General features: G+C 44.0%; 3 protein-coding genes and 1 pseudogene across 7 annotated transcripts; 2 read left to right on the top strand and 2 right to left on the bottom strand.

Moving 5' to 3' along the window:
- Positions 1 to 24,776: 24,776 nt before the first annotated feature.
- On the bottom strand, positions 24,777 to 31,691 carry RBMX2 (RNA binding motif protein X-linked 2). Its single transcript, XM_075538846.1, has 6 exons — positions 31,585 to 31,691; positions 31,283 to 31,398; positions 30,403 to 30,454; positions 28,575 to 28,704; positions 26,449 to 26,626; positions 24,777 to 25,327 (listed from the first exon to the last, which is right to left on the bottom strand). Exons 1-6 carry the CDS (start codon positions 31,587 to 31,589, stop codon positions 24,864 to 24,866), a joined length of 945 nt encoding a protein of 314 aa, XP_075394961.1. The 5' UTR covers positions 31,590 to 31,691; the 3' UTR covers positions 24,777 to 24,863.
- A 23,181-nt stretch (positions 31,692 to 54,872) lies between these two features.
- On the top strand, positions 54,873 to 55,880 carry GPR119 (G protein-coupled receptor 119). The gene has a single exon (XM_075538172.1). It carries the CDS (start codon positions 54,873 to 54,875, stop codon positions 55,878 to 55,880), a length of 1,008 nt encoding a protein of 335 aa, XP_075394287.1.
- An 11,916-nt stretch (positions 55,881 to 67,796) lies between these two features.
- On the bottom strand, positions 67,797 to 107,908 carry SLC25A14 (solute carrier family 25 member 14). Of its 5 annotated transcripts, none has more exons than XM_075538912.1 (11): positions 107,762 to 107,901; positions 107,393 to 107,640; positions 100,893 to 100,986; positions 98,892 to 99,039; positions 93,267 to 93,361; positions 91,934 to 92,019; positions 86,393 to 86,488; positions 78,564 to 78,688; positions 77,494 to 77,629; positions 69,149 to 69,229; positions 67,797 to 68,269 (listed from the first exon to the last, which is right to left on the bottom strand). In XM_075538912.1, exons 2-11 carry the CDS (start codon positions 107,465 to 107,467, stop codon positions 68,228 to 68,230), a joined length of 978 nt encoding a protein of 325 aa, XP_075395027.1. In that variant the 5' UTR covers positions 107,468 to 107,640; positions 107,762 to 107,901; the 3' UTR covers positions 67,797 to 68,227. The 5 variants fall into 5 exon arrangements, with proteins under 5 accessions (XP_075395027.1, XP_075395026.1, XP_075395030.1 ...); XM_075538911.1 differs by having other exon boundaries at positions 67,797 to 68,008; XM_075538915.1 differs by having other exon boundaries at positions 107,402 to 107,640.
- Positions 107,909 to 109,430: 1,522 nt separating this feature from the next.
- Positions 109,431 to 109,851, top strand: LOC142434316 (small ribosomal subunit protein uS9-like; annotated as a pseudogene).
- Positions 109,852 to 144,179: the final 34,328 nt, after the last annotated feature.

The raw sequence follows: 144,179 nt of genomic DNA, 5'->3' as shown, positions 1-144,179 counted from the left end.
GCTCAAGAAATTGTCAAAGAAGTTTTGCATATGTTAGAATCCTTTGTGGACCTACACTTTAAACATGTCTCTACACATGCTTTTTCTGATGCTTTGAAAATGCCTCTCAAAGACATTCAACTGGCCAGGATGAAAACAATATTGCCCAAAATACAGCCACTGAATAAGCTTCTTGCTGGATCAAAATCTAGAATGATTTCCCAGGAAAACCTGCAGAACAGCCTGTGGCAGCTTCATTCTTTTCACTCAGAATTGCTCACATATACTGCTACTCTGGTCAATGACATGCTGGGTATCATTAAGAGCAAGCTAGATAGAGACATGCATCAAGAGAAATACTCCTCAGTTGGTGTATCTAAAGGAAATGCAGTAGCAAGTGAGATCGTCAGTTCTCTGATGGACCAGTGTACTCATTTCTACGAGGCATTGATAAAGAACCATCCAGAAGAAAGTCCCAGGGATGAAAGGGAAAATGCCTACTACATCAATAGGGCTGAACTGGCACTCACAATGGAAATGACCACTCCAGGACTAGAGAGGGTTAACTGTGGTGATGATTCTAACTTATGTTATCATGGAGACGATGTGAGACCAGCGAACGGGTCTCCCTCAAATCTCACACCCGAACGTAAGCCATCATCTTCCAGAAACTCAGTCCAAGACCTCAGTTGCTTGAATCACGCCATTAAGGGAAATCATGTTTTGCCTGAAGACAGCATCTTTCAAAAACCACCCAAGAAATCCAGGGACTCTGCAGAGGCAACACTAACACCAGCCATGTCCTTCAAAAGGGGAGAAGATAGAAATCAAAGAGCACTTTGCTGTGACTCTCCAAAAGTAACCGAACGGGCACAGGAAATCAAGACAACAGTTTTTCCACTCAAATTATGTTTACCTACAGAAAATAACGTGAACACAAGGCGGTTGAGTTATGATGCTCCTGATCATCCTCCACTTTCTGATAAGAATGTGGACACCATTAAGCTGTTTTATGAATCAAAAGAAAACCCTTTCTCTGCAACCTCTGAAGGGCAAAAGAATAAAGAGAAAGACTTGCAGACAATGTGGGGGGAAAGAGGCAACTGTAAGACTGAAGAAAACATGGAAACTGGGAGGGGTAGTTTCCCTGTTCTAGACAAATGGCGATGTAAATCAGCCCCAAAGGGAAAACAAATAGAGGCTTTTGAAGAGGTTGAAACAATTGATTTCAACAATAAGGAGCTGGGCCCTGATGAAATCTGTTTTGTGTCAAGACACAGTGCTACATCTGTGGCCACGCACTTCAACAACTTCAGAACCAGAGGTGAGTGAGAAAACTTGCTGGAGAAGAGTTGGCACAATTTGAGAGGGGGCGAGGGGAAGTCAGTGATGATTTGGGGAGTTGGTTTTACTCTCAGATCCAAGAAGCTGCATTCACTGCTTCAGTGAAAACACTCTCAGATTCAGGGTGACTGAATCATTTTTCAATGGGTCAGGATACTGAAAGAAGAAACAAAAAGATTGGCGTAATGTTAATTTGGAGGGGTGCTACCCAGTTTTTTCTTAGTCTACAGATGCCATAAAATTGGTATAATTTAAAATAGTAGGTTTGGGTTGGGCATGAAGTCATGGCTATGGAATGATGAGACCAGCCTTCTTGTGTGCTACATGCATTACTTCAAAGTCCGCTCCCCTAAAGCAGTTCTAAAAAGGTTTTAGGTTCTTCAAAAAGGACACGTTGGCATTGCAGTCGCACTTCATGCCTAGTCAATTGGCATGCCCTTCTGAAGTCTTTCACCAGTATTATCGACAGCAGTGTTTAAAAGAGTCACCTTAAACATTTGGCCCTGTTCACAATCCAGTGTTCTCACTTAAATACTTAGGCGCTTACAAGGATGATGTTTGTAGGCCCTTTCTTTGTGTGACCTGAATACATTGGGTTGAACCATTTGAAATAGCCATTTTCCTATGTCAACCGCTGTTTCCTTGGGTTCAATCTAATCTGGACTATAAAGCCCCGAATTGGATAATTAGCCCTAAGGCAGGAAAAAAAATATTTCAAGAATGAATATGAGATTGCTAGAGTTGTACCTAGGGCCTTCCAACACTGCAGCTAGAACTAGTTTCTCTACCCCAGGTGTCTTGCTTCTTAGAACAACATAGGTAGCTATCCAAGGAAGAAAACAGCAATTGACTTAGCGATTTGGATGTTCCCAGGTTAATTTTCTTAACTCTCTGACTTACGGATATGGAAAACAAACACAAAAACTCAGCTCCCCTATTAACTAGGATTTTCTATTGTCAATATTTTTGAATACTCAGCATTTCTCTTTAATGCCTGTTAAGATTAGCACTGTTTTTGGTTTTAAGAACTTCTCGCTGAGAAGTGGCCCATTATCTCCACCTTGCCGAGGACAACACAGCCTCTCAGAAAGAAGCACACTCCATTATCCTTTGCTTAGTCAATTTTGCGAACATCTCCCCAAATCGGTCCTTTTCTATATAACTTTCCATCTTTCTGACTGCACCGAAGAAGTAGGGATAACACAGAGAGTTACGACCTGCCCAGAGGCCACACTTGCAAGGTTCTTAGGATGTGAGAGGCGGCCATCCCTACCAGCAAACTGGCTCTATTCATCTCAGAAATTATTACTGATATTTTTAAAATAATGCTATCTTAGGGGCAGACGTAACCCAAGAAGTGGTTTCTGTGTAAACAAAATACATTTACTGCTCAAGGGTTGATGTCATTGACATTGAAGACTCCCTTCGGGAACTTGTAATAGAAGCGACTGACTCATAGTCTATTCAAAGAAATAGAAATCAATCAGCTGCCTGACTTCTGAGGAAGAAACAAGTCATCTTTAAAAAGGAGAAATCTTAAGACAGAGGTCCCAGAGACTGGGACTTTGCCGCTACTTGCCAAATTAGTCAACTCATCCAAAGAAATTAACAACCATCTGGCAGTCCAACTGGTAGACTTAAGACAAGTGAACCCAAAGATGTACGAAATCGAATTTTCCATATCATTTTAGATTTCAGTTTGCCAGATGAAGGCTCAGGCTGAGATATGGACTCTGTTAGAATTGCAAGAAATATGTTTCTTGCCTCAAATAACCAGCAAAGTACCAGCATATCTGAAAATAACCTCAGGCTCTTGCACAAATCGGTTTTTCTTCAGTGTTGTATGTGAAAAATTATCCGATGACTTTTGGAAGAATGTACAGGAAACAGTGCCCCGTGACAGTGGTCCCTTCACGGATGAAACCTTAGGAGGAGAAGGTAAACTGTTCAATGAACTTCATATGGTAGAGGACGAGGAATTTGGAACTTGCAGGGAAACCAATGAGTGCAAACCATTAGAATGTGACCTGTCAGACCTTTTGGAAAATCTTGCAGAAACGGATTCTGAACCTCTGCTTAGTAGTATTTCCCATAACCTGGTGAAATCCTTCGAGGAAAAAATCTCTCACAGTTTACAGAAGCTCTTCAGAAGCCCACTCAGTTTCACTAGACCTGTAAGGGATCAAGCAAAAGACAGATTTCCTACTTTCCCAGGGTCTAAACTATTCACATTTTAAAAACCTAGGCAAGGGAACCACTCTGCACAAGTTATGAGGCCTGACAACAAGACCAACGCAAGAAGTCTTGTCTGGGAAGCCAGTTCTAAAATGCAAGCTCCATCTGGGGAGGCATTAGAACAAAAACCTCTTTTTTTTACCACCTACTCCGGGGCCAGGAAAAAAAGGAAACACGCAACAGCCATTCGTCTCAGGCAGTCTCCAGGAGGGAGGAATGCACGCAGGTGTTTATTCTGCCATGCTTTTAGAGATCATTTCAAATATTTTCTTCGCCTCTTTACCTTATTGGGGAGCACAAATGAAAACATAATGGAAAACCAGCTCCACGAGATCAATGCATTAGGTATCACCTCTGTGGTAAAGGAGTTCAGTAATGCTCAGGCGACCATTTTGCAAGATGGTGAGGAAATGCTCTTTCCCACCCATTTGTAAAGAAACTGTTGGTCAGAGTGTGGACACAGTGTATCGTGATGTTCTATGTAGGTACACATTTGAAATGACCTGAGTTGATGACCTAGCACCTATTATCAGCTCAGTAGCTGAGCAGATAACGGTATATTGATAGAAATTTTAGACTACAAACTTCCAATGGTCTTTGTGGGGAATCTCTTACCTACTTCTTATTATCCTGTCTAATACTGCAGAAACTTCGAAATATCCTGAGAGACCTTAATTACGTATGGCAACATTCAGTAGGCTATACGACCAAGGTATCACACTCATGGCATCAGGAAACTATTGTCTATGTTCATTCCTCTCCCGACAGCAAGGCTTCATACAGGAGAGCGAAATATTGCATGTATTCAGATTTTAATGAGATATCTACCTGTGTAATAAATAAGTTATGTTAACCATTTCACAACATATGATTTGGAGCAGTCAATGTGATTGATCATCGTCATTGAGATACGGAAGAAAACATCCACACAGAGGTAGAATCTGTGTATAATAATATTTTGCTCATGTCTGACTCTCTGAAGTCGATACAGAAAAGTGCAATAAGTCAAAGCCCAGTCCGTGATGGTGCACCAACTATAATATTTTCCCAAATTCACTTGGAAAGCCTACTTACTCGGATTTTATCACAGATAAGTCCATTAGACAGCCATGCAGAAGACCCCAAAACCAGACCTGCGAAACCAGAGTCAAATCACAGAGCCCTTAGCCTGGTTAATGAAAGCATATCAATCATTTCTAACCATGCCACGTGTAATAGGAAACAGGGAAATGGAAAACATAATTTCATTTCCGTAAAAACATCTCCAAAACGCAACTCCAGTGTCAACTTCATTACAAGGAATCCGGGCATTTCTTCAACTTTGTTACAAGGAAGCCATGCTTAGGTCCCTTATCTCTTGGTAATATTGCCCCTGTCCGATTCATTTATTCACTGAATTTATTCACAGAGGTTCATAGAATACCATTTCTGTGCTTGAGCACTGTTTGAAGGGCTGACAATACAGCTATACATAAAACAGGCAAAGCCCTTGCCCCCAGGGGGCTTATATTTAAAGGAATGGGGAGGGGGAGGGGGAAGAGCCTAAATGAGATAAACATCTTAGGAGAATTTCAACTTCAGGACCCCTAGACATTCTGGAACTTTGGAAGCTAGATGAACCCCTGATGCTATTGCCCTGAGACCATCTGGAAGCCTTAAACCAGAGCTATCTATCCCCTGAGGTGGTCTTAAATCCAAAGTCATTTGTCCCTTAACTGCCTTGAGCCCAGTGTTCTCTCAAGAACTCTCTCTACAGGATCAAATTCACAACAGCAACAACTGACCGATTAGATAGGAGGCGGTGAGTTTATCTTCCTGGGAGAGAACAACTCAAGGGAGGGGCGGGGAGAATGGCTGCACACTCCTTCATAATCATTCCACTCAAGCCCCAGTGACCTCAAACAAGCCAGTCACTCTCCTTTCTCAGCCTGCCAGAAGCCGTGTTCTTCTCCCAGAAATATGCCCTGCTCACTCCTCCCTCACCTCTTTCAGATCTTGGCTCAAATGCTATCTTCTCAGTTAAGCCTTCCCTGTTCAGTTTCTAAAAGCACAGCCTCGCTGCCACCCTGAAGGACCTTCTACCCACCTCCCTGCTTTCTTTTTCTCCCTAGCACTTCTCCCAGCCCACAGACCATATGACTTTGGTATATGTTTATTGGTTAGCTGCCTGCCCCTAGGTAATATGAGCTCTTTAAGGGCAGGGATTTCTGTCTGATCACTTCTGCACATAGTAGGTACACCACCCACCCTCTCCATTTCCATTAGTGGCAGAACCTGCCCGGTTTCTGAGGAAAGAGCCCAGCGGCCTGGGAGGGAGCTCATCTCTTTCTATTTCAGTCTTAGCGTCTGTACACTGAACAATGGGACTGTTGCATTGGCCCAATGGCTAGGCTTGTCTGATAAGATTGGAAAGATGATATTTGTGTCGATAATGTGGACCTGTTTCCCAAGTAACTGTTTGGGTTCTTTTTTTGGTTTGCTTTTGACCACAGAACACATCTTGGTTTTCAATCCAGAAAATCCAAGCCGTGGGAAGGTAAGTGTGTTTTACCAGTGCCTTCCTTGTTGTGATCTGGCAGCTTCCTCTTTCCACAGTTCCATCACTCCTCTCCAGTCAAGCCTGCCTCCTCGCTACTCTCCAAATGGCAAGCACACTCCCACTTTCTCTTCTTCTGCCAAGAATCCTCTCCCCGCAAATATCTGTAAGGCTCAAAAGTCACCTCAGGGAGGCCTTCCGTGACCCCTCCATGTAGTATGGAAGCACATTCACTCTGGAGCCCTGGTGGTGTCGTGATTAAGCATTGGGCTGAAATCCTCAATGTCAGCAGTTGGTAACCACCAGCCATTCCATGGAAGGAAGAGGTTGCCTTCTACTCCCGTAAAGAATTACAGTCTTAGAAACTCACTATGAGTCAGATAGGACGCAATGGCAGTGAGTTTGGTTTTGGTAACTTCACACACTCTATCCCCCTGAGCCTGCTTCATTTTTCTTCATCCCTCTTCTGTTATTTATGGAGTGCCCATGATTATTTACTGGCCATTCAGGAGTAAACTGAACAGACATATCTTGCCCACAAACTCTGACAGAGTATATCCACCCACTCTTTGCTTATTGGCATGGTTAGGTTCAAGAGACAAATTGTGATGTGAAAATGGAGACTGACCACCTCAGCCTCCCAAACGGAAGATACTTACTTACACCACCACATGTCTGCCAAAATGCATCGTCATATAATTGCCAGACGATATTGTTATATAATTTCCAAAGTACATTACATAACTGCATATCATGGGAGAGCCAGGAAGACACATAACTCTGTCAGTTTTACTTAGAGTTTGTTACCAACAGACAGACACCATTAATAGGCAAACTATTATCATAAGTGTGAAATGTCAGAGCATGAGGTAGCCCATGAGGGAGGAATAGGTGTATTATATTTATTTGAATGCATATTTCTTGAAGGCAAGTGTCTTGTCTGTTTAGTTCAGAACTATATTCCCAGCACTTGTGGTGAGAGAGTGCCGAACATAGGGTCTAGAACAGAGCGAGGAGAGTCTCAGGCCTGGGAACAGAGCAGAATCATCTGTGTACTGCGCCCTGGGATTCTGGGTCAGGCAGGCTGGGTTGCAGCCTGAGCATCTCAAGTTTTAAGAGCTTCCCCGGGTGATGGGAAGGTACAACCCCTTCTAGAACCACTAACCTGCTTGTGTCGGCACCCAATGGCATCTCTTCCACCTGCTTCCTTCAGATCATCTCAGAGTCACTGGAAGCCACCATACCTGTCATACCCACCCTCAGGGACTCCAGCTCCATTGGGGTGGGGCAAAGAACCCAAATTTCTTAAGTCTCTCCCGAAGGTTCTCTCGTGCAGCCAGGCTTGCACAGCCATGCTTACTATTGGCCCTGTTCACCCTTCAAGGATCCTGGTTTGTGATGCCCTAAGCCACAAGCTGCCTCGGACCTTCTTGAAAGACCAAGAGTAAACTCTGATCCTACCGCTCTGCTCTCCACCCAGGCAGCACAAAGCACCCTTCTCCGGCCTCTCCAGGGCTTAAGCCTGCCTCCATTGATCTTCTGCTGCCTTTCTGAACAGCCAGTCTCTCAGAGGAACTTCCCTACCGCCAGCCAGTTTCCCCAGCCTGTTTTGTGCCCTCCTAGAAGACCCCAGTGGACAAAAGACGGGGCTTTCTACTCCCATAAAGGGTTACTCACAGGGGCAGTTCTACCCTGTCCTATAGGGTTGCTATGAGTGTACATTGACTAGATGGCAGTGAATTTGGTTTGGGCATTGGAGGTCTCCAGAGGAAAGGCTGGCTCTGCACCAAGTCCTGCCCTGCCCCATCAGGCTCCAACAGCTGCCCCCTTCTGTCTAGAGCCCCCACAGTTGCTCCGATTTTTATAAAAGGAAAACAAAAGAAACTCACTGCCATCAAGTTGATGCTGACCCATAAAAGGAGACAGGGGTGGTAAAATTCGTACTCCCCCCACCCTCAAAAAAAACCACCTCCCCTAACCATCTCAGAAGTGAGCCCTGGCAGAGTTGCGAAACCACAAGTTAGAAAGCGCCTGCCACTCCTTGGGAGAAAGATGGTCTTTCTCCTTCCCTAAAGAGTGACAGTCTGAGAAACCCACAGGGGCAGTTCCAGCCTGTCCCACAGCATCACTATTGTTGAAATTTGACTTGATGCCAGTCAATTTAGTGTTGGAAACCCTCTCAGAGAAGAAACTAAAATGTTCCAGGAAGGAGGAGGCAGTCGAGGCTGACATGCTTTTGTGACCCGGGACACCTGGGCCCTCAAGAGTCTGCTTCAGAAGCAGCAAGGGGCTGATGTAATGGGTCAGAATTGCAAGAGGTCAAGCTCACGATCACTCGCAGAGAGTCAGTACTTGGAGCAGTTACAAACCAACAAAGTACAGAGAACTCAGGTAACGGTTCACCTTTGTCTCAACAGAGGGGAGTCGTCTTTGAAGACAGGAATAGTCGCCCCAGGCCACATTCATCAAAAGTTATCACAAGAGGTAAGACATAGGTAGCATGTGAACCAGGAGGGTGACAAAGCTTTCCGTTTCATCATGGAAAATGGCGACATTTGAGGGATTTGTCTGCCCTGAGCAGTCAGAGAGCATTTATGGACTTGTTGCTGATGCAGCTACCGAGAATAGCAACAACCTGAGTTCTCCCCATAGCCAGCTGAGGTACCCAAGGGCTTAGTGCTGGAGCCGATAAAAACTAGGAAATGGCCAGAGGTATGGAGGTGAACGCTGTCCTTTACTGGGCAAAGCACCGGGTATGCTTTTATGACCCAGTGTGTCTTCCTGCACCAGCACATCCTGTCATGAGGCATTGGCAAAATAGATCAACGCTTGTCTGTCCACCCAGGTAGAATAATCATTGTGTAAAGTGAGCGAAGCAAGTGGTGCAGAAAAAAATGGGTCCAAATAGTGCCTCTTGCTAGGTGCCCAGGCCCAAACAGCTCACCCAACACCCCTAGCCGAGGGCCTAGTCAGTTGAAAGTTCTCTCAGGGGTCAGGGAAGGGGGGCACTGGACTTGGCTAGAGGCACTCCAGCTTCCACCCAGCCAGTCCCAACTAGCAATGCATGCTGTGGACAAATGAAAACACCCTTTTCATGTGGCACTAGCTCTCCAGGCTTCTAGAATATTCCAGAGAGGCAGGCAGTGGGGGTGTGCAGAAGACAGCATTAGCCAAAGTGTCAGAAAGCCAGAACCCGTAAAGGATGTGGACCATGATTACACAGCATGACTGGTCTGCTAACCTCAAGGTTTGCAATTCAAAACCACCAGCTGCACCTCAGGAGGAAGATGAGGAGTTGCATTCATGAAAACTCGCAGGGCAGTTCTACCCTGTCCAAGAGGGTCACTGTGAGCCAGGAGTGACTCGATGGCAGTGAGTTATCATTGCTGTCACTGTTATCGATGCCACTAAATTGTACCCACAAAAACCATTTAAATTAATCAGTGTTATATACAAATATAATAATATGTTGTGATTAAAATATTCAAGAGGCTGGGCCCTAGTGCCAGCTTGGCCACTTGCTGCCCCCATGTCCTCAAGCCAGGGGTCTGGCCTCACTGTCCTAAGGAGCTCACAGAGGGAAGCTTGGGGCAAAGCATTAGAAAATCCTAAATGATCGATCCCTTTGCCTGGCCACCTGCGCCAGAAAATCTCATGTCAATCTCTCTCACTTTCTTCACAGACTCAAGTAAACCCAGTATTTGTAAACAGGAGTCGAAAAAGTCAAAATCATCCTCATTGGCTATGCAAAAAGCATTTTCAGAATCGGACAATGACACCTCTAAACCATCGAAATCTACATCCCAACCCCAAGAACACTAACCTTGCTACACCTGACCAAAACGAGTCCTCCGACCTACCTTAAAAAAAATAAATGACTTTTCTAACCTAAGACCCGTGCCGCAAGCTGATTGTTAGAACACTGACCATAAGAGCAAAGACAGCAAAGAGTTTGCCAAAGGCTTCTGACAGGCATTTGGACCAAAGCAGAGGTGGGCCTACCAGGCAGCATGGGGATTAAATTCTGATACCACCCCCGCTCCAGCCCTTTGTAGGCTGGCCAGGAAGCTCCGGTTCATTTCCAGATAGTCTGCTGGGGGAGGGGGCCTGTGTTGGGGTGGTCAGGAGACATACTTGAGGAAAGAACAAGTAGGATTTAGGCAGTCATGGAAAATGCCAACAGTCTTTCATTTGAGCTCTCGCAGCTGCCCAACACTGTCAAATCTGAATGGTCCGGTCGCTGGGCGTCCCAGAGAATGTTCTGGGATGGTGCAAATAGGCTGTACTTGCATGACATAGTATAGTATCCATGGGCCACCTATGGCTGTCAAGTCACTAGCGTGATGGACAAACGGAAGTTTTAATTTTCCTTTACCTAAGGGTCAGTAGCTACTGATGGCTTGTGGCCACCATAGAGACACTGCAGGTATAGCTCATCCACAGTCATACAAACCTCACAGGCCAGTTCACATTAGGTTGAGGAGGTCCCTGAACATTCCTCTGCTGAGCCTAGCCTGAACACTTAGGAAATTCCAGAAACCCGACCCCTCCAAGGGGCTTCGGGGCCCCCAGACATTTCATGTGTGTCCCTTTAGAGACACCAGTGGGGGGGGGGGGGCAGGGAGTAAACCCTGATTTCTAGTGATACCTGCTCCCCTGCACTTGCCAAATCCCAGTTGATGGAGAGAAGCTAGACCCCCAAGGAGGACACCAAAGGGAGCTAACCCAACTGATCTCAAAAGACCCACCCAAGTCTGGCTCCAGGTAGTCTCTAGGGAGCAAAACGCCCCTCTGCAGTCCCTCTATCCCATCGGCCAGGAGAAAACATCAAGCAACTACCTTATTTCATCCCCAACTTTATCCAACAAGTTAGGTCACAGTATAGTCCCAGTCTTACCCACAATTCCTAGGACAGACATTTCTAGACAGGTAAATCCCCTTTATTCAGTAGTTCTAGCAGTTCTCAACCTTCCTAATGCCATGACCCTTTAATACAGTTCCTCGTGTTGTAGTGCCCCCCCAACCATAAAATTATTTTTGTTGCTATTTCTTCACGGTCATTTTGCTACTGTTATGAATCGGGAGACCCCTGTGAAAGGACCATTCAACCCCCAAAGGGATCACGACCCACAGGTTGAGAACCACTGTAGCCCCTCCATATTAGGTTAGCTGAACACTAGCAAGATGTGCCTGCCTTCATTTGCTCACTTGTTATTCCTGCCATTACATACTGCCCTTGATTGCAGGCAGCTGCAGCATCACTATTTATTTTTAGGTATTTTTATTTTAACAATTTTGTGGACATACAATTCACATATAGTATCTAACAGTCTAGGTGCATTTAAAAGAGTTGTGCAATCCAAGCCCCAAGGACGATATTCCTGGTTAGAGCAGCCAATGCACAGAGAAGACCATAGGGCCGGCCCCACCACGAGACCCAGTGTCCCTCACTGACGCATAGCACTTTGATGGATAACACTGGAGGCACAGTGCGGGAATTGTGCCCGATCTGACCCCACCACTCCAGGGCTTATACGCTAAGGGCGTGCAACAGATCAGCAAGAGGAGCAAAGTAATGAAGTCCCCGGGGAAGACCTAAAAGAAACTTTGGGGCCAGAGCGTGACACCCTCATCAGACTCCACTGGAAAACATGCCTAAAGATCAACAAACAGACCTGACACAATTTATAGGTTTTTCTTGTCATCTTTTGTTGTTGTTTGTACTGTTTTCTTTTCTTTTGCTTTGTCTTGTTGTTGTGCTTATTATTGTCTCTGCATGTCTAACTAGACAAGACAGGTGGGATAAACAATCCAGAGAAGAAAACAATGGTACCAATGTTGGGGGGGAGGGGACATCAGAGAGAGAGAAGAAGGTGAAAGGAAGTAGGTGTTAACAAACCCAGGGGCAAGGGAACAATGTGATCTAAACTCAATGGCTAGGACTGTGTAGGATGCCTGGTGGAGCTTAATCAAGGGCAATGTAACCGCAAAGAATTACTGAAACCTGAATGACGGCCAAACATGATGGTGGGGCAAGAGGAAAGTAAAAGGAAATAGAGGAAAGAAGTAGGAGGCAAAGGACATTCATAGAGGTCTAAATACAGGCATGTACATATGTAAATATATATATATAATGAGTGGGGAATAGAACGATGTACTCATATCCATATGTTAAGAATTAAAGTTGCAGATGGATATTGGGCCTCAACACAAGTACTCCCTTAACACAAAAATATCATGTTCTAACAATCCAGCACTCTGTGATGCTCACCTTTCCAACATGCTCACTGAAGACAAAGCTGGTGCATAAGCAAAAGTGGTGAAGAAAGCTGATGGTGCTTGGCTACCAAAAGATACAGTGTCTGGGGTCTTTTTTTCCCCACCCCCACCCCCCGCATCTGGGGTCTTAAAGGCTTGAAGATAAACAAGCGGCCATCTAGCTGAGAAGCAACAAAGCCCACATGGAAGAAGCACACCAGTCTGTGTGATCACGAGGTGTCGATGGGATCAGGTATCAGGCATTTCAGATCCAGAAAAAAACCATACCCCATGTGAGTGAGGGGGGCCATGGAGTGGAGACCCAATGCCCATCAGTAGACAATTGGATATCCCCTCACGGAGGGATCACAAGGTAGAGATGAGCCAGTCAGGGTGCAGCATAGCACCGACGAAACACACAACTTTCCTCTAGCAATTTGGTGCTTGCTTCACCCCACTATCATGACCTCAATTATACCTTACAAAACAGATTAGACCAGAGCAAGCACACTGCTACTGATAAGAGCCTGCAACACAGGGAATCCAGGATAGATTAACCCCTAGGGGCCAACAAAGAGAGTAGAGATACCAGGAGGATTGAGGGAGAGGGGAGAAAGAGGGAATGATCACGGGAATCAAACTAGAACCCCCTCCCAGGGGGACGAATATCAGAAAAGTGGGTGAGGGATGATTGAGGACGATATAAGATGTGGAAAAAATTATCTATAACTTATCAGGGATGTGTGGGGAAGGGTGAGCCGGGGAGGGAGGGGGAGAAATGGGGAGCTGATATCAGGGGCTCAAGTGGAAAGAGAATGCTATGAAAATGATGATGGCAGCATATGTGCAAATGTGCTTGATATATTGGATGAATGTATGGATTGTGATAAGAGATCTAAGAGCCCCCAATAAAAGCATTTAAAAAATTAAGATTGCAGATGGACACTGGGCCTCGACTCAAGTACTTCCTCAACACAAGAACACTTTGTGTTCATAATCTGGCATTCTGTAATGGTCACCTTCGTGACAAGATCGCTGCAGACAAAATGGGTGCATAAACAAATTTGGTGAAGAAAGCTGATGGTGCTTGGCTAGCAAAATATATAGTGTCTGGAGTCTTAAGGGCTTGAAGATAAACAAGCAGCTATCTAGCTGAGAAGCAACAAAGCCCACATGAAAGAAGCATACCAGCCTGTGTGCTCATGAAGTGTCAATGCATCAAGTATCAGGCATCAAAGACTCAGAAAGAAAAATCATATCAATGTGAATGATGGGGAGCATGGAATGGAGACCCATAACCCACCTGTACACAACTGGACATCCCCATACATATGGGTCAGAAGAAAAAGACAAGCCAGTAAGAGAGCAGTATAGCACTGATGAAACATACAACTTTCCTCTAGTTCTTTAATGCTTCCTCCCCTCCACTATCATAATCCCAATTTTACCTTACAAATCTGGCTGGACCAGACAACGTACACTGGTACAGATAGGAGCTTGAAACGCAGGGGATCCAGGACAGATAAACCCCTCTGGACCAATAATTGGAATAGAGATACCAGGAGGGGAAGAGGAAGGTGGGGGGAAAGGGGGATCTGATCACAATGATCTACCTATAACCCCTTCCCAGAAGGATGAACACCAGAAAAGTGGGTGAAGGGCGACAGCAGTCAGTGTGAGATATGCAAGAAAAAAAAAAAAGATAAATTATCAAGGGTTCATGCGGAAGTTAGGGTGGCGGGGGTGGTGAATGAGGAACTGATGCCAAGGGCTCAAGTAGAAAGCAAATGTTTTGAAAATGATGATGACAACAAATGTACAAATGTGCTTGACACAATGGATGGATGGATGGATGGATGGATGGATGGATGGATGGATGGATGGATGGATGGATGGATGGATGGACGGACTATGATAAGAGCTGTAAGAGTCCCCAATAAAATGATTTTTTTAAGAGTTAGGCAATCACACTCTTGTACTCATTCTTTCCCTATTTACCCTCCACCTCCCCTGACATACCCCTACCAAAAAAATTATGAATGCTGTTACTCTCACCAAAGATTTCCCTATCTTGGATTTCATATAAAGAAAAACAGACAAATAAATAAAATAAAAAGACTTCTATCAAAAAGAAAGCAAAGAATACTAAAAACTATGATTTCAAGTGGGTCAAAGGGAGAATAATTGATATGGGGTTACATTTTTTAAAATCATCTTATCAGGGGCTCTTACAACTCATCACAATCCATCTATCCATCCATCCATTGTGTCAAGCACATTTGTACCATCATTATTAGTCCTGAGGGGTTTATCTGTCCTGGATTCCCTGTGTTGTGAGTTCTTATGTATACCAGTATACATGCTCTGGTGTAGCTGGATTTTTAAAGTAGAATTGAAGTCATGATAGTGGGTGAGGGGGAGGGAGGAAGCATTAAAGGATCAGAGGAAAGGTGTATGTTTCATCGGTGCTATACTGCACGCTGACGGGCTTGTCTCTTCCCTGTGACCCTTCTGTGAAGGAATGTCCAGTTGTCTAAGATGGGCGTTGGTTCTCCACTTCGCCCTCTCCCCCATTCACATCAATATGATTTTTCTCTCTGGGTCTTTTGATGCCTGATACCTGATCCCATCGACACCTCATTATCACACAGCCAGGTGTGCTTCTTCCATGTGGGTTTTGTTGCTTCTCAGCTAGATGACTGCTGGTTTATCTTCAAACCTCTAAAACATATGGGGTTGCATTTTAACCTAACTGTATCTGCTCTTGTCCACTTTCCAATGCCCTCTGTCTGACAGCAAGGCTATACACATCCCTGATCCATGGTGAGAGAGAATTCACCCGCGGTTTAATCCAAGTGGGGACCCTGCAAATGGAGTTTGGGCTTGCACTGTCATAACTTTTCAACAGCATTTTTTAAAAGCCATTTTATTGGGGGCTCTTACAGTTCTTATAACATTCCATACATCAATTGTATCAAGCATATGTGTACATTTCTTGCCAGCACTACTTCTAAACCTTTACTTCCCATTTGAGCCCTTGGTATTGGTTCCTCTTTTTTCCTTCCCTCACTTCTCCCCCCATTGTGACCCCTTGATACATTATAAATTGTTGTTTCCATATCTTACACAGACTGCTCTCTCCTTTCACCCACATTTCCCCTGCAGGGGAGGAGGAGGGAGGGCGATTATGCATTGATCATTGCAATCGGCTCCCCCTTCCCCCCTTCTCCCCTACCCTCCTAGTATCACTACTCCCATTTCTGTTCTTCAGGGGTTTGTCTGACCTGAATTTCCTGTGTCATGAGCTCTTATCTGTACCTGTGTACATGCTATGGTCTAGCCAGAACTGAAAGGTAGGACTGGGTTCATGATAGTGGAGAGAAAGGAAGCCTCAAGGAACCAGAGGAATATTATGTGTTTCATCAGGCAACAGCACTTTTAAAATGACTTTTTTAAAGGTCTTTGATAGGGACAGACACTTACCTTTATTTTTATTATTTCTTTATTAATAAACCCAGATGTGGAAACAGTGCTGATGACTGCACAACAAGGGGAGGTCACGGAGTTGTACACGGTAAATGGTTGGAATGGAATGCATAGATTGTTACATATATTTCACCACACACAAAAAAAATCTATTCGGTACCAAAAAGTAAGAGAGAGAGAGAGAGAGGTTGTTTGTTCAAACTTCTTTGAAAAGCTTTTAAAAATAATACTAATAGGCATGAGCAGGTTTAATCATCCCCCAAATACTCTTCAAAATTCTAAACTCGCCAAAATAGCCAACATTCGTGACTGTTTATTATAGAGTGTATTCATTTTAGATCAAATATATACCTATCCTTTTGTGTGAGAAGTATCCACTGTAGTGTAACATAATTAACACGTATCATATGGTTTGGGCCTTTTTTATAGGACCTGGCACATAATTGCAGTCTTTTAAATGATTTAAATTGGAGCCAGCGTATCTCTGGTGACCCTGATCGAATATCAAATGCTTATCACAATTGTAATTGTTAATTGTTCCCTATGGAAAAGTAGGACCTGCTTTTATCATCAGTTGATGCAACTTTCCAGTAACACTTGCAGAAATCAGGAACTGCTTATTTAGCAAAGGAAGAACTCCAGGTCCAATCTGTCGCAGTGCAAATAATCACACCCAAAAATGCTGTCTACTGAGTTTACATTCTCAGATAAATTACAAGACACCTGAAACGGTGGACTTTATTCCTTGGTCACATCAGCATTTTACACTTCACTAGACCATTTAGAAAATGAGCAGGTTATTCCTTTCAATGGGAGCTTCAAATGTGTTTACCAAAGAGATGTTTAGATAAGCATTCTTTCCAGTGGAGAATGTAGCGAGTCCATAAACTGCCAGGGTCAGGGCATTCCCCAGTAGCCTTCAGTTTGTTGCTGTGGAGTTGCTTCTTTTCCCCCCCATCATTTTATTGGGAGCCAATACAGATATCATACCATTCCATAGTTCAATGACATCAAACAGTATTTTATAACTGCTACCACAATCATTTTCAAAACACTCCTTCCTTCTTGAACTCCTTGATATCATCTCCCCTTTACCCTGCTACCTCCCCCACCATACCCCTTAGGAATCCTTATTCTACATGTTCATCAAACCTGGATTTCATATACTGAAAATTGAAAAAAACGCATAACAAAGATTCAAGAACACTACTCAAAGATTCAAGAAGACTATTCACAATGACAAATACAACAGATAAACCCCCAAATGGAAACACACACACACACGCACACACAGAATATATTGAAAACCAGATCAAGCTCAAAGTATATCAGAGGGGGGATCAAGTGGCATGGGTTTAAATGTTCAAGTTCAAGTCAGGTTTATCCCTTTGATCTTCTAAAGTCATCTCTCTAATGTACTCTTTTTAATATCCACTTTCCTCCCCTCCCTCATTATGGCTACAGGGAAATCCCTGAAGGCTTATTCCCTGTGTAGCTCTTGCAAATATATCTAGGGCTCCCACTGTCATCCATAGCTTTCTGCAAACCCGTGTCTCACAATTCAAGCTCCGATACTATTTCCTCCTTCAGCTTTGGGTAATATAATTTATAATCCTTGGGTTACGGATGTTGGTTTGCTTCCATGTGAACTTAGTTGGCATTTCACTTATATGGTTCCTTATTTAGAAACAAGTCTTTAGGACCCCAGACATTATTCTATCTGATAACTAGGCACCATCTAATTCCTTCAGCCCACTTTGCTATAGCACCCATATCTTCTGCATTTCCTTCATGAGGGCAAGTATCACGCAGGGCCACATTGTAAGAACTAATTGTTCTTAAATTGGAGCTAGGATTTTGTGTAAGCCCAAATCAACTCTGGAGTTGCATCTAACTCATGGCAATGCAGTATGTCACAGAGGAGAACTGCTTGATAGTGTGTGCAAGGCTGTGACCCTTGGGAAGCAGAGCACCAAGCCGTTTGTTCTGCAGGTGGGTTTGAACTGGCAACATTTAGGATACCAGCTAAGTGCAAACCAGTTATGCCACCAAGGAGCCTTTCCCCCTAAGTGAAAGGAAGCAAAAGAGACAGACCAAACCCAAACCAAAATCACCGTCATCGCTTCGATGCCGACTCATAACAGTCCTTGAGGACAGGTCAGAACTTGCCCTGTGAGTTTCTGAGACAGTAATTGTTAACAGAAGTAGAAAGCCCCGTCTTTCTCCTACAGAGCAGCTGGTGGTTTTGAACTGTTGACCTTGCAGTCAGCAGCCAATGCACAACTACTACACTACCAAGGCTACTAAGAGACAGGCCAAACCAAAACCAAACTCCTGCCATCGAGTCAAAGCTGACTCATAGCAACCCCCTGTGAATTTCTGCGACTGCAACTATTTATGAGAGTAGAAAGCCCAGTCTTTCTTCCGAGGAGCTCCTGGTGGTTTCCAGTTTGCGACCATGAGGACTGCAGCCCAACGTGTAATCACCAGGGCTCCTTAAGAGACAGACAGGTGTTAACATCAAATAAATATTACTATGTCAAGTTCTAACTTTCAATGTGACTATTCAGCTTTGAGGTCAATGGGAATTTGTCCGCCAGTGGATTGCAACTGTTCCCCTGGCAAGTGAGGCACTCCTCCCACCCCCTTGAAAGCTCACAAAACCCTAGGAACTGGCTTCAGACTGGGCCTCCCACAGGGGACAGACACATCTCTGGAATCTCTGACTCCACGAACTGACCATAACTGTCTAGTGCCACCAACTGCTGAAGTCCAACATCCAACTCTGCTTGTCAACCAGCTCACACTTCCCGGGCTACTCCCAGTCAGTGACTGGGCGTGGCAGAGGGTCTAAGGCAGGCCCTCCCCAAACAAGCGACTCTGGGCCAGGGAGGCCACCAGGGAAGACCCCCAGCTCGAGTAGGGCCACAGGGAGTCCTTGCCTGCCCACATGCCATGGATGTGGATAGTAGACAAGAGAGTGGCTGCCTGCTGACACAGGAACAAGCAGGAACACCCTGAGGAAAGGCTCCCAGTTACAAGGTGGGTTACATGGCAGCCGAGAAGCCCAGGCTTTCAAATTTTCGGAGCAATGTCAGCCAATCAGTCCTTTCCCCTGGGAAGTCCATGGCCACACTGTGGCCACCTTTCCCTGTTCGTTAGCTGCTCATGTGACTAGTTACAGAAAGAGTTCCCAGCAGGAGGTGACGAGGCCTTGCAGTTTAAGATACTCCCCAACCTCCCAAGAACATGCAGGGATGCTCAGGGCCCCTGGTGGACTGCCTGTCCCCGACACCCACTTGATTTTCAAAGTCCTTCTTAGAACTGCAGCCTGTAGTCTGGCCTTTCCTGCTCCTGCTCAGCCTCCTTCCCCTCCCCCTCTTCAGAGGCTGGCTCTGCAGTTCCTCCACCAGTTCCTTCCCATCTTTCCTCCTGGGCAAACCTCAGGGTCCAATTACCCAATAAGAAGGGAAGATAAACACCTTACTAGTCGGAATGAACATTTTCCTTCACCACAGCCAAGACTCAGCTCCTAGGTGGGGCTGGCACCTGTCTCTCTCCCAATCCCACAGCACCTTCCTCAAGAAACAAAGTCTCTTTTCAAGTTGACAGTCCTTGACAGGGACAGGTTGCCTGGTAAGTAGGGTAAACACCTGGGTTTACTTTGGGAAAGCCACCTCCTGGGTCTCCTCCTGTTTAAGTGAGTAGAAAGACTTGTCTTTCTTTCTCCTGAAGTGAGTATTGGTTTCAAACTGCTGCCCTTGTTGTTAGCAGCCCAATGTGTAACCACTACACCCCCAGGGCTCAGTGATGGTGGCCACTTATTCACTCATCTAGGTGTGGCTGTGGCTAACATCTACAACCTGCTGACTTGTTAAACAGGAGATTAGTCTCAATCTGGGTGAGGGTCGTCCAATTATGAGGAGGAAGAAATTCACCTGTGAACAGTAGTCTGAACTCCTGCCTGGATGATAGGGTGGCAGCCCTCATCACGTCTCATTACCTCTGGCTGTATGAGCAGTTCCCATAGAATCAGCTCAAGGACCAAGCCCAAACTTGATTAAAGCAGGGGTCAGCCTGGGCGCGGGCCCAGCTAAGATGGCTGGGGTCTGCACTACAGCCAAATTCAGGGTGGAGAGAGGTAAACGCTGGACAACAGATCACTGGACCGTCCACTCAGAGTGAAGTGGTCTGAAGTGAGGGTACATGTGTAACTATGAGGACGTCTGGATGGAAGTCCTTCAGGGACATTTTATCTAGCGAGAATTGTGAATAAACATTTATAGTTGTGCGCCAGGGTGTTGGTTCTGACTCATAGCTGCCCTGTATGACGGAAGAGAACTGCCCCCATAAGCTCGCCAAAGCTGGCAATCTGTGTGGGAACAGACTGCCCCTTCATTCTCCTGTGAGATATGGGGGAGGAAGGGGTGCCAGGGCTTCGAAACATTTGTGAACATAACTCCAATGAATTCCATTTCCCCCTGCTTTTTGAAGCTCCTTCGTAGTTGTGTGTAGTTCACAAAGTTCATAGAAAAACTGAATGAAGATAAGGAACTTTCCCGCAACCTTTCTGCGGCACCTGGTGTGTATGTGTGTGGTCTTCAGTGCATAATTCTGGGGTTTTTGTTTTAAATTCACTCCAGTTTTGCAGTTTTTCATGCTATTTCCAAGGCAATTGTTTTACTTTTTGAACACACACACACATCGTTTTATCTCATACACTTCAGAGACAGGGCTGGTGAGCTGGCCACTAGTTGAGAAGGTAAAGGCCTGGAGGAACAGAGGTCAGGAGTCTGCCATAAAGGCATGTGGATGGATATGAGAGAAGACGGTATCTGATTTTTGCATTGTGGATTCACACACATCGGAGAATATCCACCACAGAATAGACACTGACCCACCAAAAACACCTCAGCCATGGGATGTGAGCATTTTCTGTGGCCACCTGGGTCAAGACAGGAGGCCCAACGGTAAGGATCCTGCTCACCACAGCTGATTTAGCAGGTCTCCTCAGGAGGCAGTTAGATGGTGAGATAGTTAAGGTTTATTGTGTCAACCTGGCTGATAAACACGTGGGATTAATTGAAGGGCAGAGAGCTAGATGGCTCGTCCTTCTGGTTCTCTGGTCTTTTGTTCTCTGATGTGGCTGCTTTAGTTGGCAAGGGTCACTTCCTGCGAGACCTTCCTGAGGAGAAGCCACATGGACCTACCCCGATGCAGCCCTGGGTACTGGAGCAGCCGTGGAGACCCCCACCAGCGCTGAGATGCTTACACTGCCACTGGATTCAAAGACTTTCAACCCACTGGCCCATGATCCTCCTGCATTCAGCGTCATTGTGTGCATTTTGTGAGTTTGAGGAGGGCTTTGTAGATCGATGTTGGACATTATGAGCAAAGTCAGACTTATGGGCTTGGACTAGACTGGGTTGGGATGCTTTCTGAATGTGCATTTACCCTAGACATAAAACTCTTATACATTAGTTTCTGTGGGTTGGTTTCTCTAGTTTACCCAGACTAACACAGATGGTTTTACTGAAACATTCTCAGACCTGCACCACAGTTCCAGTTTTCCTACTGCCAATAAATTCTTCCACATCTCTTCTAGGACACAGGCTACCACATAGGGTACTTTTGCTTGGCGCTTTCCTGTAAGGCTGATTGGTTTTCATCACAGCTATGAAGGACCTGTGAACTATGCTCTATCAAGCTCCCAAAACCAAACTGGAGCCTCACGGAGAACCAGAGCTGCCAAGCTGACCTGAGACAGGCAAGAACATGGCCAAGTGTCTCTGTCTTAACAGGAACAGCTACTTGAAGCCGAGACTAAACCCCGAAGGTAAGCTGGTCCATACATTTTTTAAAAAGGTAGCACCAATCAAAGTGTCCATCAACTGAGCCACAGAGAGTCTAGAAAGGAAACAGACTCGAATATTATACATCAGAAACAAAGGAATTAGTCATATGCATGAGTCTCAGGGATGAACAGTCACAAAAGCCCACATGCTGTATGATTCCACTTGAGAAGAATCTACATAGCCAGCCAGCATGATCAGTGGCTGGTTAAGGCTGGCGGGGATGTGTGAGGAGATGGTAAAAATAAAAACTCTAGTGTGCGGTGTTTCCTTTTGAGGTGATGAAAATATTCAAATAGTCATGATTGTACCTACATGCAAATATGTGAACGGTCATTTAATTGTGCACCCTAAATGGGTAACAGGATTTGTGAATTCTGCGTAGAACAAACAACCCTCAAAAGTATACATTTGTATTTCTAGATCCAAGCACACAAGAATCCACAAATAAAATTACTACCTTGAAAATATGAGCAAACTATCTTGTTTTTGTGCGTTATCTCTGTAGGTCTATCTAAATAAGATAAGCTGGATGAACAATCTGGAGGAGAAAACAACGGGGCCAACTGTTCCAGGGGGACATGGGAGAGGGGGTGGTGGGAGGAAAGGAAGTGGTGTTAACAAACCCAGGGACAGTGGAACAAGAAGTGATCCAAATTGGTGGTGAGGTGGGTGTGGGAGGCCTAGTAGGCCATGATCAAGGGTAATGTAACCAAGAGGTATTGCTGAAACCCAGGTGGGGACGAAGCATGATAGTGGGACAGGAGGAAAGTCAAGGGAAAGAGAGGAAAGAGCTGGGAGGCAAAAGGCATTTTTAGAAGTCTAGATAAAGACATGTACATATGCAAATATATTTATATATGATGGGGAAATAGATCTATGTGCATATATTTATAAGTTTAGTATTATGGTAGCAGAAGGACATTGGGCCTCCATTCAAGTACTCCCTCAATGCAAGAATACTTACTTTCTTCTATTAAATTGGCATTCTATGATGCTCACCTTCCCAACACAACTGCTGAAGACAAAGCGGGTGAATATGCAAATGTGGTGAAGAAAGCTGATGGTGCCCGGCTATCAAAAGATATAGTGTCTGGGGTCTTAAAGGCTTGAAGGTAAACAAGTGGCCATCTAGCTCAGAAGCAACAAAGCCCACATGGAAGAAGCACACCAGCCTGTGCGATCACGAGGTGTCGAAGGGATCAGGTATAAGGCATTATCAGAACAAAAAAATCTTACCATAGTGAATGAACGGGGAAGTGCAGAGTGGAGACCCAAAGCCCATTTGTCGGCCACTGGAGATCCCCTTGCAGAGGGGTCTAGGGGAGGAGATGAACCAGTCGAGGTGCAATGTAGCAACGGTGAAGAATAGCTTTCCTCTAGTTCCTAAATGCTTCCTCCCCCCCCTTCCCCCCCCATCATGATCCCAATTCTCCCTTGCAAGTCTGGCTAAACCAGAGGATGTACACGGGTACAGATAGAAACTAGAAACACAGGGAATCCAGAGTGGATGATCCCTTCAGGACCAGGGGTGTGAGTGGCAATACTGGGAGGGTAGGGGGAGAGTGGCTTGGAAAGAGGGAACTGATTACAAGGATCTACATGTGACCTCCTCCCTGGGGGATGGATAACACAAAGGTGGGTGAAGGGAAATGTCGGACAGGGCAAGATATGACAAAATAATAATTTATAAATTATCAAGGTATCATGAGGGAGGGGGCAGCGGGGAGGGAAGGGGAAAATATGAGGAGCTGATGCTAGGGGCTTTAGTGGAGAGAAAATATTTTGAGAATGATGAGGGCAAAGAATGTACAAATGTGGTTTACATAATAGATGTATGTATGGATTGTGATAAGAGTTGTATGAGCCCCTAATAAAATTATTTAAAAAAAAGAAAATGAGAAAAATCAAAGTACACACTCTGTTATGAATGATGCTGTAATCCATGTAAAGACTTTACAATTTTGTTATATTCTTATAATCTAATAAATACTGCAATTAAGCACCTTATAAAAGATAAAATGTCACAATTATAAAAAAAGAAAATATGAGCAAAAACTGTATAACACTTATGGATTTAATAAAAAAAAATGGAAACCGCCAGATACAATCACTGAAAACTATAAAATGAAGGATTTATACCCAGAATCAGATGTACCATCTCATAACAACTCAAGGGCAGTGAGGTTCTGGAATACAGAATCCTGCTGATGCAATCATGAAAGGGAAAGCTGATAACAGCCACGATACATCAGGCTGAGTACAGGAACCAATAAGCAAACCTGTGTTGCCAAGTCAACGCGACTCCTAAACCCTAGAAGACAGGATAGAACATTCCCATAGGGTTTCCGAGGCTGTCAATCTTGACAAAAGCAGACTGCCACCTTTTTCCTGCAGAGCCACGGGGGGGTTGGCACTGCCCTTCTGGTTATCAGCCCAATGCTTAAGCACTGTGCCAGCACAGTATGGTTCCACTTCACTGTGATCTCCAGAGATAGGACATACACAGAGACAAAAAAAACAAACAAAAAAGCAGATGAGTGGTGACCAGGGGCTGAGGAGGAGGGAGGGAGAGCCAAGGGTGCACAATGCTGCTTTCTATGGTGATGAAAGTGCGTTGAACTGAACAGAGGTGGGCGTGGCACAGTTTGAGGAATGGATTGATCACTGCCTTCATGAGATGTTTCGTGTGAAGTGAAAAATACATGGAGGGGTGAGAAAGATCTATGCACCAAAACAAAAAAGTTCAAAATGTTTAAAAGCAAGCTGTAAGTATGGGGTAGCTGTTCTCAACAGCCGTGGCACAGGCTGTCCTTGTCCTTGCCCAGTACTATCTCCTCTCCCCCTGATCTACCTGCCCACTGTGAAGGTGGGGCTTTAAAGGCAGGATTCTAGAACTTCCTACTAGCTCTTTCCTGGCCATCTCGTCATGCACTGGGGTCTGGTGGCTCAAGGGCCCCACTGGGCTAAGCCTGGACTCATGGCTGTTGGACCTGCGTCCCTCTCCTGTTGACAGATACCCGGGAAAAAAGCACACCTCTCCAAAAACCTTCTACAGTGAAAACAGTACACGCAGAAAACGTAACTAAAATCTGAAATCATTTTAAAATTCCAGTTTACTTCACAGTCTCCTACGTGGCCCCCGAGATAGAGCTCTCACCACCCTGGGAATGTCAGGACCTCTTGTGCCTGTAGGCCTGATCCCGGCTCCGGCTCCTGTGACCCCACCCTTCCGACCGACTGCTGGGCCAGCCAGGAAGAGTGTCTGTGCTTCGGCCCTGGCCCTCGTCCCAGTCCCGGTCCCGGTCCCGGTCCCATCTCCGGTCCCCATCCCGATCCCGGCTCTTGTCCTCTTTTCCTTCCCTCTTGCTGGAGGCCTTAGGTTCAACCTTGGGCTTCTCCTTCCTTTCTGGGTCTGCTGCGCAACGCCCATTTGGGGAGCTGGGCTGGTGCTTCCGGGCCTCTCTGGCCTCTGCCGTGGGCACCCTGTTGGAGCTCTTGCTGTGATGCTTTTTCAAGCCTGGTTCCTCCTTTATGTCATTGATGCTGGGCGAGGAAGAGGAGGGTAGTGGCTCAGCCAGGACCTCCGACTCAGGCTTCTCTTTGGCTTTCTTTCTTTTCTTTTTTTCCTTTTTGTCTGGAGAAGAGAGAAGCAAATGAGACGAGTGAGGAAACAAAGAGCGGGCTCCCGTAAAATCACCATTCACATGCTAGCAGAGGGAAGATGCTCAAAGCAGCCTTCTGCTGTGGAGCTGATGCTCTCCTGGGGGGCGAGGCGCCAGGGAAGCTGGCCTCGTGGCTGCAAGCCAGGGACCTCTGCTCTCCATATCTATGGGGTGCAACTGGGTTGACCCTGAAAATTCCCTTCCAGCTCTGTACCTCAGATTCTAAATGTCACGGGCCCTATTCTTAGGTTTGAAAGGCAGCTGACCAAAACCTCTCTCTCTCTCTCTCTCTCAGCAGACAGACTAAATAATGTTGCTTCTTCCATCTCAAAAAGGGCATTGCATCAAGGTGGCCTCAGACCCCAAGCAAGTCAGCTGCCAGAGTCAATGTACGCGCCCTCCCTGGGGGATTGGGCTCTCTCTAAGAGTACAAACTGCTGGCAAGGCTGCTGCTTGCAAACAATGCCGGTGAGGATAAAGTGCTGAGCATTCTGACAGACAGCAACCAAGGCAGAACCTAAGAGAACAGGAGTCTGCAGGGGAACTCCAAACCCAAAGGAAACTCGCTACCGTCATGGCCATGCAGACTCATAGTGACCGGCTGTGGGGTTCCCAGACTTTAACTGTTTATGTGAGTAGAAAGTCCAGGCTTTCTCCTGAGGAGCTGCTGGTGGTTTTGAACTGCTGACCATGCGGATCACAGCCCAGAGCATCACCACTACCCCACCAGTGCTCCTAGAGGCCTAGAAACGGAATCATCAGAAGGCAGTGACAAGGAACGTAGGTTGGCACGCTGTGGGGAATTGAACTGAAGCCACTGTGACTGATTTCTATAGGAAATGGCCTGTATAATGTTCACTATATTAGTGAGGCAAATGCCAGTGAGAGCAAGGACAAGGGCTTCTGTGATTTGTGCTCTGGGCCAGGAGAAAGCGGTTTCTCTGGTGCCATTCCCGCTGCACCAGCTGTTTGGACTACAGGTATGCGCCTGTCACTCCCAGCCTTGGAAGCATCCTCCAGCCTGCCCCATCTTAATGCCCAGCAATCGAGGACAAGTTGGCACAACCACCACCAGGAGGGGCTAGCACATCACCTTTTTTGTGCTTCTTTGTGGATCTGTCATTGTCCGAACCCTCTGATGAGCTTGGCGGAGGTGTGTGAGCCCCACAGCCCTTCGCCTGGAGGGCTTTGGTTACCTCATCCAACTCTTCTGAGTCCTTCGGAGCACGATAGTTGGACACGTGATCCACTCGGATAGTCCGTCCTTTGATCTGTGTAAGAGACAGGGTCAGCAAAGTCAGCCTCCCAGCAGTCCATGTGGGCCCAGCTGCAGAGAACTTGGCCTGACTCAGACTGTTGCTGGCAGCTCTGCCTATCTGGTGGTCACAGTGGGTCTTTCCTGGGGCTCTTAGTGGCCAACGTGGCAGCTTGACTCACGGGGACCCCATGCTCAATGGACTGAAATGCTGTTGCTCCTGTGTAAGCCCTGGGTTTGGGTGCAATCAGACTGTGGTGATCCATAGGGTTTTCATTGGCTGGTTTGGGGAAGCAGAGTTCCAGGGCCTTTCTTCCACATCCATCTCAGTCTGGCAGTTTCACTAAAACCTGTTCAACATCATAGTCACAACCAGGCCTCAGCTGACAGGCGGGTGGTTGGCTGTACATGTAGTCTACTGACCAGGCATCAAACCTGGGTCTCCTGCATGGAAGGTCAGACTTCAACCACGGAACCTTCACTACACAGCCCAACCCACTGGTGCCGAATCCATTTGGACACAGGAGAGTTGTCTTGTAGGGGGTTCAAGGTTGTCATCTTTGTGGGAACAGAGTGCCATAGCTTTCTCCAGTGCAGCTGGTGGGTTCAGACTGCCAAACCTTCGGTTAGCTGTCACATGCTTAACCACTGCACCACCATGGCTCCTTCATTGCTGGACACCTACCTATTGATACACTCAGTCCTTGAGTAGCCAGGTAGGGCCAGGGACAGCCGATGCCCCTGGGGCCACCCACCAGCAGCCTCATAGGTTGCCCCCAAGTCTAGTTCGCTGCTCTCCATGCTGTCTGCCAAAGTGGACCCATAAGGGGTGGGGGGAGGCAGCTAGAAGAGATCACTGCCTTTTACCCTGGCACCCTTGCGCCTCACTCTACCCTCACCAGACTGACAAACAGTTCTACTTGGAGCCACAGCCCGTCAGGTAAGCAACAGCAAGATGAACCTCTCCCTTAAAACCACCATGCTGTTTTCAGGCAGACTGAGTCTCGAAGCAAAGCCTTGGGAGAGTCTGAAATGGTGGGCTTTTAGCCATGTTTCCAAGAAAGGGTCACCTTTAAGCCTGAGTAGTTTTTGTCACCTACTGCCATCGCTGTTGCAAAGCAATTGCGAAAGGCTTCCTTTGATGCAACATGCCACAAAGGAGACCAGCAGGCTCCCTAAGAATCCAAGCACTGCACCGTGCCCTAGCCTGTCCTATAGTCACGTACTGTTCCCTTCTGGTCCAATCAGTGATGAGCGCCACCCCCATGTTGTGACAATACTCACTGCATTTGCAATGTCCCTACTGAATGAGTGTAGGCCCTGTGCATAGGATCAGTAAACCTGCCTTGCCTCAGCCCCTCTCACAAGTGAGGCAGGGTAGGTGGGGGTGGGGAAAAGGAACCAACATAACCCACACTCAAGCCATAGTCACCAAATCCCCTGTGCCTCATAGAGATCCTATAGAACAGAGTAGAACTGCTCCAGAGGGTTTCTGAGATTGCAAATCTTTATGGGATCAGAAAGTGCCACATCTTTCTCCTGAGGAGCAGTTGGTGGGTTTGACATACCAATCTTGCAGTGTGCAGCCCAATGCCTAGCCCACAATTACTCCAAGGCTGCTTTGAGAGTGACCAAAGGAGAGACAATGAAGATCCGAGTCATTTTTGGCAATTCCTTGATCCTGGCTAGCATGGCAGGATTGGGTTTGCTCGTTCCTTCGTTTAGTCTCTGATACATCAGAAAAGAAGGTAAGGGGTGGGAATGGGGTGGGGTAGGAGGAGAGGTCTGCTAACACGTCAAAGATAAGGGAAAGAAACAAGTCCTGGCAGGAGCCCTGGGATTCCAGGATCATTTCCTAGCCAGTGTGCCCCCATACCTCTGCTTGGCTGACCAGGACAACGTGCAACCAAGCGGAGAATGAAAGCTAGCCCTGTGCATAGGAAAGGAGAAGCACACGCACGCACTTTGATCCCATTGAAATTATCCACAGCTAGGATTGTGCTCCTCTGGTCTTCATAGCACAGGAAACAGAATCCTTTGGATTTCCCAGTCTTCTTGTCCCTCACGAGATTGATGTTCACGACCTCTCCATACCTGTTCATTTAAAAATGCCAAGAAATTTCAGGCTGGGTCTGGAACACAATATACAAATATTATAGCCCACACAGGAGGGGAAAAAGGAGCCCTAGGAGTGTAGTGAGTTTCATGCAGAGCTACTACTTACAGAGTCAGCAGTTCAAAGGTGGCAGCAGCTCTGCAGGACAAATGTGTGGCATTCTAATCCCACAATGAACTACAGTCTCAGAAACGACAAGGGCCATCTACTCTGCCCGATAAAGTTGCTATGAGTTGGAATTAACTTGAGCGTAGTGAGATACAGGGGAAACATCTAGAACAGGATACAGAATGATTGAAGAGGAAAAGGTAGACTAAAAGAGAGCAGGAAGCTCCCAAACAAAAAGTTTGGTGGCCATGTTAATGCAGACCAATTCAATAACTGAAAAGGGCACTGAATAGGATGACGAGGGTTACATTCCACTGACAAGAGGTTCTCAGAGATAGCAAAGGCATGAGTCATGGAACATCATGCATCAGCTAACTTTTGTTTTTAATTTTAAAAAACCCATCATGGATAACTTTGAGCGTACAAAAATGCTACTGTGGTACTGGCACAGGAACAGACAGGCAAACGGAAGAGAAAAGAAAGCTAAGACAGCCATGTACATGCAGAAAAACATGATAAAACAGCATTTTATTTTGACTCAGCAGGAAAAAGCCCAGGTAGTCGTCGCCTTCTGTAAGGATTGACAGTCCAGAAAACCCTCCGGGGCAGTTCTACTCTGTCCTACAGGGTCCTTATTAGTTGCAATGGACTTGAATGCAATAGGCTCAGACAAAAAAAAGCAAACCAATAAATTGCCATGTGGGCAATGCCGACTCATAGCGACCCTATAGAACAGGTTCGAACTACCTGTGTTTCCCAGACTGTAATTCTTTATGTGAGTAGAAAGCCCCCATCTTTCTCCAGTGATGCAGCTCCTAGTTTCGGATCCCTTCCTAACTCAACCACTAGGCCACCAGGGTTCAGACAGACAGAAGAACTGGCAAAACCAATGTGATCACAGGCTAAGCAAGATCTGGGGAATCTGGGCAGAGGGGTTACAAGCACTCTTTCTACTATCCTACAACTGTCCTGAGTTAAATCGGATGTCATTTAACAACTTTGAAACAGTAGAAAAAGAATACAGAAGAAAAAAATCGTTTAAAAAAGAATACAGAGGTTGACTTCTTAGGGTCCTTAAGCCAAATCCATTGTAAACAAGCTGATTCCAACTCACAGCGTCTAGGACAGAGAAGACCTGTCCCACAGGGTTCTCAAGACTAAAACCCTCATGCATAGCTCCCAACACCACAGGGGCTCCTTAGGATGTACAACTTGGTGGGATCAAATGGCCACGCTTTTCTCCCGAGGAGCAGTTGATAAGTTTGAACCACCAACCTTTCATTTAGACGCTGGGTGCTTAGTCACTGCACCAACAGGGCTCCTACAGACCCTCAAATTGGAACAATTGGAACAACAAGAAAGACTAATAATGGTCATGTATGATATCATACCCACCCACTACTCTGCCCCACCAAATCCCCACTGCCATCAAGTTGCTTGACTCATTCTCTAATGCTTCAGGCTGTAAATCTTTACAGGGTAGCCAGCCTCAAGTTTCTCCCATTCATAAAGTCAATAAGAAAATACCAGTAAAAAAAGTGAGCAGGAAATGAAACGCTCCCACTTACTGTGAGAACACACAGATGATGTCACCTTCAGTCAGCTCATAGGGAAGGCCTCCTAGAAGAGAAAGCCACATTTCAACAAAGCAGACAGTATGTCTCTCCTCCAGACCCTGCACTGAGCCTGACCCTGGGGCGACTCAAAGAGTGAGCCACAGGGCCTGTCCTCAGAAAAGTGAGGAGGGAGGGGGAAAAGCGGACCTGAAGCAAAGGGCTTAAGTGGAGAGCAAATGCTTTGAAAATGATGAGGGCAAAGAATGTACGGATTTGCTTTATACAATTGATGTATGCATATGTATGGATCATGATAAGAGTTGTATGAGCCCCTAATAAAATGTAAAAAGAAAAAAACAAACAAACAATGTATTATCTAGTGCTTAGCACAAAGCAAGTAGAGGCATGGTGATATGGCCATAGAAGAGCACATCAAATAAGGAAGAACACTTTTGAAAGGTTTCAGGGATGGGTTGTAGCTAAGACCAGAGTTCTAGAATCCTATAGTATTGGCTGCATTGACTAACAGTGATTTTAGGGAAGCCAGTTCATTTTTCCAAGCCTCATTTTCCTGCGCTGTACAATGGGAGTGAGAGAGGGATATAGTGACAGTGCCGAGAAGTCGGTGAAAGTTTATTCCTAGCAGTGAATGGCACACCGGAACTTTAACAACAGCAGTAACAATAATGCTCATGAGCATCCACGCTTAAGGAGAGCAATCTAGAAATGAAGGGGCGCGGGCGCGGGGGCGCGGGGGCGCGGGCGCGGGCGCGGGCGCGGGCGCGGGCGCGGGCGCGGGGGCGGGGGCGCGGGCGCGGGGGCGCGGGGGCGCGGGCGCGGGCGCGGGGGCGCGGGTTTAAGGCAGCGCTGAGCAGGAAGGCTGGCGACTCACCCAGGAAGATCCAGGCGCTGTCCTTGTACTCAGAGTGCCAGGACACCTTATCAGCCACCCCAAGCTGGACCTCCCGCTCATTCAGCTCATTGATGAGCTTCACCTTTGTCAAAGGGCTACACAGGGCGCAGAAAAGACAAGTGAGAGTCGGGCGGATCTAAAAGGGAGCAAATCTAGGGGGCTGGATTCTAGTCTCCAAGCCTCTCGCGCCCTTTGGCCCCACAAACGATCTACTACCCCAGGGCCTGCGGAACACCTCCGCGGCCCGATCTTGCTTCTAGAAAAGAAAATTAAGCCCTTACTTCATTGTCGCGGGTCCGCGTTAGGCAATGAAACTGTAGCTTCCGGGTGAGGGTGCATAGCGCGTGCGCAGCTCGGGCGCTGAGCGCTCATTGAAAAAGGTGGACCTTTCGCAGGAAGAGCGTCAGCACGCCTGGGTGTCGCGCCTGCGCACAAGCGCAAAAGCAACTTCACTCTGGCGCGCGGATTCGTATGGAATTTTTCTCTAGCCTCTTGCTCATCACCAAGAAATGGGGCTAAAATGCTAGGCTGGTTTGTCACCGAATTCTTAGTTCCTGGCATGAATTAGGTTCCCTAGAAAAGTTTGCTGAATGAATAAAACCGGTGCCTGATACAGCAATCACGCTCACACACCACCATCCCCTACCCCCTAAGTGTGGAAGAGCGGTAAAAGATTTGCCCGGTGCATATGAAACGGACTAGTGTGCCTCCCCAGTTTGAATTAAATACCCTTTCCCATAGTTTTGCCAACTCTCATGGGAGGCAGAAAATAGTAGTTACAGTAGTCTCACAGGACATAGAGTTCAATTGGTATGACATAGTCCACAAAGACAACATTGCAGAGATTGAGGCCTTAAAAGCTATTGAGTAACCATCAAAGGTCCAACTATTCATCTCAGCCTGTCTAGAGGGAAAAGGGTGAAGAAAAGCAAAGACATTTGGGAACAATTAGTCCAATGGACTAATGAACCATATGAACACCAATTCCCAAGACTGATACCAAAACTAAGGCTACCACTACCTACTGCTCTGAAAAGAATCCCATTAGAAGGTCCTGGATAGAGTGGGAGAAAAATAACAAACAAAGCTCAAAATCACTTAAAAGCCCAGGCTTACTGGTCAGACGGAGAGGTGGAACCCCGACACTATGGCCCTTAGTCACCTTTCTGGTGTGCTTCAATTTTCAGCAGAACAATAATATTATCAAGGTACTCACAAACTTACCATGATCGACCATGTGAAATCAAAAGGGAAGCATTTACCCAAGGAGAAAGTTGAGAGGAATAGAAAAGCAGGAATGGAAACAGGAAACAGTGATGTTACATTGTGTGGATTGCAATCAACGACATCAAGCAAAATATGTAGGAAATATCTAAAGGAAATCGCCAACATCTCTGTAAACCTTCATCCGATTCATCATAAAAACTTTACAAAGATAGCTTACAGTAATGCCTCACAATTGAGCAAATAATGTGCTACACAATGCCTGATAATGTGCTAAGCAATGCCACATCATGTGCATGTTTCCACCTCCAACCCAAAGAATAGATATCCTTACCATCTCCATTTTATTGAAGGAGAATCTAGCGCAAAGGGATGAGTTAGCTCAAAAAGAACCCTGCCTCTATCCATGAAAAAATAACCTTAAGTCAACTGCCACCAGATGAATAATGACTCACAGCAACCCTCTAGGAGAGAGTAGAACCGCTTACAAGGGTTTTCAAGGCTGCAAAACTTTTTATGTGTTATTTACATTACTAGTGATTTTTAATCATTTTATTGGGGGCTCATACAACTCTTATCACAATCCATCCATCCATCCATCCATTGTGTCAAGTAATTTTGTACATTTGTTTCCCTCATCATTCTCATACTATTTGCTTCCTACTTGAGCCCTTAGTATCAGCTCCTCATTTTTCCCTCCCCGCCCCCTCCCCACTCCCCCAAGGCTGCAAATCTTTACAGAAGCAGACAACCTCATCTTTTTCTCACTCCACCCAACACACTATGCCACCAGGGCGCCTTTGATCCATGAGGTGAGGTTTATTTAATGTGCTTATTTGCAGTGGTCTCATATGTATATGAAAGTTTCACATTGAAAAAGGAAAACCTAAGAAGAATCACTGAAAGTACCATGGAATGCTAAAATGGCAAGCCAATCAGTCTTGGGAGAGGAACAGCCAGTTTGCTCCTTACAGGCAAAGATGGCAAGACATAGTTTGGATATGTTGTCAGGAGAGACCAAGCCCTGGAGAAAGACAGCATGCTTGTAAAAGTGGAGAGGCAGTGAAAAAGAGGAAGGCCTTCAACAAGATGGATATTAAAAACAGAACCAACTTTAAAATTGGCCAAAAGAGAGATCAAATAATATTGTTACATTTTTATCTAACCTTATCTGCCATACTCCATTTTACAGTGCTTTCTCTTTTTTGTGTGTGACTTTTTTTCATCTTTTAATTAGGGGCTCATAAACCTCCTATCACAATCCAGACATACATCAATTGTGTCAAGCACATTTGTACATTCATTGCCCTCATCATCCTCAAAACATTTGCTCTCCACCAAAAACCCCCAGCATCAGCTCCTCATTTTCCCCTCCCTCCCCGCTCCCCTCTCCTTCATGAGAACTTGATAATTTATAAATTAATGTTTTGTCATCTCTTGCCCTGTTAGACATCTCCCTTCACCCACTTTTCTGTTGTCCATTCTGAGGTCACATGTAGATCCTTGTAATCAGTTCCCTCTTTCCAACCCACTCTTCCTTTACCCACCCAGTATCGCCACTCACACCCCTGGTCCTGAAGGGATCATCCGCCCTGGATTCCCTGTGTTTCCAGTTTCTATCTGTACCAGTGTACATCCTCTGGTCTAGCCAGGCTTGCAAGGTAGAATTGGGGTCATGACAGTAGGGGGGGAGCATTTAGGAACTATGATTCATCATTGCTACATCACACCTTAACTGGCTCATCTCCTCCCGATACCCTTCTGTAAGGGGATGTCCAGTGACCTACAAATGAGCTTTGAGTCTCCACTCCGCACTCCCCCTCTCACTCATTATGATAAGATTTATTGTTCTGGTGATGCCTGATACCTGATCCCTCGACACCTCATAATCACACAGGCTGCTGTGCTTCTTCCATGTGGGCTTTGTTGCTTCTGAGCTAGATGGCCGCTTGTTACCTTCAAGCCTTTAAGACCCCAGACACTTTATCTTTTGATAGTCTGGCACCATCAGCTTTCTTCACCACAATTGCTTATTTACTCGCTTTGTCTTCAGCGGTTGTGTCGGGAAGGTGAGCATCATAAAATGCCAATTTAATAAAGAAAAGAAGTATTCTTGCATTGAGTGGCGGCCCAATGTCCTTCTGCTACCTTAATACTAAACCTATAAATATATGCACATAGATCTACTTCCCCATCCTCATATATAAATATATTTGCATACGTATATGCCTTTATTTAGACCTCTATAGATTCCCTTTGCCTCCCAACTCTTTCCTCTATTTCCTTTGACTTTCCTCTTGTGCCACTATGTTGCTCAGCCTTCATTTGGGTTTCAATAATTCCTCTTGGTTACATTACCCTTGATCACGCCCTACCAGGCTTCCTACACCCTCCTCACCACCAATTTGGATCAATTGTTGTTCCCTTGTCCCTGGCTTTGTTAACACCACTACCTTTCCCCCCACCTCTCCCTCTCCCATGTCCTCCGGAGCTGTCAGTCCAATTGTTTTCTACTCCAGATTGCTCATCCAGTCTATCTTATTTAGACAGACCTGCGGAGATAATAACATGCACAAGAGCAAGACAGAGCAAAACCAAGCAACAATATACAACAAAATGACAACAACAAACCAATGACCAAAAAAACACAGTAATAAATAAAAGCTTGCAGTTATTTCAAGAACTGTTTGTTGACCTTTAGGAGTGTATTTAAGCTCTTGGTATCAGCTCCCAAAGCCCATCTGTAGGCAATTAGACATCCCCTCACAGAAGGCTCACAAGAAGATACAAGCCAGCCAGGGTGCAGTGTGGCACCAAAGAAACATACAACATTCCTCTAGTAAAGTTCTTTTTTTTAATCATTTTATTAGGGGCTCATACAACTCTTATCACAATACATACATACATCAATTGTGTAAAGCACATTTGTGCATTCATTGCCCTCATCATTCTCAAAACATTTGCTCTCCACCTAAGCTCCTTGCACCAGCTCCTCATTTTCCCCCTCCCTCCCCGCGGCCCCCTCACTCATGAACCCTAGATTATTTATAAATTATTATTTTGTCATATCTTACACGGTCCAACGTCTCCCTTCACCCACTTTTCTGTTGTCCGTCCCCCAAAGAGGAGGTTATATGTAGATCCTTGTAATCGGTTCCCCCTCTCCACTCCACCCTCCCTCCACCCTCCCAGTCTAGTAACGTTCTTTAATGCTTCCCACCCCCACCCCTGCGCCACTATCATGACCCCAATTCTACCTTACAAATCCGGTTAGACCGGAATATGTACATTGATACAGATAAGACACACGGAATCCAGGAAAGATAAAACCCTCAGGAACAGTAATGGGAGTAGCAATATCATGAGGGTAGGGGGAAAGTGGGGGTAGAAGAGGGAGAAAGGGGAAACCAATCACAATGATCAATGTATTACACACACACACACACACAGTGTGCAAGGGGGACGAACAACAGAAAAGTGGGTGAAGGGAGACGGTGGATGGTATATGATATGAAAATAATAATTTATCATTTATCAAGGTTACATGAGAGTAGGAGGGTGAGGGAGGGAGAGTTAAAATGAACCTTTCTTATCACAGCCCCTTCCTATTTATATAAATACCATAATCCTTTCCAGGGATATCTTTTTCCTTGCAGAGTTCCCTCTGCTGGGCATCTTGATTACTTACATTTTAGTCTCAGGCCAGGAAGCTACCAGGTAAAAACTTGTGTCACACAATGCAACCGAATATCCCTTAGATAGTAGCCACTGCCAGTCCACAACTGTGTTCTTTCCCTAAGTTACTCCTCATTGAGGTGAATTTGTGTTTCTATGATGCTGGAAATTACATATAAAGTTTTTCAAATGCTGTCTTGGTAATCCAGGCTCTACAGATTTCAACAGAGCTTCCAGACTGGGACTAGGAAGAAAAGCCTGGGGATCTACTTCCAAAATCACAGTGGCATATTTTCCAATAGAGCACTCAAAACACAAAGTGGCCGCAGCAGACTTGAGTCATCACAAACATGGAACACAGGACTGTTTTGCTGTACAGGAGTCACCATAAATGGAAGCTGATGCGAAGGCAGCTAGCAGCCACCACCTCACGTTAACGTTTTTGCCCAGTGTACTAGCCTACTATTGCTGCTGTAACAAATAATCACAAACTTAATGGCTTACCACAACACGGAATTACTCATAGTTCTTATGGTTAGAAGTCAAAAATCAGCTTCACTTGACTAAAGTGAAGGTATTGACCAGACTGGTTTCTTCTGGAAGCTCCCAAGGGAGGACCTTGCTCCCTGCCTTTGGAAAAAAGTTTATTGACATATGAGTATAATTCTATACCAATACAATTCAGTGTTTTAAATATATTAAAGAGTTGTGCAGTCATCACAATAATCAATTTTAGAACATTTTCTTCATTCTTGTACTCATTATTATTAGCCCCCCATTAATCCCCAAGCTCCCCTGACCTAACTCTAAGGAACTATTAATCTAGTACTACCTCTGTGGATTACCTATCCTGGGTTTCATATAAAGAAAATCACACAAAAATCTTCAACACTGACACCAAAATAAAACACAGAGGAACCTCAATCCAAGTTAAAGCAGAAGATAAGTAAACTAGAACAAATTTAAACTGTGTCCAAAATAAAAATAATAATAATATGCTAATTTTTAAAATTTACTTTATTGGGACTCGTACAACTCTTATCACAATCCATAGATACATCCATTGTATCCAATGTACACATTTGTACATGTGTTTTCTTCATCATTCTCAAAACATTACTTGAGTCCTTGGTATCAGCTCATTTTCCCCTCCCTCCCCCACCCTCCTTCCCTCATGAACCCTTGATAATTTACAAATTATTATTTTTTCATATCTTACATTGTCCAATGTCTCCCTTCACCCACTTGTCTGTCATCCATCCCCCAAGGAGGGGGTCATAATTAGATCATTGTGATCAGTTTTGCCTTCTCCCCATCACCTTCCCCTTACCCCCCAGTATTGCTACTCTCATTATTGGTCCTGAGGGGCTCATCTGTCCTGGATTCCTTGTGATTCCAGATCTGTACAAGTGTACATCTTCTTGTCTAGCCAGATTTGTCCCTTCACATCTCCAAGCCTCAGCTTCTTCACTTGTAAAATGAGGCTATTCATAATGACCAACAGCCTACAAGGTGCTCCTTGGATGTATCAGAAGCTTTTTGCTAGCACAGCAACTGGCATAGAGTAGTCATTCGAGAAATGTGGACATAAGGAGACAACAATAGTGCAGACGGAATTTCTAAAGTGCAAAGTTAAAGAAGTAATAGCAGGAATGGAAACAAGACTGGGAAGATGGAAAGACCTTGTGAGCCTAGTTTTATTTTAAGATCATTTTACTGGGGGCTCTTATAGCTCTTATAAAAGTCCATACATCAGTTGTATCAAGTATATTTGTACATATGTTGCCATCATTATTTTCTAAACATTTACTTTCTATTTCAGCCCTTGGAATCAGCTCCTCATTTCCCTCTCCTTCCTCCCCTCCCACCCTCGTGACCCCTTGATAAATTATAAATTATTATTATTTTCATATCTTACACTGGCCACTGTCTCCCTTCCCCTGTGGTTTCTGTTGTTCATCTCCCAGGGGGTGGTGGTGGTTATGTGTGGATCACCACAATCTATTGGTTCCCCTTCCTCCCCTTCTCTCCCCACCTTTCCCCTACCCTACTGATATCGATACTCCCATTTCTGTTCCTGAAGGGTTTACATGTGTTCTGAGCTCTTTCTGTACCTGTGTACATGCTCCAGTCTAGTCCGAAGTGAAATGTAGGGCTGGAGTCATGATAGGAGAGGGGCGAGGAAGCCTCAAGAAACCAGAGGAAAATTGTGTGTTTCTTTGGTGCTATACTGCACCCTGGTTGACTCATCTCTTCCTTGTGACCCTTCTATGAAAGGATGTTCCATTTCTACAAATGGGTTTTGGGTCTCTATTCAACTCAACTCGTTATCAACAATGTTTTTGTTTGTTTGTTTGTTTGTTTGTTTATTGGGTCTTCTGATGCCTGTTACCTGATCCCGTCGACACTTCATGATCACAAGGGCTGGTGTGCTTCTTCCATGAAGGCTTGTTGCTTCTCTGCTAAATAGTTTATCATTTAACTTCAAGCCTTTAAGACCCCAGATGCTATATCTTTTGACAGCTGGGCACCATCAGCTTTCTCCATCACATTTGTTTGTGTACCCATGTTATCTTGAGTGATTGTGCTTGGAGGGTGAGCATCACAGAATGCCAGGTTCTTAGAAAAAAGTGTTCTTGAGTTGAAGTAGGGCTTGAGCAGAGGTCCAAAGTTCCTCTTCTACCTCAATATATTGCCATATTAATATATGAACATATGATAAATGCTCTATTTTTATATACTTTTATTGGACTCTCATACATCTGTTATCACATGCATACATTTATGCAGTGTGTCAAGCACATTTTCACATAAGCTGCCATCATCATTTTCAAAGCATCCTCTTCCAACTTGAGCTCCTGATATCAGCTCCCCATTTCTTCCCCCTCCCTCTCCCGACCACCCTCGCCATCATCATTCTCAAAACAGTTGCTTTCTACTTGAGCCCTTGGTATCAGCTCCTCATTTTCCCCTTCTGTCCCCACACCCCCCTCATGAACAGATTATTATTTTGATATCTTACATCATTCTCTGTCACCCCTAACCCACTTTTCTGTTGTTCATCCCCCTGAGAGGGGTTATAGTTGATCCTTGTGATCGATTCCCCCTTTTTCCCCCCATCTTCCCCTAATCCTCCTGGTATCTCTACTCTCATTGTTGGCCCTGGGAGGTTTATCTATCCTAGATTTCCTGTGTTGTGGGCTCTTGTCTGTAGCAGTGTGCATGTTTTGGTCTAATCCAATTTTTAAGGTATAATTAAAGTCATGATAGAAGGGGGAAGGAAGCACCAAAGAACTAGAGGAAAGTTGTGTGCTTTATCAGTGCTATACTGCACCCTGACTGGCTCATTTCTTCCCTGTGACCTGTCTATAGGGGGATGTTCAATTGTGTACAGATGGTCATTGGGTCTCCACTCCATGACACCCAGCCCGCCCATTCACCTTGGGTATGATTTTGTTCTGGGTTTTAGATGCCTGGTACCTGATCCCATCTACACCTCATGATCACACAGGCTGGTGCACTTCTTCCATGTGGGCTTTGTTGCTTCTCAGCTAGATGGCCACTTGTTTATCTTCAACCCTTTAAGATCCCAGATGCTATATCTTTCAATAGCTGGGCACCATCAGCTTTCTTCACCATATTTACTTATACACCCATTTTGTCTGCAGCGATCATGTCGGGTAGGTGAGCATCACAGAATGGCAGATTGTTAGAACAAAGTGTTCTTGTGTTGGGGGAGTAGTTCAGTTGAGGCCCAATGTCCATCTGCAACCTTAATTAACATATAGATATGAGTACATAGTTCTATTCCCCTGTCATTATATATATTAAATGAGTACATAGTTCTATTCCCCTCTCATTATATATTTATTTACATATGTACACACCTGTATTTAGGCCTCTATAAATGTCCTTGCCTCCTGGTTCTTTCCTCTATTTCCTTTTACTTCCCTCTTAGCTGACTGTCATGTTCAGCCTTCATTTGAGTTTAGTAAATCCTCGCTGCTATATTTCACTTGATTAAGCCCCACTAGGCATCCTAGACCCTTCTCTCCATCGATTTTAGTTCACTTGTTGTTCCCTTGTCCCTGGGTTGGTTCCCCCACCCCTTCCTTTCTCCCATCTCCCCTTCTCCTGTATCCTCCGGAACCATTGGTCCCATACTTTTCATCTCTGAATTATTCATCCTTCCTATCTTATCTAGATAGACATGCAGAAACATTAATAAGTGCAAAAATCACATCAAGCCAAATAAAACAACAAAGGAAGGTAAAGCCAGCAAAACAATAACAACAGCAACACCAAAAAATAACACCAACAACGACAAAATGAAAGCCACTGACAAAAATGGAAAAGCCTAAAAATAGTTCAAGGTTGGAACGTCGGCCTTTACGAGTGTTTTACAGTCGAGTCTGATGGGGTGCCACACCCTGTCTCCAAAGTCGATTTTGGGATCTCCCAGGGATCTCCCTTGCTTCTCTGTTGCATGCACTTAGTGTTTCACCCCAGAGTGATGGGGTTAGATTATTCGCAATTGCTCCACTGTGTCTCCAGTGTTGTCCCCCACAGCACTATGGTTTAGTGAGGGACGTCATGTCTCATGGTGGGGCCAGTCCTATGATCCTCTCTATGCGTGTCTGCTCCAAGCAGGAATATCATCCTCTGGACTTGGTGTTCCAGGATGTGCTCTCCTCCCTCTCTATCCCTTTTCATTTTCCCCATGTGCTCCAATCAGATGCGCCCCTCTCCCCAAGCTGTAGCACCAGTGCTGTCCTCTGAAGTGCATTCTTCTGAGGTAGTGGTTCCACATAGTTGGGATCGGGGCTGGCCCTGAAGAACGCTCTATTGGTTCTCTGGTACATGCCAGTATGTTGTATTTACATCTTGGCGCATCAGGTTGGAGCCTGGTTTCTCTCTCCCTCTCCCGTGGAGATATAAACAATGCTCTCCTTTTGGGTAGGTTAAGTGCCCTGCTCCCCCACTACCCATGACTTTTTTTTTCTCTTTATTTTCCCCTCTTATTAGTTGCCATATGTATCCCTTGATTGGAAAAACCACTATTTTATTAATTAATGGATTTACATATGTACACACCTATGTGTATACCTCTGTCCATAGCTTTGCTTCCTAGAACTTTCCTCTGTTTTGTTTTACCTTCATCCTGCCCCACCATCACACTTGCCCTACTTCTTTCTGCCTCTTAGTAAAGTTTCTCAGCTAGATTGTTGTTGCTCCTCCAACAACCCCCAAGATCTCTTCATCCTCCTCGTTGTTGGTTTGAATTCCCTAGTCGTTCCCCAGTCTATGGAGTTGTTTGCCTACCACTCCCTTCCCCCACCTCCCCCTTCCCCTAAGTCCATCTGGAACCGAAGGTTCCATTGCTTTCTCCTCAAGCTTCCTTCCTATGCCTATTTTATATTAGTAGGCAAACCAGAAATAACAGAAAGAAAACAAAAGATTGAATAAAAAGAGAAAAAAATACCAGAACAAAAAAATCATATCAATGAAAATGAGGGGGAATGTGGAGTGGAGATCCCAAACCCATCTGTAGACAATTGGACATTCCCTTACAGAAGGGTCACAAGGAAGAGACAAGCCAGTCAGGGTGCAGTAGAACACTGATGCAACATACAACTTTCCTCTAGTTCTTTAATGCTTCCTCTCCCCACCCACCCCCACTATCATGATCCCAATTCTACCTTACAAATCTGCCTAGACCAGAAGATTTACACTGGTACAGATAAGAGCTGGAAACACAGGGGATCCAGGACAGATAAACCAGTCCGGACCAATAATGAGAGTAGTGATACTCGGGAGGGGAAGGGGAAGGTTGGGGGGGGGGGAAGGAGGAACCGATCACAATGATGTGTATATAACTCCCTCCTAGGGGGACGGACAACAGAGAAGTGGGTGAAGGGAGACAGCAGTAAGTGTAAGACATGAAAACAAAATAATGTATATATTATTAAGGGTTCATGAGGGAAGAAGGGTGGAGGATGGAGGAAATAAGGAGCTGATATCAAGGGCTCATTAGAAAGAAAATGTTTTTAGAATGATGAAGGCAACATGTACAAATGTGCTTGGCACAATGGATGGATGGATGGATTGTGATTAGAGCTGTACGAGCCCCCAATTAAATGATTAGAAAGGAGAGAGAAAATAATAATAATAATTAGCAAACAGAACAAAAAGCATACATAATTCTAGATCTGTCCACTGACCTTTATGACTATCTCCGCATTGATCCTAGGGGATTCTGGGAACTGCCCCATGAGCCTAGGTTTTTAAACGTCCTTAGGCTCGGTAAAAACCATCCTCATTTTCCACAGATCACCGGACTTTATTGCCAAAGAAAAGTTTTGTATCTGTTCTCAGCCTAACCGACTTGGCAAAAACAAAACCTAAAGCTTAAAAGTGTCAACTCCAAGGTTAGATGTCCTCGATGTGCAAAGGCACAGAGGCACACACAGGCCAGGCAAGGAGTCAACATGTCTAGTTGATCTGCAATCCAGCAAGACATTTTGGGATTTCCCATAGCACCTACATACGCTGATAGCCCATTCGTCCATTTATGTTGGGCTGCTAACTGCAAGGTTGGTCATTTGAAACCACGAGTCACTCCACAGGAGAAAGATGAGACTCTCTACTCCCATAACAAGTAACAGTCTTGAAAACCAACAGGGCCAGTTCTACCGTCTTATCAGGTGACTGTGAGGTAGAATCGACTCAATAGCAATGAGTTTGGAATTGATTTTTGGTTTTGTTTTTGAATCACATAAACTGTGTGGCATTGGTCTAATAAGCCACTCCCAGTCTGTGCCTTGGTTTCTTCATCTATAAAATGCAGGTATAAATAGTAGCTTCTGAATGTTGTGAGGCTTTTATGTTGTAATGGGAAGTCATGTTGTGTGCTCTACAAGCAGCCTCAGACACCCCAGGAGACTATGGCTGTTCTTGCCAAGAGCCTTTCACTCCCAGAGAAGACTAAAGCCTCAAGTATTGATTCTGTCATCCTGGCCTGCCTTTCTAGTTATCTTAATACATGCATACCCCTCTCTCTACAGCTGCAGCACAGGCGAGTGACATGAGTATGAGCAAACACACACACAGGTGTCAAAAAGGTCATGGGAAAATGGAATTGAAAGATGATGGCATTTTTCCCCAGATTTGGTGAAGCCCCCTTGTATACGTCTATTATGTGTAGTAGGTAAATATTCTTGATACATGTGTGTAGATCTGTGTCTGTGTATTAAAATGTCCTTGGTGGCACAAACAATTGGCTTTCTAGGCTACAAACCTAAAGGTTGGCAACCTGAACCCTCCCAGTGGTGCCTCAGAAGAAAGGCCTGGTGATCTGCTGGTGTGAAGATGACAGCCAAGGAACCCAGACGGAACAGTTATTTTCTGTGACACATGGGGTTGTGGAGTCACCTGAGTCAGAATGAACTCAATGGCAACAGATTGGAGATGATATACAAAATGGGGATGTGGCGGGGGGGGGTTGGCACCGGAGGTTGTGGAAAAAGTCCTTTGCAAACTGGTGCCTGTATTGTACTTGTGCTCAACAACAACAAAACAAATACAATTTAAAGAAAAGAAAGGTGGGGGGGGGGGACTGTGCCTTGGCGGAAAAGAGAGAGGAGAAGTTTCAGGAAGGGGGTTGTTTGTTTGTTTGTTTGTTTGTTTGTTTTAATTACATGAGTTCAACCCCACTATGAAAATATTTAACCCAGAGCACTGATTTCAAGTGAATTGTGACAGTCATTCTTCACCTCCCAATAATCCCATTGCCCCCTTCAAAGGTCTGTTTTTCAAACCCTCTCCTTTCAACAGAGTGTAGGCATGTGCGCACAAATATATGTGAAGATTGTGGGGTGTTTTTTTTCCTTTCCTTAAGTGGGCTCAGCCTACACATATTGCCTTGTGACTTGCTTTTGACAAATCAACAATAATGTCTTGGGGGAGGGGGGCACTCCAACCTCCTCTTCCACTCCCATTCCAGCTGAACCCTCTGGCCCTGAACCCCCCACCAAACTCCCCCCCATGACCTTGGGGTGGATACTATTGCTAGTCTTTAATACATCCCTTTCAGAGGCCCTGGGGGAGGGGGCAAACTATCTACTCCCATAATGAACTACAGCCTTGGAAACCCACAGAGACAGTTCTTCCCTGTTCTGTAGGATCGCTATGTGGCAGAATTGACCCAATGGCAGTGAATTTTTTAGTCTGACCAACCTCCCCCTATATACTCTAACCTTCCTTTCTTCAACCCCAACTTTTTTACCTTGTCATTGCTCCCTGTTACAGACTCTGGAAGGCCTCAGCCTGCTCCAACAGGGTAGGGCGATGAGGACCAAGCTCCCAGGACCAAGCCAAGGACCAGGTTCTTAGTGCTCTTGACCTTGAAGCATTACCACACCTCCGGGACACATACCTGTGATGGTGTAGGCAAAGGGAGAATACAAGGCTAATGGAACAGGGGGTTGGGGGAGGGGAGGGGAGGTAAGGAATAAGGGAGGAATATAAGAGAAGGCAATGATTCCTAGAGGCACACTCATAAAATGAATGCATAGGGACTTGGGGACGACTCCATAGGAATAAGAAGGTCTTGCACCACTCGCTGTGTGTATTTCCTTCTGACAGGTGGGCAATCAGCCTCTGCTTGCACACTTCCAGGGATGGGGAGGTGACTATTTTCCAAGGCTACACAGATTAGTCTAAGTCAGCTGGTAGGTTCCTGAGAGGACAAGACAAGACACGGGACAGTTCTGATGACTAAAAGAAAAGAATGTCACGCTCAGGGCACAAACTAAAGAAGAATTTGAAGTGCATGCACTTGGGGAGGGGGGAGGGAGGGGGAGTAGAAGGAGAAGAGACTCAGGCTGTCTGATAGGCAGAAAAAGACCCCTCCTCCCAAGACTTCCATATCGTAATCCGCAGAACCTGAGACTTTATTACCTTAGGTGACAAAAGGGACTTTGAAAATGTGATTAAGAATCTTGCGATGGGAAGATAACCCTGGATTATCATGGTAAGGGCCTTTAAAAGAGGGACATGGGAGGATGAGAATATGAGGAGGAGCTGTGATGATGGACAGAGGCAGAGATTGAGTGATGCAACCAGAAAGCCAAGGAATATGGGCAACATTTCAAAACCTCCATGCGAAGCTCACTGTCATCAAGTCAATTCTGACACATAGCCAGCGGCCCTACAGAATAGGGGGTTTCTGAGACTGTAACTCTTTACAAGAGTAGAAAGCCTTGTCCGTCTCCCAAGGAGTGGCTGGTGGGTTTGAACTGCTGACCTTTCAGTTAACAGGCCATCCAGTAACCACCACACCACCAGGGATCCTAGGGCCCAGAGGAAAAAAAAACACAAATAGGGAACGATGGGGCTACCTGCAGATCACCAAGGATCCAAAGAAGAAAAACTGAAAGAGACAAGGATTGCCCCTCAGAGTGGGCAGAGAGAGTCTTCCCCTCGTAGAACTGATGTCTTAGATTGGGAAGTCCCGTCTCCTACATTGTGAGAATAGAAATTTCTATTCCTTCAAGCCACCAATTTGTGGTTGTGTGACAACAGAAGCTATTAAGAATCCAGAGGCAAAGGCTACATCCCAACTTAAGTATAGCACAATCTCTTGGGGTGTGGCCTGAAGCATCTGCAGTTTTGAAACCAGAACCCCCAAGGATCTTAATGGAAATGCAGATTCTTGGGTCCACTCCAGACTTACTGAATGCAAACGGTAGCCTTCTGTGCTTTCATCAGGCTGTCCAGGAGCATGGGCTTGGGGAAAAAGGGCCAACTTGACTTCACATCAGAAGCTGAGCTTGGGAGAGAAAACACACACTTCAGGTCTAGGTTTAAAGTTGGTCCAGTTGCTGTCAACAGCCTAATGGGTGCATCAGAGAGTAAACTGTTCTCATGCTGGAAACGAGAATAACAAGCCCCACGGCATGGACTTTTTCTGATTGTTTGTCGGAGAGACATCTGCCAGAGGCACTTTCAGACTGGCAAAACATCCTGGAATCGCGTATTTGCCTCCCGATTTGCACCTTGCTCTCCGCTCCCTCACTTAAAACACTAACCTTGTCCATTTGTGCTCTCACCTGAACTGAGTAAATAAGCTGCGACCCGCTCTTCTCCCTACCCCCTCTCGGCTTGGTATCTGAGATTGGCGGGCAAAAGGTTACTTCTAATGTGCCTGTGTAAATGGATATGCAAAGGAAAAATGTATATCTCCCCTGACTCAGCAACGGTGATGCCTTTGACCCCGCAACCAAGTGCCAGCCCTGCAAAATGGAAACTTCCCCAGGCAAATATTGGAGGACACCCTTTTTAGAAGAGAGCTAATCTCCCCTTCTCTTTCTCTCCCAGAGGTATCCTGTATCTACAGGCTTGAGAAGGGCCGCCTGGGCAGCCAGGACCCACTGACCAGAGACAAAGTAGAACAGGGTGAAGAAAAGGTTCTCAGTATACTGGACAGCAGCTTTCACTAGGAAAATGTGTGAAAGTCTAAGCTGAAAGACTCCATAGTCCTTGTAAAATAGCGGTTCTCAACCTGTGGGTCGCAACCCCTTTAGGGGTGGAAAGACCCTTTCACAGGGGTGGCCCAATTCACAACAGCAGCAAAATCACAGGGATCAAGTAGCAACGAAACTAATTTTAGGGTTGGTTGGATGGTCACCACAACATGAACTGTGTTAAAGGGTCGCAGCATGAGGAAGGTTGAGAACCACTGTTCTAAGAGAAGAACGTTGCTCCCTAGGTTTTTCAAGGGCTAATTTGGGGGGGGGCGGTTATCAGGCCTTTCTGCCAAGGCCCCTCTGTGTTGACACAAACTTTTAACCTTTATATAAGCAGCCCAGCAAGTTCACTCTTTGCCACGCCCCGTGTATCAGAAGAAAACTGTGATCCTTACGGTGTTTAAGGTCTGTTTTTTGAACATAGATAGCCAGGCCTTTTTTCTGAGGTGCCTCGGGGCGGGCTAAAATTTCTCTTTTGTTAGCAGTTGAGCAAATGAACTATTTGCACCACCATTGTGTGTTCAGAAGAGAACTCTGATCTGTAGACAGTTCAAGGGTTATTTTCTTGGAAGTAGACTGCCAGATCTTTCTTCTGAGGTGCACACATCAGAAAGGGAGAAAATATCCAAATAAACACTGTAACACATCACCTACATCAACTAGATCCAGAAGAGACAAAATAATAGACAGTAGAGCAGAAACAAATGAGAATTATTCTTAAAATAGAATAAATCAACAAGACAAGAAGTTGGTTATTTAAAAGGATTGACAGCATTGAGAAGCCACTGACAAACCTCATAACAGAAAAGAAGAAGGAAAAAGAAACAAATGTTGCCAATAAAAAATGAAGCAACATAAAAAGGAATAATTACACATTATTATGTGGCTGATTGACAGGCTAGACTCCAACCCTTTGCTCAAGGTGTCAGGAGATTATGCGACTGCCGCATTATATAACATTGCATTCCTACAGATTTGTAAACCCAAATTAACAGGGACTGATGTAGAAAACCTCAACAGACCCATAACACAAGAAGATATAGAGCTGGTCAGTAAAAAACTCCCAACATCAAAAAGTCTGGGACCAGATGGGAAATTTACTGGGGAATTCTACTAATCATTTAAAGTAATCATTTATAGAAGAGTTAACACTGAACTAAGTTACATTTCTGCCTTCTATTTTTTCCCCATAGAAAGTTAACTGTGTGGACCACCCTGTGTCACAGGAGAACTAGTCTCCCTTGGGTTTAAGGCTAATTTTTTGGAAGTAGATTGCTAGGCCAGTCTTCTTAAGCACCTCTGTATGGACACAAACTTCTAACCTTTATCTTTGCAGCCTAGCAAGTTAACTATTTCAACTATCCCTCTGTATCAAAAGAGAACAATTCTCCTTTAGAATTTTCAAGGGCTTCTAGGAGATACAAAATCCTTCCTTCTGAGGTTCCTTAAATCTCTAAACTTTATATTAACATCATAACAGGTTGTCTCCTTGTACCACTCCTATGTGTCACAAGAATTGTGCTCCAGAGGTTTTTCATATATGTAATTTTATTGGCGGCTCTTACAGCTCTTATAACAATCCATCTATCCATTGTATCAAGCGCATTTGTATACATGTTGCCATCATCCTTTTCATAACACTTTTTTTAAAGATCATTTTATTGGGGGCTCTTACAGCTCTTATCAATCCATACATCAATTGTATTAAGCAGTTGATATGATTTGTACATATGTTGCCATCATTATTTTCTAACATTTACTTTCTATTTGAGCCCTTGGCATCAGTTCTTTTTTTTCCTCTCTCCCCCACCCTCCCACCCTCATGAACCCTTGATAAATTATAAATTATTATTATTTTCATATCTTACACCTTCTGCTGTCTCCCTTCACCCATATTTCTGTTGCTCATCGCCCAGCGTGTGTGTGGTGGGGGGGTGTATGTCATTGTGATCAGTTCCCCCTTTCTCCCCCCACATTCCCCCTACCCTCATGCTATCACTTCCCTCATTACTGTTCCTGGGGAGTTTATCTGTACTGGGTTACATATGTCTAGAGCTCTTAGCTGTGCCAGTTTACATGCTCTGGTCCAGCCGGATTTTGTAAGGTAGAACTGGGTTCATGATAGAATGGGGGGGGGGGCAAGTGGAGCATTCAAAAACTACAGGAATGTAGTATGTTTCATCTGTGCTATACTGCACCCTGGCTGACTTGTCCCTTCCATGTGGCCCTTCTGTGAGAAGATGTCCAATTGTCTACAGATGGGCTTTGAGTCTCCACTCCAGCCCCCCTCATTCTCATCAGTATGATTGTTTGGGGTCTTCTGATGCCTGATATCTGATCCTGTTGACAACTCGTGATCATGCAGGCTGGTGTGCTTCTTCCATGTGAGCTTTGTCACTTCCCAGCTAGATGGTCACTTGTTTATCTTCAAGTCTTTAAGACCACAGATGCTATATCTTTTAATAGCACCATCAGCTTTCTTCACCACATTTACTTATGCACCCATTTTGTCTTCAGAGATCATGCTGGGAAGGTGAGCATCACACAATGCCAGGTTATTATAATAAAGTGTTCTTGCATTGAGGGAGGACTGGAGTAGGGGCCCATGTCCATCTGCTACCTTAATACTTGACATAAATATATGTACATAGAGATATCTCTATCATTATATATAAATATATGTACATATATTCATGCCTGTATTTATATCTCTATAAATGTTTTTTGCCTTCTAGTTCTTTCCTCTATTTTCTTTTACTTTGATCCTGCCTCACTACCATATTTGACCTTCATTTGGCTTTCAATAATGCCTCTCAGCAACATTGCACTTGATCAAGCCCCATCAGACATTCTACGCCCTCCTCGCCGTCGATTTTAAATCTCTTGTTGTTCCTTTGTCCCAGGGTTTGCTGAGAGCCCCTTTCCTTCCCCCACCTCTCTCTCTCCCATCTTCCCCCAGAACCATCTTCTCCTCAGGATTGTTTATCCTGCCTATCTTATATAGATAGACTTTTTTTTAAAAGCCTACAAATAGTTCCAGGTCTGTTTCTTAACCTTTATGAATGTTTTCCAATCACGTCTGATGCAGTGCTTAGCCCTGCCCCCAAAGTCAATTTTGGCGATTCCTTGGAGACTTCACTGCTTTGCTCCCCTTGTTGCTCTGTTGCACTCCCTTCGTGTTTCACCCTGGTGTGAGGGTGTCAGACAGGGCACAAGTCCCGCATTGTTTCCAGTGCTGTCACCATAGCGCTATGGGGCAGTGAGAGGATGCCTTGTGGTGATGCTGGCTGGCCTTGCTCCAGAGGATTTTCAAGAGCTGATTTTTAGAAAGTAGATGGCCAGGACTTTGTTCTGAGACATCTCTAAGTTAACTCTAACTTCTAACCTTTATAGTATCAGACTACTAAAAACGTGTTTGCATTACCCATTGTGTCAAAAGATAACTGTTCTCAGAAGGGTTTTCAAGGGATGATGTTTTGGAAGGAGCATGTAAGTCCTTCCTTTCGAAGGTTCTTTGCATGGATCCAAATTTATAACTGTTATGATTGCTGCCTAGCGAGTGAATTCTGTGTACCACAAGAGAAATGTGCTCTGTAGAATTTTCAAGGATGGATTTTTGCGAAATGATTGCCAGGTCTTTCCTTTGAGGTGCCTCTGGGTGGATTCAAAATTTTTAACCTTATGTTAGCATGTTACAAAATTAACTGATTACACTGCACCTTTGTGTCAGAAGAGAAATGTGAGCTGTAGAATTTTCAATGACCATTTTGGGGGAATAGATTGTCAGGCCTTTCTTCTGAGGCATCTCTCCATAGATTCAAACTCACGTTTATGTTAGCTGCCTAATGAGTTAACTTTTTGCACCACTCCTGTGTGTTAGATAAGAATAGCTATAGATATAGATAACTCTATAAGTGTTAAAAAGACTAATTTTTTGCTGGCCCCAATTCCAACTACTACGTGGACACTTGCCCCTCCCCCCAGAAAAATTTATTTCAAAGGACAGCACTGAATCTGCAGCTTCCGGAGAGGGACATATCTGACTGGAGTGCACAGGAGCATATGAAGGGGGAGGAGAGAGAGTGGAGCAAATCCTGACCCAACAGGCCTTGAGGACGATGTTCCCAAATAGAGCAGCTAGTCCACAGAGAGGACCACATGGCCAGCCCCACTATGAGACACGATGTCCCTCACTGACCTATAACCCTACAGGGGACAACACCGGAGACACAGTGTGGGAATTGCATATGATCTGATCCCACCACACCGAGGAAAAGCACAAAGAGTGCAACAAAACAGCAAGGGAATGGACCAGCAAGGTCCCCAGGGAATGCTGAAGATGGATTTTGGGGCCAGGGCGTGGTGCCCCAACAGAATGGACTGGAAAACCCTCCTAAAGGCCAAAAGACGATCCAAATTGGTGGTGAGAAGGGTGTGGGAGGTCTGGTTGGGCACGACCAAGGGCAATGTAACTAAGAGGAATTGCTTAAACCCTGGTGGGGACTGAGCATGATAGTGGAACAGGAGGGAAGTCAAAGGAAATAGAGGAAAGAGCTGGAAGGCAGAGGGCATTCATAGAGGTCTAGATAAAGACATGTACATATGCAAATATATTTGTACATGAGGATGGGGAAATAGATCTATGTGTATATATTTATAAGGTTAGTATTAAGGTAGTAGAGGGACATTGAACCTCCTCCACTCAAGTACTCCCTCAATGCAAGAATACTTTCTTCTATTACATTGGCATTCTATGATGCGTACCTTCCCGACACAACCGCTGAAGACAAAGTGGGTGAACAACTAAATGTGGTGAAGAAAGCTGATGGTGCCCAGCTATCAAAAGAGATAATGTCTGGGGTCTTAAAGGCTTGAAGGTAAACAAGTGGCCATCTAGCTCAGAAGCAACAAAGCCCACATGGAGAAAGCACACCAGCCTGTGCGATCACAAGGTGTCAAGGGATCAGGTATCAGGCATTATCAGAACAAAAAACTTACCATAGTGAATGAGAGGGGGAGTGCAGAGTGGAGACCCAAAGCCCATTTGTAGACCACTGGTCATCCCCTTTCAGAAGGGTCTCAGGGAGGAGCCGAGCCAGTCAGGGTGTGATGTAGCAATGATGAAACATACAACTTTCCTCTAGTTCCTAAATGCTTCCTCTCCTCCCCCCTCCCACTGTCATAATACGAATCCTACCTTGCAAGCCTGACTAGACCAGAGGAGGTACAGTGGTACAGGTGGGAACTGGAAACACAGGGAAGCCAGGGTGGATGATCCCCTCAGGACCAGTAGTATGAGTGGTGATACTGGGAGGGCAGTGGGAGGGTTGGAAAGGGGGAACCTATTTCAAGGATCTACATGTGACCTCCTCCCTGGGGAACATACAACAGAAAAGTGGGGGGAGGGAGAGGTGGGACAGAGCAAGACATGACAAAATAATAATTTATAAATTATCAGGGGGGAATTGGGAGGGAGGGGAAAAATGAGGAGCTGGTGCCAGGGGCTTGGGTGGAGAGCAAATGTTTTGAGAATGATGAGGGCAACAAATGTACAACTGTGCTTTACACAATTGATGTATGTATGGATTGTGAGAAGAGGTGTATGAGCCCTAATAAAATGATTAAAAATAAATAAAAATAAAGGAGAAAAAGGTGTTTAACAATAAAGGACCAGGGGTGGGATCGGGGAGGGAGGGGGATGGGGGGTAAAAAGGGAAACCGAGCTGATTCCAGGAACCCAAGTGGAAGTGAATTATGTGAATGACGAGTGCAACGAGTGTATAAGGGTGCTTTGCTCAATTGATGTATGTACCGACTGTGATAAGAGCCTTATGAGCCCCAATAAAAAGATTTTAAAAAGAGAAAGAAAGAAAAACGAGGAAAAAAAAGAATCTATGTATAGCCTCCTCCCTGGATGAGGGAAAGCAGAGAAGAAGGCGGGGGGAGACATCAGACAGTGTAATATATGACAAAATAATAATAATTTATGAATGATGAAGTGTTCATAAGGGAGGGGCCGAGGGGAGGGAGGGGGAAATGAGCAGCAGATATTAAGGGCTCAAGCATAAGGCATATGTTTTGAGAATGATAATGGCAACAAATGTACATATGTTCTTGACACAATGGATGTATGTATGGATTGTGATAAGAATTGTACGAGGCCCCAATAAAATAATTTTTTAAATGGGAAATAAATAAATAAATAAAATAGTCAATAAAAAAACAATAAAGGAAAAGACTTTGAAGACTGAGATGAGGTGGAGGTGGGGGTAAGAGGGAGGAAGAAGGGGTGGACAGGGAGATAAGGAGGGGAGGTGGGTAGGAAAAGTAAACACAGGGATAAGAACAAAGAACCGCAGACACGGGGGCAGGGTGGGGTCCGTTACTGGGTCTCTGTCACTATTGTGATGTGACGGACTGTGCAACTACAGAAAGTGTGTATTTCTTTATTCCATAAATAAAAGGGAAATATCATCATGAAAATGTATAAAGTTAATTTTTTTAAAGATAGAGGGAGAAGGTCCATGGCCATAAAAACCATCCAGCTTCGTTATCCATAAGACGTAAACACTGGTCTGGGTGGTTATAAAAGAAGAAAAGGTAAAAGCAAAACTGACTTCAAATCTTTTGTGACACATGAGCAAATTTCAAACCAAAAAAATCCACAAAAGTTCTAACTTTCATGTTTGCACCCTAACAAGTTAAGCACCTGCACCTTCCCTATGCTTTGTTAGGGTTTTCTTCTGATGCACCTTTCGGTGGACTCGAACTTGTAACCTTTATATAATAGCCCTGCAAGTTAACTGTTTGCAACACCTCTGTGCAACACAAGAAAAATGTGCTCCACATGGTTTTCAAGAGGTGATTTGTAATTTGATTGCCAGGCCTTTCTTCTGAGTCTACTGCTAAGTACACTCAAATGTCTAACGTTCATGGTAGCAGCCTAGGGAATTAACTGTTTGCACTACCCCTGTGTATCAGAGGACTGTGTGCTCTGTGAGGTTTCCACGGGCCAATGTTTTGGGAAATAGATTGTCAGACCTTTCTTCTAAGGTATCTCTGCTTGAACTTAAAGTTCTGACCCAGTGGTTCTCAACCTTCCTTATACCGTGACCCTTTAACACAGTTCCTCATGCTGTTGGTGACCCCCAACCATCGGAAATATGTGTTTTCTGATGGTTTTAGGTGACCCCTGTGAAAGGGTCTTTCGACACCCCGCGCCCCAAAGGGGTTGCGACCCACAGGTTGAGAGCTGCTGTTGTATCCTTTATGATAGCATCTCAGTGAAGCATTTGTACCACCTAATTGCAATGAACACAAATTTTACCAGGCCTCCCCTCCTCCTTCTGAATCCTCAAGTCATTGCATTCAGAGAAATAAAACCCCAGAGAACAGGCCACCCTATTTGAGAGAATTTCAATCGGCGCTGCTAGAAAGCAATAGATGACAAGCCGCTTACATGCGCGGTAACCCCACCACTGTCGCCGACACCACCACCTCGGAAAGAGGCTGAGCCCCTGAAATAATTCCCACTCCAACTGATTTTGATCAGCTGGCCAGATTAAAACCCTTCCTAATAGTAACTAAGAATTACTCATTAAGCAAATGCTTCATTAAGCTGCGATTCATAATTAAGCTAATACTTGAGGCTTTGGAAGAAAAGAAGTGAAAATTTAATATCAAGTTATGGAGAGGGGGCAAAAAACCCCGTGTGATTACAGTCAATTATATCTTCTGCCAAACAGGAGACCTGATGGGTGTCCCTCTCTCCAGAGTCCCTGAAGCATCAACTGGAGGAGAGAGGGTGGCAAGATCGTGTGCGCCAGGGACTTGGGGGTTGTCTGGTAACTTGGTCATTGGAAGGGGAGGGGCTAGCTCACAGCCCAAGGGGGAGGTGTGCACAGGCACTGCTGTCTTCAGAGAGCTGGAGCAGAGGCAGGCTGCACTGAGCACTGAGCAAGCAAGCATGACAGTGCTCTGAGACCTGCAGGATCCATAGATGCCAAGCTGCCAGCCTTGACTGTCTGTGATGGTCAGCATTGTGCCAGCCCTCAGAATCCACGCCTTTTTCTCCCCTGGCCCTTGAGCCTCTGAGCGGCAGAAGCAGCATTTCCTGGTAAAGAGAACTCGGGCCACTTGAAGAAATGGAGTCGTCTTTCTCTTTTGGAGTGATCCTGGCTGGCCTGGCCACCCTCATCATTGTGGCCAACACGCTAGTGGCTGTGGTGGTGCTGGCGCTGATCCACAGGAACGAGGGTGCAGGACTCTGTTTCACCTTGAATCTGGCTCTGGCTGACACCTTGATTGGGGTGGCCATCTCTGGCCTCGTCACAGACCAGCTCTCCAGCTCTCCTCAGCCCACCCAGAAGTCCCTGTGCAGCCTTCGGATGGCCTTTATCACGTCCTCCTCAACCGCCTCGGTCCTCACAGTCATGCTGATTGCCTTGGACAGGTACCTAGCCATCAAGCGGCCCCTGCGCTCCTTCCAGCTCATGAGTGGGCTCGTGGCGGGGACCAGCATTGCCGGGCTGTGGCTGGTGTCTTACCTCATCGGCTTCCTCCCACTCGCCATCCCCATGTTCCAGCAGACCACGTACCAGGGACCCTGCAGCTTCTTCGCCGTTTTCCACCCTCGCTTTGTGCTGACCCTGTCCTGCGCTGGCTTCTTCCCGGCCCTGCTCCTCTTTGTCTTCTTCTACTGTGACATGCTCAAGATTGCCTCTGCACACAGCCAGCAGATCCGAAAGATGGAGCAGGCAGGGGCTGGCGCGGGAACTTACCGGTCCCCGCGCACTGCCAGCGACTTCAAGGCTTTCCGCACTGTGGCCATTCTCATTGGAAGCTTCACACTGTCCTGGGCTCCCTTCCTGATCACAGGCATCGTGCAGGCGGCCTGTCAGAGCTGCCACCTCTACCTACTGCTGGAACGGTACCTGTGGCTGCTTGGTGTCGCCAACTCCCTGCTCAACCCGCTCGTCTATGCCTACTGGCAGAAGGAGGTGAGGCAGCAGCTCTACCAGATGGCCCTGGGAGCGCAGAAGAGACTCGCCTCACTCCTCAGCCTTTGTTCTGCCAGGAATGCCGGCCACGAGGGCCCCAGGGAAAGTTCCTGCCGCATTGTCACTGTCTCCCACCCCCAGCTCGATGGCTAAGACGGTGAGAAACATAGGTTTCAATGTGGCTTTCTGCTCTCTTTTCTGGGCCCCGGCTAGGAACTCCTGTATAGGTAGGGGAATTGTTTCTGGCAACTGAGGTGGAGGCTGAGCGGCCCCTGAGGCAGGATCTTGTCTTCTAGTGTCTTGTTTCCCGCTTGCAAAGCTCTGCCCTTCTCTGTCTTTCTTTGGCCATAAAGCCTGTTTCTCCTGAACATGTAAGCTGATTGCTGAGAGACATGCAGCCCCTTTCTATTGTCAGCTGTGTAGAAATGTGCGGCTGAAAAGCTGTTTCGAAGCCAACTGTTCATGTTCAATCGCAGAGCCGTACTGGGGAATCCAAGCAATGTAAATGTGCCAGCATATAGTCACGTCAGGAGGGTGAAAAGAAACCCGTGGCCTGAATTTGAATGTTGGGGTGTTTTTGAAATAATTTAAGTTGTTGTTGTGATGATTAAACATACAGAGAGCAGAACATATTGTACTATCCAACAGTTTCTACGTGTACAAATCAGGGACGCTGCTTACGTCTTTGTGTTGTGCGATCATTCTCGCCTTCCTTTTATGAGCTGGTTTTTTTTCTCCTCCATTCACGTAAACTCACTGCCTCCCAAAGTGCCTGTCTAATCCTTGGAGTTTAATTTTTAACCAGATCTATCCAAGATGTGATCATTTCAATAAGTAGTCGATAGAAAACAATGACTCATTTTTCAAAACTAAGTCTTGGCCAGCCAGTGTATTTCCCTTCCAAGTTACCACATTTCAAATGCTACATGGCCCCATGTGGCTAGTGGCTATTGTACTAGAGAAATTAGGTGGTTGTGGTTTTTTTAAAAAGTGTTGAAGACACTGGTTGCTTTGGGAAGGTGAGGGATCCTGTACCTCTTTGTGGTCCACCGTACTTCAGTGATTTTATTATAGTGACTTTGCATGAAGGGCAGGAACCTGAATTAGATTCCCAACCCTGTTTCCTCCCAAGCCTCATAGTATTCGAAGCAAGTTTTTCTTAAAGAACATCTTCTCTTGCCATTGTTTTTTTGTTCTTACAGGTCAATCCACCAGCTTTTTAACTGGGGGTGGGGGTGGGGATGGGGGTGGCCGGATATGCTGTGTGAGGTGCCTCGGGCTGACAATGCTGCAGCACAAATCCCGAGACACAGGGAAGGAAAGGTGGGGGGAAGAGGTAGACCTTCTTTCACTGACTGCCAAGTTCTCGTTTTCCTGAGACATTGTTCTCCAGAAAGGGGATCCCAGGAATGGCACAGGAGACCAGCTAAGGTGCAGGTACTTGACTCTGCTTTCTGTGGGGTGACAGGAAGTGATTTGATGGTGTTGGCAGCTGCAAAAGATGGGCAAGCTTCCGCCGGGCAACTCCGGCAGCAGAAACGTGAGCACAGGCTGGGGAGGGACCTCCTGTCAGGGTCCTAGCAAGCTATGAAGGCCCTAAACTGGATTGGCAGCCCAAACAGAAAACCCAACCCAAGGAGGGCGGTTTACTTAACAAAAAAGAACAAGACCAAACAGAGCTAGTAGAGATTCATTTGTCTGGGACTTGGTGTCAACATAATCATGGTTGAGGTAGACCTCAAGGCCCTGAACTTCAGGGAAAAGCCTGGCTTCCGTTGCAGACTCTGGGGTCTGAGAGCGGTTGTGCCAGGCCAGTGAGAAGCAGGGCTCTAAAGAAATGCCCTGAGGAGGCATTTGTATCCAAGGTGAAATGGTCAATTCCCAGAGACCCTGAAGAGGGTTCTTTCAAATCTCAAGCTATACTGTTCAGACCCTAGGTCCCATAGGGTCCCCACTCCTCTCTGATGGATGTCACCAAGTAATCCTGCTCTCCACCTGGATTTCCCCTTTAGACTTAGATGGATTCCCAGCTATCTTTCATTCATGCCTCCGAGGGCGATGGTCATTCTTTTCAATGCCCAGACTCTTCAGATTCCCTTCTCCCACCCCCTCCAACCCAAGTGGCCTGTTTCTTTGCTCTCAGACCTGAACCTCACCGCCATCGAGTCATTTCCAACTCATAGTGACCCTTTAGGGCACGGTAGAAGGGCCCCTGTGGGTTCCCCAAACTATAAATCTCTACAGGAATAGACAGCCCTGTCTGTCTCCTGAGGAGTAAGTGCTAGATTCGAACTGCAGAACCTGAGGTTAGCAGCCCAATGCATAACCACCAGGGCTCCTCTTTCTCTAGCCCATTCTAATGCACATCACTTTTTGTTTGGTTGCTCATTTTGCAGCTGCTCTGCTGACCACTCTGGCCCAGAGGAAGACCATGCCTGCCTTCACCAGAGCGTGCTTTCTGTTCCTACAACTGAACACTCCTCTGCTCTCCAGTGAATGACGGAACACAGGACTTTGACAGGCTGACCATCCAGCGTGTAGCAGTTATGTCCGGGAAAACACAGTCTTACATTGTAGTTTGAGTTCCTGGGAACTAGGTAAAATACAAAGAGTCACTAGGTTTCAGACAAAATTGAAAGCAAGCTCAAGCCAATGTCCTCACGGTGGGTGGTTCAAAGGGAGCTTAATTTCCTGGTCTGGCTACAAAGGACTTATCTTCCCCAAATGGTGACAGGTAATTAAGTTGCAGGATCGACAGGGGACTGGAGGGAGGCTAGGGGATCGAGCAGTGTGAGATTCAGTTCTGTCTGACTAAGAAAACCTTGAGCCCTGGAAGTCCCCCAGAGCAGTGTTCAAATTACAATTCAGTCACTTAAATTCTCAAAGCTAACCGTTGCCTCCCTGGTATAAATGGGGTAGTCTTGATGCTTAGAGTGAGAACTGAAGCAAGATGTATGTGAATACATTAGTTCTCACCCTTTCCCTTGAAAGCCTGAAGCATAAAGCAGCTAACTGGTCACGTTCAGAGAGTCCATCAGAGTCGGAATTTAAAACCTCCAGCACAATTCAGCTCCAAACTCTGAATTACTCAACCACAACTCGGGTTTGGCAAAGTGAGTGCTGAGAGGTGACTCGAGTTGTAAAAGATAAACAGCCAATTGAACCCCCATCTCAAGCAGCATCAAGATAGATCCGATACCAACAAGGCAAGGCATCCTTGTCACGCAGCTGGCTGTCAGAGTCGCTAATAAGTAAGAGCACTGCATCTCCGAAGCCGCCGGCAGCAGAGAGAGTACAGAATGGTCAGTAAAATCGAATGACTTCTCTGACACAAGCCCCTTCATTGATAAGAGACCGCACACGCAGAGAGACACTCAGAGCCCATCCACACAGTTAGAGTGGTCGCCTAGTGGACTAGCAAAGAAGCCAGTCTTTGTTCAGCAATTTGATCAAAATCCACAAATGGTAAGACCTTGTATGCCTGAATTTAGGTCAATCAATCCCACTTGCTGCTTTCGTGAACAGCATAAAGTGAAGTTTGTTATAAAATACAGGCACACGCAGCCTTCTTTGTCCTGGTGGACGCAGTAGTTTTTCACAAGTGTTTGAAGCAGGTTGCCCTAACCCACTAACGCTCTCTGACCTGACCACATGACCAATGAACAGCTCTCTGTGTGCTGGCCAGCCAGAGTTTGGCTTGGAAGGCCTTCTCCCTGTGTGGAGAACTGGTGGCTGGTTCCACTGGGATTGAACTCATTCCTCTGCTTTCATGCACACCACTCTCAGTTATTAGCTAACCCCACAGAGACCAGGGTGAAAACAGCAGGTCCGAAAGCTAGCCTAAGGTCACACACAGAACAAAAGGGATCATGGTGTCAATAATAGCCAGGAGCCCAAGGGCAGACCTCAACTCCTTGGCTACTGTTAGCCACTCCTTTATTTTGTAAACCCTCCGAACCTCCCGTGCCATCCTTGGCATGAATGACTGGTCTGAGGCATTCTCCTTTGAAGCGACAACCCTACATCTGTTATTTCTGAAGTCCGATAAACTCAGCAGTGGTGCCTACACCTGACGACAGCCATGCATTGGTTCCGTCAGTTAAACCTTCATCTGACCATCCATCTACCTCCCCTCCCCCCACGTAAACACACACATTCACTGAGAGCTAGGTGCTACAACTGGCCCAGCTGTCCTGGGATTGCTTTTGGAGCTATATGTAGATGCCCCTGTGATGTATATCGTTTTTTTTTATTATGAAGGCAATTTTTCTTCATTGTAGAAATGGATGAACATGCAGACGAATCATAAAAGTACCTATAATAATACTGTCATTCTCCTTGATCTGATGTTGTTTCTCTTAGCATTCTAACTATGGGCCTTTTCTTACGCTATTAAAGTCTTTCTCGGAGCATCACGTCTAATGGTTGTCTGTGGGTTTTATAACAGCGGAGTATTTAACACTTTAGCCTATAGTTATGCATTTAGGTCATTTCCAAGTTTTCACTGTATAACTCTTGCGCATGTCTTCGTTTAATGCCTTAGGATGAGATCTCCAAAGCCATATTACTAGGTCACACAGGGTTAAACACTATAAGCATTGCAGTTCATATGTTTCTGGCATTTTGTTTTGTTTTAGTGGTAGCTTAGGTGAATGTTTACAGAACAAATTTGTTTCCCACTCACCAATGTATACCCATTTGTGCTTTGTGGGTGGGAGAAAGATGAGATGTTCTACTCCCAGAAAGATTTACCATCTCCATCCTTCTTTTTTCCAGCCCCTTCCCGCCTCTTGAGCTTTGTTCGAGGGCAAACGTTGCCCTTTCAACCTCATCTGGTTGACTGTACTGTGAAGCATATTCCATAAGGGTGTTATTGTTCATGCTAGCATGTAGCTGCTCAGAGATATTATACCAAACCAAACTCACTGCCATTGAGTCAAGTTCAACTCATCATAACCCTATAAGTTAGAGTAGAACGGTGCCTACCCAGTCCCAAGGCTGTAACTTTTTTTAAAAAATCATTTTATTAGGGGATCATATAACTCTTATCACAATCCATACATACATCAATTGTGTAAAGTACATCTGTACATTCATTGCCCTCATCAAGGCTGTAACTCTTAATGGGGAACAGCTGGTGGTTTCAAACTGTGGGTCTTGAAGATTGCAGTTCAACTCGTACCCACTACACCACCAGGGCTGCATGCATGAACACATTAGACTGATAATGGCATTTTTTCCCCCTCAGAGAATTAAAAGGGCCACCATTGCCCGTGCGCATGGCGTCCCGGAAGCATAAATCCTTCTGAGGGTGGTACCTAGCTGTTTTGTTATATAATGGAAATGTCTTGATTCAAACATCTACTGCCCAAGGTGATCTGCCTCCTGCAAGCGTACAGACATCTTGGTGAATGGGACATGCCAGTTCAAGAGCACACAACTGCTTTATCGCCGCAGCACAGCGACAGGCAGTTGCCGCGTGTTTTCACTCTTGCAGTTTCCTGAAGTGGTGCCTTTGTGCTTTGCCATACAATGTTATCGAGGCACGGTGATATGAAAACAGTTTCCTCCAGAGCCAGGAGGCAGGTCTTGATGCAGACTAAGCCACGAAGCTTTGTAGAAAGAGGAAAATGGGCTCTAGCCATATGGTCAGGAGTTTTCAAGCTGATGGGACTGTAACCAACCACTGTGGGAGCCCTCAGCTGGGCCAGTCTAGAAATGCCAGATCCAGCTGCTAAGGCCTCTCTTTGTTTCCAAAACCTTTCTCACAGTGAGGAGGGCAAGACTCATCTGCCCCAACACACTCTCCCGGTCCCTAGTGAATTTCCAAGGCTGTGACTCTTTATGAGTAGAGAGCTCCATCTGGTGGTTTCCAACTGTGGATCTTGTACTTTGCAGTTCGGTGCATAACCACTATGCCACGGGGGCTCCTTCTCCAGTGCACTGGATGGATTGAAACAGAGCCAAGAACCTGAGCGGCTCCCCTCACCTAAGTGCTAAGATTCACTCTTATTTGGTGCGGGTTGCCCAACAATCCCACGACAGGGGTCAGATTTCCCGTTTACTATCATAAACCCACATCTGTTCCAGTTATGTCTCAATTGTATTGACACTAAAGCAGTAAAAAGGTGGTAAACACACTAAGATAACACAGCCACTGGGCCAGTAAAATTTCATGTCTTCTCACAAAGCCATTTGATGTACTTTTACCACCGACAGTACTTTTGCAAACTTGCCCCGTGAGTCAGTCAACAAATACGAAAGTGTTTCCTACAGAAAAGCAACTGGGTAGAATGTCACCTCTGAGGTGATTAAAAAAAAAGGGGGGGGGGCTGGGAGAAAACGCAAGGGTTTTAGAAAACTAAAGGGAGCTGAATGGTTATCAAGTTACCAGACTCACAATCCAAACATTTCTGATCCAAAGCTCCACCAGCACCTTAAAGTGACCAGGCCCTCTCCTCTTCGTAGATGACGAATGCATTAAATAGTTTTTATTTGCCAATTCAATGTCTGAAGAGTTTTTGTGGGGAGTAAGGCACCGTTTCAAATACATCTGAAAAGAAACATCCTTTACAACGAAACCCCAGGAATTAAGATCAATGTGATCATTCTGACAGAAGATAGTTATTTCATAATTTGATTGCTTTCACTTACACATACTTTGGCCATGTTATCTGGAGGCACTCGTCCCTGGAGAAGGACATCATGTTGGGCTAACAGAGGTGCAGCAAAAAAGAGCAAGGCCCAGGATAAGATGGGATCGTCACAGTGGCTGCAACAATGGGCCCCTTAGTGCATCCTCCTGTTGGACACAGGGTTGCTAGGAGTGGGAGCCAACAACAACAACCTAACAACACCAGTGGCAGCACATGCAACAACCAGAAAATGCCATTTTATGACTTTAATTTATATACAAGATCCCACTGGGTTGGCTAACAAAAACATGTTCTCTCTTCAGTGATATGTTTTCATACTGGAGAATTATTCATCATCAGATTCTTCATAGTTTAGTCATGCCTCCTATAAATTTGTTTACATGCATAACAAAATACATCTTTGCCTTGGAGGAGCGAGGATGAGAAGAGGTCATCAGAAGTTTAGTCCAAATGCTTACAATTGCCACCCAAGGGCATCTGTAGCAATGGTTTCAAGTTATTCAATACATAGTCGAACAGGCAAGAGGAATATGTCCACGCGTGGTTCTGGTGTGCCACCTCCCATTATCTTCAAGCAAGACCCTGTGTGTGATCCTTGGGCAACTGTGCTCACTTAAGACTGGGAGAAGAAAGGATGGGGTAGTGATGAAGGACGTCATAGAGGGAAGAAAGTCCAGGAGCAAATGATATAGTCACAGTCGCCATTCTCCAGGAACAGAATCTAAATCCAGAATTACAGATAAGTGTCAAGAGTTGGACCAACCATCGACCTACTTTCTCCCAGGGTGCTATAAAGATAGGGGAATTAATGAAATCAATAGTCTTTGCTGCTTACCTGCCATAAACTCTAAGTGAGCCTGTAACTAAGTCAGTGCATTTCTAGCTTAGTGACTGTAAGCACAGGATGGCTTAGAGTCCCAGCTCTGTCACCTCCTAGTGGCCAAGTACTGCACCTCTTTCTACCTCAGTTGTCCATCTGAGAAAATGGCCATAACGACCTCTACCTTATAGAGAGATTTCAAGGACGTGAACAGAGATGTATAAATATAATACACTTAGAACAAAACCTGGCATGTAAAAAAAGCAGTATGTAGATTAAAAAAATAAACACTGCTATTGAGTTGATTCCAACTCATCGCGGCCCTAAAAGATGGGGTAGAACGACCCCTATGGGTTTCCTACAATTGTAACTCTTTACGGGAGTAGAAAGTCCCATCGTGCACCTGCAGAGCGGCTAGTAGTTTTGAGCTGCTTACCTTCTGGTTGACAACCCAATGTGTAACCCTCTATGCCTCCAGGGCTCCTAATATATATAAATGGGATCATGTGACTTTTTGTATTATAGCTTCTTTTACTTAAATGTGCAAAATAATTCCTTCAAATGTTATGCATCAAGAAAACTAAAAAACTCGATGCCAACCCATAGCGACCGTATATAATAGCGTAGAACTGCCCCTTGTGAGTTTCAGAGACTGTAACTCTTTTTTTGTTATCATTTTATTGGGGACTCTTACAGCTCTTAAAACATTCCAAACATCAATTGTATACAGCATATTTGTACATATGTTGCCATCATCATTTCCAAAACATTTTCTAAGTGAGCCCTTGGTATAAGCTCCTCTTTTTTCCACTCCCTCCCCCACTCTCATAAATCTTTGATCAATTATATATTGTTATTATTTCGTGTCTTACACTGTCTATTGTCTCCATTCACCCACATTTCTGTTACTCATCCCCTTCAGGGGGTTCTATATGTCCAAACTTGTAATGGGTTCCCCCTTCCTCCCCCTCCCTGACCATGCCCCTACCCTCATGATATCATTACTCCCACTACTGTTCCTGAGGGGTTTATCTGCCTTGAATTCCACGTGTCAAGAGCTCTTTCTGTACCAATTTGTGTTCTCTGGTCTAGTCAGATTTGTAAGGTAGAACTGGGTCCTGGTACTGAGGAGGAGGTAGCATTCAGAAACTAGAGGACTGATGTGTGTTTCATCCGTGTTATACTGCACCCTGGTTGAATCACCCCTTCCTTATAAGCCTTCTGTGGGGGCATATCCAATTGTCTATAGACGGGTTTTGGGTCTCCACTACAAACCCCCTCATTTGCATCAATATACTTGTTTGTTTGGGATCTTAGATACCGAATACCTGATCCCGTTGACACCTCATAATCACACAGGCTGGTGTGCCTCTTCTATGTGGGCTTATTTGCTTCCATGCTGGATAACTGCTTGTTTAACTTCAAGACTTTAAGACCCAAAAATGCAGTGTCTTTTGATAACTGGCCACCATCTGCTCTCTTCACCACATAAAAAGTCAAAACGTTCTCCCAATGAGCTGCTGGTGGATTTGTACTGCTGACCTTGTGGTTAGCAGCCCGACATGTAACCACTATGCTTTGTGTAAAGAAAGATCTTTAATAAGAAAGATCTTAATTTACTGCCTGGACATCCTTTCTACAGCATATTTCACTGTAGAACTGGGGTTAACCTTTAGTGCTCAACCAAACTACATTCACCATATTGGTTGCCTGAGGGAATGCTGTATTAACTCATGACCCGCCGGTGTAGTGAGTTATGCATGGGGCTGTTAAGCACTAGGTTAATTTGCAACTGCCAGCTGTTCCTCTGGAGAAAGATTAGGCTGTCTACTCCCGTAAAGTTACAGTCTCAGAAACCCACAGGGGCAGTTCTAGAATCAGAATTGACTCAATGGCAATGAGTGAGATGGACAGGGTGTTATTAGGTGCTGTTTAATGATACCAACTCATAGCGACCCAATATAGCAGAGAAGAATTGGCCAATAGGGGTTCCTAGGCTACAATCTTTATGGGAATAGATGCCCAATATCTTTTTCCCACGGAGCCACTGGGTGCTTTCAACCCACCAACCTTTCAGTGAACAGCTGAGAGCGTAACCATTACAACAACCAGAACAGCAATACCAAAATTAAAACTGTTAAAGTCAAATTCTTTCATTTTAATTTTCTGTCCATGATTATGACTACTATCAAAACAGCAATCCTTTTATCTTTGGTAATCTGTGTAAATATTTCATAGCTTCAAATGGAAAATAACTGACCCTCTCTTCCTTCTTTACTCATTATGAGGTGCCACCCTGAATGGAGACTGTTTGTCCCAATGAGTAGGTACTGAGAACCCAGAAAACCGACCAGTAGACACTCTGGGAGACATGGACTTTTATTATTTACAACAAGGTTACTTACGGAGGGGCAGTACTGTTTGTCACCCTGTGGCAGGTGATAGGGTCATGGTTTGATCCACACTGTCTTCCACCATGACCCCCTGAGCAAGCAACAGTTGTTGTAGTAAGGCAGGGAAGGAGTGGGGCATTTGTGAGGCAGTCCCTAGGTAGGTGTGCTGGGTGAGCGCTCCCTGGGAACTTCTCCTCCAAGGCCATCCCCCAGAATGGCATTGGTGTTAAGGTGTTTTCGTTGATCAGTCTGGCACTGTGTCTTGGGGGAATGCCATGGACAGGACATGTAATGATGATCCTTTATCACACACTCTTCTTCCCATCACTGGAGCACTGTTTTTTGGTTTGTTGGGTTTTTTTAAGGTAACTTCAGGCTGGGTATTTAGTTGCATCGGAGTGCCCAAGCTGTTCTGGGACTTCTGTTGATATTTACTCCCTTGATGCGCTCATTCAGTATCATGGCTTTAAGTACTGATGACTCATAAATATACATCTCCAATCAATACTTCTCTGAATTCCACTCTTCCCCACCTCATTGGTCCCACTGTCTACTCCGTATCTTTATTACAGACGAATAGGCACTTCAAATATATGCAAAACCAAACCCCTAATTTCTCCATAGAAACTCTGCTCCCAAATGTGATGAAGAAATCAGATGGTATCTGGCTATCAGTAAGAGTAGTTTCTGGGCTTGTAAAGGCTTGTCTGAAAACAACCAGCCATCTACATGAGGGATCAACTAAGCACACCAGCCTGTATGATCTAAGGATTGTAAATAATAGAATCCAAGACCAGAGGAGGGAATTGTATCAGAGTTTAAATCCTGAGCACTAGGCTTGCAGAAGGTTATGAATGACAGTGAAAGCCCCAAATCCATTTGCAGGATCCCCACTTGGATTAAGCTTCCATTGAGTATCATTGAACCACTAATCAGGGACCTGGAGTGGGTTGGGGTGGAGGACCACAGGTTCAGCAAACACAAAACATTTTCAAAATACTGAAGACCGGGAGGAAACGGGTACGGGGGGAGAGTGGGTGTGAGTAGAAAGATGAGAAGGGCTGGGCTCAAATAGAATTCAGTACCTAGATTTGAAGCCTCTTCAGTTGCCTCAGAGTACATCAGAAAGTGAATTAATGCAGATACAGTTAGACTAAAACTTAACATCACTTTTCCATTTTACTTCATTCTCAGTTTTTTCTTTTTTCAATTTTCTTTCTTTTGGATTAAAAAAAAAAAGATGTAGCCAACATCAGTGAATACACTGTATAGAAAGTATTAAAAGAAAACCTAATTTGCTGTGTAAACTCCCAACAATACAATAAAATTCCATTTAAAAAATTTTAGCAATACTTGTCTGTTTTCCTTTTTCACCCATTCATAATTTGTTCTACATTTTATTATTTCCTATTTTCTTTTGGATTGAGGTTTTTCTGGGATTTGTTGTTATTGGATTTTTTGAAAGGGGGGAGTATTATTTCTTTATAGAACAATCTGGGATAGGTAAACCTACATACAGATAGGATTAATAGTTATTCAGGGTTATGGCAGAAGTGGTTGAGGGGAAATGGGAGCTACTGGATATATTTGTGTATAACCCGAGTTTGTCAGCACATTTTTAATGCAGTTTTTGTGGTAAAATTAAGTGCCTCCGCTGATATTCTATTAGGATTATACACAAGTACATATAGTAGTAATAATGGATACAAAAATTTTTTAATGTTCAATTGATTGTGGTGATGCCTGCACAACTCTTTTAATATAGTCACACCACTGAATTGTATGGTCCGTGAATGACATGCCAATAAAACTAAAAAAAATAAGAAAATGGAAAAAGCAAGCAAGCAGCCAGAGCTGTTTCCCCGAAAGGCAATTAGAACCATAGGCACAGGTTCCACTGTAAGCCTTTTGCATTTTATTTGTGGACATTTCCAGATGAGTGCTTTGCTTGTGGATTTTTGTTCAGGATAAAACCATTGGCCTGCAGTGTGGAAGTATGGTAATGAATGGCTATGGTGAAGTATAATGCACTCATTCTCTTTCCCGAACTATCCATGGATGAAAGCCCTAATCCTGCCTTGTGCTTACTTAATTTCATAGTCACCTTTGCTTTCTTTTCCTCTCTCTATCTCTCTGCAGAGACTGGAACTTCGCGAGCTAGCACAAGAGCAAACACTAAAGGACGACAAAGTCAAAGTAATTTTGCCAATAAATACTTTAATGAGAACCAAGGTCTGAAACATCCACAGCTGTAACTCCTCTCGCCTATGCCTTCTGCTCTAGCCCACAGCTGGGGCTCCCACCTCCACTGAACCCAGTTGAAAGACGACCATCTTGAAAAGTATCCATCTGTATCCATCTTCACAGAAGATACCGATCTGGGGCCGGAGTCTCAACGTTAACACTTCCTCTCTGGGAAAAGTTAACACAGTCACAGAAACACAAAACACCTGGAGCCCTATACTGATTTTCAGTCAGGAAGCCTGGGGTGGGTTGGGGTGGAGGACCACAGGTTCAGCAAACACTTAAAACATTTTCAAAATACAGTAGAAGACGGGGAGGAAAAAGGTGGGGGGAGAGGGGTGGAAAGTAGAGAGATGAGCAGGGCTGGGCTCGCATATAATTCAGTCCCTAGATTTGAAGCCTCTTTAGCTGTTCATATGTAATAAAAAACTGAGACAGAAGTCATGGAAGATCACTAGAAGGATATAAAAAACCAAACCATGTTGACAAACGTTCACTGCATTCTCTTAAGGTACTTAGTCTATTCTCTTGTTTAAAAGCCTTTAAAAAAGGCAACAAATTGCTCTGGGTCAAATCAATCATGGATCAAATACCCGCCGTAATCATGTACTGAGTACTCACCATGAGCCCATTAGGATCGCTGGCCCTTAGCAGTATTAATGATTAAACCTTTACTGGTCATCTTCAGGGACTCTATGTACACAAATCTGCCAGAGCATTGATGACACCCTGTGTCAGTGTTGGAGTCACTATTACAAAGAGTAGGTGATCAGAGAAATTCTAAGGATGGAGAAGGCAGCTCTCTGTCAACCATCACTCAGGGAAGGTGCATCACATTGCTTTTCAACCCTGCAATGCTCCGTTCAAACACAGCTCCAGTGAGGAGAGTCTCCCATGAGGAAGGGGTCCTCCTAATTGGCTCTGGGTTCTTTCACTCTATGAATGGGTGTCATGTTATACTTAGGTCTACCGTTCCTGGTGGTCACCAGGATACCTTATCGTTGGCATTCCTATGGGCACTTGCCCATCATGCCTTCTTCCCAAAGCTTCACAGCCTCTTCTAGAGGCTATGCTGGTGGTTCGTGTGTTTTACAGAGGAAACGCTGGGCACATCTCTCCTACTCTCTCGGGAGTTTATATTTGCCTCCAAGTGAGGGTGCTTTCTTTTCCATCCTCAAGGGTCACCACTGAGACAGGCTGAGTTTCTCGTGTGCCTCAAGTTTTCCATGATCAACATTTCCTTCCCAGGGCCTTGAATAACCTGGAAGCTTAAAACTAGGCTTTCACTCTCACATTCCAAAAGGATACAATGATGTTCCAGGGTCCAAGTCGAAGCCAGTTTGGCCAAAATCCTTTATAGAGTGCAAAAAAGCCCTCGTGCTTCCACATCTGGGGGAAAAGAGACAAGACGAAAAATAAAGTTCCCCTTTCTTTTGAAACCCCTGTTTAACAACAAGCCCTGTTATTTGAATACGTATTTTCCACCCTTATCCCATCACTTAGCCTCCACCCCAGCAATTCATGGCTTCAGGAATAGTCTTTTCTAAAAAGACATACATTTTGAACTCGTGTCGTTTCGATCCACCCACTAATTCAGCAATTACTTACTAAGCACATACTACATGCCAGGCATCCTTCTCAATGCTGGGAACAGTGAGCATGACATAGAAAGTGTGTTTGTGGTAGCCAGCCTCCAAGATGGCCCTTGTGTTGCCCTTCCCACAATGAACCAGGATTAGTCTGTGTGGCCTATGGCAGTAGAGAACATGCGCCACTTCCAACACAAATGTTACAACAAGCCTTTTATACCTAATAAGGCCTCTGTCAATCTAGTTTAGATCATTCACTATGGGGGAAACCAGCTGTCAGATCATGAGGAAAGGCTTATGTGGTGAATCATGGTCTCTAGCAAGCAGCTTTTTTTTGCTTTTCAGAGGCACACGAGTGAGCTTCAAAGTATATCTCCAAACCCCAATCAAGCTTTCAGACGACTACAGCCCTGGCTGACCTCAAGAGAGAGCCTGGGCAGGTCCACCCTGCTAAGCTGCTCCTGAATTCCTGAGCCACAGAAACTTTGAGAAAATAGATGTGTGTTTTAGGACCCCCGAGTCCTAGGGTCATTTGTTATACAGTAATAGGTAACTTATATAGTGCCTATCCTCATGGAGTATACATTCTAGCAGGGCTGGCAACCAGTCAATAAATATATTAATTGATATGTATTCTATCTAATAATAGTAAGCACTGGGAAGAAATTGAAAGCAGGATAAAGGACTGGGGAGCTGGGCATGTTATAATCCTTCTTGGAATCTGAGATAGTTAAGAGTTTATTGTGCCAACCTGGCCGATAAACACATGTGGGGTTAATTGAAGGGCGGAGAGATAAATGGCTCGGTGAGCCTCACCTTTCCAGTTCTCGGGTCTCTTGCTTTGTGATGGTTGGGTCAGGGTGCAGCTGGCTTAGCCAGTTCCCTGCTTTAGCTTGCAAGGCTCACGTCCTGCAAGACATCCCTGAGGAGAAGCCACATGGACCTACCCTGATGCAGCCTTGGGTGCTGGAGCACCATGTGAAGACCCCCGCCAGTGTTGAGATGATTACCCATTCACTGACTTGGCTTTCCTCCTGCAGCCAGCGTCATTGCGTGTGTTTTGTGAAGTGGAGGAAGACTTTGTGGATTAATGTCGGACATATGGGCTAATGTTGGACTTGTAGGTTGGGCAGCACTGGGTTGGGATGTTTTCTTGATGTGCACTTACCCTTTATATAAAACTCTCTCTTATACATGAGTTTCTGTGGATTTGTTTCTCTAATGTACCCAGACTAACACAGAATCTGTCCCATCACTACAAACACTATGTAATGTCTTGGCCTACCATATGTGACAGCTTTGAGGTTTAGGTGAGGGGCACACAATGAACTGTTTTTGGTTTCCTCCTTTATACAATGTGGATCCTGTATACAGCAGCTGAGTGGCTATGAGAATTAAAATAAATTCATTCTCTCTCTCTCTCTCCCCCCCCTCCTCTCTCTCAGGTCATAAATTGATGGTGTTGAAATATAGCAGCAGAAATATTCCATATATAACAAACCAAACAACAGAACCCAAACTCCTTGCCATCGAGTCGAAGCTGACTCCTAGTGATCCTTTAGGACAGAGTACAACTGCCCCTGTGGGCCTCTGAGACTGTAAGTCTTTATGGGAGTAGGAAGCCCAGTCTTTCTCCTGAAGAGTGGCAGGTGATTTCAAACTGCAGATCTCGTAGCTCGCAGCCCAGTGAAAAACCACACCACCACCAGGACTCCCTATATCACAGACAGGTAGTGATCAAATAACTATAGCATGTTACCCCTGGTTTCAGGGGCTGAAGAAGGTTTTTTCCTTTCCACTAGTGACACGAAACCTACCACTTATACTAACAACAGGAGACGGTTGGATAAAATAATAACATGAAAAGTCAGGCTGGTAAAATATGCCTTATCCAAAACACTTGTAACTTGCTCCTTCTCCAAATGGAAAACATGAGCTAATGTTCCTTCGTCACCATTGCTTTGGAGCAAATAGCATTAATGGCTATATTTAAAGAACAAAACATCAGGCTAATAGGCTTCTCCCAATGGATCTTTAACAAAGGTCAAGGGTCTCAGACCCAGCTGTTGTGGGAAAATTGAGAAAATAGGCCTAAATCCACCTTGGATGTAGATAAACAACTGAATCCTAGACTCCAGAGCTAGAACTCAGCCCCTCACCTGTCAGCGCAATGGCCTCTGCACTGGACTGCTGCCTTCACCTGGAAGTCAGACAATCTTGCAACATTAGAAATCAGATCATGTCGCTTCCCTGCTTGAGGCCCACCACTGGCTTCCCAGTGGCTAGAGTCATGTAGTGAAGTCCTATTCAGCAACCTAGCATGTCGCAGGAAGTACTGGTACACATGATAGCATGGACAAACCTTGAACATTCTATGCTGAGAGAAAGAAATCAATCATAAAAATGTCCATCTATGTGACCTGGTGAGGAGATGCCTATCTATGAAGACAGAGAACAGATGTGGGGTCACTTAGGGCTGCGGGGCTGGGGTGAGAGGTGAGGTGAGAGTTAACGAGAATGGTTTCTCTTGGCGGGAGAGCGACGTTCTCACAACTCACTGACTGCCACTGAGTGAATTCCATCTCATAGTGACCCTATGGGGCAGGGTGGACTTGCCCCTGTGAGTTTCTGAGACTAGAACTCTGTAAGAGTAGAAAGCCTCATGTTTCTCCCAAGGAGTGGCTGGTGGTTTCAAACTGCTGACCATAAGGTCAGCAGCCCAGCGTGTAACCCACTATGCCACCAGGGCTCCAAAAATATTCTAAACTTAGATAAAAGTTAAAGTTGCACAACTCTGTGGGTTTCTTAAGAGGACTGAATTATATACTTTCAATCGATGACTTTTATGACAAAGTACCACCACCACCAAACCACTATGGGCCCATCTGCTAGTCAAGTGGTCAGAGAGGCTTTGGCTAAAAAGCAGCATTCTATCTGAGAGCTGAAGCATGAGTCAGGGCTAGCCAGACACGGCGGGAGGTGTACAACAGTGTGGTGCACGCTTGGACACGGTTCAGCAAGGCCTAGGATAGAAAATTAAGGTGGCAGAGAGAAGGCTGTAACAGGAAAGGGGGTCAAATCGTGTAAAGCCATGGAGCCAAGAGGAGCCAGGAGAGGAGCTTTGAGCTGCGGTGATAAACCAAGGTTCCCAGTTGTCCCTGTCTCCGGTAGAGAAGAATGCCATGATCCCCAGTTGCTGTACAGCCAGTTTGGAGCCTGCAGTTTGAGCTCCCTTGGCATCCTTTCTTTCTGGCCAGGTGCCCTTTCACCCAATGTTGGACCCGGCTATTCCTATTTAGTCGCACATGTAGCCTCTCTCCTCAACAACTGTTGCCCACCGCCCCTCCCAGCTGTGCCCATATGGTTTCCCACGAGGAGAATGCACATCCTAACTGGAGACCCCACCCCACAATACAAAGCCCTTGCCTGCAGTTGCATGTTGCCACCTTGTCCCTGGGTGCAGCCCTGTGCGTGGCCCTGTACCACAGCGTGCCCACTGGTTTCCCCTCTGGGATCTGTGGGTCTGAAATCCCTATAGGTTTTCTGGCCTTCCTGAGTCTCACTCCTTCATGACCTACCTGATAGGTCATCCGAGATACCCACAGACCCTGTAAAACGCCATTTACCAAAGTGGTTGGAGGCTCTTGAAGATAAAATACAAAAGAATGAAGGATAATGCTGTAAAATGTGGCAATATACCATATATACTCGAGTATAAGCCAACCTGCATATCCGCCGAGGCACCTAATTTTACCACAAAAACTGCATTAAAATGTGCTGAAAAACTCGGTTTATGCACAAGTATGTACAGTCAAACAAAATCACTTTAAAGAATTTTCATTGCAAATAAAAGAAGGAGTAAGTACATCAATGACACAGAACTCAAAACCAAACTCACTGCCAGTGAGTAGTTGCTGACTCACAGTGACCCTATAGAATAGGGTAGAAGTGACTCTGAGGGTCACTGAGGCTAGAACTCTTTTAGGGGAGTAGAAAGTCACAACTTCCTCCTCCCTCAGAGTGGCTGGTGATTTCAAACTGCTGACCTTGGGGTTAGCAGCCCAACATGTTAACAGTACACCACAAGAGCTCCTGTCATGACACGGAAGACCTTATTTAAGCTGTTAAAGGTAAGCAGCTGGTTACTTATCTGGAAAAAAAACCTTCCGTGCAGAGAATAGAAACATGATTCATACTTATCTTAAATATTTTAACTTAAAGCATGGAAGTGTCCATTAACTTGAAAATGTTTTTTGACAGAGGGCTAAAAATTTCTTAGCAAACAGAACTGACAGTTGAATTTCAGGATTGTCTTCCTTTCATGCGTCTACAGACATCTTTTGTGATTTCTACTTTATCTGAATAGAGAGAAAGCTTATAGACACATGCATAATAATGAAGTACAGAATTATTTTCTGTGTTAATAACTTGCCCACAACCTTTTAGAAAAGTCTAGCCCATATCTAATTTAAAAACTTTTTCCCATGATGCTCTTTACCAAATCTTTAGACCACAATCTTTTGGAAAAACTTTTAGGATCTATGGAATGTCACATATCTCTGAACTTTACTCTCTTCAAAATATCAGCATTCACCCATTCTGTGTGTGTGTGATTTAAGGGGTTTTTTTAAATTAAAAGATCATTTTATTAGGAGCTCTTACAACTTTTATTACAATCCATGCATCAAATTGTATCAGGCATATTTCTACATACCATATATACTCGAGTATAATCCAACTCGAATATCATCTGGGGTACTTAATTTTACCACAAAAACTGCATTAAAATTGTGCTGAAAAATTCTGCTTATACATGAGTATATACGGTATTTTGCCTTCATTCTTTTCTAGACATTTACTTTCTATTGAGCCCTTGGTATCAGCTCCTCTTTCCCCCACCTTGTGACCCCTTGATAAATTATAATTTTCATATCTCACACTGACCACTGTCTCCCTTCCCCCATGGTTTCTGTTGTTCTTCCCCTGGAGAGGTGTATGTGGTTATGTGTTTATCATTACGATTGGTTCCCCCTTCCTCTCCTCCTCCCAAAATTCCCTCAAGGTTTTTGAACTTCAGGGGGGCGGATATAAGTGTGTTTGTTAAGACAAACTTGGAGGTGAGTTGGAATTGGTGCATACAATTATGTAGCCTTACTCCCAGGCAAGACAGCTGCACAGCCAGAACGTGAAGAAGACTGAGATGAAGAACTGGCTGCCAGCAGGGGTGAGTTCCAGCACTTAAGAGTGAGGGTAGATTTCCCTAACATTAAAGGGACAGTACAAGTTTGCCGGGCCCTAGGGGCTGTCCCTATTCCCTCTCAGCATCTGGGCTGCATTCCTTACCTGCTCAGCTCTTCAAAACCAGTGTTTCCCACTGTTCCTTCCTTGGCCCACTGCTGCTCTCTCCAAGTCAGTGATTTTCAGAGAGCAATGTGCGTATCATAAATATTGGGGGGCTTGTGCCAGTCTACACAGGGCAGCTTCAAAATGTTCAAGGGAGGATGGAATGAAAAGGTAATAGAATTTGTCTACAACCTTTTGTGATGCCCCCTTATACTGCCCAGGGTCTGAGAATCACTGCTCCTGTGAATACCTGTGAGTGGAGAGAGCTTTATACCTAATGTGCTGGAAAGGCCAAAGAAGTAGCCAAGCCTAGTGATGTCCCAACTTCTCTCTATCCCTGAACTCTCCTGAGGTGAGAACACCCAACTCTGCCCCATCGGTGTTCGTCCTGCACCTCAAACTAAGCATCCAAAAAAACGATAACCCCTTCCACAAAACCTGCCCCTCACTGAGACACCTCTGACAACGAATGGCATCACTTGGTAACGGAGAACAAAAACCTGGAATGACCTGACTCCTCCTTTCTCCCGCACTGCTTCACACCTAGTCAGCCTAATCCTGTTGACTTTAACAATGAAATCATCCTCAACTCTGTCCCGTTGCCTAGCCCTCCACTATTACATTCAAGTTCAGGCCTGCCTTCCCTCTGAGTGACTGGAGAGCCTTGTGATCAGTGTCCCTCACTCTAGGTCAGTGGTTCCCAAAGGGTAGTCGCTAGATGAGCAACATCGGTATTAGCTGGAAACGTGAAAAATTCAAACTCCCTGGAAAAGGGCCCCAGCTATTTGCATTTTAATAAGCCTTCCAAGGGACACTGATGTCAGTTCCAGTTTAAGAGCTTGGCTCTGGACCTTACCCCCTGAGATCAGTGGTTTGCAACCTGCAGTGAACATTGCAGTCACCAGTAGAACTTTGAAACTACCGATCCCCAAGAGCGTCTCAGACGACCCCAGGGAGACAAGGAAGCATCAAAGCGCCCCAGGTAGTTCCAATGTGCTCCCAAGGCTGAGGCCCCGGCCTTAGCTCCATTCAGAATGCATCAGACTTCGTATTGCTCTTGTTGTTGTTAGGTGCCATCAAGTTGGTTCCAACCCATAGTGACCTTATGTGCAACAGAATGACACACTGCCCGGTCCTGCTCCTTCCTGACAATTGTTCTTACGCTTGAGCCCACTGCTGCAACCATACTGTCAGTCCATCTCCTTAAAGGTCTTCCTCGCCACGCCAGACTTCGCTATTTAAAACACAACATAGGACCTGATTGGAAGCTTTCATTGACTCCCTATCAATTAAAAGAAAAAAGAAGAAGAAAAATTCAAGTCCCTCAGCACACCACTCCCATAGGGTCGATTCTACAGGACAGGCAGACAGACCTTGGGGCTTCTGAAGGCTTTAAATTGTTCTGGGACCAAAACACCTTGTTTTACTGCCTCACAGCAGCTTGTGGGTTTGAACTGCCAACCTGGAACCTAACAGACCAGCACTTAACCCATGTGCCATCAGGACTCCTGCACAAACAGAAAAAAAAACCAAACTCACTGCCATGGAGTTGATGCCAACTCAAAGTGACCCTATAGGAAAAGGCAGAATTTCCCCTGTGCATTTCTGAGACTGTAACGCATCATGGGAGTAGAAAGCCCCATCTTTCTTTCTCCCGTAGAGCAGCTGGTGGTTTTGAACTGCTGACCTCCCAGTTTACAGCTCAAGACATAACCACTATGTTACCAGGGTTCCTCTTGCAAACAATAGATACACTTTATTGTCTGGCCAGTTCTTCATCAGCACCGTGAGGAAGGTGCTAAGAGCATAAAGGCTGTGTGTTAGTTGAAGCCGATGATCTGAGTCTGAAATCCCAGCTCTGCAGCTTAATAGCTGTGAGGCTGTGGACAGGCTGAGTTCTCCGAGCTTTGCCTCACAGGGCAGGAGTAAGGTCAACTGTCACTCTCAGAAGGGGAGGTCTTGGTACCCAGCAAAGTAGGCAAAAGATGTGAGCTGTTGCTATTCAAACTGCTACCGTCTACAGGGACCGGATAGCCCCAGTTTCCATGATCCCCCGGCACACTAACTGGACCGCTGACTGCCTCTACTGGTTATACAGCTGCACTTTCTCTGAACTGACTAGACAGCTGCCTGCTAGGCAATAACTGGCAACAGAGAACACCATTTATAGTCAGCATCCTACAAATCAGGACTTCAAACTAGTTCAATTTGGTTCAAACATCCCCATCTACTGCCGTCATTGGTGAGACACCTCAGGAACTTGTTAGATGTGGGGTCTGATACAGTACATCTGGGGCAGACTGGCAAAATCTCAACAGGAGGTCAAACTAGAACGAAGGGGTTCAAAGTCCTGCTAGAAACATGGCAGCATCAGGAACCCTCAAAGCCAAGGTGTGAGCTGCAAATGAGTACTGGCTTTTTAATTCCAGGGTCTTTGGGTCTGCAGTGGACAAACTGCAAGACGTGTCACAAGTCTTGCCATTCCCCAACACTAGCTGGTCTTATTAGGAACAGCCGTCTCCATCCCCAGGCATTCGAACGGCAACTGTGACATTAAGACTGCTGTATGCCAGCAAATCACCAAGGAGGCAGCGTTTCTGCCTGGGAATGGCTCTGTGAGGTGGCTGACAATCTGAGTACAAAAATGATTCTCCCATATGCAGAGAGGTCGTAGGCACAGCCAAAAAGGAAATTGCCGTGGCAAGTGGGCAGCGTGCATACCTTTAAAATCCCATCCAAAGTGCCTTTGTAGAGGTCAACGTGCCCCACAATCGCCCTCTGGTTCATCATGCGAGTTCTTACCACATCAACTGGATTGGAGGCCAGAGCCCCAGCCAAGCCGCACGTAAAGCTGGAACTAAAGATGAAAACAATGTGTTTAGAAGACAGACTCCCCCTATTCCACCTGCCTCACCCCCAATTCCACAGAAATAAATGCATGGTAACTCCAACCCATCACAAAAGCGGACACCTGCTCTTTTATTCCAATCTAAAGAGAAAGGAAGCCATTCCTAAAGCACCTTGGTCTGTAACACGAACAAGCTCTCTAAGCTGGAAGTGCCAGCCAGTGCCTGTTAGAGGCGTGCATTTTCCAGACCACGGCATCATGGGTCAAACGCATTTGAGCCTCAAAAGACCATGAAGGTTACAACCCGAATCAAATGTCACATGAGGCTGGCAACAGTTTTCCATCAAAAACTATGGCTTTGTTTCACAGGCCCTGTAAAGTCCCCCTCCCCAGCTTTTTTCCTGACTCCCAGGAAGAGAAGATTAGTTGCAAATTCAAAATCAGGCCAGAGCAAATAAGAAGAGGTGTTGGTGAATGACATCGAGACTGTGAATGAATAAGTACAAATTCTACAGCCACTAGGCTGTATTAGATGTTGTCACCAAGTTCTAAAGTGGCCGCTGCATCCAGGTCCTTTGAAGTGCACATTTCCCAGAGGTGTGACATTCTGGTAATGGGAGAGGTTTTAGGGGCATTTAGGCCCTATGCTCCGCTGATCCAATTCCACATAAGGACTTCTGTAAAAGAGGCTTTTTTATGCACCAAATGCAGCCACTATAACCTGAGTACCACCTATCATAATTAGCCCAACCCCAAATCCACTGCCATTAAGTCGGTTCTGACTCAAAGTGACCCTTCATAGGGTTTCCCAGGATGTACATCTTTAAAGGAAGACATAGCCCCATTTTGCTGCAACAGAGCAACTAGTGGGTTTGTACCAATGACCTTGCATTTCGCAGCCCAATACACACCTAACAGTGCCACCAGGGATCCTTATACTTACACAAAGTGGGTTAAAATTGTATCTCCCATCATCCCTGACAATATTAAATGCTTTTTGGTAATATCATAGACGGGAAGTTCTACTCCCACAACGATGGCCGCACGCTGTGCTGTTGGGACCACACCCTGGAAAATACAATGGATAAGTTACATAAAGGAAAGTCAGTGGTGCGTCGGAAACACAGATCAGAAGCTGAAAATCACAGAAAAATCCAGGTGTAAAGTATAGAGGTCACACCTTCAAATCAATGGTTAGTCCTAGGACACTCATATTCTCAATTCACTGTCACATTGATTCCAACTCCTAGTTGGTTACTCCTAGTGTAGTACAGTTGAACGATACTTTTGTAGCACTTTCAATGGCTGCAATGTTATGAACAATTGCACTATTGGGTGAATTCAAATGGCCAAGCTTTTAGTAGTTGAGTGCAAACTTAACTGTACTTAAAATCATGACTATGACAGAGCACAAATTATAGAAAACTGATGATCCATGGGGCTTCATCAAAATTTCAAAAGCACAAAGAATACCATTGAGAGAGTGAAAAAACTAACCACAGAATCCCAGACAATATGTGAAAATCATCTTACCTGCTAAGTAGCCAGAGTACGATTTATAATATATAAAGAGCTCTTACCACTCAACAACAACAAAAGACAATCCAATTAATAAATGGGGTGAAATGCAAAGGGAGTGCAACTGGGCAGCAAGGGGAGCAAAATACTCAAGTTCCCAAGGAATTCTGAGATTAAACCTCTGACTTGGGGAACAGGGCTTGGCACCTAATGAAACCTGATCAGAAAACATACATAAGGATCAGCAGACAGATCTGGAACTATCTATTGTCTTTTTGTTGTTTTGTTTGGTTGTTTTGTTTTTTTTCCTTTCCTTTCAACGTATATCTATTTGCAATAAGATAGGCAGTACAAGCAATCCCAAGGAGAAAACAACGGTACCGGTGGTTCCAGGGAGACATGGGAGAGGAAGTGGGGAGCCAAAAGACTCAGAGATAAAACAACAAGATATCAAAAATTGATGGTGAGGAGGGCATATAATGCCTAGGTGGGGGTTGATCAAGAGCACTGTATCGCAGAGGAAATACTGAGAGCCAAATGGAGGGTGAGCATGACAGTGGGATAGAAGAAAGGTGAAAGGAAACAGAGGAAATAGGAGGCATAAGCTATTTATAGAGGTATAGTTTTAGGCATGTATATCTAGAAATAGGTTAATTTATAATAAAAGGGATAGAGGCCAATGTACATATATTTATATGCTAAGTACTAAGATAGCATACAGAATTTGGGCCTCTACTCAAGGCCTCCCTTAACACAAGAACACTTTGTTCTGACAACCTGGCACTCTTTGATACTCACCTTTGATACTCACATTTCCTGACATGATCACTGAAGACAAAACGTGTGCATATGCACATGTGGTGAAGAGGAACAGATGGTGCCTGGCTATCAAAAGATAGAGTGTCTGGGGTCTTAAAGGCTTGAAGTCAAACAAGTGGCATCTAACAGGGAGGCAAATAAGTCCACATGGAAGAAGCCCACCAATGTGATCACGAGGTATCAACGGGAACAGGTATCAAGTATCAGAAGATCCAAAACAAACAACTATATCAAAGGAAATGAGGGGAGACCGAAAGCACAACTGTGGATAATTGGATATCCCCCCACAGAAGGGTTATAAGGAAGGAATAATTCAACCAAGGTGTAGTATAGCACCGACAAATCACACATCGTCCCTCTAGTTCCTGATTACTTCCTCCCCACACGACCATGACCCAGTTCTAACTTACAAATCTGGCTAGATCGGAGAACACACAGTGGCACAGATCAGAAAAGCTCTTGACACATGGAATTCGGGAAAGATTAAACCCCCCAGGAACGGTAGTGGGAGTAGTGATGTTATGAGGTTAGGGACAAGGGTAGGGAATAGGAAGGGGAGAAAGGGGAAACCCATCACAAGATTGAATAGATAGCCACCACCACCCCCCAAAGGGGATGAATAACAGAAATATGGGTGAAGGGAGACAATGGACAGTGTAAGATACAAAATACTAACAACAATATCCACTTGATCAAGGATTCCCAAGGGTGGGAAGGTGGGGGAGGGAGGAGGAAAAGGAGCTTATACCAAGGCTCAAGTACAAACTGTTTGGGAAATGATAATGTCAACATATGTACAAATATGCTGGATACAATTGATGTATGGAATGTTATAAGAGCTGTTAAGACACTCCAATAAAATGACTTTTAAAAAATGAGCAAAGGGTCTGAATAGACATTTTTCCAGAGATGTTACAACAATGATCACGAAGCATGTGAACAGAGACCCAATATTATTAGTCTCTAGGTGCGGTAGTTAGATTTTATGTCAACTTGAATTTATATGAAAGTTTAGGGGTACGGGGAGTCCAACATATTAATCAGGTCATAGTCTCAGGATATCTCCTGGGACCTTCGATCTTTGTATGAGACACTGGGACCCCTCCCCTCTCTTTCTGCCCCTTCTCCTTCCTGCTTGCTGGGACTTTGTGTCTGACTCCAGGGGTAGCCCCATGTGGACTGCCAGACCCTGAGAGCTGTCTGCGCCCTGCCATGTTCCCACCAATATGCTCCATGTCACTCGGCACCAACTGGCCTTTGATCTGTCTGCATCCTGTTTCACCTTTCTGCATCATTGCCCTACAGCTACACTGTTCTATTCTTTTCAATGTTTACAAGAGTCTGAAGAGGGCCTGGGCCAGCATCAGACCCATGGACTTGAGTTGGACTAGGCTAGGATGCCTTCTTGATATAAGATTACATTCTGATAGAAAGCTCTTTCTTACACATATATGAATATCACTGTTTTTTTCTAAACAACCCAGTCTAATACAATAGGCAAATGAAAATCAAAACCACAGATATATCCTACTGCACATACACTAGATTGGCTATAATAATGATTTAAAAGATTAACAAGTATTGGTAAGGCTGTGGAGGTATGAGAACCCTCACACACTGCTAGTGGAAATGTAAAATGGGGCGGCCATTGTGGTTGTTTCTCAAAAATGTTTAACAGAGTGTGGGGGTTGGGAGTTAGTATGGGGGGTGGTGGGCGTTAGCAGTAGAATCTGTCTAACATCACCAAGAGGAAAGGGAAGGATGAGGATTAAGATCATTTAAGGCCAGTCCCTGTAATATACCTCCACTCACCCACCTTTTAACCAATTCTGACACCAGTCACTCCCCCTTGGCACTCTACTTTTCTGCTGGGTTCAAAAATCTACTGCAATAATCTGTTGCCACACAGAGCCTGTAGTCCATAATTAAGTAATTTATTAAATTAAATGATTTATTAAGGAACAAGGTATAGCTTAGATCAGGATCAACAAGTTATGACTCAGGAATCTAGATGAGGAAGATGGAGAGCTCTCTCAGGTCTTCTCAGGCCCCCTGAAGCCAGGCTTCTCTGGGCACTGCTCTCTGGTGTGTCACTGCCAACTCTATTGCTGGCCCTTCCAGGCTTGTCGCCCGGACCCTTTCTGGGCCTGCTACTGCTAGCTCTACCCTTGAACCCCTTCCAGCCTGAGCTTACATGACTTTTAGGAAATTTCTTGCCTTCTCTCTCTCTCTGCTGCCTTTTGCTTCTCTTCTTCCGGCCTGCTCCAACTTCTGTGGGGTTTGCTGTATACAAGAGAGCTTCGGAATGTTCGTAGACAGTGGAATTAAAAGATAATGAAAACTTTCTATGTGAGATAGACTAGCACTAGCCACTGTACTGCTATCTTGTTCCCTGCAGAATGACCTGCCTGCTTCCCTCTCCCATCCCAGAAAGTCCCACGAGTGACTGATTTTAGAATGTACTCTTAGGTTCTTAAGATCAGAACACTGTAATTAATAACACTGTTCCTTTGGATGTGGTAATCTACTTTTATTTTATTAACCAGGATGCTATAATCAATGCTGTACACTGTAAGGTTCACTAACTAAAGAATAAGAACACTAATTTTCCTTTCTGCTTCCGTCCTCACTTGCTTAAGTCCTATGCAAATGATAAATGAGTTTTTGCCTTTAAAGATGGACTGAAATGTCCACTCAGGACTGCAATCAAAAAATCACTTTTTTTTATTCTAGCAGTCTGGTTATAACCAAATAAAGATTCTTCTAAATTATCAAGGCATTATAGTGGCTGTCATTTATTTCAACCCACAACACATGCACACACAGAATCCTTGTCAATTTCAAGGCATGGCCCCTCCCTGGGAGAGGAAGTACAACGCAAATGGAGTAATCCTCTCAGTAAGCCACAGATACCTTATGTGCATAGTAGGCACAGCTAAGCTACAATTCACTTCATTTGCAAAACCTACTGACCAATCCCTTCCAGGTGCACACCAGACGGGCTGTAGCCCGGGACTAGACAAAATACATCAAATCACGATGATTACAACTTACACAGGAAACAAACCAACCTGGGCAAAATTTATAAACCCTCTGTGGCAGAAAACTAGGGACAGGTACCACCTTAGGGCTCAGGTGGAAGAAAGTATCTCAAGCAATTTTTCTAAAGAACCAAGGCAAAGGGCCACATAATAGAACTCACTGCACCACACAGATTTAGCAAGTTCACAGCCAAGAGAAGGGAGAATGTGTTCACATCAAAACTTGCGCACAAATGTTCAGCGCGGCATCATTCATCCTAACCCAAAGGGTAAACAACTCAAATGGCTATCAATAGAGTAAACAAATTGTGGTATATCTGTGGAGTGGAATATTATTCAGCCCTAAGAAGGAATGAAACACAGGCACATGCTGCTACATTGATGAACCATGAGAGGCCGTACACTGTGTGGTTTCATGTAGATCAGCAGTTCTCAACCTGTGGGTTGCAACCCCTTTGAGGGTCAAACAACCCTTTCACAGGGGTCACCCGATTCATAACAGTAGCGAAATGACAGTGATGAAGTAGCAACGACAATTTTATGGTTGGGGGTCACCACAACATGAGGAACTGTATTAAATGGTCGCGGCATTTGGAAGGTTGAGAACCACTGATGTAAAAAGGTTCTTATTTTGGTGGCCGCACAACTCTGTGCCTATAATAGTGCAACCCTCAAGAATCATTAGTGGGTACTCAGACCATTAAGAAGGAGCCTTGGTGGTGTCATGGGTTACACATTGGGCTAGCCACAAGGTCAGCGGTTGGAACCCACCAGCTGCTCCGCAGGAGAAAGATGAGATATTTTACTTCCATAAAGATTTCCAGCCTCAGAAACCCACAGGGGCAGTTCTACCCTGTCCTAGAGGATCACTGAGACAGAATTGACTCGATTCTGTGAGATGGCAGTGAGAAAGTGGCACTGAGCGAGTGACAAGACCAATAGGCAAGTTTTTAGGGAAGAGGATCAATTCATGTTGCTACAAGATTACTTGCTAATTGTAGTGGGGAAAACAAACCTTTTTCGATGGTGAGGTCGAGCAGACCGCATCTGAGCAAGCATTCAAGCGTAAGTATCCCTAACCATGGGACAACCTAACATGATGCACCTGTTCCCGTGATGCCATCAGAAGCACAAAGGATAACCCAGGAAGCACTTCCCCAAAAATGTTTAACGTGAATCTAGGTCAATGAGCCTAAGCACCAAAATCCAAACACTGCCATCGAGGCAATTCTGACTCATGGCCACCCTGTAGGAGATGGAAGAACTGCCCCTGTGGATTTCCCAGACTGTAACTCTTAATGGGAGTAGCATGCCTCATCTTTCTCCCAAGGATCATCTGATGGTTTCAAACTGCTGAGCTCATAGCTAACAGTCCAACACATAACCACTAAGCCACCAAGGCTCCAGCCTAACCTCCAGATTATAGAAAATACAGAGAATGAAGGAACAAGCTAAACATTCAGGGAGAAGCATTCTGTGAGGCAGGTGGCCTGATCTCATTTCACAGGAAATTAAACTATGGATTAGCTATTAGATATTAAGTATTTAGTACTAATTTTCTTAGATATAATGGAAGTATAATTATAGAGAAGAAAATCCTCATTCTTAATTAAAAAAAGAAAGTAAACAATGAAAAATATGGAAAACTTCAACAGTCATTTTTTAATACAGGTGGCGTATGTATAGGTGTTTATTGTTCTATTCTTTCAACTTTTCCGTATGTTAGAAAATGCTTATAAGGAAGTCAGGAGAAAATTATCAAGAACAATTTAAAAAAACAAGCTCTTCGATATTTAAAAGCCTGTGAAAGGATTTCTCATTCTAATTTGCCTATATAGTGTCCTGGTAGCCTTGTTTAATATCACATTAAATCTGTATGTTATAGTGTCGTGGTAACCTTTTTATTTTTTAATGGGGGCACATACAACTCCTATCACAATCCATACATCCATCATGTCAAGCACATTTGTACATTTGTTTCCATCATCATTTTCAAAACATTTTCTTTCTACTTGAGCCCTTGGTATCAGCTGCTCATATTTTCCCCTCCCTCTCTCCCTCATGAACTCTTGATAATTTACATCTCCCTTTACCCACTTTTCTGTTGTCCATCCCCCAGGGAGGAGGTAATACGTAGATCCTTGTAATCGGTTCCCTCTTGCTCCCCCCACCTTCCCCTTCCCTCCTGGTATCACCACTCTCATTACCAGTCCTGAGGGGTTTATCTATCGTGGATTCCCTGGGTTTCCAGTTCCTATCTGTACCTGTGTACATGCTCTGGTCTAGCCAGATTTGTAAGGTAATATTGGGATCATGATAGTGGGGGGGGTGGCATTTAGGAACTAGAGGAAAGTTGTATGTTTCATCGTTGCTAGACTGCACCCTCACTGGCTCGTCTCCTCCCCACAACCCTTCTGTAAGGGGATGTCCAGTTGCCTACAGAAGGGCTTTAGGTCTCCATTCTGCACTCCCCCTCATTCACATTGATATGATTTTTTTGTTCTGGGTCTTTGATGCCTGATACCCGATCCTAGCGACACATCGTGATCACACAGACTGGTGTTTCTTTTGTGTGGGCTTTGTTGCTTGTCGGATAGATGGCTGCTTGTTTATCTTCAAGCTTTTTAGCTCTCAGATGCTATGTCTTTTGATAGCCGAGCACCATCAGCTTTCTTCACCACATTTGCTTATATACCCAATTTGTCTTCATTGATCATGTCGGGAAGGTGAGCATCATGGAATGCCAGTTTAATAGTACAAAGTATTGTTGTGTGGAGGGAGTATTAGAGTAAAGGTCCAATGTCCATCTGCTAGTAGCTTTATTTAATATTACATTAAACAATTAAAACATGATCGAAAGTTCTAGGAAGAGCAAATTACAGACAAAAGAGGAAAGATAATGTGATGAAGCATTAGCAGGGACTATCTGTGGTGGGACTGTGGGACCATTTTCTTTTTCCCTGCTTTCTCAACAATTAATGGCATCTCATTTACTTTTTCAAAGGTGAGAAAAAAAGTTTCCTATAACAACATGAGCACTCCAGAGACACTCGTGGTCATACCTTGCTGTGTTGGGTCCTTTCATAGGGCATGGTTCCGGTGACCCTGCGTGGCACAAATGGCTAAACGCTGAATGACTAGCTTGACTACTAGCCAAGAGACTGGTGATTAAAATCCACTCTGAGGTGCCTTGGATCTGCCACAAGTTTGAATTGACTGAACAATAGGAAGCAACAACACAGGTGATGAAAAGCTTCTTACCTTATCCTCTGGGTTCCTGCAGAATCTTACATAGTCTCAGATGATGTGAAATTCCTAATTTTGTGGTTTTAGATAATAATTCTTCTCAGCTAATTCTAGGGCATGGAGAACAAGACAAGACTAGCATGCTCACCCGCCACAGGCCCCGGGTCCCTTCCTGTTGGTATATGTCGATAAAGCTGCCGATCATGCTCCCTTGGAACAAGCTCCCTTGAGCCTGCATGCGAATCTGAAGGAAGAAAAGGCCAATGTTTTATCTTAATAGGAAGAACCACAGCGAGATGTTTCAACTCTAAGCGAAGAAAATAGTACTTGTGAGCTATCACCCAAATCACCCTACTCTTATTACAAAAATCAAGGAGCTGAACTGCAGCGACAACAAATGGAATTTCTGACAAAGTGTATATTGAGCAACCAATTTGGGGCATTTTATATAAGAGAACTGTAATAGCTGCAGAGTATCCATTAGATGGGCACATCATCATTCATTCAACCAATTAATCCTTTGTTAAGGAGCCCTGGTGACACAGTGGTTACATGTTGGGCTGCAGACTGCAAGGTCGGCAGTTCAAAACCACCGGCCACTCTGCAGGAGAAAAACAAGGCTTTCTACTTCCTTGAAGAGTGACGGTCTCAGAAACCCACAGGGGCAGTTCTACCCTGTCCTATGGGGTTGCTATGAATCAGCATCTACTCGCTGGTAATGGGTTTTGGGTGGTACAGTCAGGTGGGCCTTGGACTGCTAAGCCACTTGGAGGGAGAAGGAGTCTGACCATTCCTAGAGATTTACAGCCAAGGAAACTCTATATGGGGTTGCTATGAGGCGGAATCAACTCAATGGCAATGGCTGAAAATCTTTGCTGCTGCTGTTTGGGACATTTAAAATGTTTCTAAATTTTCACTAAATTTATTTTATGGCACCCTGGTATAGTGAATTTCACATCGAGCTACTAACCACAAAGCCATCAGTTCAAGCCCATTAGCCACTCTGTGGAACCCCAAAGGGGCAGTTCTATTCTGTTTTATAGTGTTGCTATGAGTTGGAATCGACTTGACGGCAGTCAACTCATAAGATTTGAGTTATTAATCATATTAAATATTTTTATCCCCAGTGAATGTGTATTTTCCTTCTCCCCACATTTTCTTCCAACTCCTAAAATAATGTGAGGGATGTGAGCTGGTGAAAATCGTCCTTTTAAAAAAAGTCAAAAATTAATGCAGGAAAAAATATCCATGATGAACTAAATACCAAAATCTTAACAAAAAGACACAATACCATGGGACCAGGGCTAGGGGGAGGTGAGTGAGCATGCTGCATACAACTGAGTATTTTGTCATCCTTAGCTAGCAGAGGGGAACGGCGTGCAGGATGAAACCTTGGGAGGGGGTAAGGGGGAGAGGAACATTGCTAGCATTGGTCGAAAAAAAGGAGCCCACAAGTGAAACCAAGAATCAAAGGGAGGGAAAAAAACTAAGTCTTGTGGTGTCCAGATGATAGGAGAGCTTCAAACAAGACTTATTCACAACCAGCAGAAGCAGATGGAAGATATGGCAGGTATGGCTCATGCCCTGAGCATCCCTGGAAGTGGGAGGGGGGCAGAGGGGGTTAGGAGGGGCAAAGGGAGTGTTAAGGGTGCACTACTGAGCAGTTTATATGACCCATCCATCACCAGTTGTGAGCGATCACTCAGCAAGCTGAAACATAATCCTTTCCTATTTGAGAGACTGGGATGAGATTACTCAAAAGCAAGGGAAGCAAGTATTTAGGACATCTACAAAGCAGGGGCACCAGCTGTCCAAACCACAGATCCATAAATGCCAAGCGGACAGGACACAGGACAAGTGAACCCCTCCCTGGAAGGGAATTGGGAAGACACTCAATGACATTGATCCCAACTCCAATGCTGGAGAATGTGCTGGCCGAGAAATAAAGTCCACGCAGGCTCACGATGCTACCCATGAACCAGACTGTTGAAGCTATGAGGGCCCCTACCACTTCACATCCTTTACATCTCTGGGAAGAAAGATGTGGCAGTTCACTTCTGGAAAGATTACAGACTTGGCTACCTTGTGAAGCAGCTGTAGCTTGTCCTGCAGGGTCACTAAGAGTCAGGATGGAATCTACAGCAGTGGGTTTGAGTTTTTCCGATCCTGTCGAGAGGCCAATGGAGGTTCAATGTTTCGATTCTTGTCTTCTCGGCAGGAGACCTGGGTGCGATGCCCAGACAATGCGCGGCACGTACAGTTACCCCCCTATCCATCAGTGGAGGTATGCTTGTGGCTATGGCAGAGCTGCTCGAGGAAGATGGCCTAAGAAGAAAGGCCTGGCCATCTACGCCCCCAAATCAGTCAATGCTAGGCCTATGGATCACAATGGTTTGATCCGCAACTAATCATGGGCATAGTACCGGACCAGGCAGCATTTTTGTTCCACTGTGCATGGGGCCACCACATGTTATCTAAAAGCAACAAACCAGCAGAGAGGAAACTGTGAAAGATAGGAGACCAAGAGGTAAATAAATGGCAGAGAACTGTCCAGCGAAACAGAAGCATGTGAGGCCAGAGCCAAGGCACCGTTCTTAAAGTGGAGGGGACATCAGAACCACCTGGAGGGCTGAGCCAGGCACAGACTGCTGGGCCCCACCGCCCCGTTTCTGATTCAGCAGGTGCGGAGTTTGTAGGGCTAATAAGTTCCCAGGTGGTGGCAATGAGGACGAGGATGATGAGCCTCTAGAGCAGCAGTTCTCAACTGTGGGTTGCGACCCCTTTGGGGGTCAAAAGACCCTTTCACAGGGGTTGCCCGATTCAAAACAGTAGCAAAATGACAGTTATGAAGTAGCAGCGATCCTTTTATGGTTGGGGGTCCCCACAATATGAGGAACTCTATGAAAGGGTCGCAGCATTAGGAAGGTGGAGATCCACTGCTCTAGAGTATAGGGAGCCATGCTTTGTTTTGAACTTTATCATTGTGAATGGGTACAGGTTTACAGAGCAGATCATTGATTGTTCCTTCCACAACACGTACACCCTCTTTCCCATCTCCTCCACTGCAATCCCCTCAAGGTACTACCCCCCGTCCTTTCTCCTGCATCCCCGTTTCCATTCTTCCTCCTTTCCTAACCCTCTGAACTTTGTCCTTGGTAGATGCTGTACTTCTGATCTGAAAAGGTTGAGTCTTCCACCACGTGGATGGGTTCTGTTTCCACCCAGAAGGGTGAAAAAAGTCCACTGGGGTCTCACCTGTCTCTCTCCAGCCAGTAAGTCTGGTCTCTCTTAAGCTTTTTGAGTTCTGTAGAGAACCACTCTTGAAGAACCACAACAGTAGAGACAAAGTATAGCTGTCAGGAAGCTTGGGGTGAAGGGTAGAAAGGACAGGAATTTGAAAGGTAGAAGGCGAGGTCACAGGAAGTGGGGTTGTCTGCTGTGAGTAAAAAGACCAAGAACCTGAAAAGAAGGCTTGAAAGTTTAAATGCTACTGAAGACAAGAAAAGCAGCTGCCCAGGTACAAAGAAAAGAACTGAAAAGCCCAGTTGAGACAATTTCCGGACCATTGCCATCAAGTCAACTCTGACTCCTGGTGACCCTATAGGACCGAGGAGAACTGGTCCACAGGGCTTCCAAGGCTGTCAGTTTTGCAGCTGGTGTTCAAAGTGCCAACCTTCGACTAGTAGCCAAGTGCTGAACCACCACACCACCAGGACTCCTTGAATGAGACTAGACATCCTGAATTTGCACGGCCACGGTCTGATTATGACTCCCCCACGCAGCACTTCATCCTACTTAAGAATAAGAAAGGACAAAGTAAACGGTAGCACTGGTCAGCAGCTGTCATTCTGTCAACTGGCCAGAGGAACAGAGTACTTTAGGTGATGGTGTCTAAGATCCAGATGGGGAAGAAGAGAAGTTTTAAAGGAGTACAATGTTATTCCTGAAAAGCATGGCTGAACGGGTCTAAGTGTCGCAGGAATTCTAGCATTTTAGGATCAGTCAATTCTCTTGTCAGTAGTTGTTTTGTTAATCTGGAGTGATACATTCCATAGCCAAATAGTCTCATTTTAGTCCAGAGAGATCATTTCCGATCCGTTTTCCTCCAACAACTACACTGGTTTCTTTCAATCAGGTTGTTTCCCAAGTCACTCTCTCAGTTCTCAAAACTCGGCTATGATGCTCAACTCAAGAAAGTATTCGTCCTCTTGATCTTTTCCCCTCACATTCCCTCTAAAATAATCTTAAAAATCTAGGATCCTCTCATATATATTTAATGCTTTCACTTACACATATGTTTAAATAAGTTAGCAAGAATAAAATATTTACCAATGAATGAAACAAAACCAGGTGAAGTTTGGTCTCATTGAAATAAATGCCTTGTTGTTTAATACCATCTGAAAGAGGTCATATGAAAAGTTCATCCAGGGGAACTTCTCTGTTGTAACTTGAAAAATCTGGCAGTCACATAGAACATTCCATCGATGTTTAAATGAATCAGAACCACAAACTTGTGCTGTTCTGATTCAGAATATCCCAACACAAGTCCAAATATCTCTCGATTCCAACTCATAGAGACCCTACAGGACAGAGTAGAACTGCCCCCTGCGGATTTCTGAGACTGGACCTCTTTACAGGAGTAGAAAGCCTCTTCTTTTTCCTGCATCTATTGGCTTCACACAGCTGACCTTGCAGTTAGTAGCCCACTTATGTAACGACTACGCCACCAGGGTTTTAGGTAAAACATACCACTTCTGAAGCCGGGCAGGAAATGAGGCACTCTGGATGTAAGGTACTCCATTAAGTACTAAAGGCTCCCTTCAACACAGTGATCTCCATTTATCCCTTTATCTGACACTCGAGGGTCTGATACCACAAAGCAACACACCACCTTTAAGAGCCAACGCTGACTTACATCAACCCTATCTGGGGTTTCTGATACTGTAAATCTCTGTGGGAACAGGCAGCCGCATCTTTCTCCCATAGAACATCTAGTGGGCTTCAACTTGTGGACCTTGCGATTAGCAGCCCAGGGCTTACCGAGCAGGACTCTTTAAGACTGGGAACAGGCTGGAGATATGCCTTCTTGTGTGACACAGGAAGAGAGCTATCTGTTATAAACATGGGCTCATTTTCTGACTGGCTTTAGGAAATATGACAAAGCCTGTGAGAGCCAGGGCTCAGTGGGGCTGCCGTGTTTTTTCAGGGTCTCTCAGGTTTTGTGGCTTTGACAGGGTGTAGTCTGACCACCAGTCTATCACTGTCTCTGAGTGGAAAATATTTGTATTTTCCTTCTCTGGCAGGTTTGTACATGACACAGGTCCTGAATGTCTTAGGTTTGACGGTGGTACAGACAGACACAGGGGATTTAAAGAGGTATTCCCATAAAACTGCAGACTCCCTTGGCACTGGATTCTCTAATACATAACACAATAGACTGATAAGCCATCTACTACTCACCAGGTACAGTGATAGACAGTTAACACAATCTGTAAGCCTTTAACAAGTGATGTGATACGCATAACACTTTCTTCATTTTACAAATGAAGAAAGTTTTAGGGGTTAAATGATTTGTCCAGGGCTTTACAGCTGGCAAGCGACAGAATGGGGATATGAACTCAAAGCTGACTCAAAGCTCATGGCCTTGCCACATCACACCACACACAGTCTGTCACCAGATCTTTCTTACCTTCAGCACATCGGTGGGGTTAGCTATAGTGGAAGATATCACTCCTGACACTACCCCACAGATCATATTAATTAGAAGCGTTTCATCTGTAAAAAGGGAAGAGAAAAAAACAACACACACACACTAAAGATCTGTTTGTGTCAGGTATCAGTTTCTGAAAACAGGGCACTGAGCTGGCAGACGAGAAAAATTTTAGGCACTAAGGTGACTTTAGAAATGAACAGCACAGCTTATGAACATCAAGGAAATGCAAATATATCAAGATCTCCAACCAGCAGTGGGTTAATGGAAAATATTGGTCTTCATTTGGAAAGAAGACGATTTATAAATGCCACAAGAACATGTCCTATTCATCTCTGTCACTTGCTAATACCACCCCACATGAATTTCTAGTGTGGTATTTCTCCTTCAATCATTTCAAAAACTTGAAAACATAGCGCTTTCTTCTGTCTTTTTCCCAGGGGGCAGAGGAAATCACCTCTACAGAGTCAGAAATGAAATGTTACAAGAGAAATTCTTACGTCAGACAGAAAAAATGCTCCCCATATTAACTGTGATGGCCTTCAATCCAGCTAGGCATCAAGGGAGTTATAGGAGGCTTCTTGGAGTCGAACAGGAAAAGCAGTCATTTGGAACGAAATAATCTCCTCAGTTAAAAAAGAACAAAGAAACCACAGAGCATGTTGTTCTAAAGCGAAAATTCCATCTTCACCACAGCTCCTCACCACGAAGAACCAACAAATAAAAACTAGGAAAACATGGGGAGGAATCTGCAAGAGGAAATTAGGCTAAAAAGAAGTGGAGGGGTAGCCTACAGACTCCTCAAAGAAGCGGCTCCAGGGAAAGTTGACTTAGGACAATCAAGTGAGGCAAAGGGCTGTCCCTAACCACCCAGCATCCCAGGTTTGTGGGGAAATACCCACTCCATATAGTACCACACTGGATCCCAAAGAGATAACACTGAGTGAGGGTAAGGTAGCCATAGGAACATCAGCATCTACCACAGGACAGGCTAAAATGATTCCACGGGAGAACACTCTCGCTCGTGAAGATATCACTCTTTGTGTTTCCCTGGGTAAGATTGTTCCATGTTCCCTCTGGAATGGCCAGAATCTTTTTTCTTCTCGTTAATGCTGGAGAAAGGGACAAACTTGAAGGGCAGGTCCCTGTGGCCCTTATATCACTTCTGCAAGGATTCTGCCAGCACAGACGTACATTTTGTCCCTGCTAAAACTTCCAGCCATCCTCAGGTTATCTTGTAATGAAACTAAGCACGGTTTCAGTAACTCCTTTGAGCAGCACACCAACAGAGAGGGAGGGGGTCTCTACTGACCTTCCAAACGTTCTACAAATAATCGTTTCAAGCTTTGGTAAATGCCAATTTTAATGGTGCCATATGATGCCTGTCTTAGCAAAGCAGGAGCAATTCTGCCAAAAAGAGAGAAAGAAAGGTCAATTATAGGCAATATACATCTGCAGATTAAGCATATCTAGAGCGCCTACTCAATTCTGTTATCCACCTCATTCGATCCAACCATAGCAGTGTATGCATTTTTTCAAGCACTCATATAGCATTCACAAAGACAGACCATAACCTGTCAAAAAAAAAAACAAACCTCAATAAGTCAGGAAAAAACCCCTGAAATCATATACAGCAGTGGTTCTCAGCCTTCCTAATGCAGCGACCCTTTAATACAGTTCCTCATGTAGTGGTGACCTCCCCCCCAACCATACAATTATTTTAGTTGCTACTTCATAACTGTAATTTGGCTACTGTTATGAATCAGGCGATCCCTGTGAAAGGGTCAGTTGACCCCCAAAGGGATCGCGATCCACAGGTTGAGAACCGCTGATATAGAGTATCTCCTCCAACCATAATGGGTGCAAACTTGTCATCAATAAGGACAACAGAAAGCTCCTCAAACACTTGGGATTAAACAATGGGTCAGAGGAATTCTTAATGGAACTTTTTTTTTAAAGGAACCAAATGAAAATTAAAAGTCACCATATTAAAACATCTGGGATGCAGCCAAAGCAACACTGAGACAGACATTCATAGCATGAAATGCTTACATTAGTAAACAAGAAATGTCTCAAGTCAATCATCTAAATTCCTACCTCAAGAAACTAGCAAAAGAGAGCCAAAGAAATCAAAAGCAAGCAGAAAGAAGGACCAAATAATGAGCATCAATCAATTAAATTGAAAACAAGAAAGCAGAGAAAAATCAATGAAACTAAAACTAGACTCTTTGGGAAAAACTAAATCGATATGCCTCTAGCAAGACTCAAAGATAAAAAAAGAGAGGACACAATTCACCAATATCAGGCTGTGACAGGGGTTATAACTACAAATCTTGTAGCTAATGAAAAGATAAAGAACTATTATAAATAATTTAATGCTCATAAATTCACAAACTTAGATGATAGAATAATTTCTCAAATACCACTGACTACCAAAACTCAACAAGGATGAAATCAACAATTCAAAACATCTTACAGCCAATTTTAAAAAATTGAATCTGTAATTCATAACCCAAAACCAAACCCAACACCATTGAGGGTTTCCAAAGACAACCTCCCCTTTCACCTGTGGAGCTGTTGGTGGGTTTGTAGTTAAAATTTGTGGTTAAACCCCAAATCAAACGCAATTCCATCAAGTCAATTCGAACTCATAGCAACCTTCCAAGGTAGAGTAGAACTGCCACTGTGAGTTTCCTAGCTTGTACATCATTTGCAGAACAGAAAGCCTCATTTTTCTCCTAAGGAGCAGCTGGTGGTTTCAAACTGCTGACTTTCTGGTTAGCAGCCCAATGTGTAACCCATTACATAAGCTACCAGAGTTCCAAAGGAATCTCAAGGCCGGGATTATTTTACTAGAGAATTTTCTCGAATGTTTCAAGATGAGCACTCACACCTAATCTTTTCAAGAAAATTGAAGTGGGAAACCTGACACCAAATCCTGGCAAAAAAACGACAGACCAATCTCTCTTGTGAGGCAAAATCCCCAACAAAAAATTAGCAGTTATCTATAAAGAGAATTCTACCCCATTCCCCACCTCACAGATTTGTTTTTATAATTCACTTCTTAACAGCTGCAAATACATCTTTAAGCTTTCCACAGAGAGGCACTGCTTCTGAACTGGAGGCCTTCTTCCTCACGCCTCCTCCCTGGAGACTCTTCCAAATGGCTGAACTATACTTCAGGAGTTATAAATAGGAAGCCAGTGGCAGCTCAGACAGAATTAAAATGTGATGCCTAAATATGCAGAGTTCTGATTTTATCACTTGATGGGGGGGAAGGAGTATCTGATGATTATCTATGCTGATGAAAGAACAAGGTGAAATGGACAATCCGTGAATCTATTACATTGAGTTTCAGGGTAGATTATTGCACTCCCCCTCCCGCGTGCCCCACCCCCCAAACCATCATAGGCTAATAATAGCGTTGAGGTCCAGTCTCTGAGTGCGGCAAACTGAGAGCCTAGAGGCAATGGTAGCCTGGGAATTTGGCAGCAGAGAAATTACAAACTAGATAACAAACTACAAAATGATGGCTAAGCAAAAGGGTCACCGAGTCAGAATCGACTCAACGGCATCTAACAACAATGGCAATCAAAAGTTAACCGCATGTGTGCATGAGTGTCTTTCTACATTTTGCATTAAACTGCCAAAACAGCGGCTCTCAACCTGTGAGTCGCGACCCCTTTGGGGATCGAACAACCCTTTCACAGGGTTCGCCTAATTCATAACAGTACAAAAATCACAGTGATGAAGTAGCAACGAAAATAACTTTATAATTGTGGGGCGTCACCACATGAGGAACTGTATTAATGGGTCGCAGCATTAAGAAGGTTGAAAAACACTGTAACAGAACAATTTTTTTTAACATTTTATCGGGGCTCCTACAACTCTTATCACAATCCATACATACATCAATTGTGTGAAGCACATCTGTACATTCATTGCCCTCATCATTTTCAAAGCATTTGCTCTCTAATTAAGCCCTTTGCATCTGGTCCTCTTTTTTTCCCCTCCCTCCCTGCTCCCCACTCCTTCATGAGCCCTTGATAATTTATAAATTATTATTTTGTCATATCTTGCCCTGTCCAACGTCTCCCTTCTCTCCCTTTTCTGTTGTCTGTCCCCCAGGGAGGAGGTCACATGTAGATCCTTGTAATCGGTTCCCTCTTTCCAATCTACTCTCCCTCTACCCTCCCCGTATTGCCATTCACAACCCTGCTCCTGAAGGGATCATCCACCCTGGATTCCCTGCACCTCCAGCTCCTATCTGCACCAGTGTACATCCTCTGCTCTATCCAGACTTACAAAGTAGAATTGGGATCATGATAGTGGGGGGAGAGGGGGAGGAAACATTTAGAAATTAGAGGAAAGCTATAGGCTTCATCAGTGCTACATCGCACCCTGACTGACTCATCTCCTTCCCTAGACCTGTCTGCAAGGGGATCTCCAGTAGCTGACAAATGGGCTTTGGGTCTCCACTCTACACTTCCCCCTTCATTCACTATGGTAAGATTTTTCTGATGATGCCTTATACCTGATCCCTTCGACACCTCGTGATCGCACAGGCTGGTGTGCTTTTTCCATGTGGGCTTTGTTGCTCCTGAGTTAGATGGCCTCTTGTTTATCTTCAAACCTTTAAGACCCCAGACACTATCTCTTTTGATGGCTGGGCACCATCAGCTTTCTTCGCCACATTTGCTCATGCACCCATTTGTCCTCAGCGATCCAATCATGGCGGTGTGCACCCGATGATATGGTTTTTTTTGTTCTTTGAGGCCTGATAACTGATCCCTTCGGAACCACGTGATCACACAGGCTGGTGCGCTTCTTCCATGTGGGCATTGTTGCTTCTGAGATAGATGGCTGCTTGTTTATCTTCAAGCCTTTAAGACCCCAGACGCTATATCTTTTGATAGCTGGGCACCATCAGCTTTCTTCACATTTGCTTATTCACCCACTTTGTCTTCAGCAATTGTGTCAGGAGAGTGAGCATCATAGAATGGCAATTTAATAGAAGAAAGTTTTCTTGCATTGAGGGAGTACTTGAGTGGAGGCCCAATGTCCTTCTGCCACCTTAATAGTAAACCTATAAATAGAGGCACATAGTTCTATTTCCCCAACCTCATATATTTGCATATGTACATGTCTTTGTCTAGACCCCTATAAATACCCTTTGCCTCCCAGCTCTTTCCTCTTTCCCTTGACTTTCCTCCTGTCCCACTATCATGCTCCGTCCCCAACTGGGTTTCAGCAATACCTCTTCGTTACATTACCCTTGATCATGCCCTACCAGGCCTGCCACACCCACTTCACCACCAATTTGGATCACTTGTTGTTCCCTTGTCCCTGGGTTTGTTAACACCACTTCCTTACACCCCCCACACCACCACCCCCTATCCCATGTTTCCCTGGAACTGTCGGTCCCATTGTTTTTCCTCCAACTGGTTCAACCAGCCTATCTTATTTAGACAGAACTGCGGAGATAATAACATGCACAAAAACAAGACAGAGCAAAACCAAACAATAATATACAACAAACCACTGACAATGAACAAAACAACACAGAAAGAAAAGTTTGTAGTTAGTTCAAGGATTGTTTGTTGGCCTTTAGGAGTGTTTTTCAGCCCAGTCTGTTGGGGCACCACGTCCTGGCCCCAAAGCCCACCTTCAGCATTCCCTGGGGACCTTGCCGCTCCATTCCCTTGCTGTTCTGCTGCACTCCCCCAGTGCTTTGCCTCAGTGTGGTGGGATCAGGTCGAGCACAATTTCCACACTGTGTCTCCGGTGCAGTCACCCGCAGGGTCATGGGTCAGTGAGGGGCACCATAGTGGGGCTGGCCATGTGGTCCTCTCTGTGGACTGGCTGCTCTAAATTTGGGTCATCGTCCTCAAGGACTGGTAGGCCAGGATGTGTTCCACTCTCTCCTTCTCCCCCTTCATCTGCTCCCATGTGCTCCCTCTCCCGGAGCTGCAGATTCAATGCCATCCTTTGAAATAAATTCTTCTGGGAGGAGGGATGGGCGTCCACTTAGTATTTGGTACTAGGTAGGGTAAAGCCCCCGGACCTCTCCATTGGTTCACCAGAACAATTTTTTTAATCATCAGGTTTATTGGCATATAATTCACATATCATACAATTCAATAGTTCAATCACATCAAGAGGAGTCGTACAATCGTCACCACAACCAGTTTTGCAACATCTGCTTCCTTTTGGTACTCATTGCTATCAGCTCCCCACCCCCACCCCCAGCAACTTCCCCAGCCATACCCCCAAGGAGCCATTCATCCAGTTACTGTCTCTGTAGATTTATCTCTCCTGGATTTCATACATACAAAGAAAGCATAAAATATTAAAAACTTGAACAAATTTAAAATGCCTCATATGGCAGATCAAATGATAAGGTACTAAATTTTAACCTAGCTGCACCTGCAATAATCCACTTTCTAATACATTCTGCATGATAGCAAGGCTATTCACATGTCTGGTTAAAAAGAACAATTTTCAGAGAAGTTCGGTATTCGCCAGTTATGAAGAATACCAAAGACATAGTGACAGTTAACTGTCATTAGCAGTGGCTCTCAAGGACCTTCAGTCTGCAGAGATATACTACTACCCATTTGAAATTTATCACTTACAGGCAGATGATCACAAAATCTGAAGTTCAAGACCTATGAGCAGCAGGTGGAATGGAAACGGGCATGTCAATACTGAACTACAGCAGCAGATAGTGAATATGAAGGAAGTAAACCAAATTATGACTTCTTCCAAAACCAAATGAATTCTAATAATTGCTGAAAACTTGGAGGGGGTACCTTTCCACGTGTGGTTAGATGATACCCAACTTGAAGAATCTCCTGCCTGAATAAAACTCATTTTGCGCACACACACACACACACACACACACGATTCATGACGTAAGGAAAGAATCCACCCTTACCCAGAATATAGCGCCAGCACACCTTCTTCTTTGTAAATGCGGAATAAGGCATGAAACATCCCTCTGTATTTGATCTCTTTGAAGCGGACATCGATGCTTTGGCCTTGCACTTGAAGTCTTGTCTTCGTGAGGTCCATGGGGAAAGTGCCTATTTAGAAACACTCATTTAGAAGTATTTCCCAAGAGTCGTGATTAGATTGGAGTTGATTTCAAGCCATTGACAGTTTTTGAAAGATAGGATAAAATTATTTTTGTAACACACAGAAGTTATCTACTGAAGACCACTTTGGGGATCGAACAACCCTTTCACAGGGTTCACCTAAATCATAACAGTAGCAAAATCACAGTTATGAAGTAGCAATGAAAATAATTTTATAATTGAGGGGCGTCACCACAACATGAGGAACTGTATTAATGGGTCGCAGCATTACGAAGGTTGAAAACCACTGTTAACAGAACAATGAAATGTACCGCGCTGTGTCGCTGCAGCGAGATGTGACCCACACCGTAACTGAAGCTGTGGCACAGTGAGGCATTTGAAGATGGTTCTAGTATAATTCAAACTCATTTCAATTTGGGTACAGTTACTCTGTAATGCTATAGTCTGGCATTTATCTGATCTCTTCCCCCTTGCCACCCCCTCCCTCAAGCCTCCTCGCCTCTCTCTCACAAAAATTTCCCAAAACTTTCACAAAGATAAGAAAGCAAGGGATTGCTGCTCCAATATTACACAATTTGGGTTTGTTTTATCCATTAAAAGGAAAGGAACAGAGCCTCAATACTCTACAAGATCACAGTAAAGTCCCATCTGCCATCATTCATCGTGGTTCCTTAGGGGCATCAGGACTAATGCCAGCAGAGCATTTGTAGTGAGAAAAAAAAGTATTTCCTTATTATCTATCACTTTTCCCTTAAAAAATTGTGAGAATATATTCATAATATTTGCCATCTTAGGCGATTTCTAGTGTACAATTCAATGAGAATGTGTGGCGTTATTTTCACTGCTATCCAGTTGTGCAAATATTTTCATTAACTCCCCCTCTCCCTCTTTCCACAGTGGCTCCAGTTAGCCACTCATATCAACATCTGTTGCTATGCATTTCTCCATGTTCGATATGGATGGAGGCGGGATCTTACAATGATTGTCCTTTAATGAGCTCAGCGGGCAGCATCATTTGCCTCAGCATGCTTTCACAGCACTGGGCAATGTTTCCTGCTGTTTTACGTGAGGTCTCTGCAAGTGACCTCAATTCGTTATGGATTTGTCAATGCCTTTCTTTAAATGGGTTTTTCATTTTAAGTCAATACATAGGATAGTCATGCCATTGAAAAATCATGTTTCACGGAACATTTTCCAAGGTTCCTTGGAAACCATGGAACCAGCTAAGAAGATGATTATGAAGCTCTGGTCGCTGATTGTCCCCAGTATACCAGCACCAATGCATCCACCATGCCAGTCCACAAAGATTGTAAATGCGGAATATTGGCTGTAGTCACTGATGAACAGTCTGAGAAAAAGCTCATTTGGTAGATGGAGAGGAATGGCTGAAAAGTATTCAAAAAATTTTTTACAATCGAGAAGGGTCTTATTTCAGGATTCATTTTTTTTCTTCCACAATGGGGCAGAATTTTGTTTTGTTTTGTTTTTAAAGGAGTTTGGCTATTTACTAAGAACCAATAAACAAGTTCAGAGAGAAACCATTAGGACAAGCATACAGCAGAACTCCCTATTTTAGCCAAGCCTGGCAATTAACAAATCATTGGAATAACAAAAAGCTTCCCTAGTTTGACTTTTCTTCCTGCACTTGCAGTGTCATTAGCTGTCCTTTCTCAGAAAATATTACTTGGTAGCATTGAGACAAGAACGTGAGAAACAAATAGAGTGAGCATCTTTTTACCTTTGCTCTAGTGGTGATGGAAAGCAAACCCAACCCCAACAAACCCAGGGTGCCATCAGCTACTGCTTTGAAGGCGCAGCTTTGTCAGTGTTCTCATCCTTACCAAACTCAGCAACGATAGAGGCAAGGCCGCCATATACAAAGGGTTTCCAATTCAGACCAGACATTTCATGGCTTCCAGTAGAACTTTTCTGGTGCTAAAAGTAAACATAAATCAGAACAAGGCACAAGAGTGAGGAGCATTTGTGAATCCTTATCAACAAAACTGGCAACGACAACACATGGAGAGGAAAAGGGGAAGCCTGTTTTAAATGCTAGAAAATCAGGGACTTGTCCTTTCTATCACTCTGTGGGACTCACTCTCATTGCCTCATTGCCATTGAGTCACTTCTGACTCATAGTGACCAGAAAGGACAGGGTAGAACTGCCCCATGTGGTGTTCCGAGACTGTAACTCTTTAAGGGAGTAGAAAGTCTCGTGTTTTTCCCAAGAAGTGACTGGTGATTTTAAACTAATGACCCTGTGGTCAACAATGCCATGTGTAACCATTATGCCACCAGGGCTCCTCTGGAGGGACAGGTATGGCATTTCACTCAAACCCTTTATCCTTTGTTCTCATCACTTTTACTGTTACCCCCATCCCCACCAACAAAGAGGCCCAATTCATTCACCACACTCAAATGACAATAACAAGTGAAGGCACCAGGAGCTCGAATGCTATAGGCTGAGGCATCTCATAAAAGCAGTGCATGGTCGTCAATGTGCTTGCTCCAAGTGCGATGAGTTAGCTTTTACGTAGCCGTCTCATCTCTCCACTAAACCTTAGGGTTTTCATTTATCTCCCTATTGCTCGCTCCCCACTAGGCCCAGGCTGAGCGAAGTCCCATTTTAATCTCCCTAGAGCCCAACAGCAATATGGATTATGTCGCTCTTCTTTCTGACCCTAAACATCCGTCTATCTAGTGGATCTCTTTTTCCATCTCTGTGGCCTTGGGAAACACATATACACGATTTCCTTCTATGTACTGGCTCTTTAGATCTATATGCCGCTGCTTTACCCTCATTAAGCCTTCTCACCGTCCACCCCACCCCCGCCGCCCCATCTTTTTCCCTCTGCTTCTACCACTCCCAGTTCGTTCTCTCATGGATTTTCTTTTTCCCACAGCTCTGGCCTCTAGGCCAGTGTTGTCCAATTTTAGTGTGCACCACAATCACCTGGAGCAGTGGTTCTCAACCTTCCTAATGCCGCGACCCTTGAATACATTTCCTCGTATGATGGTGACCCCCTAGCCATAAAGTTATTTTCATTGCTATTTCATAACTGTAATTTTGCTACTGTTATGAATCACAATGTAAATATTTGATATGTAGGATGTGTTTTCTTTTTTTTAATTTAAATCATTTTCTTGGGGGCTCGTACAACTCTTATCACAATCCATACATACATCCATTGTATCAAGCACATTTGCACATTTGTTGCCATGCGGGATGTATTTCCATTGTTTCAAATTGAACATAATTAAAGCCTAGTGATTCATTACAAGAACGATATGTGATTATATATTGTGAAATATTTATTTCTAAAGACAAATCAATGAAATTTTGTCTTGAAACATGGTGTAGAGTGGGTGACAGTCTTCATACCGTGTACTCGTTGGTGGGTGTATCTGCATATGGCAGACCCGCCTGGAGATGATAGAGGAGCGGTGTCTCGGTTCCTAAGACCATCGGAAATAGGTGGTTTCCGATGGTCTTAGGCAACCCATGTGAAAGGGTCATTCGACCCCTAAAGGGGTCATGATCCACAGGTTGAGAACCACTGACCTACAGGGATGGTCAAAATGCGGGTTGCCGGGCCACACCCCCAGGGTCACTAATTGAAGAGCCAGGTCTCATTCCCAAACACCACGCACACTCCCACGAGTGCACTCTTAAGAACCATTGCTCTAGGATGGGCATTCCCGATCAAATCTGGGTCCAGCTGAAAGTAATCTGTTTAAACTGGTTCCCCTCAGATTGCTTTTAAATATTCCTTTTGTAGACATTGGCCGTATGTAGACTTCTGAATGGCATGAAGCCACTTCTAGTGGCTTATGTTCAGGACAAAAGCCTCTCAAGTCACACTGACTAGGTTCAAATCCTGCCTCTAGCACTCACTGCAACCTTGGGCAAATGACTGAATCTCTTGTGCCTCTTTCTAAGCAACTGTGAAATGAAAAGGAATCGAAATGATATCATGGGGCAAAATGTAATAACACCCAGGAAAGTACCCAACACCTAGCTGAACCACCTTAGCTCTTCTTACTACAGTTTGATATTTTAGTGTCCAAATTTATATCTTAACAGAGATTACTGGCGGCCTACACTATCCTTCCGAATCACCCAATCTGGGGGCTAGTGTCAGTGAGTCAGTCTATTTTTAGGAGAAACATATGAAATCCTCTGCAAATAAGATAAAGCTTTCTGCTTTCTGCTCCTGTAGACTTCTCACACAGCCATCGAGTCACACTGACTCATAGGGACCCCCTGTGGGTTTCCAAGACTATTTACAAGAGTAGGAAGCCCAGTCTTTCTCCTGAAGAGCTGCCACCAAGTCAATTCCAACTCACAGCAAACCTTAAAGGACAGAGCAGAACTGCCCCTGTGGGTCTTGAACACTAAATCTTTACGGGAAGCAGACAGCCTCATGTCTCTCCTAAGAAGCAGTTAATATTTACAAACTACTGATCTTGAGGTTAGCAGCACAATGTGTAACCCACTACGCCACCAGGGCTCCATTCCAACTCATAGTGACTTGACAGGTCAGAGTAGAGCTGTCCTATCGTGTTTCCAAGGATGTAAATCTTTAAGGAAGCTACCTGGTGGTTTCAAACCACCAACCTTGCAGTTACCAGAGGAGAGTCTAACCACTGCATCAGTATCATCTGCAGCTTGCAATCAGAACCCTGAATGCTAAACACTCTCTTATTATCTTTTCAGTCACATCTGTATTCTAATATTCAAATTGACAATGAAGCTTGACCCATACGAGTAGGCATGAAAAAGTAAAGTGGTGGCATACGCCCTTTTTGAGTTTGGGGGTGGGGGTGGGTGGGAGGACGCGCATGTCCTTCGCCAATTTAGCCAGTGCCCCAAAGACTTAAATGTTTCTGACTACTGCTGTGTTTCCCTCCCAATCTTTCTCTTCTCGACTTCGTCCAACTCCTCTCATTACCCAGAAAGTTTCTACCAGATCTTTATCACCTGCTAACCCCCCCAAAGGAGCCCTGGTTGCATAGTGGTTTAGCGCTGGGCTGCCAAAAACAAAGTCAGCAGTTCCAAACCACCAGCCAACTGTTCCTCAGGAGAAAGAGCTCTTCTACTCTGGTAAAGAGTTACCCTTAAGGGGGAACCGATGACAAGGATCTTCATGTGACCTCCTCCCTGGTGGATGGACAACAGAAAAGTGGGTGAAGGGAGACATGGGACAGGGCAAGATATGACAAAATAATAATTTATAAATTATCAAGGGTCCATGAGGGAAGGGGTGGCGGGGAGGGAGGGGAAAGATGAGGACCTGATGGCAGGGGCTTAAGTGGAGAGCAAATGTTTTGAGAATGATGAGGGAAATGAATGTACAAATGTGCTTTACACAATTGATGTATGTATGGATTTTTATAAGAGTTGTATGAGCCCCTAATAAAATGATTAAAAACAAATACATACATTTTGGAGATATTGCTAGTAGGATTTTCAAAACACTTATATTTCACCTCAGAGGGACAGTTATCTGACAGGAGCTAGTCTATTGCATTTATATTTAAGGTTACCCTTTCGGAAACCTGCAGGGGCAGTTCCAGCATGCCCTAGACTAAAGGAACCAACTCAATGGCAGTGAGTTGAGTTATTGAGTTGAAACACCCTACATCAAACAAACCCCTGCCGAGTCCATTCGGACTCATAGCTACTATCTGATAGGACAGCAGAACCGCCATAGAGGGTTTCCAAGACTGTACGTCTCTATGGAAGCAGACGGCCTCATCTTTCTCCTAAGGAGCAGCTGATGGGTTCAAACCACTGGCCTTTCAGTTAGCAACCACGCATCTTAACCATTGAGTCCCCAGAGCTGCTTAATACTTGCTACTGGATGTGCTCAGGGTATGGAGAATAGTAATACAGCTGGGGAAAGCAGCGGGCATGGCCACACTAGGGAGCAAAGAGACTAGAGACTGCATGTTAGGTCAATCACTCAAGTGGTTCCTTAAGAGTGAGTACCTTCTATTTGTGCCCCTTGCCCCATACTTTCCATTCTATTGGTCCACGAAATCCACAGGACAACCCTCACCCCCTCACCTCCAGTCCATCTGATGTTAAAAGCCCTTGCTCTCCAATGTTAGGCGAGAACCATCTTTTGAAGCTGGATTAGGTCTGATGTAGACAGTCCTTCCTCATACTCAGCCCCAAAGCTGCCTTGCTCTACTATTCCGTCCTTCTTTGGAGAAAGATGGTACAGATTTATTCTTTTTGCCAAATAGTCAGTCGTGTTCTTCATCCTATTTCTTATCCTCCAATGACTACAGCTGGAATTGGCCAGTTGATTTCAGGGAACCACATCACTGTGTTGCATCATTAAGCTGTCAGCTAAAACCTGCACATCTTTCAGATATGGGCGGAGTGCAGGCCTGAGGGTCATGCCGCCCCTCCTCCACAACTAGGCAGTGGCTTCCTAATTCTTCACTTAGCCCCTTATCTGAATCTCAGCCATAAAAACAAAAGACTAGATTGAGTTTTATCTTCCATTTACCCCCTGGTTGTTGATTTCTACTCTAATTAAGTCCACTCCTCAAAGGCAGAGAGCAAGTGGACTGGTGTTTTTTCACAGCTCGAAGAACAGTTTGCACCGAATGAGGTCCACATTCATTTGAGTGGCTGGTTCTCTAGTGTGCCGTCTCTCACCCTTGTCTACCAAACCAAAAGTCAAAAATCACTACCAGAGTCGATTCTGACTCATAGCGACCCTAAAGGGCGGAGTAAAAGTGCCCCGCTATGAGTTTTCCAGACTGTAAATATTTTCTGCATAGAAAGCCTCATCTTTTACCCCAGGAGCAGCTGGTGGTTTGGAACTATTGACCGCCAGTGCATAACCCACAACACCCCCCAGGATTCACACGTCGTGTACAATGTCTGTATTAAATGACAGCTAACTTGCTGAACCTAAAAAAACCCTCAACGCCAGTCTTTGCCCACTAACCCCCTCGCCAGGCTTTTGCTGCAGAGAATTTGTGTAAAAGATTCCAGTCCCACTAACAATGACTGTGACGTGTGGGGGCTAGCCCTAGATACCATTAAAAGGAGAGAAGTCATTCATAGGAAAGTTAAAAACAGAAGCTGAGTACCGAAACCGTTTTATTACAGACAGAAGTCAATGAAAACTGCCTCCAACAATACAGACTGCGTGTTCTGAAGATCTGAAGGACAACGATGGCCTCACACTGAGAAAATGACTGTCTGAGAATACAAAATACACAGCCCTCCACTGCTCTAAAGCTCTGGTCCGGAAAACTTGACGGCCTTGCTAGCTTTTCTCTTAATTAAGGGGAAACATTAGGGAGACTTGGATTTCGGAAGTAACACAAGAGAGCCCAGCCAAAATCTATCAGGGGTATAATATATGTGAAGAAGAAGAAGAAAAAAAAACTCCAGACACACATTTCCATTTCAGCAGCGTTCCACTATTTCCCATTCTATCTACCTGGAATGGTCAAGGATGGGTTAGGGGAGTAAAAGCTGTATGAAATATAGTACTTGCCTTCCATGAGCTTATGATCTGGTGGAAGAAATCAAAGTCATTCCCTTAGAGAAAAAGAGACAAACAGTGCAGCCTAGAACACTTTGAATCGGCTAGGGGAAATGGGAGACCTTAAAACAGGCCTTGAAAGAGCAGGCAGAGCCCTGGCTAGGTGTAGATAAGGGAGAGGGAGGTGGGTGTAGGTAGACAGGATAAACCAAAACAAGGTGAGAGCATGCATATCATGGGGAAGCAGGCATCCAGAGAGAGCAACCAGAATGGAACAGAGACCTTCCTTCCTTGTCTACCTGAAACAGTATCAGACTGTATGTGTACACCTGGAAACCACAGGGGGGAGGGGGGTGAATAGACTGTAGCTGAACAGGAAAGTGGCTTGAGGAAATGCACATTTTAGTTCACCTAGTAGGGCTGCAGCAGGCACAGTAGGTCACACATTGACAAGGCAGGAAGGCAGGCAGGCAGGCAAGGAGGTTTGTAGGCTGTGAGGGTTGAGCTCAACTTGTAAAATGGAGACTGAACGGAACTTGATGGAGGGCATGGAAGTGAGGGGCGACTCCCTGCCTATCTGGAGAGCCCCCTAGTCTGAAAAACAACAAAGACCCCCTGGCAGAACACTGTCCATGTCCCTTGCCTGGGAAACTCCTTCAGGTCTGGGAATGGCTGACACCCAGTGAAGTCACTGAACTGCAGTTTACTAAATGCCTCCGCCTCAAGGAGTGGGGGTGGGGTGGGGGTGGGGGTGGGGGTGGAGAATGCAGGGGGCATCATATTTCAATAGCATTCCCCACACGAAGACAATGGAGGTGTGTGCTTACTCCGCTTACAATCACGGCCGCCGCAGCAAACTTCACCCTTAGTAAAATTAGGATGATTCCGGGAAAGACACCCATTCACCCTCCGGGTAGCCGGATCTTGCCAGTTCCTCAGCTGTCAGAGCGAGCGCGTGGAGAGAAGGGAGGCGCCTGAAGAAGGCGGCCTCCCAGGGGGGGGTCGAGAAGCAGGGTTCAACCGAAGAAGGAAAACCTCCGAAGCCAGGAGCGTGAAAGACAGGGAAGGGGCTCAGCTGGGGGGAGAGAGAGACCAAAGGACCGTTAGGCCCCCTGCCGGGCCAGAAACCAGGCCAGGCCGGCCCCGCGCGGCCTAGCCCCGCTCCCCACCCTGGAAGCCCTGCAGCTCCCCCTCACCTGCTCGGGCTCGGCGGACGACTTGGAAACCGAGGCTCCCCCGATCCGAAACGCCACCGCAACGCCAACCCGGAAGCATTGAAACTAGCGGAAGTAATCAAGGCGTTGCCCGGGCAACACTGGCGCAGCCAGGGCGTCTCCGCCTCCCGGAAGTCTGAAAAGAAAGCGCGAAAAGCGGAGGCAACGGGGAGGCTTGGAGGCTCCCGCCCCCTGGACCGGCCACACCTGCAGTTCACCTGATCGCCAGCTGGGGGCAGAGGTGTCGCTAAGGATCCCAAGCTCGCACTAGAAGAGGGGCGGGATCAGAAGCAGGGGAGGAGTTGACATAAGCGAGGGGCGGGAAAAGTGGGGTGACGTGGTTGGGCGCCCTGGGTGCTGAAGAGCCTGAAAAGGGAGGGAGAGTGACTGGGGATGAGGGGCGGGCAAAGGACCAAAGGCCCAAATAAGAGGGGAGGAGGGAAGGAAAGGGAGAGCAGTATTTCTGGAATGCTGGAGGGCAGAAAAGATAATCAAGACCTTGTGAATTGTTGAATGTAAGACTGATGATCTGCTTACAATAAAAAACTGAAAAGAAAAACCGTTGCCTACTGGGTGACTAAAGTAGAGAGTGAAGAGTTAAGATGCTGGAGGGCCGTGCCCTGGCTAGGGGGACATAGGGCTTGGTAATGCGGAGGGGCAGTGAAAAAGGGTAAGCTCGCTCAAGGAGATGGACTGACACCATGACTGCAACAAAGGCAACAGTTAAGGACCAGGGAAGTGTTTTCGGTGCCTTGGGTCACTATGGGTCCAGACTGACTGCCTACACTTAGGTAACCACCTCTACTCCAAACTCATGGTTCGGCCCAAAATATACACTGAAAAGGGAAGGAAAGGTTACAAACCTGGACCTGAAGTGCAATGCCCCAGGCAACCCTAGTGAATCCACATCTTACAATTAGCCAAAAGATAACACAGTAATTATGTGACCTGCTTGCTTGCTTGCTTGCTTGCTTGAGGAGATGTTCCACAAGGCCCCCTGGGCGATCCCATTAGCCTCTATGTTGATGCTGGACTTAAGCCTCTTGCTTGAAGGTCTCAGGGATGGTCCAGAAGTTTGAAATAACTTAGTGTTGATATGTGAAGACTATTATGTACACATTGCAAGGTCCATGGCCCTAGATGGTTAAGGGCTGAGTAATGTTCAAACTAGCTTTTGTTGTTGTTGTCGTTGTTAGGTGCCATCAAGTCAGTGCCAACCCATACCGACCTTATGCACAACAGAAGGAAACACTACCCAATCCTGCATTGTCCTCACAGTTGTTCCTATGCTTGTGGCCCCTTGTGGCAGCCACCATGTCAATCCATCTCATTGAGGGTCTTCCTATTTTTCACTGCCCCTCTACATTACCAAACATGATGTTTTCCAGGGACCGGTCTCTCCTGACAACATGTCCAAGTCTGAAAAACAAAATCTTGCCGTCCTTGCATGTATGAAGCACTCTGGTAATACTTTTGCCAAGACAGAGTGGCTTGTTTTAGCAGTCTATGGTTCTTTCAATATTCTTCTCCAGCACCCCCATTCAAATTGTGCAGTCTTCATCTCTTCAAATTCTTCATTCTTCGTCAATCTTCGTTAGTCAATGCCCAGCTTCCACATGCATAAGAGGGCATTGAAAATACCATAGGAGGATCTCTTAAGCCGCCAGCCATGCCGTCCAAGGGTCCTCTGCAGTCCGTGCAGGTCTTCGGGCGCAAGAAAACCGACACAGCCACGGCGCACTGCAAACGGGGCAACGGCCTCATCAAGCTGAACGGGCGGCCCCTGGAACCCGTTCTGCTTCTGGGGAAAGTGCGGTTTGCTAGTGTGGACACCCGAGTCCGGGTGAATGGTGGTGGCCACGTGGCTCAGATTTATGCAATCCGCCAGTCCCATCTCCACAGCCTTGGTTGCGTGTGACCAGAAATACGTGGACGAGGCTTCCAAGAAGGAAATCAAGGACATTCACATCCAGGATGACCGAACCCTGCTGGTAGCTGACCCCCGGCGCTGCGAGTCCACGAAGGTCAGTGGCCCAGGTGCCCGCGCTTGCTACCAGAAATCGTACCAATAAGCCCACCTCCAGGAAGGGCTCTACCTGTATCATAAACAGAAGTTCGGGGTGGGGGGCGGAAATACCATAGATTGAGTCTTTGCTCCAATCCAAGTAGACCTTCCTCATTTTATTTCGTATCCTTTTCCCCCTTGCATTTAAAAGTTTTCTTCAGGCCACATATGATATATGTGTATATGAGTATAAGCCAACCTGAATATCAGTCAAGGCACCTAATTTTACCACCAAAACTGCATAAAAATGTGCTGAAAGACTCAGCTTATACTCTAGTATATACGGTACATAAATGATTTCACCCACATTAGAGACTACTGAACCATGTGTTGTCAAGTGTTTTATGTGCTCACCCTTCCCCTGTAAAATCAGCATGCTTATTATCCCTTTTTGACAGATGAGAGGCCAGAAGAGGTTTCCGTTATATTCTGGTGTGTGGCATGCCTCACTTTTTTTTTTTCATTTTAATATTCTTTTTTTTATTTTTATTATTATTATTTTTTATTTTTTTTTATTTTAACAATTTATTGGGGCTCATACAATTCTTTTCACAGTTCATATATATACATACATCAATTGTATAAAGCACATCTGTACAGTCTTTGCCCTAATCATTTTTTTCTCTTTTCTTCTTTTACATTTTATTAGGAACTCATACAACTCTTACCACAATCCATACATATACATACATCAATTGTATAAAGCACATCCATACATTCCCTGCCCCAATCATTCTCAAGGCATTTGCTCTCCACTTAAGCCCCTTGCATCAGGTCCTCTTTTTTTTTCCCCTCCTCCCTCCCCATTCCCCCCTCCCTCATATGCCCTTGGTAATTTATACATCGTTGTTTTGTCATATCTTGCCCTATCCGGAGTCTCCCTTCCCCCCTTCTCTGCTGTCCCTCTCCCAGGGAAGAGGTCACATGTGGATCCTTGTAATCAGTTCCCCCTTTCCAACCCACTCACCCTCCACTCTCCCAGCATCGTCCCTCACACCCTTGGTCCTGAAGGTATCATCCACCCTGGATTCCCTGTACCTCCAACCCTCATATGCACCAGTGTACAGCCTCTGTCCTATCCAGCCCTGCAAGGTAGAATTCGGATCATGGTAGTTGGGGGGAGGAAGCATCCAGGATCCGGGGGAAAGCTGTGTTCTTCATTGATACTACCTCACACCCTAATTAACCCATCTCTTCTCCTAAACCCCTCTATGAGGGGATCTCCATTGGTCGACACTTGGGCCTTGGGTCTCCACTCTGCACTTCCCCCTTCATTTAATATGATATATATATATACATATATATATACATACATATATACATATACACACATATACACATACATACACACACTTATATCTTTTTTTTTTGCATGATGGCATGCCTCACTTGAGAGGCCACAGTCGTAACTCCTACACTGCCATGCCTCTCAACTTCCAAAGTACTCCTTTTACGTTTTGAAGCATCCTTATTAAAATAAGACTAAGAATTGTGGGCATGCATGCCAGAAATGTGAATTTCCTTCCACTCGCATTTCATCCCAGCCTCACTGTAGCCTACAGTTCATATTTGGAAAAACTTGTTCTCCAATGGCATGAAAATTATGCACGGTGGTGGCCTGTGCAGGTCCCCCACATACCAGGTTGCTCAACCTTGCAGACTCATGGTGGCTCCTGAGCAAATCATTATCTTCATGTTTCTACATGACTGCCCTTTGGCTCCTCGCCTGCTGCCAGCACCAGCTAATCCCACTGGCCACCAGCTTGAAGAACTTGGTTAAAAGAACGCTCTTTGTTTTCCTGGTGATTTACTTTCACCATTCTCCCAGGAACAACTCAGAAAATAGCAGCTGTTGAAACAAAACGACCACACAGCGCACACTTTTCAGTTGTGACACATTTGCAGCTTTAGTAGATTCTCAAATTTTCCTTAGAAGGACCATATCGCAAGTCTAATCCTCACTACCCAAACTGGTTGTTTCCCATTGTCATCCCCTCCCGTGTGTATCCTTTACCACCCAGATCACTATTTACTCGTGTTCTCTTGTGCTTTGCTTGCATCCTGGCCTCTTCCAGTGATCAGCTCAGCGAAAGGATAGAATCCTGGGATCTTCCAGTTTAAGACTCGGAGAGGTCACTGATGCTAGTCCAAATGACAATTGTCCTCTGATCATATTCAGGATAGATGTGAGCACTGGTCATTGAAGTCTAGAGACTTCAACATGCTCCTTACAGGCATGTTGTCAGGAGAGACCATTGGCTACAGAAGGACATCATGCGTGGTAAAGTGGAGGGGGAGCGAAGAGGGGAAAGGCCCTCCACGAGATGGATGGACACAGTGGCTGCAGCAGTGGGCTCAACCATAGGAACATTTGCGAGGATGGTGCACGACTGAGCAGTATTTCATTCTGTTGTCTGTAGGGTCTCTATGAGTCGGAACCAACTCCTTGACAGCACCTAACAACAGCAAGTATACAGCAGGAGGCAGTCCACTACGCTACTGGATCACTGTGAGAAAGTTCTCGTCTACACTGAAACAAAATGTGCTTTCCAGTTTCTATTCTTCGCCAGAGAAACAGCCATTCACAAAGAACGGAAAGAGCACTGCCCCTGATTGCAGAAGGCCTTTTCGAAACCAAATCCCATCACTCTATAAGCTCCATCCCTTTGGATTAATCTACAGCTCTGCGCCTCGGTTTCCTTATTTGAAGATTAAGTATGACAGTACTTTGAGCACAATGTCAGGCCGTTAGCACATGTTTAGCCAATGTTACTTGCCTTTGTTTTTTCTTCCTCCCCTTGTCAGCCCTCCTGTACATCCTTCACTGGAGCAGTGTTTTCTCCCACACATTTGGCACCACCCTATTCAATCTGCAGTTGGCCCACTTTCCAGACCTCCCCCATCTTATTACCTTTCTCTAAGACGATACGACCACACAGGACACCCCTAAATATTTCATTAGCATTGAAGATTTGCAGGGAAGGTGAGAAGCACTGTTAGATATTATGATTATTGTTTTAAATTTTAATTGGAGAACATTCTACTGGTCATTGTTATTGTTAGGTGGTGGCAAGTCAATTCCAACTCATAGCAACCCAATGTACAACAGAATGATATTGGGCCTGATCCTGTGCCATCCTCACAATGGGTATGTTTGAGCCCATTGTTGTGGCCACTGGCTCAATTCTTCTCATTTAGGCTGGTATTTTTTTCTGCTGACCCTCTACTTTATCATGTATGTGGTCCTTCTTAAGAAACTGGTCCCTCTTAATAACCTGTCCAAAGTATTTGAGATAAAGTCTCACTGTCCTAACTTCTAAGGAGCATTGCCATTGTTGGGAGGTGCCATCAAGTCGATTCTGACTCATAGAAACCCCATGCACAACAGAACACAACACTGCCTGCTCCTGGACCACCGTCCCAATCATTCCTGTTTGATCTCATTGTGGCAGCCACTGTCTCAGTCCTTGTCATTGAGGGTCCTCCTCTTTTTTGCTGCCCCTCCACTCTACCAAGCGTGAAGTCCTTCTCCAGGCACTGATCTCTCCCGAGAACATGTCCAAAGTAAGGAAGACAGAGTCTTGCTATCCTTGCCTGTTAAGGCGCACTCTTCCAAGACAAATGAAAAGGAGCATTAAATGATATGGGTGCTACAGCAAAATGTGGTAAAGAAATTAGATGGTGCCCGGCTATCAGATAAAATAGTATCTGGGGTCTTAAAGATTTGTCTCCAAACAAGCAGCCTTCTAAGTGAGATATCAACTAAGTGCACATGGAAGAAGCACACCATCATCAGTGACCAAAGGATTATAAAGCATATAAACCGAAGTCAGAGGAAGGAATAGTATTAGATCCTAAATTATGAGAATACAGTTTGCAGAAGGCCATGGATGACAGTGGGAGCACAAGATTCGTTCATGGGAACTACATAGTAAATTAGCCTCTGGTGATCTCCCTCTATCCATAATTGAGGGTTGGGAGGAAAGCAGGAACTAAACAGACTGCATTGGAGAGATGAGTATAGAAGATCGAAGGAATAAACCTGACTGGAACGGTTAAAACCTTGTCATTTGATCCCCCCTCTGATGTATGCTGGACCTGATCTAGTTTTCACCATTTTCTGTGTTTGTTTATTTGTTCACATTAGGGTTTATCTCAGATGTGTTATGTTACTGGGAGTCACCCTCTTGAATTTATGTTATATGTGTTTCTGGTTTTCAATGTATGAAACCCAGGTTTGGTGAACTTACAGGGACAACAAGTAGAATAAGGGTTTGGGGGAAGTGTTACATTGGTGGGGGGGGCGGGATAAAAGGGAGGCGATGTCAATTATAAGGATCTGCATATAACCTCCTCCCTGGGGGATGGACAACAGAAAAGTGGGTGAAGGGAGACATAGGAGAGTGTAAGGTATGACAAAATAATAATTTATATATTATCAAGGGTACAGGAGGAAGGGGAAAAAGTGAGGAGCTGATACCAAGGGCTTAAGTAGAAAGCAAATGTTTGAGAATGATGAAGGCTACAAATGTACTTGACATACAATGGATAGATGTATGGATTGTGATGAGTTGTATGGATCCCCAATAAAATGATTATTAAAAATAATAACATAAAATAAAATACTTTTCTTTGAGCAAAAAAAAAAAAAAAAGAGGTGATGTCAAGAAGTCCAGGAAGGCAAAGAATGTTTGGAAATTGATGATGGTAGCAGCTGTACAATATTGCTTGATGTGATTGAACTATAGAATGATATATGTATTAACTCCCAATTTTTTAAAATTTAAAGAGAGTGACAAGACAAGCCCCAGACTAAAAGAGGGCATTTTTAATCCATGTAACTTACAAAATGTCCTATCTAGTGTACATAAAAGGAGCCCTGGTGGCATAGTGGTTATGCTTTCTGCTGCTATCAGTAAAGTTAGTTCAAAACCACCAGCTACCCCAAGAGAGAAAGATGGAGCTTTCTACTCCTGTAAAGAGATACAGTCTCAGAAAATCACAGCGGCAGTTCTATTTTGTCCCATAGGGTTGTTGTGAGTCAACATTGACTCGATGGCAGTTGAGTGAAGGAGAGTATACATTAAAACCTCCAATAATTCAGTCATAAAAAGACAAGCAACACAATTTCTGTTAATGGCAAAACAAATGAAAGCGACTTTGTAAGAGTATGTCCAAGTGACCAATAAGCATATTAAAAAGGTTTCAACAGTAGTCTCAAGAACTACAAATTAAAACTCCAGTGGGATACCACTACACACCTACCAGAATGGCCAAAGTTTTAAGCATCTCAAACAAACTCACACACATGCGAGTAGGTGCACTATTCTATTCCTGTGGGAAAATTGGCCACACAATGAGGAGCTTAAAGCAATGAACATTTGCTGTGTCACAACTCCGGAGGGTAAGGAGTCCGGGGCAAGGCTTAACTGGATCCTGTGCTCAGGGTCTCACAAAGCTGCTGTCAAGGACTGTGTTTATCTTGAGATCTGACTGGAGGAGAATTGAAGCGTTCACTTCAAAGGCGACTCTGGTTGTTGGCCTCCTGCAGAATGGAGAGCTTCTGCGTCTTATTTCTCCAGGTTAGAGAGCCAAAGAGCTCAAGAGGCGGTTTTAACAATGCAAGGCCAGTGAACAACTGTCACCTATGATGAAGATGGTACCTATTTTTCAAGAGTACAAAAGCTTTCATCATTTTTTCTGATTATAAAACATACCTAATCCTTCTAAGACATTTGAACTATACACAAAAGCATTAAGAAGGTCAAATTACCTCAAAACCAAACACACAAAGAACACTAGTCTTAGCAGGCTGGTGAGGCTCCTTCTAGGGCTCTTTCTGTACATACACACAGGTTACCATTCTCTGTTTTGGGATATGTATGTGTCTGTCACATATTCCTGTGAGGTGGCCTTGTACACTGGAGTCAGTGCCCCATGATCCCCCAACAACGGAAAACTGACCTTATAATCTGGTTTGCATGATCATTTTTTTCTTTCCCTCCGATTTTAAAAGTTTGATATCTTTATGGGGTAGAAAGGAAAATACCAACGGAATTTCAAAAACACGGGCAAGAACAAAAGAAAGTGGCAATGAGATGCGAACATCTTCATATATTGCCTTCCAGTCTTTCAATCTTCTGTAATCATACAAATGCCACAGAAACAGTCCTTAAAGAAACTGCTCCCTCACCCGGAGCCCGGGGATGCTTCCAGAGCGCCAATCTTTGCTTCTTCATTGAGTCTGCCTGTTGCCAAAAATGAACAGTTATAACAAATCCTCTTCCAATCCTTTATTGCCCTTGAGATAGTGCCTGCTCCTCCATTCAGAGTCCTTTGAGAGAGAGAGAGAGAGAGAGAGAGGTTAATATAGCTATTTTTAGGATCAGAAAATTTTTCATAAATCCACTTATACAGACTACAGAGACAAAGAAGATTTCTTTTTAAAAAAAACACCCTGTAATCCCATTAGCCAATGCAATTCTTCACTGATTATTGTAGGACCTACTTGCATTTTTTTAACTGAGAGCGTTTTCTTAGGATAAAAATTTTGTTTGTTCCCATTAAATTTTAAACATATTTGTGAAGCTATAGAATTTTAGAAGTGGACTTACCATATTTTCAACTAATAGCCAATAGAAGTTATGTTTAAGCCATAATACTGGTCATCTGTGACTTATGATTGCTCTAAGTCACTTGAAAAATAGTTTCATTATTATTGTCTCTTGTGATCAGTAGCTATATAAATACCACCTTTGGTGGTCACAAATTGTACATATAAACTTACATAATATAGCTTACTACAAGTACATATATACATACAAGCACATACACCGTAAAAATTTACTCCAACAATGAAGAAGAATTGGGGGTGGGGTGGCATTTTGTCAGTTTGGGTAATAACATCACTTTTGGAACATTCTGGATTATCTGGGTGGTTCCAGGAATGGGGATGACATTTCTATTGTGAGAAAAAAGAGATATTTGTCTGGTCTTTCTCTCTCTTTTGCTCCCCCATTTATTTCATAATGACAATTTCATCACTTCCTCAATCTGGCTATCAACTTTAGCAAAGAGATTCATACTTGGGGCCACATTTTCAAAAAAACAAAATCCCTCATTTAAATTTTTTATTTAAACTCCAGCTCGTTCTTTCAGTGTAAAAAAAAATCTTGACAGCTTTTCTCCAACCTCTTCCTCATTCTTTCTTTCCACTTCAAAATCCATTAAGTCCTGATTTGTCAATTTCTCCTCTCTGTGATCTAAGCAGCAACATCAAGTTTCCCATTCAGTAATCTTGCCAGATGGATGATTTTCCCACTGATCTCTTGCATCATATTATCCTGATTCAATGCTCGGAGCATGTTCGCATCACTCAGCAACTTTTTTTATATCCTCAGCATGCATTTTCCTGTATCTTCCTCCGAGGAAGAATGTGCAAACTAGAAGCAATACAAGAAGAAAAAAAATAAAACCTACAGTCATGAAGAATGGTGCATTGTAACTCGAATACATCATAAGTTGGGGAGTATCAGTTATTTATTTATACCATTACCATTGGATGGACCAAGTTTTGCCAGCTGTGTGGTCTCAGACAAGCACCAAATCTAAACCGCCTTTGTCCCTAAATTTCCTCATCTTTGGAAGCAAGGATTCTACTAGCAATTACTTTATGTGGCTCTTGAATATTCAAGCAGTGCAAGAAGTTTGGAACAGAGCCTACCCGCCACATAACAGACAAATCAATGTCTTTAGTCACTTAATTACAGATCCCTTAAAATCAGAAACACAGCAAAATAGCATCAAACTGTGACAATAGAAGAAAACACAGGTGAACACTTTCCTAACCCTGGGGTGGGTCAAACTTTTCTAAGCATGTGTGCCATCAAAGGCAGAAATCATCCAAACAAAGGGTTAATAGAATGGCCCACACCATACAAAACACTTCCTGAATGGCACAAAGCACCACCAAAGTTAAAAGACACAGTAATTCAGAGGAAAAACTATGGAAGTATATTGGATAGACGAAACTTTTCCTTAACATACAAAGAACATTACAAATGAAAAAAATATATATTTTCAGAGTTCTTTTTCTTAAAAAATATACAAAGGACACACACACAGCAGAGCAAGGCAGTTTGAGAAGGCCAACTTATCCATGGTAGCATTCTGATGATTATATATAAATGAGACAGAATCAGCGTGGTTATATGAAAACCAAAGCCACTGCCATTGAGTTGCCGCTGACTCATAGTGACCCTCTAGGACAGAGTAGAACTCTTCCTTGGGGCCTCTGAAATGGCACATCTTTCAGGAGGAGACAGTCTCATCTTTCTCCCAAGAAGCGGCTGGTGAATTCTAACTACTGACCTTGCAGACAATACCCAATATGTAACCCACTGTGCCACCCATACATGTTGTCGTTGTTAGGTGCCATTGAGTCCATTTCAACGCACAGAGACCCAATGTACAACAGAATGAAACACCTCCTGGTCTTATGCCATCCTCCCAATTTTTCTTACTTTGAGCCCATTGTTATAGGCACTGTGTCAAGGGCCTTCCTCTTTTATTCTGCTCCCCTCCCCCGCACACACTTTACCAAGCATGATGCCGTTCTCAAGGGACTGATTTCTCCTGACAATAGGTCCAAAGTCAGGATTTACGACACATCTCAAAAAGGAGATGAATTCACAAAATAGAAGACAGCTACCACCCAGCACTAGGAATCATGGTCAGGCCAAGTTGACACTTATTTCTCATAAAACAAACAAATAAACAAACAAACCAAAAAGAAACCCCTCAAACTCATGGCCACAGAGTCAATTCTGACTCATAGTGACCCTATAGAACAGGTTAGAACTGTCCTGTGGGTTTCTGAGACTGTCACTCTTTATAGGATTAGAAAGTCTTGTGTTTATCCTGCAGAACAACTGGCGGTTTCAAACTGCTGCCTTGCAGCAACCACATATCCACTACGCCACCAGGGCTTTCTAGTGGACACAATTCTCATATATTCAATTCATGTATTCATGTGATACGTACTTACAGAGTACCTACTGTCTGCCAGGCATTGTGCTAGATATGGGATTTTAGCAGTGCACTAGGAACAGCCCACCCCCAAAAAAGAAATAGCACCTGCTCCTATTAAACAAGGAACCAGCAAGAAATAAATCAATATTCTGGTTAATAATGTACTGTATTTTTTTCTTGTAAACAATGCACTCCCTCTGTTATTTGCCAACTGGTCTCTCCATCCCCCATACCAGAGGTATTTTCAAAAGCGCCTGCTCTGTCAGTTTTTTTTAAAACATGTGGCTTGAAAAATTAGTGCAGCATATTAACAAAAATGCTTCCTTGGGGGAAGGAGTAGTAGTTGGCAAAGAAATGTAGAAGGCTTGTGTTCTTCTTCGAGGGCGGAAAATACAGTGATGTCAAGACACGAAGCAGGGAAAGGGTCTAGAAAATAGCAGGTTTGTGGTTTTCGGAAAGATGGTCAGTGAAGGCCTATTTAGGCATCAAAGAGGTGAAGGACTGAGTAACTTGGCTATCTGAGAACACACACCGCATAAAGACAACAACAGTAAGACCCTGAAGCAGGATTGTGTTTGAGGTCACCAGCGGGGCTGGAGCCAAGGAATCAATGGAGATCACAGTAGGCGATGAGTCTGAGAGAAGTAACTGGTCAGGTCTTGCAGGACCAGGTATATACCTTGGTAAAGATTGTGAGATTTATTCTAAGTCTGGGAAAGTTGTCATAGTCAGGAAGAATGATGTCAAGAAGGAGAGGTGTTTGGCATGACAACAAATGATTGCAGGCCATAAAGTACCCAATCCCTAAGCATCCTCTAGTCTCCCATCCCTGAAACCGCAACTCTAATTCACACCTTCGCAGCTGTTGCTGTAATACAGTCCAGTTGATTTGAACTCATAGCTTCCCTACAGGGCAAAGTAGAACTGCCTGAGAAGGCTTCCCAAGCTGACATCTGTATGAGAACAGACAGCCCCATCTTGTCTCCTGTGGGCCAGTCTGTAGGCTCAAACACTCAACCACCAGGCTCCTTTCATCACCGGGCAGGGCTAGCAAAATGGAAATCTCCTGTTGGTCTGTTGGAAGGAAAGAATGAAAACACCAGGTCTAGTTGTCTATTCCTTGAATGTCTCCAAGACAGCCATGGGTGATGGACTGCTTATTTTTCACAAACATCAACTGTGTACACTGGCAACAGTCAACCAGGCAGGCCATTCCACATTGTCGGGGTTGCTAGTCACACATATGAAGATTATGCGAACTTGGTTTCATGGTTGGAGTCCCATATCTCAGTTGGTCTGGTCAGATATTAGCAGGATGTTGTATGGAACCACTCCTCCATCTGAGCCTTGGAACCTGAGACTTGAAACAGGACACACACATTCTATATACAGCCCTGTAGTTCGATGCTAGAACAAATTAAAAGAGAAATTAAGCCGTATTTTGAACTGAACAAAAACACTAGTTAGAAAGTCATAGGAATCAACCAGTACATCACAAATCAAAATCTCTCACCATCTAGTTGATTCTGACTCAGAGTGAGTGACCTTAAAGGGCAAAGAATAATTGTCCCCATAGGGTTTCCAAAGCGACAAGCTTTACTGGAGCAGACTTCCCCACCGCTTTCTCCGTTGGAGTGGCTGGTAGTAGGTTCGGATTGCTGATCTTTTGGTTAGCAGTGGATAGCTTAACCACTGTGCCATCTGTGCTCCTTAAGAAGTACTCTGACAAAATAACGATGTATAAATTACCAAGGGCACATGAGGGAGGGGGGAGCGGGGAGGGAGGGGAAAAAAAAGAGGACCTGATGCAAAGGGCTTAAGTGGAGAGCAAATGCTTTGAGAATGATTGGGGCAGGGAATGTATGGATGTGCTTTATACAATTGATGTATGTATATGTATGGACTGTGATAAGAGTTATATGAGCCCCTAATAAAATGTTTTTTAAAAAAGAAGTACTCTGAAGTACTAAATCTTTTTATTGGAAAAACCAGAAAGACCTTAAAGCAATAACCTCAGCTTTAATCTTAGAGCACTAGAAAATGATCAATTAAATCTAATGTAAGCAGACTTCCATATGGATTACAACTCAATGTATGAATTAGAGGTCAATGTAAATGAAACCAAAATCTTCACAACTGGACCAATAGGGAATCTCATCAGAAATGGGGAAAAGATCATGTCAAGGATTTCATCTTGCATGGCTCCGTAATCAATGCTCGTGGAAGCAGCAGGTCAAGAGATCAAGCAACCCATTGCATTGGGTTAGTCTGTTGCACAAAGCCTGTATTCGGTGTTAGAAAGCAAAGGTATTACTTTAAGACTATGATGCGCCTGACCCAAGCCATGGTATTTTCAATCACCTGATATACATGTGAAAGTTGGACACTGGATAAGGAAGACCGTAGAAGATACAATGCATTGGAACTGTGGTGCCAGTGAAGAATACTGAAAGTACCCAGGATTGCTAAAAAACAAATAAACAAAAACGGGGTCGGGGAGAAGGAGGGAATAAAAAAGAGCTGACACCAAAGGTTTAAATAGAAAGTAAATGTTTAGAAAATGATGGTGGCAACAGATGTACAAATATGCTGGATACAAATGATGTATGGAGGAGCCACATGTGACCTCTTCCCTGGGAGAGGGACAGCAGAGAAGGGGGGAAGGGAGACCCCGAATAGGGCAAGATATGACAAAATAACGAGGTATAAATTACCAAGGGCAAATGAGGGAGGGGGGAAAGGGGAGGGAGGGGGGGGGAAAAAAAGAGGACCTGATGCAAGGGGCTTAAGTGGAGAGCAAATGCCTTGAGAATGATTGGGGCAGGGAATGTATGGATGTGCTTTATACAATTGATGTATGTATATGTATGGATTGTGGTAAGAGTTGTTGGAGTCCCTAATAAAATGTAAAAGAAGAAAAGAGAAAAAAATGATAAGGGCAAAGACTGTACAGATGTGCTTTATACAGTTGATGTATGTATATGTATGAACTGTGAAAAGAATTGTATCAGCCCCAATAAATTGTTAAAAAAAAAAAGAAAATACACCAACAAAGAGAAAAAAAACAAAACAAAAAAAAAAAAACAAATGATGTATGGAATGTTATAAGAGCTGTAAGAGCCCCCAATAAAATGATTTAAAAAACACAAAAATCTATCTTGGAAGAAATATAGCCGTAATGTTCCTTAGAAGCAAGGGTGGAGAAACTTCATGTCGCATTCTTTGGGCATATTATCAAGAGAAACCTATCCTTGGAAAAGGACATCATGCTTGACATGCTGTAACAATGGCTCAACTGTGAGGATGGCACAGAACAGGGCAGTGTTTCATTCTGTGGTACATGGGGGGGCTATGGGTCAGAATTACTGTATATACTCGAGTATAAACCGACCCGAATATCTGCCAAGGCACCTAATTTTACCACAAAAACTGCATTATAAATGTGCTGAGAAACTCAGCTTATACTTGAGTATATACAGTATTCCAATGGCTCCTAACAACAGCAAGAATATAATCATAAAAAAGGAAACAATAGAGGACAGAAAATGATGAAATAGAAAATAAGAAAAGAATAGAGACAATTAAGCCAAAGTTTGTTCCGTGAGGAAATCTTATCACACAGTTTTTAAATCTGTAGCTAACTTGATCAGGGAAACAGAAACATGACACTAATGACCACTATTAGAAATTAGAGGGTTAATATCCCCACAGGTTCTCTGGACATCGAAAGGATAAATTAGACTTGATCAAAATCATAACACAGTGCTTCAAGAAACACTACCCTGGAACTGAAAAGACAAACTATGGCAATGAAACAAAGACTGTGTTTCCCCGAAAATAAGACATGACCATGAAATAAGCCGTAGCAGGATCTCTAAGCATTTGCACAGTATAAGCCATACCCTGAAAATAAGACATAGTGATGGGCGTGGCTCTGCAGTGTGGGATATAGCAAATCGTGGTAAGAAAATGCATAGCACTAAATACCTAGGATTCCCAGAGAAGCAGTAGATGTATTGTGTTGGACAAATCTGCTACAAAACACACACACACACGATTTTCTTCTTCTTTTTTACAGTTTTATTGGTACATAATCCACATATCATACAATTCAATAGTTCAATCATCGCAAGAATTGAACGATCATCACCACAAGCAATTTTAGAACATTTTCTTTATTTTTCCTCCCATGGTTAAATCACCTTTAAAATGAGTTGTGTAATCACAATCAGTTCTAATGCTCCCTCCCCCACTGTGATTTTCAAAGGTCTCATATGCATGCAAAGCTGGACAATAAATAAGGAAGACCAAAGAAGAATTGATGCAAGCAAGCCATGGTGTTGACAAAGAGTATTAAATATACAACAGGCTGCCAGAAGAACAAACAAGTCAGTCTTGGGAGTAGTATAGCCAGAAATGAAGACGGTGAGACTTTAGACATCTTACTAGGAGGGGACAGTCCGCAGAGAAAAGTAAAGTAGAGGGCCAGAATGAATAGAAGAAAAGCCTCAACAAGATCGATTGCTAGAGTTACAACAATGACCACAAACAGGAACGAGTCCTTCCAATGTATTTAGCACTGCTATGCATTGCCACCAAGTTGATCTCATTTAATACCATATATCTAAATTAGAACAGTTTGAAAATTATAGAACAGTGACCTGAACTTCCACCTAACCAGAAAACACACAACAAGTTAAATGTATAACTCACTGCCATCGAGTGGTTGCCAAGTCACAGTGACCCCAGAGGACAAGGTAAAAATGCCCCTGTGAGTTCCTGAGACTGCAACTCTTGATGGGAGTAGAAAGTCTCATCTTTCTCTTGCACGGCTGGAGGTTTCAAACTGCTGACCTTTTGGATCACAGCCCAACACATAACCACTACGCTACCAGGACTCCTAAGTTAAACTTCTAGTAGGTAAATTTGGGGCCAAAGTAAAGCTAACAACAAAGAGCAAACATTGCAAAAAAAAAAAGAAAAGAAAAGCTGGTTCTTTGAGAAGAGCCACAAAATAGAAAAACCTCTAACCAGACTGATCAGGAAAAAGGGAAACAACGAATCACCATCAGAAATGAGATAATAATTATAAGTCCTACAAATTTTGTAGGCGGCCTGGTGATATAGTGGGTTACGCGTTGGGCTGCTAACCACAAGCTAATAGCAGTTAGTTCCAAACTGCCAGCCATTCCTCAGGAGAAAGATGAGGCTTTCTGCTCTCATAAAGAGTAACTGTCTCGGCAATCCACTAAGCCAGTTCTACTCTATCCTACAGGGTCATTCTGAGTCATAATTGATTCAATGAGAGTGAATTTATTTTTCTGGATAAATATTGTGACAGATTAAAAGAAAAGAACCTATTCCACTTACATTGAGTTGATTCCAACTCATCAGAGCAACCCTATAGGGCAATGGTTCTCAACCTGTGGGTGGCGACACCTTTGAGGGTCAAACGACCCTTTCACAGGGGTCGCCCAATTCATAACAGCAGCAAACTGACAGTGATGAAGTAGCAGTGAAAGCAATTTTAGGATTGGGGGGTCACCACCACATGAGGAACTGTACTAAAGGGCCACGGCATTAGGAAGGTTGAGACCACTGCTCTAGGGCAAAATAGAACTGTTCCATAGGGGTTCCAAGACTGTACATCTTTATGGAAGGAAACGGTCTAATCTTTCTCCTGTGGAGCAGCGGGTGGGTTCCAAGTGCAGACCTTTCAGTTAACCCACTGAGATCCTCCAAATCCCCTACTTCCCGGTATTTGAGCTGGTGCTGTGGGTTAAGCACTGGGCTGCTAGCCACAAGGTTGATAATTTAAATACACCGGCCACTCAGAAGGAAAAAAATGAGGCTGTCTACTCCCATAAAGATTTACTGTCTCAGAAACCCTATGGAATAGTTCTATATCTTATAGGGTTGCTCTGAGCTGGAATAGATTTGGTGGCAGTTGGTTTGGGTTTGGAAATCTTCTATCTTTGAGTATGGACTGACCTAGTAACTTGCTTCTAATTCACACAATATGGCAGATTAAGCTACATAAAATTTCACTATCATTGGGCTACACTCTCAATTGCTAGCATTAATGAAGCAAGCTGCCAAGTGGGAGAAACCCTTGTGGAAAGGAGCTAAGGACACCCTCCAGCCAACCGCCAACAGGAAATTAAGGGCCTCACCAACAATTCACAAGAAACTGGATCCTGCCAATGAGCACGTGATCTAAGAAGTAGATCTTTCCCCAGTTACATCTTCGGTTAAGACCCTAATCCTAACTAACTACTTATTTACAGCCTTGTGAGAAACCTACAAGCAGAAAACCCAGCTAAGCTATGCCTGGATTCCTGAAAACTTGGTGTGACAATACATGGGTGTTGTCTGAAGCCACTACGTTTGTAATAAGTTGCTACACAGGAAAAGATACTTAGGACAAATATTAAAATAATATTTTATGCCAACAAGTATACAACACAGATGAAATGGACAAATTTCTTAAAGCATATTAACTACCAAAGCTTAAGAAGTCAATCATCCAAATAGCCCTATAACTACTACAGAAATTGAATTTGTAGTATAAAACCTTCCCACAAAAAAATCATTAGGTCCAGATGGCTTCCCTGGCAAATTCTCTGAAACAGTTCAAGGAGGAATTATAATTATAATTTTACAAAACCCTTCCAGAAAACAAGGAAATAAAATACTTTCCAACTCATTCCTTGAGGCTAGCATTACTCTGGTTCCCAAATCAGATCAAGACATTACAAGAAAACTAAAAACCAATATGCTTCAAAAACTGATATGCAACAATTCTTAAAAAAAAGTATAGCAAATGGAATCCAAGGATGCATAAAAAAGGATAATTCATCATGACTTAAAGCAGCTTCTCTTCGGAATATATATATATATTCTGGACTATAAAAATTTGGATTGCCTTGCTTCTCTGCCCCCGTTAATCTCCAAAGTCCAAGATTTTTTAATGTAATGAACTTTCCATTTGACTCTCATTTTAAATACAGAATTTAATCTTGCTGGCTTACAGAATCTTTTGTTAGCATTTAAAGACTACAAAGAGGCCATCTTCTTCTTCAGTGCATATGCTCTGGGGACTCAAAAACAGTTGCTTTTTCAAAGAAGATACACATTCTGTCAGAATTCCTAAGACTGTCTCCTATCAGAAGGAATTGATCATTTTTCATTGCATGCTTAATAAAGAACAGCTACTGTGCTGTAAGTATTAATATCACGCCATCGAATTATCTCACTCTTCTTATTGGATAAAGTGGACCTTGCTTCTGGAATGTTTATTTTTTAAATATGGGTTTTCCTCAAGAAGAGAGATTAGTCCTACAAAGTACAGAATGTTCGTTTAACGAAGGCAGTCTGAGGAATAGGAATCGAATTTCATTCTAAATGCTATCTGAATGTAATTTGAATACAAGATAGAATATCGTCATCTCCTATGTCACATTTGGAAAGCTAATTTGCTACGTATTTGTGAAATCTAGCCCATTACAGTTTGAAAAATATAGTCTGTAAGTCGAAGGCAAATGCAGTAAGCGAGGCTACGCATTTTCTAACAGTTCTTGGACATATTGGTCATATGCTCTGCTGGGAAACCAGTCATTTACAGGAGAGATTCTAGGATTATTCCATTTGGATAGTTAATACATTGGCTCTTCACTTTGGAACAATGTGAATCTCATAGCATGCCATGAGGGGGCACTACGTTGCTGGAGGACAAGAGCTACAGTTAGGTGGGCACCAGCTGAAATGAACTGGGAGAGCCTTACAGGTGCCCGAAGAATCGTGATGGATGGGACACTCTGTGGGATACACCATTTGGGCTAACCCCATCTATTATCCTGTGTCTCTAGCCCTGACCTAGATCCAATGGGAGATACAGCCACCCAGAGCACACAGCCCAAGTCTGCAGGACTAATTACCTGGGTGAAGGGACTGATCTCCTAGCATAATACAAGTAACCCACTTCCATCAAATGGATTCTGATTCACAGTGACCCTACAGAGCAGGGTAGAACGCCTTAGGGTTTGCAAGGTGGTAAGTCCTTACAGGAGCAGACTACCTCATCGTCCTGCCATGGAGCAGTCGGTGGATTCAAACTGTCAACCTTTAGGTTAGCATTTCTTTTCCACAGTGGTCCCCTGTGGTAGTTACATAATCTGGTGTCAATTTAGGACTTGAGAGGATTAAGAGTGAAGGGGTGGAGTCTTGTCTGTCAATCAGATCATAGCCAATGAGGCCTCTGAGTGAGCTTAGCCTTTTCCTGCAAATTCTGGAAAATCCAGTTTTTCTTCCTTGGAGGCGGGACACACTTTCTCTGCGCACGCCCTTGGAGACACTCTACTGACAAGGCTGACTCTCTGCGAGACATCCCTGAAGAGAAGCCACATGGACCTACCCTGACAGCCCTGAGTGCTACAGAAGCCATGTGGAGACCCCCGCCAGCACTGAGATGCTTACAACACCACTAAATACAAAGACTTTCAACCCACTGGCCTGTGATCACCCTGCACTTGGCATCATTGCATGTGTTTTGTGAGTCTGAAGAGGACTTTAGAGATTGGTATCGGACATTTGGACTGATATCAGACTTATGGGCTTGAACTGGGTTGGGATGCTTTCTTAATCCTTTATATAAAACTCTCTCTTATACACATATGAGCCTCCCTGGATTTGTTTCTGTAGTCTACCCGGACTAACACAGTGCCCTTGGGACTAGTGGGAATAATTTCTTGTAAAAAGGTGTTTAACAAGAAGCAATGCCTTCACTTTTTGTCATCCCCATCATGGCTGAAGTGAAAGTCAAGATGGAGATCTTCCATTCTCTCATCAAGACAAGTTTTACAAATTACCAACACTCCACTCTCCCCATTATCCCTTAGCAGCCAGCTAAATTAACCCCTCCTCTGAGATTTCCTTTTCTCTCTGAACATTGTTGGACACCCTGAATACTGTATTCATACCTGGTATTTTCATTCTAGCAATGGAAGCAATTTTGATGGATTACTTGACTATTACTTGCAGATTCAAAGAGTTATCCCCTGCGGGTGGGTCCAGCCTACATTTTTCCCCTTTACAATGCTACTTTTTAGGAAACTATGCTTTTATACTAAAACTAACCCATATCCAGAGGTCAGAAGAAAAGAATTGTCAAAGACTAATAAACATCAAAACCATAAAGTTACAGATTGGAGAAAATATCTGATAAAGTAAAATGTGTTGGAGTCTCTGTGCCATGTACCTGCGTATATCTTGAAAGAGAGCTGTGTTAGATTGGGTTGAAAAGAGAAGCAAATCCAGAGACACTCATATGTGTGTTAGAGAGAGCTTTATATCATAGAGCAATTGCATATTGAGAAAACATCCCAGCCCAGTCCAGATCGAAGCCATAAGTCTGATATTAGCCCATATGTTCAATACTAGTCTGTAACTTCCTCTTCAGACTCACGAAGCATATGATGCCGAATGCAGGAAGATCACAGGCCAGTGGGTGAAAAGTCTTGTGGATCCAGTAACAGTGGAAGTATCTCAGTGCTTGCATGGGTCTCCATATGGCTCCTCTAGCTCTCTGGGTGTCTCAACAGCAGGAAAGGAAAGGCAGAGAGAGACTGTGGCCTGTCTCCCAGAAGAAAGAGAAAGTCCTTATGATAAGGCCACACCCACAAGGAAGCATGACCTGATTGACAGGCTAGACTCCACCCCGTCACTCTATCAGTTGACATGAAATTATGTAACTACTATAAAAACCTAGAAAATTGTGGATGCTAAATAAGTATTGGTTGAAGGATGACTGATTCTAATGAAAAACGATAGTCAAAATTGAGGACTAGTGTGTCATTGGTATTGGGTGGGAAAGGGCTCTACAAATTGACCAAAGAATTGCAACAATCCAGGAACTAAATAATAAGAAATAAAAATCCACTGTATCTCAGTCAAAATAATGACTTTCATTGACATGTTCTCATTAAAACCAAACCCATGGTGAGTCGAACCAGAGTGACTGGAAAGGACTCAGTAGAACTGCCTAGTGGGCTGCAATCTTTAGGAAAGCAGAGCAACTGGAAGATTCGAACTGGTCACCTTTCAGTAAGCGGCCCAGTTCTTAAAACATGGCATCACCAGGGTTCCTTTCTGTTCTCATAACCCATTCCCCAAAGAGCATCATGCTTGATTAAAGTAGAGGGTAATTAGAGGGTCATTGCAAAAGAGGAAGATCTTCAGCAAGGTGGATAGACACAGTGGTTGCAACAATGGAATCAAGTATAATCGTTGTGAAGATGGCACAAGACCAGGTAGTGTTTCCTTCTGTTGTACATAGGGTCACTCTGCATCAGAATAAAACCAAACAAAAACAGTAGTCAGCAATCATGGTAAAAACCAACAGCCCCAAAGCCATTGCAAGGATCTGAATGGAGATGGGCCTCTTTCAAACTTCATTTCCAAAGAAGTATGGTTATTTTACTTGTGTATTGGTTCCATGGAAATCACTACTTGCAAGCTTGTCTTTATTTGATCTGACTCAGAGTTCAACCAGCAATACAAACAAAATTATAGACACAGCAAAAAGAAAATGGATCTGCGTAGGAAAGAGTAATAGAATGCTACTGTTGTTGAGTGCTATCAAGTTGATTTCAATGCAGAGAAATGCCATGTGACAAAATAGAACTGTCCCACAGACATTCCTAAGCTGTCATCTTCATGGGAGCAGATTGCCAAGTCTTTCTCCCACAGAGCAAATGGGTGGGTTTGAATCGCCAACCTTCTGGTTAGCAGCCCAGTGCTTAACCATTGTGTCACTAGGGCTCCAGGTAGAAAGCTCACACTTCCTGGATTCAAAACTTACTGCAAGTCTACAGCAATAAACATGGTCTTGCATTACTCTGAGCAGTGGAATAGAGAGTATTTTAATAAAATGAGTATCTAGACATCAATGCATACATCTAGGATTGATTGATTATCAACAAGGATGTCACGGCCATTTACTGCAGGGGGGGGAGAGGGGACAAAGAATGTTTTCCCACCAAATGCTCCTGTGGCAGCTATAAAGCCACATGCAGAAGAGAAAGAAAGAAAGAAGAAATGTGGAACCTAGCTCCTACCACATGGGCTATGAGTCAGAACCAACTCCACAGCATGCAACAACAATAGCTCCCACCATATACAAAACTTAATCCAAAACTAATAAAAGACCTGACAGTACTGTTGACAGTTGAACTGAAAGTGTTCATAAATCCACAGTCTGCAAAAAGATGCCAAAAGTAGAAGTAACAAGAGATACATAGTTCAACTGAACGTCATCAAAATTAAAAACATTTGGGTCTCAAAGTGCACCATACAAAATTGAAAAGACAATACACAGAATGAGAGAAAATAATGCAAACCGGATGAAGGGTCTAGTATCTGGAATATATAAAGAACTCTCACAACTCAACATCAAATTGGTAAGTATGCAAATGCCATCTAGAATCTAGATCTGGGTCTCAGTCTAGAATCTAGAACATATAAAGGAGTACTTTGATTCAAAATTAAAAGGTTAAAAATGGTAATAATGGGCAATGGACTTGAATACATTTCCCTAAAGATGATTTATAAATAACCAATGAGCACTTATAAAAATTCTGAACATTATTATTAGCCACTAGGGAAATAAATCAAAACCAAAAGAAATATCACTTCACACTCACTATGACAGAGATAAGCGAGTAAGCAGAAAAAGACAAGCATTGATGAAGATGTGGAGAGCTTGGAACCTTTACACTTGGCAGTTGGTAATATAAAATGGTGAAAAACAGTTTGGCAGTTCCTCATAAAGTTTAAGATAGGTTTTTGTGTTTTCCAGCAATTCCGCTTCCAAGTACATATAATTCCAAATGAGTTGAAAACAAGGACTGAAACAAATATTTGTATATGATTATTCATACAGCACTATGACTATTCACAGTCACACCAACTCAAAGGTTGAAACAACTCGTGTCCATCAGCAGATGAATGGATAAGCAAAATGTGCTACATGCGTGCAATGGACTATTAGGAAGCTATGCAAAAGAAAGAAGCGATGACAGCTGTTAAAATGTGGATGAACCTTGACAACCGTATGCTAGCAACAAGGCACATAGTTTCCAAGGACTTCAATATGAAATGGTTAACATATCCTGTTGGTAGGGACCAAAAGCAAATTGGTGGTTGTCATGTGCTGGTGGTAGGAGAGGGAAACTGACTACTTACTGGCTACCGGGTTTCCTTTGAGGTGATGGAATCATTTTGACACTAGATAGACGTGGTGGTCATGCTACACTGTGGACATACTTCATTTTCTGGAATTATACATGTTAGAATGGTTCGCTTTATGCACAATTTACCTCAATGACAACATCAGAAAATAAGATCAAACATCCCAATTGGAAAAGGGGCAAAGGACTAGAACAGACATTTCTCCAAAGAAAATATACAAATAGTCAATAAACACACAAAGAGATGCTCAACATCATTATTCATTTAGGAAATGCATATCAAAAGCATGTGATTCCTTCTCACCCACACTCACTCAGTGCCAACCAGTCGATTAAAATTCATAGCAACCAGTTGATTACAATTCGTAGCGACCCTAGTGGTGGAGTGGTTGTTATGTTGAGTTGCTAACTGCAAGGTCAGCAGTTTGAAACCATTAGCTACTCTGTGGAAGAAAGATGAGGCTTTTTACTCCTATAAACAATTACAGTATCAGAAACTTTCAGGAGTAGTTCTACTCTGTACTATTGTGTTGCTATGAGTCACATACACTAGGATGGCTATTATTTAAATTGGGGAAAAAACAACCCTGGAAAATAGTTGGACAGTTCTTCAAAAAATTAAATTTCGAGTTTGCATGTGATGCAACAATTCCACTATAGGCATATACACAAAAGAACTGAAAACACATCTCAAAAAATTTTGCCATCAAGTCAATTATGACTCACAGTCACACAAAAACTTGTATACCAATGTTCATAGCAGCATTATTCATATTAGGAAAAAAGTAAAAGCAAACCAAATTTCCATTGATGAATGGTAAATTCATTTTTGTGGTAATGTGGTACACCCATACAATGGAATATTATACAGCCAGAAAAAGAGGTGAAGTACTAATATGTACTACCACATGATGACTCTTTTAAACAAGACAATCAAAATTATATTTCATTTGTGTGAAATATTCCTGAATAGGCAAATCTGTAGAAATAGCAAGAAGAATAGTGTTTGCTTTTGACTGGGGAGGAGTAGAATAGTGGGTTTAATGGGCATGGGAATTTTGTTCCAATGATATTTTTTTTCTGGAAATAGAAATTGGTGACAAATGTCACAACGCTATTAATATATATTTTAAATCATTTTATTGGGAGCTCTTACAGCTCTTATTGTTAATATACTTTAAATGTAGAGTTGGACTCTTTCATATTGCGAGTTTTCTTGTATGAGAATAATATTTTAATAAGAATATTTTTCTGTAAATGAAAACTGCAGGAATAAAAATAATTGGATTTTATTTTTAATCCCATCAACCAGGAATAAATAGCCAGTTATGTTTTCTGTTCCTCTTCTAATTTTGGGTGTGTGGATAGATATAATAAATGAGAGGGCTTCAAAAAGTTCCAGGAACAATGGCATTAAAAGATAATGGAGATACGATTGCCGAGGACAAACGGGTACATAAGCAAATGTGGCAAAGAAAGCTGATGGTGCCCGGCTATCAAAAGAGAGTGTCTGGGGTCTTAAAGGCTTGAAGGTGAACAAGCAGCCATCTAGCTCAGAAGCAACAAAGCCCACATGGAAGTAGCATACCAGCCTGTGTGATCACGAGGTGTCGAGGGGATCAGGTATAAGGCATCATCCCCCCAAAAAAAATCTTACCGTAGTGAATGAAGGGGGAAGTGCAGAGTGGAGACCCAAAGCCCATTTGTCGGCCACTGGAGATCCCCTCACAGAGGGGTCTAGGGGAGGAGACAAGTCAGTCGGTGCGACATAGCACCGATGAAGAATACAGCTTTCCTCCAGTTCCTAAATGCTTCCTCCCCCCGCCACTACCATGATCCAAATTCTACCTTGCAAGTCTGGATAGAGCAGAGGTTGTACACTGGTGCAGATAGGAGCTGGAGGCACAGGGAATCCAGGGTGGATGATACCTTCAGGACCAGGGGTGTGAGGGGCGATAATGGGAGAGTAGAGGGTGACTGGGTTGGAAAGGGGGAACCAATACAAGGATCTACATGTGACCTCCTCCCTGGGGGACGGACAACAGAAAAGGGGGTGAAGGGAGACGCCGGATAGGGCAAGATAAGACAAAATAATAATTTATAAATTATCAAGGGCTCATGAGGGAGGGCGGGGAGGGGAGGGAGAGGGAAAAAAAGAGGACCTGATGCAAAGGGCTTAAGTGGAGAGCAAATGCTTCGAAAATGATGAGGGCAAAGAATGTACAGATGTGCTTTATAAAATTGATGTATGTATATGTATGGATTGTGATAAGAGTTGTATGCGCCCCTAATAAAATGTTAAAAAAAAAGAGAATGGAATTTTCCCACAAACTCTGTTGAAGGCCCTGAAATGTCTTAATGTTCTCAAATATACCTCACTAGTTTCCAATATCCACTGCAATAGCTACGCAGAACTCATAGACAAATTCATGATTATAAATTCTTTCAGGTCTGCTTATCATTGCCCAAAGGAGCATACCAATCTGCTGTAAGCCTCAGCCCAAAAGCATTCAGCTCAAGCTCTGTGGGTCAGCAAACCCAGCTCCATTAATTAAGTACCCAGAGGCCCCCACGCCATGCCGCAAGCCAGCTTCTTGTACAAAAGCGCTCATCTGAATTTGCTCCGTGGGTTGGGAAATCCATCTCTCTGTTCTATGCTCTGGTTCCTGGTTTGGCTGCTGCTCCTCTGGTAGCATAGCTGTCATCTGGATCCAGGAGGGACACTGTGCTGGCATCTCGGGTCTCGAAGACTCACCCCACTCCTGGCTCTTGCTGGTAATGAACTCCCTCCTCCTTGCTTCTCAGAGGGCTCATTTTATACATAGCAGGATGTTATTCTGTGGCATCCTGTTTGCAATTACTCATAGATGAATCCTATCTGAAGATTCCCTCACCTTCGTCCCAGAGCCATGCAGGAAAATAGCACTTGGTGGGAGTTAATAGATTTTCACTAGGTGAGCCACATTAAATAATTTGCTGCTCCTGCAACCCCCTCCTGTAGTCCAACATTAAAAGAGATCATGCCCTAAATGCAATTTTATAATCAAAATATGTTTGATGTAAAATTTCAAGCATACTAAAGTGAAAACAACAGTGTAATTAACCACTAAGATTCAACAATTATTCGACCCCTAGCCAATTTTTCTCCATCCTCACCTCCTGAGTAAGTTAAGTAAATCCCAGACATGAAATCATTTCATCCACAAATACCTCCACATATGGCTCTAAAGGAAGGGATACCAAATACGGTTATACCAGTTTCAGATTTATAAATTGTAATGTAATCGAACATTCAGTCAAATAGTCAATATTCAGAGCTCCTCAAACTGTCTCCTGAATGTTTTAGTTAGGTTGTTCAAATTGGGGTTCAAGTATGTTCTGCACACAGTAATTGTTTGATATGTTTCAAGTGTCTTTTAATGTATGGTATCTTCCTCCTCTTTGAATTTACTTGTTGAAGCCAAACTGCATTGTTCATCCCAGAGAGTTTTCCATCATCTACGTTTTCTGATGATCTAATTGATCATCTCCTTTGTCCACTGCCTTCAAGTCGATTCTGACTCAATATAGACCCTCTAGGACAGGGTAGAACTGCTCCTGAGCATTTCCAAGACCACAACTATTTACAGGAGTAGAAAACCCCATCTTTCTCCTGAGGAGCAGCTCAACTTGTAACCACTACACCACTAGGGCTTAGACACAATAAAATAATACTAGTCTATCATTTCTTCTGCATTTATTAGCTGGAATATTCCAGTAAAGCAAATCTTTTCTTTATGAACTATGTGGTTACTCTGAGGAACAATATGCATAGGAAAACTGATACAAATTCTTGCTTCCTCGGCTTTTAGTTGCCAGTGTTCACCAGAGGGAGTTGGGTCTCTAGGTACCGACAGGTTTTTCAAAGGTCTTGGGGGTGGGCTTGTAATTTGAGACTATCAAACTGCATTGAAGCCGATTTGCTATATTTCAAGCCAATAATTATCATCCCAATAACTTGCAAATGGTCTCCTCTTTGATCAGCAGGAGCGTTTTTGGTGAGCTCGTGAGCCCTTTTTGACATGGCCTAGCCATCTTTGATACTTATCTTCTGGTAGGACATGATGTTCCAGAAAATCATCATGTAATTTCCTGCTCTAATCTTAGCATCAGCTGTACCTCCAAAGAGCTCGGGAAGATATTTTTTTTAAGGGCTGCGTCTTATGAATGCACTTTTGTTTCTCCAATCACCATAAGAGAGAACGGGCTCCAGATTGTCTTAAACTCGTCTCTATTATTAATTAAATACTTGGCAATTTTACACAAAGTGTATGCATAAGCAACTCATGATGTGCTTATAGATGTTTTCTCTATTATTTACTGTTTAAAGAAAGTATGGCCGATTGGGCCTTCTATGACCTGGCCCATAAACCAAGGTACGCCACTCACTTTTGAGAGATGTCTGCCTCTAGGGTGGAGTTTGCAAGCAATGAATCAAAAGTGGTAGCAAACATGAAATAAAGGTTCTGGGTAGAGAACATTTATTTAGAGTAGTCAAAAATAAACACAACTCATCAACCCATATGGGTATTCTGCTTCTTGGAACCATAATCTCTCTGACAGCCCCTGGACATTTATTTAATCACCAGTCTAGAGGATCAGACTGAAATCTCACAGCCACTGAATGGACTCAGACTCACGGTGTCCCTATAAGACAGAGCAGAACTGCCTTCACAGCATTCCCAAGGCTGTAATCTTTACAGAAGCAGACTGCGGCATCTCTCACCCTTAGAGTAACTAGTGGGTTCAAACTGCTGATCTTTTAGTTTGCAGCCCAACACTTTAACCAGGATAAGGTTTAGAGGCAGTCTAATAACTAGAAGGGTTTTGTTGGTACACTTCCTTGAAGGGGGGCTCAATTCTTGTCCACAGATTCAAAAAGCTTGTAATTGAGAAAACTACTCCTTTCTTCCTGTTGTTGTTGTTGTTGTTGAGTGCCATTGAGTCAGTTCCAACTCATAACGACCCTGTACACAAGAGAATGCAATACTACGGAGTCCTGCACCATCCTCACCACTGTTGTTATGATTGAGCCCATTGTTGTAGCCACTGTGCCAGTTCATCTGGGTGAGGGCCTTCCTCCTTTTTTCTGCCCCTCTACTTCTACCAAACACAATGTCCTTCTTCAGGGACTAGTCTCTCCTGATAGCATGGCCCCCTGAGATGTCTTGCTATCCTTGCTTCCAAGGAATATTCTGGCTGTACATCTTCCCAGACAGATTGGTTTTGTTCTTTTTGCAGCCCTTGGTACTTTACCTATCTTCACCTTCCTCCTAAGAATTATACAAGGAGAGTCACTCTCTCCCACCTACCCCAAATTCTCTATTTGCTTGATCGTCAATATTTGGATTGGCTAAATCATTTGAGGGAATTCAGCCATATTATGAAGAAATATAATTGGAATTTTTGGAGCACGAAAAAGTCTTCAATGTGTGAAAATGATGCTTATAAGTATGATTTTGCACATCATACAATCTGCTTTTTGACCCATATCAAATATTTGAAAACTCCTGGGCATGAGTAAAAATCCTTTTCTTTTGGGGATAAATGGGCCCCATCTACAGAGAGAAACCAGCAGGGATCATCCTCCCAAACTGTTTGATCTACTTTGAAAACTCTCAGTTCTATCTAAATTTTGAATGAAGTGAATGTAAGTCAGGTTCCATGGAATAAAGATGCTGTGGGCCAAACTGCCTTCAGTCAAAGTAATGGCAATCCATAGGTATTAAACCAGTCCAAACAAAACAATTCACCTTGCCAAGTACAGGGGTCCCAGACCTTCAGTGCTCACACAGAACTCTGGGTGGTGAACACTGTGGAGTTCACATGCTCTGCTGGTCTGCCATTTGGTCAGCCAGAGGAGAAAACTGGTGTTCCTGAAATCAGCTGGTTGGATGTGTGAGCTCCGGTTGAGCTGTTTCGGAGTTGAGAGCATTCTGAGAGAGGCACAGCCTCTGTTTGTGGGAAGGGTGTCTAATTTCCTGGCAGCCACTCCTGTCTCTCTCCTTTTATTATTGCCTCTGGAGTTGAGTAGCCTTGGCTTAATAAGACTAGATGGATATGCTCACCTTACCCTATGTGACTTTGACAAAACACTTAGCCTCCATTTCCTTGCTTGTTAAGGGGGTGGTGTGTGTGTGTGGGGGGGGATATGTGCTTCTATTATATGTGCCATGGAGTCAATGCAGACTCATAATGATCTTATAGGACTGGCTAGAACTGCCCCTGTGGGTTTCTAAAACTGTAACTTTTTACAGGACTGGAAAGCTCCATCTTTCTCTTGCAGAGTGACTGGCGGTTTTGAACTGCTGAACTTGCAGTTAGCAGCCCATCACATAACCACTAGGTCACCAGGACTCCTGTTATCCACAGTATATCATAATTATTTGTGTTTCACAACTATTGAGTTATCAATTACACATAATAAAATTCATCCCTTTCAAGAATGCCATTCAATGACCTTTTGACAAATTTACCAAGCTTTGCAACCACCAGCATAATCTAGTTTTAAAACACTTGCATCACTGCAGTAAGATGCTCCAGCCCCATTTACAATTAATCCCCATCCCCACTCCCAGCCCTGGCCAAACATTAATCTACTTGATGTCTCTATAGATTTGCATTTTGTGGACATTTCAAATAAATAGAATAATACAATCATAAACATTCATTGAACACAATTTTCCTTTCCCCCACTATATAATGAGTTCCCCAAATGTCTGTAGACCTAACACCAGAAACCAATGAAATGGAAAACGAGAAAGCAATAGAGAAAAATTGATGAAACAGAGAGGTGGATTTTTTTTCTTTTAAGATAAATAGAACTGACAAACCTGTAGCAAGCCTGACAAAGGGATAAAATAAGAGAAGACATAAATTACTAGTATCAGGATTGAAAGATTGATATTGATGGAGAGATAACTACATATACCCAATGAGATAGCACTACAGATATCAAAAAGATAAGAAGGGTCCTTTTAAAAAAAGAGATGGCTGGAAACATGAAGGGTGATGCAGAGAAGACAAAGAAGGTCCCTGATGTTCCAGAGACCCTTAAGAAAAAGAGAAAGAATTCCACAGAACGAAAGACCAAGTGCCTGAGAAAGAAGTTTGCTCAAAAGATGCTTCAAACAGCATAGAGGAAGCTTATCTAGGAGAAAGCTAAGCATCATCACAAGGAATATAGGCAGATGGACAGGACTGAAATCTGAATGGCTCAGATGGCAAGAAAAGCTGGCAAATTCTATGTACCTGGAGAACCCATGTTGACGTTTGTTATCAGGATCAGAGTTATCAACGGGGTGAGTTCAAAGGTTCCACAACTGTTGCAACTTCTTCACCTTCACCAGAAGCCCCTTGGTTAAGTGTAACAAGCTCCAATTAACACGTGGGATCATACATTGCATGGGGCACCTAAACCTGAAGTCAGTGAATGAACTGATTCATAAGCGTGATGATTCTAGCAGTCTCTTGGTAAATATGGCATCATCTTCAGGGAGGATCTGATTGATGAGATCTATACTGTTGTCCGGAAATGCTTCAAAGAAGCAAATAACTTCCTGTGCCCTCTTGAAATCATCTTATCTGAAATGTGTGGTGAAGAAAATGACCACCTATTTCGTACAAGGTGGAGATGCTGGGAATAGGGAAGACCAGATCAACAGGCTTATTAGAAGAATGAAGTAAAGCGGCTGCCATGATTGGTTTTGTAATCTGGTCAGTTAATAAAAGAGTCACTGCTTTCAACTTAAATAAAAGGGGTAGGGGTAGGGTGGGGATAAGAAGGGAAGCATACATACAACGCCACGCAACTATATTTTAGAATTTAGGTGCGACAGACCAATCGGTTGAAAGTCACACTAATAAAACATCCACACAAAAAAATCTGAATACGTTTGTAACTAATAAGGGGAGTAAATGTATACCTTAAAACCTTCTTAAAAATAAATGTCCAGGCCCAGACAGTTTCACTGGATAATTTTAACAAACATTTAAGCAGGAATAATACCAAACTCTACCCAATCTCATCTGGAAAATAGTATAAGAGGTAACCCTTCCTGATCACTGCCATCAAGTTGATTCTGACTCATAGAGGCCCTATTTAGGTTTCTGAGGCTGTCAAACTTTACAGAAGCAGACAGCTTCGTTTTCATACGCTTAGCAGCAGCTGGTAAATTTAAACTGTTCATTTTGTGTTGAGCAATCCAACACTTAGCGCACAGCTCTCTATGAGGTCAATTCACCATGGCACCAAAAGCAGATGCCAATATTGAAACACAAAAGCAACCAAGCAACCCAAAAAGGCCACAGACCAAGATGTCTCATCAACTGTGATGCAAAAATCGACAACAAAATATAAGCAAGCCAAATTCACAACATGCATCAAGAATACACATCATGGCTATGTGGGATTGATTCTACATATAGAAGGCTAGTTTAAACACTCCCTCAAAGTTATTCAAAGGGAGTCACCATATCAGCAGGCTGAAGAATTTAACAACTTAGGAGCCTATCAATGGACACAGAAAAAGGATTTGACCAAATCCAAAGCACCATTCATGATGAAAGCTCTCGGCAAACTAGGAACGGAAGGGAATGTGATCAATTTGGGAAGAGTGTTACAAATAAAACTAGAGCTTTCATCCTACCCAAAAGTCAGTTTACTGGCCCCAGGATGCACCAGGTGCTAGAGCCCATAATGCTTGCCTTGAAATTCAATGCTCTCCCAAGTGCAAATTCAACTTCACAACAACATCAAGTTATTCATCCCATACAGCATAACTTACGTTTTGATCCTTCATACACGACTCTCATTTTTAAGTATAGATGATCTTAATGCTTAGGCAGTTCACAACTGATCACATTTTTCTTTGAGGGCATTGTTTTGGAAGAATGCCGTTTCCAATAAGATAAGCACCACGCAGGGCAAGTGCAATATGCTTTATTAATACCAGACCTTGTCAGCTGAGCCTGCTAGACCAGGGATGAATGAGTGCAGCAAAACCGGAGCCTTTATCTGATACAAGTTTCTGTATCGGCGGATCCTTTGCCCTCTCTCTGCTCGCAGTCGGGAATCTGTCAGATGTGAGTTCGCAGAATGGCTTGAGAATGCACTACCAAGAGATAAAAATATTTATCGATTCCTACCTTCCTTTGACTACACTTGCTTCAATGTAAGATATAAAATAAAAATTTAATTTCCTTTTTTTTAACGTTTCAAGTTTGGCTCTAGTCTACCATTCTTGTTTCTGCTTTTAATACAAAATAAAAATAGATTATCAGGGGTGGGGGTGGAGTACTACATGATATGAACATAGAAAGCAGGTTTTTAATAATTTCTAATAGCCGTTCTGCTTCAGATGTTATCGTGGGCCCTTGGTGCCTAATTTATCCTGACAGTGCCTGATGTGGACGTGAAGCAATTCATACAGCAGGTCCTGAAATATGACCCCGAGAAGGTGGATGTAGCAGAAGGGAAATGAGAGTCCTGAAATGAAATAAGAGCTGCAGTCAATCTGGATGGCTTCACCTAGCGCCTCAGTTCAGTAATGAACCTCTGAGGGTCTTCTTAATCCTCTCCCCACTCTCAATGAACTGCATGACCCTAAGTGAGTCAGTTAATTACTCTCCATTTCCTGGTGTTCGAGCACGTACAGCAGGGCTATTAAGACCTGTAGCGCGCAGCTCTTACTTTAGAGAGTCCAGGAGAAAAGATAATTACATCCTTTTTTTTGAAATGTTCCTGATATTTATCAATCAACCGTCAATTGGATTTTTTTCCCTCTCCGTAAGAAGCAGAAGTTTCTTCTCTCACACTTCAGGGACTAGAAGCCCAAATACACAGTGCCAGCTCTGGGGGAATAAGGCTTGTTCTCTCTGTGGGTGCTGGGGGCGGGGGGAGGTCCTTGTCTCTTTTCAACATCTGTGGCTGTCCCTTGGAGATCTCCATGTGTCTTGGCATCAGGCCCATAAAATCAACAGGATTTTATGAGTGCTGCATCTAGCCATCACCATATGCTCAGGATCGAGCACGTACTTTAGACCTGAGTTCTCAAGGAATCTTTGACTGTGCCACCTACTGGGTGCCAGGCCCTGTACTGGGCTATGAAAGACCCTCAATGCAAACTGCCTTCAAGGAACTAACCTATCAAGTGAAATAAGATGTACACAGATTAAAAAAGAGAGAGTGAGTCATGTAAGGTAGTAAATGCCAAAGGAAAGTTAATGTTCAACATCTTCAAACTAGAATTTCCAGCTTCTTGGTTTCATTATGAATTCTTCCTGAAAACAAAAACATCTGCTTGAGAATATGAGTATAGTTGCATTGCCCAGAGGTATAAGAACATTTCATCAAAGATTTTGAAATCCAGGAATATATGTCATGAGGAGAGAAGCCGATAGAGAATTGGTCCAAGGCCTTTTCTCTTTTGTGCTTGGCGTCTTGTTCAACATTATGGTTGTAAGGTGCCTCCGTTTGTTGCTGGTCTCAGCAGTTCAATCGTTGGGTGCTTGTTTGTTTCCACTTGGGGCAAACAGTAATTTTCTAAGTATGATCTGTGGACTCATTGAGGCTCCCTGAGACTTTTCAAGAAGTCCATGAGGTTAGAATTCGTTCCAAAAGAATTCTGATATGTTGTGGGCCCTTTTTCGTGGTGTTAATTGCGGGTGTAAAATCAACAGTAAGTAAAACTGACGGCACCTCAGCACGTTAGTCTTTTTCTTAGCTCTATGCTTTCTATGTTGCAGTGGGGTTTTTCTGTTGTTGTTGTTGTTTTTATTGAGGTAATTAACCATTCATCCACTAACCAAATGGGTGAGTTGTCTGAAGTCTCCGCCATTTCACGGAAGAAAGGTCTGGCAGTCTGCTTCTGTAATTATCACAGCCTTGGAAATTCTATGGGACAGTTCTACTCTGTCCTGTAGGGTTGCTATGGGATAGAATCAATCCCATGGAAATGGGTTTTATGGAATTATGTACTATATAAAAATATCTTTCCCTAGCCCCAGGACAGTGGTTTGATCTGATTCTTTCTTGGAGAAATTGTCTGGTTTTCAGTTTTATATTTTTTAAATGAATTTTTGCATATAGGGTGACTTATGCCACCACAACTCACTGCCATGAAGTCACTTCTGACTCATAATGACCCTAGAGGACAGGGTAGAATGCCCCTGGGAGTTTCTGGGATTGTAAATCTTAATGGAAGTAGAAAGCCTCATCTTTCTCCCACAGAGCAACTGGTAGTTTCCAACTGTTAGCATTGAGGTTAGCAGCCCAACGCGTACTGCACCTTGGTATATGGATGTCAATTTTTCCAACACTACTTGCTGAAAAGACTCATTTCCCCGTTGAATTACCTTGCCGCCTTTGTCAAAACTCAGTTGACCCTACATATGGATCTACTTCTGGAATCTGTTCTGTTCCATTAATCCTTTTACCAATATCCCAGAGCCTTGCTCACTATAGATTTGTAATAAGTAGTGAAATCAGGTAACGTTAGTCTTCTGATTTTATTCTTATTTTTAAAAATTGCTTGTTTCAGATCCTTTGATTTTTTTTCCCCATGTAAATCTAGGAACCAGCTTGCTAATATCTCCAAACCAGACTGCTAACATGATTTTGGAACTTTATTAAGGTATTATTCACATAGCATAACTGCACACCAGTTGATGGGTTTGGGGCCTATGAATCTAGCCATAAAATCAGCACAGTAATCAAGGTAGTGAACAATTCAGTCACTGTAAGATGTTGTGGCACATCCCTCTCTTGTGCATCTTCCTCTCCACCCATGCTATTACTACCGATAATTTTGTATTTCTACAATTTCACAGAAGTGTGGGACTGCTAACTGCAAAGACAGCAGTTTGAAACCACTAGTTGCTTCTCGGGAAAAAAATGGAACTTTCTACTCCCATAAAGAGTTATGGTCCCAGAAACTCACAGGGGCAGTTCTATCCTGTTCTATAGGGTTGAAATGTTGACTCAGCAGTGAGTATGGTTTGGTTTTTTGTTAAGCGACATTTCACTTGTTTCCAGTTTGGGTTGTTACAAATGAACTGCTCTAAACAGATGGTCGTAGGTTTTCGTTTCAGTTCAGTAAAGACCTAGGGGTGAAATGGCTGGGTCATATGGCAGATCTAGGAGTACAATGCCCTTCTTCTCCTAGTTCTTTCCTCTATTTTCTTTGACTTTGCTCTTGTCCCACTATCATGCTCAGCCTGCATTTGGGTTTCAGTCATTTCTCTTGGTTACCTTGCCCTTGCTGAATCCCTACCAGGCCTCTCACACCCTCCTTGCCACTATTTTTGGATCATTTGTTGCTCCCTTGTCCCTGGGTTGGTCGACAGCACCTCCTTTCCCCCCCCCCCCCCAACCAACCATCAGTTCTGTTGTTTTCTCCTCCAGACTATTCACCCACCCTATCTTATCTAGATAGATCTGCAGAGATAACATGCACCAAAAACAAGGCATAGCAAGACAAGTCGACAAAAGAGGAGACAAGGATGACAACAACAAAGAAAACCAATGACCCAGAAAAGAATAAGTTAGCTTTTAAACTAAATAAATAAAAAGAAAAACCTGTAAATAGATCAAAGTCTGCTTTGTGACCTCTTGGCGTGTAACTCCAGTAAAGTCTGATGGGGTGTCCTGCTCTGGCCCCTAAATTTCCACTTTAAAGGAGTGATTGGATTAGAATTGTATTTGTATATTGTTCCTTTTCATCACCCTAAAACAAATGGAACTCCCATCCCTCTTAACTGAGAGGAAGATGCCTGGGGAGAGCAGGCCAGGCAAGACAATTCTAGGCTAACTTGAGCTAGAAAGAGGCTTTTGTTGTGTTGAGTCTAGCAATGCACAGAAATCTTCAAGGACGCCAGCCTAGTGATTTGTAAATTTCTCAGCCAGCTGGAAAGGAGGCTGAGCACTGGCTGAAGTTTTCCATTTCCCTCCTGCACCAGAACTAGCAGGCAGCAAGGGTTCTATCAGCCTGTCCAGAGAAGCCATAAAGAGTCACGGTCTCAA

The sequence above is a fragment of the Tenrec ecaudatus genome, chromosome X, assembly GCF_050624435.1.
Source record: "Tenrec ecaudatus isolate mTenEca1 chromosome X, mTenEca1.hap1, whole genome shotgun sequence".
NCBI classification, from domain to species: Eukaryota; Metazoa; Chordata; class Mammalia; order Afrosoricida; family Tenrecidae; genus Tenrec; species Tenrec ecaudatus.
The sequence above is the reverse complement of the archived record's forward strand: the minus strand, read 5'-3'. Positions and strand labels throughout refer to the sequence as shown.

Coding starts and splice junctions, on each gene's coding strand:
- RBMX2 (XM_075538846.1), bottom strand. Junction 28,705..30,402: donor ATCATCTGTGTGTTCTCACA/GTAAGTGGGAGC, acceptor TTAAATGAACAG/GTATGGAGAGGTCGTGAACA. Junction 25,328..26,448: donor CACAAAGAAGCACAAAAAAG/GTGATGTGCTAG, acceptor TCTCTTCTCCAG/ACAAAAAGGAAAAAAAGAAA.
- GPR119 (XM_075538172.1), top strand. CDS start 54,873: ATGGAGTCGTCTTTCTCTTTTGGAGTGATCCTGGCTGGCCTGGCCACC.
- SLC25A14 (XM_075538911.1), bottom strand. CDS start 107,467: ATGGGTGTCTTTCCCGGAATCATCCTAATTTTACTAAGGGTGAAGTTT. Junction 69,230..77,493: donor CTTTGGATGGGATTTTAAAG/GTATGCACGCTG, acceptor CTTTTCCCCCAG/ATGTGGAAGCACGAGGGCTT. Junction 68,009..69,148: donor TTGGACCCTGGAACATCATT/GTATCCTTTTGG, acceptor AACTTTTCCCAG/AGAGGAAGTGTTAACGTTGA.